Source organism: Amblyomma maculatum, chromosome 11 (genome assembly GCF_055883805.1).
Source record: "Amblyomma maculatum isolate TAMU_Amacu chromosome 11, ASM5588380v1, whole genome shotgun sequence".
NCBI classification, from domain to species: domain Eukaryota; kingdom Metazoa; phylum Arthropoda; class Arachnida; order Ixodida; family Ixodidae; genus Amblyomma; species Amblyomma maculatum.
This window is the reverse complement of record NC_139354.1, coordinates 77,713,139-77,857,317: the sequence shown is the minus strand read 5'-3', so window position 1 is coordinate 77,857,317 and position 144,179 is coordinate 77,713,139. Positions and strand designations below refer to the sequence as shown.

General features: G+C 43.8%; 1 protein-coding gene across 2 annotated transcripts; it reads left to right on the top strand.

The window, feature by feature from the left end:
• Window positions 1-23,989: 23,989 nt before the first annotated feature.
• LOC146174224 (uncharacterized) lies at window positions 23,990-130,473 on the top strand. 2 transcript variants are annotated; one of them, XM_084584662.1, is made up of 7 exons: window positions 23,990-24,127; window positions 40,009-40,252; window positions 41,166-41,435; window positions 56,842-57,166; window positions 112,369-112,696; window positions 114,094-114,216; window positions 123,001-130,473. In XM_084584662.1, the coding sequence occupies exons 2-7, from the start codon at window positions 40,044-40,046 to the stop codon at window positions 123,372-123,374; spliced, it is 1,629 nt and encodes a 542-aa protein (XP_084440788.1). In that variant the 5' UTR covers window positions 23,990-24,127; window positions 40,009-40,043; the 3' UTR covers window positions 123,375-130,473. The 2 variants fall into 2 exon arrangements, with proteins under 2 accessions (XP_084440788.1, XP_084440787.1); XM_084584661.1 differs by having other exon boundaries at window positions 41,163-41,435.
• Window positions 130,474-144,179: the final 13,706 nt, after the last annotated feature.

Below are 144,179 nucleotides of genomic sequence, written 5' to 3'. Positions count from 1 at the left end.
GTGTGATAGCTTTGAACTTTGGTTGGATGTGGGCATAGCCTATACATTGCCATACATGCATCCAATGACCCCAGTAGAAATAGCGGAAATTTCACTAAAGTTCGCAGAACGTGCGTATGTATTTAGCCTCCAGTTTTTATTTCAAAGCATAGTATATGTCATGAGTGCCTGACAGTAATTTTGTGGGGTCTAACGTATTGCGAATTTCCGTGTAAAGTTTATTCATTGTAAATCAATCCTAATTAAGCGAAATGAAGTAATTTTAAACCGGTCTGGGTCTCGGTATGATTGGCGTAAAAGAGTAACCAGCATTGAATTCAAATATTTAATCAATGTCACAGTGCAGCAGGAATATACCACAGTTACACTAACATCTGAATTTAGCGCGATGTATCAATAATTCGATGTATAAAAATAGAAATTGATGCAGTTTTCTATAACCTACATGGAACTAAGCATTACGTTCAGGATAACCACGCGAGTCTAGAAGCGGCATATCGCCTGCAGACGGGCTCCAAGCACTACATTTTGCAGCGCCCAAGCCGCTTCAAATCAAAGACGCCTCGGAAGTGTCTAGGCAACTAGTGACTGCCTATGATAAGGTGCCTCATGTGGCTACCACTACGTTATATTATACTAATTGGTCACCTCAGTTATGGCTCTAAAACGCGAAGAAAGCGTGGGAACCTGCGGCGAATTGGCGCTCGGCATTCGAATTTTGTGCCGTCCACCCTTCTAACTGGTCAGTTACAAAAACATGACACCATCGTCTATGATCATCCAAGTACAAACGTCACGGCAAAAACAAAAAAAAAATAAATACAACGAGGCGTGCTCGTGTCGATTTGTGTGCTTTTCGTTTTAGTAGGAATGTAAATTTTGCAGCTGCATCCTATTCGGTAGTGGAGGCCAATCTAATAACACCGTTAATGTTTAGATACGTACGCTTTTTGTAATAACATCAATGTGGAGGCAGAAATGACTACAAGGAATTGAATGTCACTCTCGCACACCGCATCATATTTAACTCAGCGCTGAGCTCAAAATGCAAGCGCTGCCCCGGTGGATCCAGTGCAGCGGAGCCTATCCACCTACGCGCAAAATGTAATCAAAAAGCGTCGTTAAAAATATCCTCACTCGAATGAAAAGCCCGCGCAATCGCATATGTCTAACTACCGCGAAACTTTACAACGCAAGGCGAAATAAAAATGCCTGCTACCCAGTCGATCGCATTGCGTCCAATTACGATTTTTTCCCCACAAACTTTAGAAGAGGGTTGTCAGTGTGCTGAAAACATAAAATAATGTTTTGAAGACTTGGTTTTTACATTATGGCCGGGGTGTAATATACTTAGGCTGCATAAATAACGCAAATATTTGGCTTTTGGAACCGTCCCTTTTGGGCACAAATAGAGTTGGTGTAGTGACTGTGTTCTTCCAAAAAGAATCACACCAGCTTACAACATATATAATTGAAATTAGCCAACGTATAAAGTAAGGAAACCAGTTTTTTTTTTTTTGCTTGACCGTCAGTATACCGGTATTTAGCTTATCGTCTACTAGAATATTATGCAGTGGGATTGATTAGATATCAAATGCCCTTTCCAAAAGTGAAACTGAGTGATAGCAGATATCAAAAGACAAATGGATCGGAAATAAGTAATCTTCTTATGCTATTCTAAAATCGTACTTTTGAAACATTGGTGGTAATAAGCCGGTAACGATTCAAAATGTCTAGCCGACAGCAACAAATAGGCGTATTGCGTTTTGAAACTGATAAGCATGACGAACGTCGCTACTAAAGGTATGACAGCTTTGTAGCTGCGCGAGCCTATATTGAAAAAGTGCTTCGTCAGTCAGCTTGAAGTTCCGCCTATAAACATACTTCTCGACATGGAAATCGCGTCACGTCTCTAAAGTTCCCTCACAAGGAGAGAACAGTAGCTTGCCGCAATGACTGTCGCAGTGTGGAGCGGATAGAAAATCTCAGATTTCAAATGTTTATAATATGACTACTCTCGTTAAAACCCCATCCTGTCAAGTCTCTGCCAAGCCAGAAAGGGCTGCGTCTTTGTAAACTTGTGACTGGCAGCCTTTTCTTCCCTGCCATTGGTTGCATCGTTATGAAGCAGAAGTAGACAAATCTGAAATAGCTTATGCAGCTAATAAAGACAATGATTGCCTTGATGATGATGCCTGTCAATGCAAGTACTTACCGCCGAAGATCCATCCGAGTATATAAAACATTACACATTAACTTCTCGTTCACGTGCAGTAAACAAACGCTACACAGGAGATCAACCTGCGCTGGTGAAATATAGTTCAACCCGCATCAATTCGCTCTACTTGCATCTCACGTCAGAAAAATAATTGCATGGGGCTAGGTGCCACATTTCGCCCAGCTGCCTGCTTTATCTCATTACAAAATCATTCAGTGCTTCAAAATCTAGGGGGGGGGGGGGGGGGGGGGCAGATGTTAATTAGAAGTAGAATTCTTCATTATAGTTGCAGTTAGGTGATAAGAACATAAAAAGCTTCGCCAATTAATGGACGGCACTCTAGCGCTTATCAAGCTGGATGCGAAAGAGGTTGAAATCCTACAAACAATGAACTACTTTTCATTGCAAAGGTTTTATTCAGTTCGGGTCGCGAATGTTTAACGCGGGCTTCATTTTTTCAGAAATGCTAGATTGTTGGTGTACAGTATCACTTGCGATTAAGGCCCGCTTTTATCGACCGTTTTACTGTCAGGCCGGAAATCCCGAACGGGAAATTTATGGCGCCGCTTCAAGCACTTCTGAAGGAGCGTCAATCTGGATGGACGTTAATCCCGCAAATGGACATTTTCAGCGGATACCAGCTTCGACTAATATTGCTATGTATAATTGAATCGGGGAGCAAGGCAGCTTTCTCTTCTAGAGTATGCAGGAAGATATGCTTTGTTTTCAGATGTATAAGCCGCGTTTTTTTTTACAAACATATATCTGCTTGATTTGTTATACAGTGGTGCATGTTATATGCGTTTTGATTTTTCTTTTTCGCGATGGCCCAAGTTGAATTTTACTGTGAACTGATGGAAGCAGTAACTTCCGCGATTGCGGAACTAATGGCTGTACGAATAAATAATGTGAAACGCCAAAAGATGGCATCCACGTTCTTCTTTACCGTCCACACTGCCAAAGCAAGCCAGCATAAGCCGGCTCTCTTTACAGCTGCCAGCTTGCCATTCGCAACTTTGGTGGCTAGTGCATTTCTGTTTTCTACTTCCTGTCAGCTTTGTGCCCGACGTTCGAGTCTTAGTGCGAAGAGGATGTCTTAGCAGCGCTGTTGCCACAGGTGGGGAGACGTTTTCACAGCGCGTTCATACATAAAGCCTTTGAAGCCTTTCAGCAAAGATTTGCACTATGGCCGCTCTACTCTCTCCTTGCGTTTTTTTGCGCTTCCTTATTGCCTCCTTCTTTATAAATTCACGCTGCGTCACTGTCTTCTCACAATCAGGGGCATATCGCGATAGTAAGGCAAGCATGTATAGTCAAGTCTTAAAGCCTTAAATGGGTGAAATATTCCATCGTTTTTGTTGAGAAAGCTTCTAAATATGAGGTCCGTGCCTTATGAAAAGGTGCGGGTTACATATTGGAGAATACGGTACCTCTAGACACTGTTGGACGAAGCCCAGGAGCATCCGTTACCTTCAAGTGGCTTGTACATCGGATATTGAAATTTATTTTAGGAAGAACATAGGCGCATGTTTGTTTGGGTGAACCGCGTTATATTGCAACATGGCGCGAAACAGAAAACAGGGCTACGCCTGTCAAGTTTCAACACATCAGGTGGAGAGACAGGCCAGGTGCCAGGTTCTAGCGTTTCTTCAACACTAGTGGGGATCTAAATATTAGCTTAGAAGCTCCGAGACCACAGCGATGACAGGGATTCTGCCACACCTTTACACCTTCAACACACACACACACAAAATGTAAGTACTCAAGATAAGCCTCGATCATGCGAGTAAATGCCGGCAGTTGCGTATGCCCGCTCTCCCTCAGTTTCTTAGTTGCATAAAGTTTTAATAGTACAAGAACTCATCTATCACTTTGAAGTTCTATGGGCTTGTTCATTTTTGCCAGGTTAAGTTTTCATCAATGCCAAAGAATAAAACCCACGATGGCCCTTGCAAGGCTGAGTATCTAAACTCAAGTCGACCATTCCATGTTGGTCTGAAAAAGATAAAATATTCGAAGCTCGCGTTCGCCGCATTAGGGGTGGTGACTTGGAGAAACGAAAACAGGCCTAAAGGGTAATTTCTTCCCGCAAACTGTTTGAAATTCAAGCCCAGTTCAAGAACATGCTACATGTGCAGTGCATATCGCCACATTTAAATTCCTCGTATGCGAAAACGAATTTTTTATTAGGAAAAAAGTTACGAATTCTGATCAGGGATGTTATCGTAGTGAGAAGAGCGCCAAGTTGGGCTAGGCTATCAGCGGTTTCAATGATTCTCGCCTAAAGAAGGCAAACAAATATTTCTGGTCCTAAAATATTTCTTGATAATACAAAGATGTATATCGGTAGCCGCTGTGACGGTTCTTCTTTCGAAACTACAGAGAATTCAAAGTCACTCAAATTCAATCTGCATTCGCACACGAGAAATATGCCTGCAAGAAATCATAAATGAAAACTAAAGTTACATTGCTACTAGATTTATTTACTTTTGGGTGACGTGAAGTTCTACTTAAGAAGGCTTAATCATAAATCATTTCATTAGGTTCTTTTTGTGCAACCGCAGAAAGGTAATGCATCGGCAGAGCAAGACAACTAACTAGGTGATCTGCGAATTCTGCACAGTAATGGTGCAGTGAGTGAAAACGTGCCGGAATGCATTCAGATTTTTTTCTCGAATGAAATCTACTAATATCCATTTTAAACGATCAGTTTAATACTTTGGTTGGTTGGTTGGTTTGTGGGTTTAACGTCCCAAAGTGACTCAGGCTATGAGAGGCGCCGTAGTGGAGAACTCCGGAAATTTCGACCACCTGGGGTTCTTTAACGTGCACTGACATTGCACAGCACACGGGCGCCTTGCTTTTCGCCTCCATCGAAAAGCTGTCGCAGAGGCCGGGATTCGATCCCGCGTCCTTGGGAACAGTAGTCGAGCGCCGTAACCACTGCGCCACCCCGGCGGGTTTAATACTTTGAATCACGCTTTTAACATATGGCCGTTATTTTGCTTACCAACCTTTACAAGTTACAACTGTTGCTTTCTACACGACAAACTTGAAACTTTGATCATCACAGAAACAGGTATTATAATATGAGCTGTCTTTGCGCAAAGCAGATGAGCTTAATAACCGCCAGCATACTCTACTTCTGCTAGGCAAGTTATTCATAAGGTCCACCTGTGGGAGAGAGATGTTAAACTGAAAGAAAAACTACCTACAAATATAAATGCTAAGTATGTAAACTAGTTACATATTTAGCAGGCGAATGGCTGGGGCATTTAGGAGATATTGGAATTTTACTCAATTAGAAAACCTAGCGTATTACATTCTGCACCTTAATCTCATTCTTTGCTATTAGGTTCTGGTTTCTAGAAAGTATGACGCGAATAATTGCCGTCGAGATTCCCAGATAGCTATCAACAAAATAGATAACTTTAGAACGGGATACTACAACGATACACCGCACAAATGTACATAACACTTTCTCAGCATAGTAAATATACCTAACGCTGTATCTTGCCGCTACCCTCAACTCGATAACGTGCAAAGAAATGTGAAAATGTCGTGACTTCCATGGCGTGTCGTTTTGTTAACTGTAGATTCGAGGCACTGCTGATAGGCTTTCCACAGAAAAACGCTTTTGCAATTTTTGCCGCACCTGTTGCGCAAAACAATAGCAATGCGTCGATCATCAGTTGCCGTTGAAGTCATGGGAGAAAATTATTTCTGTCACGTGCTCCTCTTATATTCACTCCTTATGTTCGTATATTTCCTTCCTTCAAAATCTTCAGTTTCAACGTTAGGGTGGTCTATACATAATCAAAGATTGCCACTAAATTAATTAAAGCAGGAAAGAGGTGACTGTGACAATAAGAATTTAAAAAAACATATCTACAAAAATGTTTACTGGCATACGCCAAGGTGGTGCAAAACGTTTTCAGCTGCCTTTGTTTAGGTTTGAATTGGAAGAGGCTTTTTATGAAGTCTTCAGAGGTACCACATTGCCGCAGAAGTTATCCAGGGTAAGAATGTATTGACAAATGACAAAATTTCTAATTTACGTGTAGAAAAAAATATAGTGGCGTGCAAACCTCTCTCGAGAGAGCAACACATAAATGTTGATGAAAAAGTTGTGGCTTTGTACTATGTATGTTTGAGAAGGAACTTTTATTATTCGAGTAGACTGCCGTTTTGCCTATTTTTACACATTTGTTGAGCCAAACGCAAAACAGAGTGATGCTTTCAAAGCTTTACATCATTCAATAAAATGCGTTCATGCTATGCTCTAGTCCAAGGTTAAATATGTGTATGTCAAAAAGCTTGTGTGTTCCGCTAAACAATCCTTATACGTGAAGTTACTTCGGGCTGTTGAAATAGGGTTTGATGTGAATAAATCTGCCTTCATTAGATTGCATATGGCACAGAAGTAAAGATAAGCGCAGGGCGGTTCACTATCAGTTTCGTCCAAATGACAGCCGATTCCATTACGAAGTCATTAAGCGCTATGAAATCTACGGGATGTAGACTAGTAATTAGAAGAGGAATGCGTCATTACCTCTGCAGTTAGGCAAAAGAACACACACAAAATTTTTCATTACTCGACGGAATGCATGCGCTAGTCAACCACCAGTCGGCTAGCATGACAAACCATGAGCGATTAGCCTATATTAAAGCTTAACTCACTGCCTGCCGTAAATAAGTCAGGCCAGCTTAGTTTCACAGAAAAATTTTCTTTATCCTTAGACAGGATTACGCATGATTAAGGCCGGCTTTGAACGACCGTTTTAATGTAAGTCAGTCACAAAAAACTAATACGGAACTCGACTTCATCAAGCCTTCTTGAAGCAAAGTGATTTTGGAGCAAGATTAATCCTGCAAGCATACATTTTGAATGAAGTGCGGCTTCGACGAGACTCAGACTGTATAATTCAATTAGGAAACAAAGCAGTTCGGCACCCTACTGAAATGACAAAAAAAAAATTCCCTTTCTAGAATGTGAAGGACCATCTAATCGAAGAAGCTGCTGGGAAAGTAGAGGTGGATTCATAGTTAGGTCCACCCTTTACCGTTTGCACATAAATTGGATATGTTTACTGGCGGGGACATTCATTGACATCATCGGCACGCAGAATCCAAAGTAAAACAGGAGCGTTAGAGTTTCAGCCAGATTGTCGTCATCGAAGGGAGCATAAGTTTGCCTGGACGAATGCGTTACTTTTCAACGCTGCACCACGCTGAAGACAGGGCAGCGGTTCTCAAGCTTCACCACATTAGGAGGTGAGGGGGGGGGGAGGGCATGGGTCAGGTGCCAAGTACTAGCTTGCCCTTCTTAACACTAGCGGGGCATTTAATATTAGCATGGAAGCACGTAAATCCTGGCACTGACAGGGATGGTGCCCCACGTTTGCATCTTCGACGAAAACAAAGGCTTAGCGTTACATCGGTTACACGTAAGTACAGATGCCCGACTGCGCATATGCCAATTTTCGTGGGATTGATATGATGCATGAACATTTAACCACAACGGAATGCTCCTTCACAGTCAAGTTCAGTGAGCTTGTTTATTTATGTGTAAGCACCAAGTAGGTATGTTTTTAAGGTCGTGTCACTAGAAGTTTGTCGCAGGATTACGTTTCAAGGAAACGACCGATAAAACGCGAATGGCTGCACTAGATAGAAGGTCAAAAAAATTTCGCCGGTGAGAACATTTGGTGCATATAGAGTAATCAGTTAATTAGACCAAATTACCTCAATCAGACGTCTAAATAGCCAAGAGGGTAATGTCGACGTCCAAGGGCACTCATGAGGTACTCAAGTTCCATAAGGCGTTAAGTCATAGTGTGACATCACAAACCGGAAGCGTCTTCTTTCTACCACAAAGAATACTTACGCGCTTCTCCAATGCCACTACCACAGTAATGTCAAGCATTTAAAACGTTTTAGATCTTGAATAGCAGTGTAGGGCCCCGAATATGTTATGTAGGTTATGTTATATTGGGTATGTTATGTGGGTATTTAGGCAGGTTATCAGGTCTTCAGGGTTACCCAGTGTCTTGCCAGGAAAATAAGGTCACAATGGGCTTTCACAGGTTGCTTCTTGCAACTCTGTACAACCATTCATGTAGATATTTGAAGGGTTAAGTTTCATGTGTAGCGGTTCTTTTTCTATTGCGGGGACTAGCAGAAACGTAGTCGAACCTGAAGAATAAAGGCTACCTCTAAGTTGTTTCAACTTCAAGCTGGACCAGGGAGTCGGATATATTTTTACGGGGTGGCATAACAAGCGATGCAACACGGCGACACAGTAGAAACAGAACGACGTGATGACATGACGATGAAATATGCTTTAATAGCCAGCGGGCCTGGCGCGAGCACTCCGCCCCGCGCCACTGGCCGCTTCATCGTCGTAGCACTACCCGAGGCCACCGAGCGATGATCCCGATCGATTGCTACAAATCCAATGCATGACGCGAATATGAACATGAAACGCTGACACCACAATGAATGCGAAGATGGGATGAATGCTGGCGCCGGAGCATCAAGTCCAATCTTCACCGTTTGCCGAAGGCCAAGGCTCATGGACACGCCGAACGGCTTGGGCGGGGATGCTGTCTTCGTTCGAGTGGTCGTGAGGTCGCTTCATGATGGGGTCGGTCGGGTCGAATTTGGGCTCTTCTTGGTCGTCGTGTGTTGTGGTCAGGGCTAAGGACGGGGCTGGGGAGAGCGGCTGGTCGGGTCGGAGCACAAAGAGCTGGGGCAGAGCTTAGCGGTGATCTCCTCTGCCTCTCCGCCGATGGACCTGGCGTACGGTAGGCTTCGACGCTGCAAGGCGAGGATGGGGATGAGCCACACCTCCACCAAATGTTACGTGGTGGCATGACAAGCGATGGAACACGGCGACACAGCAGAAACAGAACGACGTCATGATATGCCTATGAAATATGCTTTAATGGCCAGCGGGCCTGGCGCGAGCACTCCGCCTCGCGCCACTGCCCGCTCCATCTTCGTAGCAATATGTTGACTTCTTATAGGCACATTCATATTGCTAGGATGTGATGAAATGCAGCTATACTAAATGAGATGGCGCTAATGTATCGTACTTTCTAAGTGAAGTAACAAGAAGTATGCTCATAAAGTTTCGCCTTCAGATCAACTCGAAGGTGAGCTGAGTTACCCAGTACTGTAATATTTCTCTGTGAAATAAAATAAAGGAAAAACTAAGGCCCCATATATTCCTCGCTAACTCATACCTTTGCATATGAGGGCTTTTCAGATACCGCAGTCAATAGAAAACTTTCATAAGCAAAGTCCGGGCCATCTTGAACATATCTATCAAGGCATGCTTTAAGCGAAAACTTAAGTTGCATTAACAGCGACTGTACCCCTTTTTTCGGGATGCAACAGCTTAGTCAAGAAGGCTTCATCTTCGAACTATTTTTGGTGCAGATTGCACAACAGCAGGAACGTTGTGGCAACTACTGCGTAAGGGTATCTCATGGCAGCCAAGCAGGGGGAGAGAGTCCTAATGCTACAGTGAAAGAATTAGAAAAAGCGGCTAAGATTTGGTCTTCGTTCCGAGGTGCATCATTTCCTTCCGCCTAAACAATGAGTTTATTATCATGACTAAAGCATTTAACTTATGTGCACAATTTTGATGATAACCGTTCACAAAACTTAACTGCTGTATTATCCTTGATATGCATCAAGATTAGCTCACTCCTCCATTTATGGAATTGATAGCATGCGAGAAGGAGCTCTTAAAACCTCTGCGTACTGACGATCATATTCAAAACCACCCGCAAGCACAACTTCTGGTAGCTAAGTTATATATGGTATCCACCTGTCCAAAAAACGATATTAAGCTGAAATAAAAATTATGTATAAATAAATAAATGAAATAGGTTGCTTCCAGGGTAGCGGTAGGAAATTCAAGAGGTGATGGCTTATTTCTATGCTCTTTTGAGTCTGGATTGCAGAAGCATTGGCGTAGCTAGTGGCAGCCGATATATACAACTACTCTAAAGCAACATATATAAATTTGAAACCTTATACAACAACCTCTGTACATGTAAAGTGCAATATGTTAACGCAGCGTAGCCAAATAATAAACTTTCATCATGGCCGAAAGTTTTACCGTGCTAATGTAAAAAAGAAAGAGTTCTCCAGTTTTCTGGTGGCCAAGCTTTTTGACTCTGCTAAATTTGCAAAGGTGTAATAAGTCAATTTTGTTGAACCATGAGCAGGCTCGTTTTTGTTTTGTCCAATTTTTTGGGTAAGAAAAGAATGCTGTCAGTTACAATTGCCATAATAGTCTTAGCATATAATCGTTTTTGCTTCCCTCCTTCCTACAAGTCTTTTCTAGGTTTCCGGTTTTACAAAATCTCCCACTCTTCTCATATATTGTGCGTGTCGTGACGTCCTACGATCAATTTGGAGTGCGAGCCGCGCTCCCCAAGGGTTGCCTGACGGCACTCCACACACTTCCCGCATCGTAGCCGGCACTCTCAATTTAAGCCGCAACACCTCTGTATAGGTGATTACAAAATGGCTACGAGAAATAATTTGAACAGGCCAACTTTTAGTTTCGCAGCAAGTGTTTAGTAAGAAAATCTTGTCAAAAAAAGTATTATAGCAATTAATTCTACCTTCTCCTGGGTTAATTTATGTGCTTTGAATCTAATTGAGCATTCCGTTAACAAAATGCACCCATGTGTTTTCACTGCTTTATTATAGCTGTAGCCACAAAAGTACCTCTACGTAATTTAGTGATGCTACGTCATTTATTAGACACTGGGAAATAATTCTCACTGTTCCCTAGCTGCAACAACTGTGAATACCCGTATGAAAATATTGTATCTGTATGTCCTGCTTTAGTGTCTGCGCCAATATCATAAGTGGATAGTTATAGGACTATCAGCAAACGGGTCAGGACAAGGGACGTATAGCCTCCTAATTTATTCGCTTAGTTTTCACATTAAGGCCGCGTGGAAGTAAAGTTGAGTAGTGACATATGTTGGCAGTGGTTGGAAATTTGCGTTCAGTATCTTTTTCGGGTGTTAAGCATTCATTCAATTTGAGATTGCAAGCAACAATAATGTACTTCATATGTTTTTGCATGATGTGGCGCATAAAAATTACGAGCATATTAAAATAAAGCTCACGAACTGTACATAAATGTCGAGCCTCTAAAGCTCTATAAGCCTCGATGTAATTACCCAATATAACAACGTAAGGTGTTATAATCGAATGCTATCACAAGGTGTAAAATTACACAGCACCCACACTGAATCTCACACTGCTCGAGTATGCACTAAAGAAAAATGTGAAACATAGTCGCAAATATTGTGCAGGTACGTGCATGTCCACATCAATAGCGAGGATCAAAATAGTCTTAAAGTATTGCTTAAGAGAGTAGGAAAACAGCGGAGCAGTCATAGCATGCGCAAATTACTCGCCTTTTAGGATAAGGGTGTAGCTAGTTGGGCTCAAAATACCTTTTTGATGCAAACCTATTCCAAAGCTTTTTAAAGTTATTCGCAACGAGTATATGTGTTCTGGCCTATGTTACATGCAGCCAATGTCTCAGTCATTATATTTGTAGAAAAAAGGTTCATCCAACGACTGCTATTTTATCAATGGGGCTGGCGGTTAGACGTAAGTAATTCCGCCAGGGCTGATGTCCAGATTGATTTTCCAGTAATTGTATACCGGTACGTGAAAATATTTACCATAGCGAGTTTCGGTGTAGGGCCACTGCACCTAGACGCCAGGGAAATGCGCGACTAAAATAGTGAAGGTGTGGCGGATTCAAGAAAGAAATTTTAAAATAAACATTTCTAAAGAAGATGTCCTGTAAATGTGAATAATAAAACATAATTGTGTCTTCAACATTGCTTGCATTTCAGAAACAGCTCTTGTATTTCGGAGACAAAAGACCTTTGCACATATGGCGGCCACCAAAAGATGGACGCTTTTGAATACATATTCAAAGCTCCATATGACTAACCGTAGAATTTCATGATTCTATTTGGTCAAGAAGAGTAGATATACTGCACCTAGGAAATGAAATAATGCGCATAGCACAGCAATAAAATTTTTTTTGGAGGGGGGGGGGGGGGTAGGCAAAGCGAAATATGTTTCTAATTTTTGCCTGTTTCCTTAATGACTTTGTCTGAGTGCATTATCGATCACAGGAGGGTGGGGATAAACCGTTGTGATGATCGATAACGCCCGCATTGACGCGTTCTCGGGGAGTGAAGATCAGACGTCGCAGATTGTGCCGTACGCAACGCACGCATACTCAAGTTACGGAAGTATGTGTGTCTTTTGTTCACGTCGCTTTCTGAGAAGAGTGTCAAGGGTTTATTCACATCTGTCGCTTTCCAGAGCTCGCGCTTTAGAAACAATCTCGGATGGGTACAGAAAAAATGGTTATTTGAGACTACGCAGATTCAAAGATTCAAATCGTGTAAGCGGAAGGCGTAAATATTATCACATATATTATGTATGCAATACATGCATGGCCTACGTATTTGCTCGAGTTTTATACAAGTGAGGAACTGCTACATACTGTTTCCTTAATATTATTAGGATTCGACGCTTTGGCTCGTACTGAAACGTCATCAGACTGAATTTCGGCTCGTAATAAACTTACGGGATCAGCGCCAGTCATATGGTAGAAAATTGAAGGAGAAACGAGGGGCTCGTGTAGGCGTGGGCTTAAGTGAGTGTGCAGTTTCGCTGTCAATAAGAATGGAAACATAAAGAACGCAATAAAAAGCGCCCGGCATTTTGCCGATCTTCTGGATAAACGACAGAAAACACTTTTTATGCTGCATATTCTCAACAGCCCTTAACTGTTCGCTGCCTATGCTTGGGCTAATTTCTATTCAGCATTCCGGGAAACTGTACAGAACACGAATGGAAAATGCAGACCCGAATGGATCCTTGAGTATGCAATTTGACTCTTCTGGCTAGGAACTGAGCTCATAATGGATGAATTCTTCCAAATACCTCCAAGTCGAAAATGAAGGCTACTCTTCGTCTATGAAGATTAGACATCTAAAAAGCGGGCTCACATGTTCTCACGAATTTTCGTTTTCCTGCTGGGACGCTTGTCAAGATGCTTGCTTTCTACAAGCCCATAAGAGCCGAATGTGACGTTCTTTTCGACCCTTCCTGACGTTTTTGTATTTTTAATTATTTTGCACCCGTTTCTAAGACAGTGCTTTGGTTGCGTATATCTGGGGCGGAGACTCCGCGTCGTCACGTTCAGCTAACGCAATCCCAATGGATGTCACGTGAACGAAAACCGGGGTGTCGCAAATTGTTCTCAGTTGCCAATTTCTTGCCGCGTGGTTGAAATGGAAGCAGCTCTTTCTACAAACGCCATAGACGCTCCATTACAGACAAAGTTTGACAGGTGAAAAAATATCTTATCAACGGTACGAAGCACAAATGAGCTCCTTGTTGACAAGTTTAGAAGTTTGCGCACGCAAAGCAAAAGACTGGCGTTTATGTCTCTTTCGAGACATAACACTGAAAGTTTGACCAGAAAGTTGGACTTTACTACTTTTAATGTTCAAGTAGGAACAATGGGCACTTAAATTGGCTGCCACCTGAGTTTTGTGATAACATTTAAAGGCCTTTTTAGCTAAACTAAAGAAGAATGATTCTTTGAAAAAAGTAACGGAAGAAATCAGAAATCGTTCTTTTTGGGCTCTACTTCAAAGCTGTTTAAGGGTTTAAATGCCTTTCTGGACTTGAAAACATACAGGAGCTGCTTCTCTTAGAGCTGAACAACGCCGCCGCTTACTAATGGGTCGGGATGCTTGAAGTTTGCTCTCGCTCTTGTTACCACTGAAAAGCATAACGTATCGGGAAGATTCGACAAGACTGGCGTTTTAACTGGAGTTAAAGAAGGAGTGTTCTGTTCAGTCTTTTGATGCGGTTTTAATTATTCTTGCTTTTCCCTCATAGTTTTAATTTGTCTCATGCTTGCTGGCTACCGTGTGCACCGTTGTATCTGTAGAAATTACAGGTGTAGAAGTTCCAGGTCATCTTAAAACAAGCTGTATGAGCTACCCACCATAGCCTAGGGGTAGCGTACTTCGCTGTGCTTCCAAGAGCAGTGGAACATTGATTAATATTTCACCTTATCACCTAAAACGAGCGAGCCGAGTTGTCAGCTCCTCAGAACAATAGTATTTTCTTGCTCATTAGGTCGCAAAAAACATCGAAGAATCAGTACTCGGGTATGTCAGCTGTCTATGTCAGCTACCTCAGTTGCCACACACATGCGCCATATCTTGATTTTCGCCCACAACAACTAATTAAGAATATCACTCATCATAGCTTCGAGAACTAGTCTCAAATTTATTCCATGAATTCAAGATGAGTCGCATCGAACAAACAACTGTCAGTGCGGTATTGTGGCAGCAACTTCTGGTTTCAAGGGGGAACTAATCGGCTATGTAGCCGCTCTACTCAGCAAAATATTGAGAACGTATTGATGGTCGTCGCGCAGCGGCGCAGTGCTGGATACAAATCAAGAATTTACTCATCTGAAGTTGATTTAACAAAACAAAAAAGCACAGCTGAAAAGGTGTAGCGTTTCCTACGATGTCCCGCACATGCCAGCAAGCGGAATAGTGCTATGTGAGCATCCTTCAGCAGCCACTTAAAATTGCAGACCTAGGAATTTCGAGCGGGACAAAGCTTGGCTTTTTTTTTAGCTTTGTACCTCCAGCGCTGCTTGGATCCAGCATTTTCCATTTACAGGGGAATAGTTGCTTGTTGTTCCGCAGGCGCCACGCAGAACTCAATTTGTCCGCAGCTTCAGAGCCCCAGGAAGTCGACGAAAATAAAGGATATGTCGCTGCCTTGAGGTAAAATATATCACCATAATTTTTAACGTCATTTATTAAGGCGAAATCCTTTAATGGCTCATGCTTTAGTGGACAAAATGTGTCCCGCTTTAGCGGCGTTCACAGAGCACTACCACAGAATGCGCGAATCCGTACCTTATATGGCCATATGTCGATCAATGATCACTTACTAATGAATGAATGAATGTAGAATGAACCACTTAATAACAAAATGATGACTAATTAGGTAATTCAATCTTTGACTAATTGATGATTGCTTATTTGCTTAAGTAAATATTTACCTACCTGTATACTAATTAGTATATTAAATATATATATATATATATATATATATATATATATATATATATATATATATATATATATATATATAGAATATTAAATATATATGCATATATATATATATATATATATATATATATATATATATATATATATATATATATATATATATATATATATATATATATATATATATATATATATATATATATATATATATATGTGTATATATTTATATATATTTATGTGTGTTCTTTAAATTTTTTTGTATCGTAGTGACAAACTGGCTAATGCTTGTCACGATTGTCATGGTTGCTTATAAAGTAAATCAGTTTGGGCATACCAATTGTGGTGTCTGTTTCTGTTCTTCATTTCTATGTTCTGGCATAAACCTGCAAGTCTGGGTTCTCAATTTACATGTAAATAAGCTGCTGCGCAGCTTGCACTAATTAACTAATTAGTTAATTAGTGCAAGTTGCGCAGCAGAATGCGGCACTTCGGCCTTCACTACTTTAGTCGCTAAAGTCCCTCATAATTTTTGTTGTGGCCTTTCCTCGCCATTATTTTGTTCATGTCCTTCATGTCATTATTTACATGTAAATTGAGAACTCAGACTTGCAGGTTTATCCCAGAACATACAAAATGAAGAACAGAAACAGACACCACAATTGGTATGCCCCAACTGATTTACTTTATAAGCAACTATGACAATCGTGACAAGCAAGGACAAGGTTAGCCAATTTGGCACTACGAGCAATAAAATTTAAAGAACACACACACACACAAACATATATATACATTTATTCAGAAAGAGAGAGAGGTATCAGCTCGAATGATTCCGGTAGGGTATAAATGTAATCGAGATGACATGCGGTAAAAAAAAACGATATACTTTAATCCGACGTTTGTACATCGCTTTTCTACCATGTGTAATCTCCCTTTCTTTCTTTCTCTTTCTCTCTCTCTCTCTCTCTCTCTCTCTATATATATATATATATATATATATATATATATATATATATTGGGAGCCTTCTGTGGACCTTCTTTAATTTGTACATGCCATGATCTTCCTCTTTCATTTGTACATACATCATCATCGTCCCGCGGCGCCGGCTCCGGCGCGCGCCTGGGTTCTGTCATCGGAGTAAAACGCCAGACACGGCATCCCTTGCCTTGCCGTCTCGCCTGGCCTTCTTCCACAATATATATATATATATATATATATATATATATATATATATATATATATCCCATCTAAATAAATAGGTATTAAATTCTATTTACTTTAGTAAGTAGTCATTGATTGACACGAATAGTAAAATTATTTTCCTATAATTTAGATAAATACGAACCGCAAAGTGTTCAACTATACTTCTGGTTCTTTGTATAGACTGCCGCTGCCAAATCAGGAAGGAAAAGAATTCTGGCCTGGATGACGTCTGCAGGCAACTGACTGCCCAAGCGCGCCAGCGGATCTGGCTATCCACAGCACACGTGGTGCTAGGAGCATTACGGACAGTGAAAAAGCGAAGGGCATTTGTCTTCCCACTCGTTTTCATGTCAGAGGGACATCGAGAAGCAAAAACGAGATAGGACTACGACCGTGCGCAAAGAGGCACGTGTCCCTGCCGAAGTGTGGTCCGTTCTGTGCCTTCCCCAGGGTCCTATCGTTGTGCAGTTCGGGCACGTCTCGCCGAAGACGAGCTGCCTTTGTACGTGCTCGGACAAACGAAGCGGCTCGTCTGAAACGGTGCGGAACGGGACTGCACGGGAACCGCCCGGAACCTTAATTAAAAGCCGCATATTTCACCCGGGGCTTTTCCCGTCGACTTTCTTTGTCCACGCCAGCTCGCGTACTATTCATCTTCCTTTTACTTTGGTATAGTGCAGTTAGGTGAGAAAATATGGGCTTGGCCTCTTTCTGGTTCACTATTTCAAAACTTCTTGTTGTGGCTGGTGTCAAAGTCTGCTATTAAGTGCAACTTTGCGGCGAGATTGTAGAATACGTAGTAAATTTATTTCTACGGCAAGCATTCAACAAACTATCCCGCTGCTGTGATGCAGTGGTAAGGGCGCTCGACTACTGTGCCCAAGGATGCGAGATCGAATAACGACCTCGGTGGCAGCTTTTCGCTGCCGGCAAAAAGCAAGGCGCACGTGTGCTGTGCGATGGCAGGGAACGTCAAAGAGCCCCAGGTCATTGAATATTTTGGCGTCCACCATGGCGTCTCCATAGCCTAAGTCTCGTTGGGACATAAAACCCCATAAAACCAAACAAAAACATTCGACAAATTAAATTACGCTGTTAGGTTATCTATACGTTTAGATATGTGACCCCCTCGTATTACACTTATATCTTGCTACTATATTTACCACTCATTCAGAATTTGTATTTTGCTCATATTCCTAAACAAATTGTCCTCTCATGTGACTCTGGCAGATAATAACAGCAACATCTTCCTTTCCACGGTAACACGGCAAAAAAAGTTCTCATTCCTCCGAAAAATTGCAACAAGCACGACCCGAATCTAATTCATACAAATATTCGTGCCCTAAACTCAACTGAAGCCGTTCACTGGTGAAACCCATTCCTCTTCTTATGCAGCATTTTTAAGCGGTTTTTTTTTGAGACTGTTTTTTCTCATAGACTGGCTTGCATTCTCGGTTGTGTTGTCCACTTCCTTCGTTTCTGTAGCGAGGAGGTTTTTGATGTTCCAGCGCTTGTTGAACAGTATAAACCCTCTAGAGCACGTTCACCGTACGTTTTATAATCCACCTGCAGTAGCGCACCAAGCATGTGAGATACAGTTAGACACCAAAGTGTGCGATTAGAGCAATATGAAGCCAGTAATGAAAGTCAATGTTTGCAGTGTGTTTTTCGGCATCAGATGACAAAACAGGGCCCATAAAGTGGTCTGAAGTCTTTTAGGTAGCGCTGCAATAAATAGAAGGTACTTGAAAGACCTGCACAAAATGAAAACATGAAGCGCTCCCTTTGCTCACCATCACCGTCACGTTGTTCAGTTTTCTCTACTACCCTAAAAGTTAATTGACAGAGAAAGTGAAGGCCGCAAAACACACCTTTACTCGTTTTTGTTGCTGTGTTCTTGATTCATACCAGCAGAAATACATCATTTGCTTTCTCATTTCTAGAGGCACTGAATTTCTTCTTTTTCTCGAACCCTGGCCAATGTATCGTATGTGGTATGAGCCTTGTCAGCAAGGGAAAACAATAGCAGCAGCGACAACCTTATTATTCATAATTCTCATGAATATCATCCTAATTTGCAAATTTTGATCACCATACAATATTCCATCTTCACTGTTGCATTATTTAACTCTTTTCTGGTTGGCAGGAATGATCCATGCTCTTTATCATGTCCTTGGAAGATTCTAAAATTCGTTGTGAAATTCTGGGAAAACTTTTGTGAGGAAATGCACAATCATGCGACAATTAGTCACATCAATGCAAATGCCTGTAAATCGTCTATACGTATTGTGCAACGTTTAGACTGCTAATGAAATCTAACCAAATATTTTTAATGCACTTTTTACTTTTGATCTGAAGTGAAACTCTTATCATCCACACTTCCTAAAAGAAAAGGAAGTCTTTTCATTTCATTTTAATTTTCATCTCTCTTACTAGATTTCCATTTCTTTCATTTATCTCATTAAGGCTGAAAGGCTGTCATTTATTTTTTTTTTGTCGTCATAGCTGCATCTCGATTGAAGCTTGATGTGCTGTTCCTAAGTTTGGTCATCTATTTTGATAAATGTTTTGACAGATTTTACAACGATGACCTTCAAAATACTCGGAGTATTTGCTTTCATATCTGCATTACGCGCAAGCTCCAGGGAGAAATGCAAATAAATGTTTCAGTGTGCCACCTCTTCCCTAAATCTGACGTCCTTAATTTGAATCCTTAGCAGAAGCACACGCCTTTGAAGTGTGGCCTGCAGCGCGCATTTATATTGGAGTAAAGTTTTAGAAGCTGAAGTAATCCAGCCTATTAAAGGCTTTTGATATCAATGCTGCGTCTACGAGCGAGTCTATTTGAAAGGGAGAGGGGAAGGGATGTAGAGGGATATGTTGTCCTCATTTTGTAGTCCTAATGCTCCTTCTCGGAAGCCAAGCAGATCATTTTGCACCATTCTCTAAATGGCCTTTCTTGGCAAGCGATATCAATATCCCGACGAGACCCACACGTATTCAGTGCTCAAGGATTATTAGGCCGAATGCAAAATAGTCTCACCCCTCCGCCAAAGCTGAGCTTCTGAGTATATTACCAGAAGATGCTTTAGATTTAAAACTATGCAGTGCTGCTTAGCCTATACATGAAGCACCTTTGCGATAAATAAAAGAGCTTTTGCATGATTGCATGTTTAGCGGAGGAATGGGTGTAAAGTGCGTATGCGCAGAAACTTACGTACAAATAGCGTTAGCGGGTACACGTAATTTTCAAACTTACGTCGGCACTTATACGTACCTAGCTGACGTCTTTCCTGAAGAAGGCTAAAATGGCGAGAATTGGGTTTAGTTGGTTATTCACAGTGGTTCACCGCACTAACACCTAGAACGACAAGTGCGTGTTGTGCTTCTTGTCAAATTCAAGGTGTTAGCGCGATGAACCATCAGAAGAGAGCCGCTAGCTTCAATTGAAAAGAAGCCATTGGGATCCTCTCTGATACTTACACCGATAACTACGGTTGTTGCAGCGTTTCGTTACGACTGACATTGCTTGCCTATCAAGTAGCGGCCGTAATTCAGCGTAGTTGAGAAGGGACACTATATTCTAAACCCATCCCCTCAAAGCCTAATGGATACATCATCTGCTATACTACCGTTTCCAAGTGCTGAGAACAGTACGCAACTGGCAGGGACATGATAGAAAGGGGTTTGATGATTTGTGACTTTGTTTGGTGCGTTTTATCAATTCAGTATGAATATCTATAATAAATATTCGAGAACGCTTCCATCAGCGCATGTCATGTAAAAAAAGGCACGCTTGTTTTATCGTTTTCACTTTGCATTTGATTAATCAAATGGTGCTGTTATGTTAGCGCTCTCTGTTGCACCTAATTTCAGTTGCCGACTCATTGCTAGTCCATTGTGACGGCGGAAACGATTGTTATTGTATTAATTGTCTCTAAAAGCCTCTAATACATATGTCTTGCATCTCAGAGGCAGTAGTAAGTACTTATAAAGGGCATTTTGCCACATTGCAAGGGAGACAGCATTTGGCTTTTCAGAACGATGCTAAAACTAAAATTTAGCATAGGTTGCTAGCGGCACGCTAACTTAACTTCTGCTTCTGAGACTCTCATGCTGAGTCTATACTAATTGTCTCGATTATTTTAGTTTTTTCAAAATATTTAAAGAACGGTTGTTGTTTTTATATTTCATGTTTTATTCAACAAAAAGTGGCCGACCTTAAATCGGCGCTTACTGAATACGAACAAAAATGAGACTATTTTGAGAATGTTTATTAGGATATGACATTGCCTCTGAGAGGAACGAACAACCTTGGCCTTGCCGATCGGTTATAAAGAACAATGAGGTGCCGTGAATTTGCCCCCCAAAGTCAAAATGCGTACATTTCTCGCAATGTTTTCCAGCTAACGTGATGCCGGCAAACCTCCTAACCCTACTGAAGAAAGGTTTGTTATGCAATAGAAGGGAAAGTTGGGCGAGTTGTAGGTTCTTCATGATGGTTTGTAGGGCACGGTTTAACACAGAGACAAAGAGAAGAAAACACGAACAAGGTGCCAGTCTCGTGTTTTCGTCTCTGTCTCTGTGTTAAACAGCAGTCTTCAAATTATCATGCAATACCTCTTACAGCGTTCATCATACAGCATCATAAAAATATTATGAGTTATCAATAAGGACCATACAACACCTATGGCAATGATGGCAGTTTATCCTATTCTCAGGTTATTTTTTATGCCACTATATCATGAAGTCTCTATGATGCCGGCCCATCACCGAACGTTTTTCTAGGGAAAAGTAAACAAAATACAGTAAGGACTGAAATTCAAAGGGTAGTTACCCGTTGGTCAAATGTGCATAAAAAGTTTGCAAGATCATTGGCACGTGTTATATGGGAGAAAGAGAGAGAGCTTTGAACAAATGAAAACAAGCTGCAGATGGTCGGTGATCAACCAACATTAGTAATTCAAGGAGGTTTAAAAATGTGACCACATTATGTGGCTTGCGCCACCTATTCCTTCTCTACTCGCCGCTTCCTGCCCTGCATCCTGAGTGCACAAGCAGTATCCTCAGGCTGCGCTCTGATACCCGTACAGTTATGTTCAGCGCGCACTACGTTAAAAATGCAGCCTGAATTATGACATTAGCTTATAGTTTCTCGGTGAATTACTATTCCCCGGCTGGTATATAAGTCGAAGTTGCTGGAAATTCGGAAATTCGGTCAATGTTCTGATAGGTGCGGGTACTGCAGCCCAGTGTAGATCTTAAGGGATTAACAGGATGCATGGGGAGCCCAACTGAGTGTTCATAAAGGTGATTCGCTGTCGCCGTTTCGCAGCTTGACCTTTAAAAATTTGTACAGGCTCGCAGACGAGGTTCGAAGCCCTATACCATTTACGTGAATGCTTAAAACGCTGGCCGCGTCCTTTGACGTCTCGTCTCCTGAAATGGTCTCGACCAGGAGCGAATACTTCGTGCTTCACAGCCTAAAAAGCGGCTTGACGGGTTCCATTATAAGAGAAAAAACGGGAGCAATGTACGTGCAAAAAGGACAGTGGCATTGTCTTAGATTGATATTTTGCCTATAACAAGAAGCAACTATTTTTTACAAACTTCGTATACAACGAATAGAATCCGCGGGACAGTCAGTTTTTTTTTTTTTTTTTTGCAAATAGGGACTGCTCACTCCTTTTAAGTGCATTAACATATGATCTAGTTATTCAATGTACTTTTAAGTAAAGCGTTACATGGGGGAAGCGTAACACACAGCAGACTTAATAAATTAAAGAGCAGCTAAGAATAAATAAATGTGTTTATCCCAAACCCACTGTTAACACGAGAGAAACACGATATTACCAACAACACGCGGCAACAGCGGAATAAAACAGTAAAGGGTCAGGAACAGTACCTGTGAAAGAAGGGAAGTGGGTCCAGTCGTGTGATTTACTAGGAATAAAGGAGTGAGTTAAATGTTTAGTTTTCGTTACAAATACTGAATTTCGGCAGATGGTTTGAGTACGATAAAAGCAGAACACGCACCTCGTTGCGAATGGACGTATCGTGAAGCATTTTTGTCAAAAAGATACGAACTTTCCACTTGCCGACGTGCTAAAAGTGAAGTTAAGCCCAGGGATTACTTCGAAAACGTGGTGGTTCATAAACGCCACTAGTTAGGAAGAATGTTCGGCAATATCATGAGCTATTCGATCAAATATTTAACGACTGTGTCATAGATTGATAAACCACATACTAAGTGTGGGCTTACAAGCGGGAAAAATAAAGTCAGTTTGATGTTTTGGGGGTAATGCGTAAATTTTGCGTGTATAATATTTGACCATGCACTTAGCTTTACTGATTCTATCCGTGAGAACCAAATAAAGTTTATAGGTAGCAAGAATTTGAATTTACTAATATTTTGCAGCAAGTTCAGGAAATTTCTTCGTCTTGCTGAAAGCAGTCAGAAATTATATTCTGCGGCCTCATGGACAGCAACGTGTTGCCGCACAATTAGCAAATCTGTTCTCCCACACTATCTGTACAATCCGCAGGCTTTTGAAGGGTTGATTTGTGCCCATTGCTCCAGATACTACAGCGAACAAGGGTTTTCAATAGCACTTGAGGCATTTATTATTAGACGGGACATCTCTTGTGTGCTTTGCTATAATTTTTTACGATGCATGCCAGCCTTACATTTATATGTAAACTCTGCTTGAATCCCTTCAGCCTGTGGTCTTTATTTCTTGCGGATAATGATACGGAATCTGTGGCATTTCTAAGTAACTATATAAGTAATTGTGATAACGCTTAGAAAACTAGGAACATCATCTGACTGTCCTTTATCACAGGACAGCACTCACCAATCGTACATTTTAATAATAAGGGCAGATTTGAAAAGGCAAAAATAATATACTTAAGAAAGGTAAACGAAAAGAACTGAATGTAGAAATGAAAAACATGAAGAGAAGGGGGTGCCGCCATGAAGAGCAAGTACACAGCCGAAGGGACGATTCAGCAGGGGTTGTTTATGGAAAAACATTAGTAACGAGTGTGAATTTTTCTTATACGACAATTTAGTTGCTTCCAACTTCGGTGTTGAACATGCTGCTTCCTCTTAAGGATGGCCAAAGTTTTAACAGCTGTTGTAGTCCCAAGGTCGCGTTGTTTTGGTCTCAGTTGGTCTTTTGTTCTGCTTATGCATGTGTGCATGTGATGGCCGATATATATTCATTGTAAGGCATATGGGTGTTGAAAACATTTTATTTTTGCAGTTGCCCCGAGAAACGCCGCCATGCCGTCGCGACGGTACCGAGTGGCCCTGTCTTCACCTCCGGACGCAGCGTGACATTCCTACCAGCGTTGCAGGCCTTTGGTCGCGTAACCGCCTTCATTATCGTCTCCCACCCTCCGGCGGTAGAGACGCGGACGAGGAGAAGGAAGAGACGGCAGCGGATCGCGGTGGCCGAAACCGGGAAGGGCGAGCCGTGGGTTGCCCAGAGGGCGTCTTCCGGTGTCTGCTGGTCGCTGCGATGGTCTTGGGTGCGTAACAAGCTCCCCTTCCTATTATGACTACGTTTAAGCCCTTGCCTTTACAACATCACGCGAAGCATTGTTGGCTGCAGCATGCGGCTGCTCTCGCTGATCTGTCGCGTGCATGTAATTGACACCACTTGACCGCTAGTTCTTTCATTTGTGTCCTACTTCTTCACACATAATCATCAGCACACAGTATTAAGCTACCAAAATAAACTAAAGCTGGCCTGGTATATGCACTCATAAATCTTCTATAGGTCTATGGCTATAGCTAGCATACTCGGGAATCAGAAATCATGGATGTGATGTCCATCACACCTTCCTGACTGCCAGTTCGAGTTAGCAGATCCCGCAGCTCGTTTATGTCGTTTGGTCTCCATTTAGAGTATGCGTCTACAAGCAGCAGCAAAGATTTCCCTTATACTTGCCCAAAATTCAAATGAGCCCTTTACCAAGGATTTATCATCAGCACCTCTTTCGAAGGGCTATCCATTTCAAGTTGCAAATACGCCTTCGATATAACCAGTACTCTGAAACAAGTCTCCCCTGCCAATGACGCAAACACATCTTCTGACAACGGCAGCGGGTAATGAGCTACGGTTATACACGGGTGTAGAGAAACATGGTAGTCGCCAAATAGCCTGACGGATTCTCCGTAACTCTTCATAACTTCGATGATGGGTGTTGCCCATTGGCTTTCGCGTACCGGGTACAACACACCTGCTGCTTCAAATTCCTTCATCTCTTTTTCAACTTTGTCTTACAGGGCGCACGGCAGTTGCCTGGCTTTACAGAATACAGGTCGTGCTCCCTGCTTCAAAAGGATAGACCCACACGTCCATAGTTCCAGCTGGGCCCGTGAATACGTCCTTGTACTTGTCTAGCAGCCCTTCCTGTTTAGTGATTGTGTTCACTCGAAAGACCTGGAACCAATTTAGGCGAATGTGATTCAACCAGTCGCGGCCAAGCAATGCCGGTACCGTGAACCCTTGTTCATTTGCAGCTACCACTAGCGGCAGTCTAAAAGAACTGCCCTCAAGAGTTTCAGTTATAGTGACCCTGCCTTTCAATGGCAGACTTGAGCCGTTGTATGTCCGTAATCGAAACGGCACACGTTGATATGGCAGATGTCCGAAATGATTATCAAATTCATCTTCACGAATAATAGATACCGCTTCGCCTGTATCTATTTCCAAATGGTTCACAAATTCATCTTCATGAATAATAGATACCGCTTAGCCTGTATCTATTTCTATAGCAATGGTTTTCCCGTTTACGTTCATGTCATTTTTGTACAGATGAATCCTTTCTCCTAGCGCGTGCCATTCCTCACTAGACACCTCCTCTCCAGTGAAATTGCTTTGCCTTGTGGCACATACGTTGGCTAAATGTCCTCTCTGAGAGCAGTTGTAGCCCCTGGCTTTAATGTGCCGACAGTCCTGCGGGTGGTGGTGACCCCCACAACGAAAGCACGACTGTATCCTGTCCTTGTCAGCGGAAACTTTCCTTGGGCCCGGCGTCCCACGTCACCAATTGTGGTTGGTCGACTGCATAGTCCCTGCACTGTCGTCACATTGCCAGCCTGACCTCCTCCGATTCTCTTGTCATGCTGGGTCCTGGTAGCATCTCCGTCGCGTGGCTCTCAGCGGCTTCCATAGACGTGGCGATAACGCACGCTTTATCCCACTTTCAGCCCTTGTCGTCTTCAGTGGCCCGAAGCTTGCATCGAATAGCCTCGCTGCACATACCCAAGACCAGCTGGTCCCTGAGTGCCTCTTACAACAACGTTCCAAACGAGCAGTTTGTAGCCAACTGCTTCAGTTCTACGATGAAGTCATCGGGCTCCCTGTGTGCTTTTGTGGAAGGTATGCCACTCTGAGTACCAAACGCTTCAGCGTGTAATGGTTCAGAAGTGCCTGTTTTATCTCTTGATAAGTCATCTTTTCAGAAGCGTCCGGGAACATCAAGTTCCGCAAAGTGGTATATGCGCCGTCACCCAGTAAAGTGTTAAGCACGTCCGTCTTGCTTTGCTCGTCCAGCTTATTCACTCTTGCGAAGGCCTCGAATCGCTCAAGGTAGATAGGCATGTTCCCTGTAGCGGAACAGAATTCCGACAAACGCCCGATGCGCGGTGCTGATTCTTGGGTGGCATTCATGACGGCTGCTGCGTGTTGCTGCTTGAGCATACCAATCTCTTTCTCTATGGCTTGAGTCAGGGCCGGCAAGTTCGTGATATCCTCGTCGTGGTTGTCAGCGCCGAGACGACGATGGAACGGGTTTATTGTAAAGGCTTGTCAGTACACACACGGAACACCAAAGAACGCTTCGCCCTACTTGGGCAGGCTATTTATGTTATTGTAGTGGCGCTGTGGTACAGATTACCGAGGCCCCCTGCTGGTTATAATAGGCAACAGGCTCTGCATTGCTCTACTTAATCGTAGGACAATGCAGGAAAATGTGGAGCAAAAATGGTAGGTGTAACGTTAAGAGAAGGAGTTTGAAAAGTGGGTCAGCGAAATAAACCAGTTGATGCCATTATATTGAAAGTAAAGATGAAAAAATGGGCATTTCGTATGAAGCGACGACAACCGATTGGTCGGAGTGGGTAACACACTGGATACCAATGGAAGGAAAGCGTAGCAGGGGGCGGTAGAAAGTCAATTGGGCGGGTGAGGTGAACTCGTTCGAAAGGAATCAAATGGATGCAGGCAGCAGAGGACCGGGTTAGGAGGCGTTCGCCTTATCGCCCTGCAGTAGCTGGGGATGATAATGTGGAGGTTCAGGCATATGCAGACATGGTTTTGCAGCAAATAAATTGCTTACGCTATTTTAGTCGAGGACCCCGAAAATGCAAGGCACAACGTGACTCTGTGTCTGCCGTGAAAGGTGATGAGGTCGGGCACCCTTATGTTTAGGCAATATAGCACCATCGTCACATCTCCTTCCTTGAAGATGAAGGGGAGGGACAGCTTGACTTCGGGTGATACGTGACGTACTAAAGCTTTTGCTTCAAATTCCGGCGTTGATGGCGTTCTCTGAGTTGCTATGCGATTGATTCATGCCGTTTCCATGGCGACAGACGTTTGTTAAGATCCGTAGAATAACGCGAACTTAGCGCATGTCAGCATTACAGCTAAGGCTAAAAGATTATAAGCACGCATTTGGTACATGGCTCATGTATTATATTTTCTCGGCTTTTCGTACTCACCTCTCGTCATAACTTCGCCATGAAACCGCTTCCACTAAACCTCATTTACCCTACAGCTCATAGTAGTGTACAGGTGGTAAGCCCAAGCACTTTATTTTAAGCTAGTTAGGCTACGTCCCAAAGCTATTAAAGTTCGCTGAAGATGGCAGGAACTTCTAACGCGGGCAGGTCCTTTCAGACGCGCGATAGCTTATCCGGGACCTTTGAAGTCCGAGTCACACAGGCTACTGTGAGAGCTCGAAGGCACTTTCGTACGCTTTAGTTAAAGAACTACTTTGCAACTGCCAGGTGGTCTTTCACGTAATTTGGTAGACTCTAGACTATATACTGATCACTATGTATAAGGTTATAGAGGCACAATTTAAGGCTTCATTACTTAAGCGAGCAACAGAATTGTGTCATGTATGCTAACAAGGACTAGAAATTGGAGCCGCAGGTGAAAGCCAGTGCAGCTCTGCTACCACATTTTTCAAGCCGGAGCTTTTGTGTTCCCCGAACTTTTGTGCAGAATGAGCCCTTGTACTGAATGGAATCCTATTACGTTAATAATGGCGCTCTAGGTTAGCAAACTTCCATTTTATCGAAATGCTTGCTCTCATGATGGCGTGAAAGGAAATCTGGTACAGGGTTTTTTTGGCGTTTTGAGAAAAAATAGCTGCCATGCCTCTGACAGGGGTATTTGGCCGGTGATTAGCAGGTACCAGGGGTTCGGCGACTTATATGCATTCGAGGTCTCAAATGACATGGCTGAGTTGGTAGTAGCTCTAAATTCGGGTTGTTCCTTGGAGGGAGCGGGTGAGATTGAAGTATCAAAGTGATTCATTTTATTATCGCAGCTAACAGGAGCAACTTTGAGGCTCACCAAGGTCATTGGTTACACTAACTGGAAATGCCCGGAAAACAGCGTGATGAATAATGTGTACACCGAAAGGAATTCGACTAAAGAGCTGAGTGAAAAATAATTATTGCATTCAGAAATGAAATAACGATAGCTTCACAATTGTAACGACCTGAATGAACAATTTTCTTCGCTAAACGTGTTCAAAACTCTCGTAACATAATAAGGACAGTTATTGAGACCTTAGCTGGTTCCAATGTTTGGGAATAAATATCGCTCGATCAGGCGTAGCTGGTGTGCAAAATAGTATCGTTTGCGCTACTCTCTAGAACATATTCATCTTAATAGAACAGTTTCTGTGTATAGTAAGCCAGGTTTTGACTTTATAAGGTGCGCACACACACACACACACACACACACACACACACACACACACACACACACACACACACACACACACACACACACACACACACACACACACACACACACACACACACACACACACACACACACACACACACACACACACACACACACACACACACACACACACACACACACACACACACACACACACACACACACACACATATATTGTCAAAGAGAGAGATGAAGTCGATGTGCGAGCACCGGTGCTGGAATAAGCCTTACCTTGACTGTGGCAGCTTTCGTGCATCCCAGCATAATTTTTTAAATAACAGACCTATTTTGCCGTAACAACTTGGTGAAGGTGCGGGTGGTCCTGGACCGTATCGAAAATCAACTCAGCAGACGGCTGTCCAGGCTCCCGCCAGACCTAACAGCCATGGAAAGCCAAGACACGACGGAGAAGGCCACTCTTTGATCTCAACAGAAGCTGCTTCTAATTCAGGCCGCGAGCACCAAGTACCGTTCAGCTCCTGGCCGCATGAGCGGGAGCACAGAACATTTCCTGGTCTGGCCGATGAAGATTTCGAGGACTGTCTGACACACTACAAACGTGTCAGCAAATACAATTGCTGGGATTTGGTTATGCAACTCACAAACGTGATCTGCTGCGACCTCTTTCGCAATGAGCACAGTGGCCTGCAAAGACCTTCAGCACATACATAGAGGGAGTTCTGAAGCTCGGCCGCATTGTTAATAGACACATGACCGGAGACGACACAGTTGGCCATCTCCTAAAGGGGTTCGCCGAATACGATTATCATTTCCTTATCACAAAAGAAACCCTCGCGAGTACTTCGGACATTATCCAGTACTCCCGTACATTTGAAGCATTAAACATGCGGCGTAATATCCGAAATTTAGACGCCTCTGCAATGTCCCAACAGTCGCCAGCGTTGGCTACACTGTCCACGACGCTCTCGCCTCTCTAGTCTGCAGAGGTGTGAGTAAAGAGCTGGCCAAGCACCTGCAAGACGCCGACGCGCGACCTGTGTACGTGCAGTTCAGCCACAGCAGGCTGAATATCCAGCCGCGCTACTCCTACGGAAATGAGCGCGCCTCTGCACCTCTGTGCCAGCCGCTTTTCTTCAGATTCGAACGTGCGTCATGCAGCTTCTATCGTCACTCAACCACCGTCGTATTTCTCAGGCTAAAGCACCTACGCTTTTCGTGAGTCGCATATTTGTAACAACTGCGGCCGCCGCGGTCACATGGCGCGGTTTTGGCAGCGTCGGTGACAGCAGGCCTCACGCTCTTGAATGCGACCTTGGGCAGGTTTCCGCGATCACAACAACATTTAATAGTGTCAAACTCGTCCACTACTGCCTCCCCCAGGCGTCTTTTGCAGAGACACTCCCGCTTCTGACCGCACCTTCACACCAACGCCCTCGCGCCGAGAAACGGTCCCGTCCCCACTTCGACGCTCACCTACTCCACCGTCGGAAAACTAGCAGGAGCTGCCGATATAGGTGTGGTCGCGGAACGGTCATCTTCGCCAATTCCTCTGCCTACTGTGATGCTGCAGAACAAAATTCATGTTACTGTACTAATAAGTTAGCTTTAGTGGATACCTGTGCCACGATTTCCGTAATGAGTGTCAGTTTTAAAAATCGCCTTTGGCCGGCAATAATAGTTGCTTACAGGCGAAGTGTCAGCTTTCGTCGTGTTGGGGGACAACATTTGCGTCATATGCGTCTCTGCTGCGCGTAAGTGGTCATTGCTAGGGAAACGTTTCGAGTTTAACTTGCAGTTTTAGCACGAGTCACTCATCATGTTATTCTCGGCAGCGATTTTCTGCGCGATTGTGGAGCAACGGTCGATTGCGCAGCCGGCGAAATTTCTATGCGCCGCAATATTGTGTCTGGTTTTGTAGATTTGCAGGGGAGACAACTAGTTCTAGTGACAGTGCATTTTATGCCTCCAACGATTTAGTGCTACCTTCTATGGCTGCAATGTTTGTGCGGGATCGCAGCTCGGACGAGTGAGCAGGCACCCACTCGATGTTTTTTGAAGCTGACGTGAACAATGTGTAAAGAAACATTTATTAGTGCCCCGTGCCGTCAGTGAGGTTGTAGATGGTTGTGCCCTCTTGTGGACTGAGGACATTTCATCAGAACCAGTTTGTTTGCCATCCGGCTTCAAGTTGGCAAAATTTGATGGCTACGAGTTCCTTACTATTCGGTTTGTGTCTCCTCGTCCACACCAGCGTGTAAATTCTGTTTAAAGCGCAAATATAATCCGGATGATAAACAAATCACTTTCGTCATCCGACCCGCAAGAGGTATGGGAAGTTTTGGCATCTTCAACCTCTGTGTTTAACTTTGCTCAAGGAGCCGGTTTATCGGTTCCGACACAATCACGTATGTCACACAACATCAGTGCTGGTGATGCGATCCCGATCAGAGAGAAACCCTACTAGTATCAACGGTCGAGCGCAGAGAAATCGCCGAACAAATCTAGGACTTGTTGAAGAAAAGTGTTATACAAGAGTCCTCCAGTCCTTGGGTAGCCGTCGTAATCTTGGTGAAGAATGACAACACGTAGAGATTTAGAGTTGACTAGTGTCGGTTAAACGCAGTTTCCAAAAAAGACTTTTATCCTATGCCACGTATCGACGATGTCTTAGATTGTCTTCAGTCCGCTTCCCATTTCTCGTCAGTAGATCTGCGGTCTGGCTATTTGCAAATCCCGATCCATCCGCCGGACCGAAAAAAGACAGTCTTTGTGACATCTGACGGGCCTTGGTAGAACGAGAGGAAGAAGATGGTATACACGGTATGAGGGAGCACTGAACAAGGGTAAAGGGGATACGCCTCAGTTCGCACGCCGAGCTAACGTTTCGACAAGTGGACGTGTCTTCGTCTGGGCCCAGACGAAGACACGTCCACTTGTCGAAACGTTGGCTCGACGTGCGAACGGGGGCGTACCCCATTTACCCTTGTCCAGTGCTCCTTCATACTTACGAACTTTAGGAATTTAGCGTGATGCCCTTCGGACTGTGGCATGCACCACCAACATTCGAATGATTTATGGACACAGTTCTGCGTGGTTTAAGATGGGAAATATGCATGTGCTATCTAGAAGACGTCATCATCTATTAAAGGACATTTCGGGAGCATTATCAGCGACTTAGTCTTTTCTAGACTGTATAATAAACGCCGGACTAATTTTGAACTCTAAAAAGTGGCACTTCGGTGAACGGCAAACCTTTGGGCTTGGATTTTAGTGGAACAAGAAGGTATTCGGCCCGACCCCCAAAACTTGCTGCTCTGCGAGCCTTTGCAAAACTTCAAAAAGTAAAACATTTCAGAAGCTTTATGGGGCTACGTTCATATTTCCCCCGTTTCATTCAAGAATTCGCCCAAATTGCTCATCCGCTCACTTTCCTCATGCAAAAAGACGCTGCGTTTTTGTGCTTCCGACAGCTAAAGGTTCTGCTCACATCTCGCCCCTTTTTACGCCATTTCGATCCGGCTGCTACAACCGAGGTTTACGCTGATGCGTGCGGCGCGGGCGTCGGCCCGGTTCTAATCCAGCTCCAGAGTAGCACCCAACATGTCATCGCTTACGTAAGCCAGACTTTAACGAAAGCAGAACGCAACTACACAGTGCCAGAAATGGAATGTCTCGCTGTCATATTTCCTGTTACCATGTTGTGACCATATTTGTACGGGCGGTACTTCAACTTAAGTACTGAACTTCACTCCCTGTGTTAGCTTGTTGGCCTGAGCGACCCCTCCCTTCGATTAGCTCGCTGGACATCACGTTTAGAGATATAATACTTTTCTGTGTCTTATAAGAATGGCCGCCGCTACGCCGACGCTGGCTGTTTTCCCCTTTCCTCTTCCATAGATGGCAGTCGGTGAAGATGATCTAAAGGACTGCCTCTCCTCTGACCGAAACATTACCAGACAACATAAAAGTCCGGCAAGATCAATGTCAAGACCATAAATTTACTCCGTTCTTTGATAAGGCGCGCAATTCAGCATCTACACCTTTGGTTTTCTAGATGGTCTACTCGTCGAAAATAGCTACTAAACTGATGGTGCCCGTCTTCTGCTTGTTGTCCCGGCTTATCTTCGCAATGCTGTTCTACATGCGATGCATGACGACATCACTTCAGGTCATCTTGGTTTTGGCCACACCATCGCGAGGGTCCGACAACGATTTTATTGGCAAAGGTTGTACACGACAACGAGGCGCTATGTAGAAAGTTGTGTCTGCTGCCAACGTCTCAAGCGAAGCCCCACGCCACCGGCTGGCCTTCTTCAACCTGTCACGACCCCTAGGTCGCCTCGCGAAAAAATTTGGATTGATCTGATTGGTTCTTTCTCCAATCATCTGATGGCCTTAGCGGAATTATCATAGCTATTGATTAGTCGACCCGGTATGTTAATACGTCTGCACTCATTTCTGCAAAGCAACCAACGTGTCGAACATTTTATCACCCCGAATCGTTCTTTGCCATGGCATGCTTCGAGTGATCATCACTGATCGCAGTCGACAGTTAACTGCAGATATTGTGGAAAAACATTTGCGGCTCTGTGGCTCCTATTATCGTCATTCTACTCCCTACCACCCTCATGCAAACGGCTTTACCAAGCGTCTAAACCGGACTCTCATCAACATGATGTCAATGTACGTATCATCAAAAAGCAATAACTGGGACGCCGTTTTGCCATTTGTAACTCATGCTTATAGCACAGTTGCATGACGTGACCGGCTATTCTCCTTTTTCCTTCGTTACGTGCGCTCACCATCAACCTTCCTGGACACTATTCTTCCATTCTCCGTGCACAGTGACACATCCCTGCTGCAACATTTCTGTTTTGCTGAAGTAGCGCGTCCTCTTGCTCGTTTGCGAACTATCGCCTCCCAACCGCAGTAAGCTTCGGTATGATGCGGCTCATGCTGCAGTAACTTACAAACCCGGAGATTTGGTTTGGCTTCGAACGCCATTGAGAAACTGTGGACTGTACCAAAAGTTCTTGTGGTAATTCGCCGGACCCTTGGTTGTTTTAAGTCGTTTAAGTGAAGTAACTTACGTTATCGCTAAAGTAACATCGACAAATCGATGCTCGCGGACGAAGCAGCTGGATCATGTGGCTCGACTGAAACGCTACTATCCTCAATATGCTTGACTCGCTCGAGGACGAGCTTCATCTGTCCCGTGGGAAACTGTTACGTCAATTACGTCGCGCCGCGCGGTGTTGCTCATGTGCAAGAGATGGAAAAGTGGGCGGTTGCGCAGTGGATGCGCGTTTACTCGTTCTGGAACAAGCCTTACTGCGACTGTGCCTACCCTACTGAAAAAATTGTATGAGGCAATAACCTCAATTTTCTCACACAGTCTCACTCTATTCAAATAAAAAATCACATACAGGTCGCATATAATTGCGTAAGATCTCATAGTTTCTTCTACATTGACATAAATTATTTAATATATTTTATGATAATGATGTGCACCGTATGAGAGTCTATGTGATTTGATTAGATTGTCCGAGGTTACTGGCAAGTAGAACTTTTCATTTTTCAGTAAGGTAGCTTTCATGCAACCCCCGCAAATTGTGTTTAATAAACCCATTTCCCGTAACGATATATATATATATATATATATATATATATATATATATATATATATATATATATATATATATATATATATATATATATGTGTGTGTGTGTGTGTGTGTGTGTGTAGAATGGGTGGGTATCTCTACTGAAAAACCAAAAGTTCTACGGGGCAATAACCTCATAAAATCTCATTTTATCGCATAGAGTCTCATACGGTGCACATCATTATCATAAAATACCGTACATATTTTATGATAATGTAAAAGAAACTATGAGTACTTCTGCAATTATATGCGACTTCTATGTGATTTCCTATGTGAATTGAGTGAGATTGTGTGAGAAAATGCGAGGTTATTGCCCCTTACAGTTCTTTCAGTGGGGATATATATGTGCTTGAGTACGCGATATCAGCCACTTTCTCGAAGAGTTAACGTAAATAAGAGTTCTTGAAGGTGCACTACTTCTAACCCTAAATGTGGTTTCCCTCTACACAAATATTCCACACCATGGTGGCATGCAGGCCCTAGTCACAGCCTACGTAAAACACAACAGCAAAGATTCCAACAGCCCGAGAGCAATCAACCTCCAAACAAGCGGCACGGCAATGGGAACTAAAATGGCACTTAATTACGACAATATATTTATGCATTATGTCGAGTCAAACTTCTGTTCCTCACATCTTTTTAAACTGGCCTTTTGCATGCGATTCCTTGACGATATACTCATGATATGAAGAGACACAGAAAACAGCCTAAACCAGTTCATTTCAGCATTCAACAACACACATCCAACTATATTTTTCATACACACCTACTCCGTGAACTAAATAAACTTTCTCGACCTCACAATCCAAGTAAAAGGGGGCACACCACTCAATAGCGTCTACAGAAAACCCACTGATAGAGTAGACCTTCGTTTTTAAGAGCTGCCCTCCACGACACTGCAAACCATGTATCCCTTACTTCTAGGCCCTTAGATTTAAGCGCATTGCTCACGCCCTGAGCACTTTGACGAAAACGCAACCGCCTTCGGACGCCCCCCCTCATGCTTTTCTTCCCTTTTCTCCCCCCCCCCCCCTTTGTTTTCTTATTTCTACTGTTAATCTTCTTGCCTCCTCTTTCCTGGCCGAAGATGAAAGCTTAGAAATCTTCATAGCTCCCCGCATCTTCTTAGTTTGTCCGCCCGCCCTTGTCTTTTACTCTTTTCTCGCATTAAACAGGCCCAATGGTCGTCTTTCTTGCCTTTTTTTTTCTAGTGTTCTGTCTTTCCTGCGTCTGTACAATTTTCATACCTTTAAAACTGAAACTTAAGCAATGTGACCACAGTCTTGACGAAGACTGGACCCCGGTCGAAACGGCGACGAAGAATAAATGAAGTGTTAAATATCTTCGCTATTTATTTCCTCTGCAGCGAAAAACGTCTTTTTCGCAAGTATATATATAATATGTGTGTGTGTGAGTGTGTGTTTGTGTGTGTGTGTGTGTGTGTAAAGCGAGGTGTGCGCTTCATAAAAGCATCATTCTATTGGTCTTAACAATACTTCATTATCACTGAACAAAACGAACAGCTCTCTAAAACTTTCTCACCAGTCCACCAGGTAACATATAGCAGACCACACATTTTACACTTCAATATCATTGAACAAAAGGGGAAGCTCTCCAAACTTTTCTCAACGATCAACTAGATAACATACAGAAGACCAAAAATTTTACAAAACTTCGCTATCATTGAACAAAGCTGGCAGCTCTCTAAAAGTTTCTCACCAGTCCACCAGGTAACATATAGACGATAAAAAATTTTACGCTTCAATATCATCGAATAAAGCGGGAAGTTCTCTAAATTTTCTCATCGGTCCACCACGTAACATACAGAAGACCAAAAATTTTACGCTTCAATATCATTCAACAAAGCGGGAAGCTCTCCAAAATTTCCTCACCTGTCCACCAGGTAACATACAAAAAACCAAAAATATTACACTTCAATATCATTAAACAAAGCGGGAAGCTCTCTAGAAGTTTCTCACCGGTCCACCAGGTAACATAGAGAAGACCAAAAATATTACACTTCCCTATCATTGAACAAAGCGGGCAGCTCTCCATAATTTTCTCACCGGGCCACCAGGTAACTTACAAAAGACCAAAAATTTTACTCTTCAATATTATTGAACAAAGCGAAAAGCTCTCTAAACCTTTCTCACCGGTCCACTAGGTTAGATACAGAAGACAAAAACTTTTAAACCTAAATATCATTGAACAAAGCTGGCGTCTCACCAAAAATTTGTCACCAGTCCACCAGGTAACATAGAGAAGACCAAACATTTTACACTTCAATATCATTGAACAAAGCGCCTAGCTCTCCAAAATTTTATCACTGGCCCACCAGGTAACATACAGGAGACCAAAAATTTTGCAACGCCACGTTGCCACTGAATAGCTAAAAATCCTGATTCCTGTGGGTTGCGGACGGTGCGGAAAAAAAAAAAAAAAACAGTGTCAGGTCTGCAAACGCGTGCGAACCCCCAGACTTGCCAAAACCACTCAAATTCAAACTTTTTATACGGGAAGATTGATATTGCAATACCAGCAACGTTGCCTACATGCACGAGTGCGGTGACTGTGCAAAGAAGGGCATAGTACAGAAAGACAAATCAAAATTATTTCGACTCTGATTTGATAGCCACTGCTCACAAGTTCGATTCCTCCCCAACCTCACCTTTTCAAAACATCTACGCGAGAAGGGCCTTGCATTTGATAAACATAGGGTAAAATATTGCAGGGTGACTTCAAAGACACGCGTGACTGGGAGAAACGGGAATCCTAATTTATTTTTAAATTTAGGACTGTGAAAAAATGCATAAACTCCAGCCACGGCATTCTATCCTCTCTTGAAAACCCGGTTACGTACGAAACTTTTCACCTAACGCACACAGCACCACTGAGTATTTCGTCTTGGTCATACCGGACTTTGCATGCCAAGTTCCGCAATTATTTCTAACTTTTCTGAACTCATCTCCTTGGCTCCCAAAGCATTCAGTAACACCTCTCCCCCGACTATGTTTCTTTTCTTTCTTTTTTTTTGTATAGTTTTCGTCTTTTACATGCCTGTTTTATCTTTTCGCTCACCCAACCACTATAGAAAGGAAAAACAGCAGGGAAGCGAAAACAAATCGCACTTAGCATCTTTTTTTTAAAGCATACACCTCGCTTTATACTGTTTTAATTGTTTAAGCAGTCAAGTACGTCTAGTTACTTGACTGACATATATATATATATATATATATATATATATATATATACAGAGGAAGAGAGAGAAATTAAATAGTTGCTACAGCAACAAAACAAAAAAGGCCGCAGCAGAGACGACTGCTCATGTTAGACTGCGCAATGCTAAATTCTTGCAAAGTGTAATAGTAGCGTTCCTTAGACGAGAGGCCAACTTTGCGCGATGCTGTAGAAATGACGCCTGAGTGGATTTTGCAGATATGTTACAACGAGAGGATTCACTTATGTGTTCCGGTGGGGTTGCATATTCGTTGAGCAGAAAAAAAAGTAACCACATCACAGAGGCGAAACAGGAAAACCTAGATAGCAGGCTGAATCTCTTTTTATTGCTGACGAAAACATAAATGCTATCTGTAATTAACTACATAAATCAATAAAACAATCATCTTAATATTATTTGTCTTCTTGTAGCTCCTTAGCAATGATGGCGTACCCAGCTTGAAGGGACACCTGCACTTAGTTAGATGTAGATACAGCACTATAGGTCTTTAAACCTGCAACAAATGTCGCCTCTGTGGGTCTGGTATTTCTATGTTGGATCAAATATAGTTGCATGAATCTTTGGTGTGGGTAGATTTCTTTACGGTAGAAAAAATGTAAACACGGCATCCGCGGCGAATCATGGAAACAAATTGCTGACATCTTGTGTTTCTCATTGTTCGATGGACTTTGTACCAACTGTTTCTTGTGAAGCTGCAAGACTGTACTACCATTCAAATGGAGCATTGCGGTGAGCCATTGACTCGATGAAGTTCTCAAATTAGGAAATAGAGCTCAAAATCATCGGACGTGAGAAGATAACACATACAACACATAAAATTCCTTCATGACATGTATGTTAAATGATAATTGTTTGTGAGTTTTAAACATAATGTACCCCTGAAGAACTAAGTTTCTGTGTTAAGCGACCGGGTCTATAGGTTGGGATATGTGATAAATATTTGCCCTGCTTCAGATGTAGTCGGACTGATGTTTTTACAATTCGATATGTCCTTATGAAGTAATTAAGTTAGATAATTTATTCATGGTGTGCTATTAAAAGGATAAAACTGTAAGATAGCAATGCTGAATGGAACAATAGAACCTTCTTGCACTCGGTATTTATTTAGTTATTTTCCCTTCTTTTTTATTTTAGTTTTGTGTTAGTCTTTATTTTAGCACTGTTTACTTCCAGTCCTCATAGTTTATTTAATTTTTGCTATTTTTGAGCGCTACTGGCGCCTCTACATGCCGCATGAGTGGCTTGTGCAGGAAGTGTGAGCTAAAAGTGATATCAGAATTATCACGTGCTTTCGTATCTCAATGGTTACGCAACTGTTGATTGCGCAGTGTTCAGAATGGTGACCTACCATTTAGATTCCCATTTAGAATCCATCTGCTGGTCAAGTTGGAGGCTATTTTGCGATAGTGGTCTAAATTGATGACAGATGTGCCTCCATATGCATGCCATTAATTGCAAGTATCGGTTTCCGATGACAACTGAGAGACACAACGTGCCTTTCCGCCGACCCAGCCAATTTTTATTTCGGGAAAAACGCAACTTTCAAACCTTTCTGTGCCAGTGTCTTGAAGCTTAATCGTCAAGCAAAGCCACGCAAACACCATCTCAAACAGTGCTTTCGCAAACATCATTTAGCTGAGACGTAGTTGAAGCTATGATAATTTTTAAGGCAAAAGCTCCTCATTAGCGTGCGCAGAAAGTGACTGTCACGGAGTGGCCAAACGACAGATCGAAAGCGAATCAAGCGCTATACACATAAAAAACCATAAAAGACAATTATCGAGTCCAGTTACGATCACTCGGATATAATTCCACAGTAACAATGAATAATGACTAGCCACAATAGTCATCGCCCTAATTCATGTCATAGCGAAGAATCCAATCCAGGATCCACATCACAAACCAATACCAAATCCAGCCATGACTAATTGGCTATAAATCTTAATGTCAATGGGTAATAGCTTGCGACATTAGTTGTAGCCCTAATCAAGGTCATAGCCAGCAGTGCAGTCCTGCATTCACATTACAAGTTAGCCAAAGACAACGAAAGACGCCCATGTGTACTTTCGCATTACGGCGACCAAGGAGTTATAAGTGTACCCCTGGAATCTTTTGCTTTCGCTACGGATTACCTTGTAGGAATCAGCGGTATAATACCTTCCTGGCTTTCAACTGTACCTCACAACGATTATCCATGTCATGCTCTTCGTGTTTAACATTGATCCCTACCACAAAAGGGACAAACTACAGAACCGGCTGTGTCAAAGTTTAAATGCAATAGCCTTGAAGAAATGAGTCGTCGCCTTCTTTTAGCACTGGCAAAAGGCGTATGGCAAGAGTAATAATAACCGTGAGTAAAATACATTTGATAATGGTTTCATTTAATGTTACAAGCGGCGAAATCCAGTCGTTTGCGCATGCAACGACCCTTGTACGTGCGACTGCAACTCTAATATTCTGAAATATTGTCGCCATTATTTTAAATCATATCAATCAGCTAAGTGACTCTCCGATTTATCTGTAGTCTTCTTTGCTTTTGACTTGCCTTTCTCGCAGGGTTCCGTTGCCAGGCTCTCTGATGGCCCGTTCGCATGGCGGGCTTCACGAAGCACCTCAGCACGCACGTCTACTTCCACATGGACAGGACGGGTGCCTCCTCCTCGTCCGCAGCGGCCCCCTCGAGCAGCACCATGACCGGCAAGAAGCCTTCGGGCAGCCCACGCCTACACAGCGGCGGAGACTCGGCCGCCGCGCCGTCCACGCGACGGTCGCGCGACACCAGCACGAGAACGCGAACGAGGTGGGGTCAGCAGCACCTTGTCATACAACACCTACCTCCATCCCTGTTTCTAGTCAAGTTCTTTATTATACTTGCTTAGGGGGTATGAAAAAAAAGCAGCAGAAGCCAAGGTGTGTTCAGAGGCCCAAGTACGTGTCAAAAACAGCTCTTTATTTTATTGAGTAAAACAGCAGTTTATGGAATCTTAGAATGATAAATGAACCTTATGACACAATGACGTCAGGAAATATGAAAGATGCATCAAAGAAGCATGGAAACACTCTTAGAAGTGTAAGAGCAGCATATCTTCAGGAAGCACTAGCGACCAAAGAATGGTATATTGCGAAGTTCCGGCTAGATATGTACTTTGGCGGAAAGTATGTACCATTATTAGATAGTTGCTTAATCTTCATGCTTAAAGAGAGTTTGGACAGTGCGGTCTATTTCTGTCATGCTTAACCTGCGCAAGCTGATGTAGACAGCCCAAATTTAAAACAACTTTCGTAACGTAAAGACCACAAGATTACACAGAGAAATGGTTCTGCTCCTTCTAGAATCGGCCGGTACAGAGGCACACCGAGTTTTATCCCCTTGCTTCATTCTGCAAGCGGGTTTAAAATATAGAAACTTCACTATCCGGACAACAGTGTCCACGAGGGATCGGCACTCAAGGTTCAGAACAACGCTGATGGCCTGCTGTTACTGCTCATAGTAGTACACGCTAATTTGGAATGCCTTACTCTTGATCTGAAGGAAAATTGGTTTGGATTCGCATATATGGACAATTTTGTGCGTCGCTTTTCGTTTGTTCCTCCTGAAGACTTCAGTTAATAAACCACGTCGTGAGTATAGCGTAAAGGTAGTTCTTTTCACCTGCTCGAGCTGTTGTTATGCGGTCATTCAGCATCGTATCCTGTGACTTCATCCGCAGCAGGAGCGAGGCCACAGAACCCTTCATTATGCCTTCATCCGTGGCGCCGTCGCGCTACGACCCGACCAGCGCGGACTGGGACGAGTTCGACTACTTCTGCCAGAGCCCGTACCTGTTGTCGGTGAGCGAGCCCCCGCCAGCCAGGGAGCGCTTCAAGCGACGCCTGTTCCGGCGCTCGCACAAGTACTCGGATCCTCCGTCCACGGCGCCCGCAGCGGGATCGCAGAGACACCTCGACCAGCCACCCGCCCAGACAAGCGCCGAGAGACTCAGGTGCGCCGCATTTCTAGCACATCACGGGAAAGCCAATGCAAGTCACGTGACGAAAATCACCTGTGCTGAGGATATTTCCGGGCGCGCCAGTAGAGAGAAAAGCTTACGTCATTACAAATAGTTTCATTAGTCATTTTGTGCTAAAACAAAATTGGCAGTGGCTTAACCCAGGATGTACAAAGCGAAAACAGTGGTATTCGTGAATGAGACCGAATAGTTTCTCTGTTGTGGTTGACTGACGGAAAAACTTTATTGGGCAGAGATAAGGGAGGGAGATGTGTAGGTGGGGTCCCTAGTCCGGGACTCCAGCGGCTGCCGCTGCTATCCGCGCGCGTGTCACGTTGGGTCACTAGTCAAGAGCTGGATAGGGTAGCCTCCAACTCCTCAATAGTTGGCACTGCATTTGGGTCATCAGGTGGACTGTGTGGGCAGGTCGACACCATGGGGCGCAGGCCTGATTTCATCCCGCAATATTTACATTCAGGGCCGTTGAATCCTGGATATATTGTGTTTTAGCGGGCTGGTGTGCTAACTTCCTGAAGTGCTGTTAGCCTCTCCGCATACGTCGCCAGAGGGCCGAGATAGAGCTTCTTATCATACTTTCGTCTTCACCGCCTTGCGTCTTCACTTTGAAGTTCTGTGTTCTTCTTCCTCGGGAGTTTGCATCGCTCGTTTAGCTCTCTCAGGTTCATGTTTCCTATGTACCGTGTCTTCACAGCGAGCAATGTCGACAGGATGAGGAAATTCGGCTTGTAGGCAAGCATAGCAACTGTTCGCACTAAGCGTTGTTGCATCATCCTTGACAGATCACTACACACACGCCGCAGTTCTCAGCGTATACATACGACTCTGCAAGCGAGCGACTGCTCCATGGCCTATACTTCCCACTGCGACGCAGCAACTGAAGAGCAGCGCGCATACACAGTGAGACACATAGCTAAGTGATAACGTCACGTGCAGCGCTCCCCGGAGGCCGGTGATGTGCACTAATAGGAAAGACGTTTGCCAGGTGTATGAAAAAGAAGCACGTTTGCGATGTACAAGAAAAAGCGAACCAGCAGCGACAGAAGATATTCTCTGCTGCCCATTTCTTGGCCCATTCAACTGCGTGGGTACGGGCCATATTTTATTTGGTAAACAACGACAAAAACTGAGTGTCACCAGATGCGTGCAACACACTTGAGAAGAAGCGGGCGACTGCTCAAGTCTCAAGACCCGCGTTCTCGAAACGCACCGCAGCCAGCCCAGTGCAGCTAGAAGGGGAGAAGAGTGGTATAATTCCAACTTCAATTTCTAATTTGGCTTGCCCATTGTGCGGCCATTTATTACTTTAAAAAAAACTCTCTGCTTGAAACCTCTAGTTATTTCCCATCAAGAATAAGGGCTACCAAACGTTTCATGTTGAATTGCGGTATTGAGGGTAACGTTTCCGTTATGGTTGCTGAGAAATGAAGAGCGCTGCAAGGACATTTAAATAGTGGGATTCGATAAGGAATCAGTGAGAGACGTCTTTGAATTGAATTGGAGCTTTAATATTTTGAGCAGTTAAAAACGCGTGTTATATTGTAAATGTGAAACGCTTCTGAGTAGAAGCAGGACCAAAGGGACTTTGAATGTTTCATACACGTTAGACACTGGCTGCCTTTGAAACGTTTGTTACCTTGGCGGGTCTGTAAAACTCTACGTTCTGTGTTCCGAAATATTGCAAGATGCAAACGGAAAATACTTTCGCCCATCATCTCGAAAGCTACATTTATTTTCCACTTTTAGTCCAAGCTAGGGAAAGCGCAGGGAAATGGTGAAGCCCTGTAATGTATAGGAAACAAGCTGCTGGCGCGTGCTTTAAGCAGCAATGCTTATAAATTTAGGTTAGCTTATGCAAAGGTTTTATTTTGAGCGGTTTTAGGGACTGTTGAAGAAAGCCGCACTATACTCAGGACTGAAACAGGGCTCAAATTTCAGTCACTACCCATTCTTTTGCATAAGCCACGTTATTATATTAATCAAAAACCTTAATAAAGGGCGGAGGAGAAAAGGCAAAAAAGTAATAACTGGCGTTTATAAAACATCTCCAATGGTACTTCGTTGACAAAGATCAGTGTGGCACTTAGCGTTTTGTTACTTAGCACTACGAATTACATATTTCCAAGCAAGCATGAAGGCGCAAAATACATAAGAGTTTAAACATCATCCAATAATGATTTTTTTTTAATGCTGGGAGTTTTTGCTCTAAAGAATTTACCACCTACGAGAAAAATCATTCTAGTGTCCGTGCAACCAATACCTTCACTACTGAAATGCATGAAGTATTCGAAAAGAACCTGCTAGATTAGACTGGTACCTCTCCCAAAAGCGAGTGTAAAAAGAGGTGCCAATAAAAATATAACTGACCTTCCATAGTCAGTAGCATTATTTTTTTCTTCAAAGTTACCTCGTGAGGACGCAATAGTAAATTCATCGCTAGCCCCTCGTGACATACAGAGCATGGTGCATGAATTACGCTTATTCAGAAAGGCTAGCAGAAATATAACAGAAACGCTGTGGATCCAGGCCGGCTAAGCGAGTGTGCATGTCTGCTTACTATGCCAAGTCTGAGGAAAAACGTTCTGAGAAATTAAAACGCTCAATAAGCAATTCTATAGCCTTTTTGTGCTGAAACTAGGCAATGGTATTTTCAGTGCTTTTCTTGATGCGTGCAGGTTACAGCTTTTTTAAAACGTTTTCTAAAATACATGGAGCAAAGCAAATCGTACCACTGCTATGCTAACTGCTTGTCGAATGCATATTTGTCAACCTGGCATTCGTAACATTGCAGTTTTAAGTTTGCCACGTGGAAAATGACACGTTGTAAAAAAGCACACCGCAAGTTCAAACAAAATAAACTTCTGCCAATCATTATGGTGCATTACCCTGATGACTTGTTTAGGCGAGTGCAGTACCAAGATACTTTGTTGGGCAAATTGGTAAACATCTATTATTAATTTAAACAGCTCGAACCAGAGGACTCAGGACAAGATAAAAGGAAGCCACAGTACAGGCGCTGACTCAAAACTATGTCTAAGCCTTTACTTCAAGGCTCAGGTAAAAACAAGTATGACGAAAACGAAGCAATCACACAGAATTTCACACGGCCTCAAAAATGTAGGCAAGAGGTATGGTGCTGACGTCGCATTGACCGCCCCGCTCAAGATGAAAAGGATTTGCCTGGCAATTCAGATGGAAAGAGAATCGAAGAAGCAACAATGTGGGGTGAAACATAGAGCCCCATTTGTTGTATGCAAGGCTGGTGTTGTGTACAGGCTTCCAGCCTCTTGTGGAGCCTGTTATATAGGGCAAACAGGACGCTGTAATAATAAGAGACTACTGGAACACCGGAACAACTTGGAAAGTGGCAAGGACAAAACGTTTCTGGTCTCACATTGCCATTCATGTGAAACAATGAAGAAGGAGAAGAAGAAATGTACTCCTATATGTTTGACCAGGCTAGGATTTTGTATCGCCACAAAGGAAAGATGACAAGAGAGATAGTTGAATCATATTTTATTTCAACGAACAATCAGTGTGTCAGCAAGACTTCTTTTGCTCTTGCAAGCAAAGAGATGTCTTTTTTGAGTGACGTTTTGTGCAGCAGGTGAAGCCAGGGGTTGTTTCACGTGATTGTTTCGCTTCCGTCATATTTTTTTGTAGCTAGGCCTTGGAGTAAAGGCTTAGGCATAGTTGTGAGTCAGCGCTGTGGCTTCCTTTATCTTGACCTGTCTCCTCTGGTTCACGCTGTTTAAATTAATAATGAGTGCAGTACCAACACGTTACAGGTGATGAAGCTGCGATCATTACGCGATAGTACTTACGACTAGTTAAGGCGAAAAGGTGCTGCTGTACACAAGAATTGGCATCCTTTTAAATTGTCCAAAACAAAAAAAAACAAAAAAAAAACCAAAAAAGCCGGGAGGATCGAGAAAACCCAAACGTGATTTCGTTGCAAATCTGTGGCGGCATAACCGTCCTTCGTTGTGGATTCAGGGCAATTTCATGCCGTTTCGCTTTTATGTTTAGCATGTGTCTTCTGGTCATGTTGGAAGCTAGTTTTTAAAACGGATTCCAACCTGTCAGCTATGTGTCTCAGTTATGCGTATGTGTACAGTGGGGAGTGAGCATTGTACTGTGAGCCTTTCCTTTACTCAAAACTAGAAAAAAATCAAGAGAAATGAATTTAAACGGCCGTAAGGAAGGGGCTACCGCTTTCAATTTTAAGGCGAAGTTCGAGATTCGCAGTAATCTCTAGGTTCAAACTTTATCGCATAATGAGTGACCAGAAGGCGAGATGTGCACTCTATTGGGTGACCCATGCGTCCATATGAAGCCAACAGCTGCCAGCCCAACAGATTCGGGGTTTTCCCTCTCCACTTTTAGGAGAGAAAGATCTTGATACTATAGTCCAAAAAGCTACAGAATCGATATCTGAAAACAATTAGAACTGAAATATTCACTATTAGAAGATGTTACGCAGAGGAATATTTTGGAATGATTTTTGGAACAAAATCAGAATGCGGACCAATTGCGGAGTAAACAAAAAAGCTAACACATTTCCTCCTCGTCAGCCAAAGTGATAACCCCCCATTTTTTTGACCAAATTAAGATGAGCCAATGTGGATTTTCCGCGCGGCACCTATTTCATTAGCGCGCGATCTCCCTCATAAGGTTCACTTTTTAGTACTAATAGTGATCGGTGTCCGCATCTAGCGGACGATAATTCTGCGCCTGTAGTAGCATGTCAATCACGAGTAACATTAAGCTTTCACGTTATCATTACCGATATTTGCAGTCGCTCTTTTCGCTAAATTCGTATTCTTATCTTATCACGAAGAAAATCGCATGACAAAAGTGCCTCTCATGGTGGCGTATTTGCGAGCACTAACGTCGAGTGTCGTTCCAAAGTGGTTGATGTGGCGAGTTTTGCTCTAAAGCACTTCGGAATGCAAATAAACGGCGGATACCCCGGAGGAGATTGCGAATGATTCGTTCGAAGGCAATTGTTAAGGAAGTAAACTTCATCACTGCGCTTAAATAGTAACTTTCGCAGAGCTCCAGAGCGAAGCGTTTCTGCTACTTTTCCAGCGATGCATTTTTCTACTCTAGCTTGCGTTTCGTCTTACTTCGTAATGCTATCGGGTAAATATCTGCTACTAACAAATATCTATCATCAGAATGAAATGCCTCACTATAGTAGCTAAGGTTAAGGTGCTCGAAATAGAGCCTAATGATGCAGCCTTGAAGCTTCAAAAAAAAAAAAAAAGGTCTACTGTGCAATGAAAAGGCGTGTTAATATATATGCTTCTTGCTGATGATATTATTCCGCAACCTCCACTGTGGCGCTCCAAATATCAATGCTGATTTCAAACGCTAAAGCCAATACATATGACGGCTAAACTAAATAGAAGTCGGCGATAAATTCCTCATGGTGCGCGCGGTTGCAATTATCAATTTTTGTTCATTTGTTTTGAACTGGAATGAAAATCAGTTTTATACCGATATGAAACACGAGTAACCTTCTATGCCTTATGCTAGAGAAGCTTAAAAATATGTCAAGAGTATACAACGCTGTCGGTCTGAGGAAGACGTAAGCTGCAGACGGAAATATGGAGAAGAAAAACTGATTTAGCGCGGCGAGCAACAGAGAAATGTCACGGAAAATGTTACCCGGCAATGACAGACTGACACGCACAGCTGAAATGAGAAAGCGGCTCTAATGTCCCGCCTTGATGAAAGCAAAGCCTCGTTCTTTGGCGCTGAAACGCTGCGAAAAGGCCTCGCTGCCAGCCGTGTTGCGACCGTAAACGGCGACTCCTCGATGAGTGAAAGTTCGCGCCACTTACGTTCACTCGTGGTAGCGGACGTTCACGCTCGCCGCCTTCCAGTTGCGCCTGCAGTACGGTCAAGGAGGCCTGGAGAGAGACCTGCCAGGTAACGCAGACAGTGACGGTGACTTTCCATCGCGCTAAATCCGCCTACTCAAGCGAGTGTTAGCGAGCTGGTCCCTGTACTGTATCAATAGAAAACGCACCATTGTCTGGGCATCGCTTGCGATCTTTTCTGCAATACACTTGCTTCTGAAGGCGCAGATGGTATCTTTCTTTGATAGCGTTTTAGCAGAAAGTACGAACATATTGTTTGATTCCAGTGTACATTTATCTCATTCCTACTTGGGCACCCTATTAGAGATGTTTGTTTTTGTCATTATTTATACCGATTTACTGGTGTCATTTACCTCATTTATAGATGGACTTCGGGGAAGGTCAGTGTAATTTAGAAATGTACCATACTCGCCTATGTAACTCTTCTGAAAGTCGGGATCTGTTGGCTACACAGATTACATTTGCGAATATTTCAAAGATTTACTTACAAGGCTGAAGGTGTTATAACTTGCTCTGGTGGTCTTTTATTTCACCGAGAAAAACTATGACTCATGTTTGCTTTACAAAGAGTAACCTTCATGAATAGTTTCGGACGAAGGTTTTGGACACATGACGTTCATTTTAGCTATGACGCCCCTATAGCTTTTTATCGTATAAAAACACTGCATTTCGTCTCTTGGGTTGAATAAAAATTAACGTATAATGATACGTTGTGAGTGCCAACCGTTGCAGTTCTTATGAGACCATATCAAGCCGCAAATCCGCTAGAGACGCATTCTCGTTCCGGTTCAATTACTGCATCCAAACCTGATATATTTTGCCTGCACAGACACGGCAGGCACTGATAGCTCCGCTAGAGTGTCGACTTTTGGTTCACACCCAACAACCCAACAATATAGGCATCGGATATGTCAGCAGTCGCCTTCCTTTTGAAATATTAAGGAGCAGCCTTGCAGTTCAGAGGCGAGTATCAAATTTGTAGTCCTTATCTCAAATACCATATAAAATATTTATTCTAAAAGACCTTGCATCATGCACAATTGAAAGTGAGGGTTGTTGCAGGGAATGTGTTTTACTATATCATAGATTTGGATACAGTTGCATAGGGAAGTCGCTACTTTAATTACGAAAGAGATAATAATCATTTACGTCAAAAATTGGCAGATTATCTTGCAGAGAGATAGCTTCGAATTTTTTCATCATTTTTCCGAAAAAGTCGAATCCAATTCCTTGTTTGAAAGAAGATACTGAAAAGCTACAGTCACGAAGGACAGGCTAGCTCTAAAGGCAACTTACTGACGCCATCAGAGCCGCATAGCTACTGGCGGTGGGACTAAGCACTACTTCCGCCCAGTGTTCCCTGTTTTACTTCAGCATATTTATCCAACTTATACGCTTAAACTTAGATGTCTTTAACCACGACCAAATAGACTGATGTGTTTTTTTTTATGGCCATGTACACTTTTTCTCCGGTACACATCCTGCCACCTGTACAAGACCCTTGACTAATTAAATTGCTGGGAGCCCTCGCCAAGAGAAATGATGCAGTTGAAAGAAGCCCTTAACTGTAATTTATATTTTGAAGGTAGCGCGAAACACGAGCACCAAGAGTAGATGGACACAACACGAGCGCTTTTTCACCGCATAAATAGCTATTAGGATGGCCAGCGCGGCTGGACTGGGCTCTGTTACGTGTTTTACCTCCCAACTCTCCAGTCCAGCCTCGCTGGCCACCCTATTAGCTATTTATGCGGTGAAAAAGCGCTCGTGTTGTGTCCATCTACCGATGGTCCTCGTTTTTCTCGCTACCTTCAAAATAAACCAGATTCAACTCGCCCAACTTTTAACCTTACTACTGTAATTTATATACACCGAAAAAGACAGCCAGATTTTTGACAGAAACCAAACAGTGCGGTAACTGAATTTCAGTCAGCAGTGACCGCAAACTTGTGCCTTCACTTAACGCAGAAGGAATAAACTTCAATTTGTAGCGACGATAATTCAGCCGCTTAGCAGCCAGCATGTGCATAACATATTTAACCGAAGTGTGCGATGCAGAGCTGTGACATTACGCAGCAATATTAATCGATCAATGTGGCAGTAAGAGGGGGAATAATTTTCTTTGCGTAAAAAAGGCGGTAATACAAATCAAATTGTGTAAATATGATTATATTAGGAGAGACATGAGCATCATTTCATATTTAACTTTGAAGACCTGCCTCCGCTGCGCGAACAGAAATTCTGCTGTAGTAGAACTTATACTTTCGTTGGAGCCAGTAAAGCGCTTTATATACTCATAGATGGTGCGTGACTTTATTTAAAAAGGTTTAACAATTCCACATTGAGGAAAAAAAAGACATAAAGGTACATAACAATATTTGTTGACAGTCGGCAGATAGGACGGATAAACACGCAACCCTCATACGCCATTGGGGTAAATTTAGGTAGAAAACTATGGAAAACACATTAATAAACAGAGTTTTGCACTCGTCCGAAAATCTCATATTGACACCACAAGTTGGTGCTTTATTTTGTCTAGAATAATATGAAGAGGTAGTTAGATTGATAAAAAGATGAAACATGGGAATCGTAGAGGGAGCCTGTCATACGAAGAGTGCCGAGCCCCTTTGGCCGCTCGTCCGGCGACACGTTTCTGGCGGTGCATTCAGGGCAGACCTTGATTTCTGTTCCTTTTTCAACGAGTCATTTCTCTATTCTAGGAATGAAAGTAATCTATCTAGAACATCAGGATTTACTTCTTTTTCAGTGTAATAAGAAAGTTTGGCTAATTACTAAATAGACTTCAAGAACTATTTCGGAGAGAGCAACAATGCTGAAGCCTCGGCAACGTAGCCCCCTAATTGGTCTCAAGGGAGTATGAAATCTTATTGAAAACAAAGATAGATAGATAAGAATGAGGTTGGAAGGCATGGATGTTAACCAACTATTGGTTATTGAAAAACATATTAACATTTGCCCTGCCGTGGTGGCTCACCGGTTACGGCGCTGGATCCCTGAACCCACAGGAGATGGGATCAAATTCCGTCCGCGGCAGCAGCTTTTCGATGGAGGCAAAAAACAAGGTGCCCATGTCCCTTGCGAAGTCAGGACACGTTAAAGAACCCCACGTGGTCGAAATTTCCTTGAGCCCTACACTACTGCGTCGCCATTGTCCGAAACGCTTTGGGAAGTTAAACCATATATACAATACCATACCTTAGTTAAGTGGAGAGATATGGGAGAGGCCTTCGCCCTGCAGTGGGTATAATCAGGCTGATGATGATGATGATGATGATGATGATGATGATACCTTAGTTACTTTTGCCATGGACGCCTGGAATACGATTCAGTTGCAGTTGACGTATAGACCGTAAATGGCGTGTCCTGGGCCCTAAGACAATTTGTTTTGTGCCTTCTTTTGCACCAAAAGACAAATCAACCCCAACCTCAATGTAAGGACTAATATTGAAATTGCATGTTTCTTCAGCGATAACATGTGTGTCGATAACATCATTGATGTCTTTAGCATTTCAAAGGGTCTGCACCGGTGATTAAGATCCCGCGTCTCACACGCTAACCCTACACCTCGAAGATCTATGTTTGTGTGGGGTAGCCATCTACATAACGTCCTAGCTTATGACTGCATGATTATGCGTATTTGTGACAAAATGAGCGCACAACTAAAGGAACTTTTGATTAAATGTGCAGCACATAACATGTACGTGAACGAGGACCCTCAAGGTAAGCAACAGATGAGGGTCAGCACGCTGTCACGCATGCCCTTAATTTTAGAGCTAAAGCGTTGTCCAGATTTGGATGGCATTGCGTTAAATGGCTCGTTGTTCAATAATTCCGGCATCATTGATTACGGGGTTGGCAATGTGAACGAAATATCACGAGAAAAGTTTTGTATGGTGGTAAATGGCACTGACTAGGTAAATAACTAACTGGTTGCCGGATTCTCCCACATTACGATACCGTAAGTAGGGCTGAAAGAAAATTTCAACTCGAGCTTCGACTTTGAGATGGGCGAGTGTGATCGGAATCCAGCCTCAGAGGATCCTGGTGATCCTATTCTAAGCAGGCACGTATGGCTTGCCTAAACTGTGAATGGATATCTGTGCCTTGTGATCTTTCACATCTTTGGTGTCTTACTAGTTCATCGCAATAGTATGTCTGACATTACAGGGACACAAATTAAAAATAAAGATTACGGAAGCAGCTAAGCTCATGTACGCAAGATGAGATCTTCAAAATGGAGCCGGCGAACAGAAGCCATTAACAGAGTCGTTTTAAACGCCTAAAGGGGGACTTTAAACATCCGCCATATTTTTTTACCGAGGAATGCAGACCACCTGCGTAATTTTGGCATGAAAGAACGTATCCGTATTGTCGGCTAATACTTGTTTCTTAAAGTATGGACATGACATCTGCAAAATTGTATGCCATGTCGTTGTTTCCCTAGACGATATGAAAATCCCAAGCAGAAAGTCGAAACGACAGTTCTTATCGCCCTAACTGGGTTTCTTCTTTAAACTCGCTGCAACAAATCCCCAAAGGTATGCGCACTCTCAGCTCCCTAAAAACGAAGAGATCACGTGATTTTCGTTAAGTGAGTTGTTGGATGACACGTGTTGTAAGGCAAATATTGTGAGCCGCAATTTGCTGCGCTCTTTCTGTGGCCAAAACGAAAATAGTAAACTTTAAGTTAAAAGTCAGCTAGAAAAACGATCATTGTGTTTCGGGTTTGCTGCACCTTTACTAGCGACTTGAAAGACAGTTTGGGGGTCATGAAAGTAAACAACACATGAGGGACCACAAGGCCGACATGAAAATCGAGAAATTAATGTTGAACTCTTTCATGAGAGACAGTACTGAATCCGCGCAGTCTCTACTGCGTTTCAGGGTCCAAAGGTACGTGAGGTGGACGGATGTGATAAAAAAATTTGCGGGCAGCCGGAACATAACCTGCTTAAATGAAGACATGCGAAAGAGGCAATTTTCTTGGCAGGGCATAGTCGGGCTGATAATGATGATGATAATGATGACTACGAATTTATAAAAAAACTGAAAATATATGTGCAAATGGTGGAAGCTCGACACCAGAAAATGCATCGTAGGTTAGGAACAAAATACTGAAATATAAGAGGTACGATCAAACCTTGGCTGGAGGCTCACCCATCACAGTAGGCGAGAAGTGAAAGCTTCTTTGTGCTTCGCTCTGTGAACTCTCAGACAGCGACTGTCTCCTCGCTGTGAAGCTTCCGAAGCTCGTTAGGAAGCTGCTTTGGCCTTTCCGCTTCTGCTTGTGCTTGCGGTCCACATACACATTAGAGCAGACGACTTTAATGGCACGTTTTTTTATTTGTTTTCTTTTTATCCCCGTGGCAAATATTGTGCAAGGCATTTTGAAGAGTTCCGGGATTTCTATGTGGTGATTAAAGCAGAGCTTTCTTAATCTAAATTTGGCCATTTTCTCTGTTTTGTGAGCGTAGCATGTTGTACCCAAATAGGCTGGACTAATAGTGCTCATGTTGCCTCGCATTAATTGCCCAGTCGAAAAAAACTACAGAACTGTGTCAAAAACACGACAAAATATTTTGTAGTTTTGTCGTAACCATCAGATTTTGCTGTAGTTCTGTAGTACTTTTCTGTAGTTCTGTAGTTTTTCTGTAGTATATTTCTGTTGTCTGTAGTTCTGTAGCACTTTTCTGTTGTAACTACAGAAATTTCTGATGTTACTATAGAATGTTCTGTTGTCACAACAGGTTTCCCGCCAAAAACTGCGCAGAATTGTGTCGTAACATCAGAAAATTTTCTGTACTTTTTTTCGACTGGGTGACAGGTGTTGAAACATATTGCGCAGCAACGATAACGTGACTGTTTGGAAAAATCAAATTCACATGATTACATATACTGGCGCCAAGTGTTGCGACAAGCATAAACAGCCGCACTGAAATTTTTATTCTAATTTGGGAAACTTATCGCCGAACGAAAGTTGCGAGACATGACCAATCAGATAAACCAAAAAAGCTGTGCTAACTAGTCAAGCATCTCTATTTTGCTACAAAAGATGATTAACCTTAATGTTTAAGGACAAGAAAAGTGAAATGTAGTTCTGCCACAGCAGCTATTCGTAAAACTGTTTCGCTTCGATGGCTGTAAAGAATGCAGTGTTAATCCCTTGAAGAGAACACTTAATATTTAGTTTCGATTTTGTGGTGCTCAATTGAGGATAATATTGAAGGTTGAATTTTAGAAACGCTGTGGATCATAAGGAGGCTTCTAAATGCCTTCAGAGTTGTTTCCAGAGGCTAAAATAAGCGGCCTTCCTCCAGTGGTTATAATGAAAGCATATATTTACTGTCCTTTTTAAAGTAAGCTACGTTGAATACGCCCTGCCAATCATATATAATGCAAATAGGTGGCATTGATCGCAAGCATGCTTATAGCAGATTGTAGCTGACAGCTGGTATGGGCAAACGCTGATTGCTCGCCGGTTTCTGTAACATCACGGGGCACTGTGCCATGGCCTATTGACAGGTGCTGCCAAATCGGGCTTTTCTTTCTCTATAGGAGATTGAGATAAAGATCGGCCCAACCAGATGCTTAGATTGTGCGTCTCACACGCTTCTCCATACCCACCTGGGTATATGGTTTAGCTATGTTGAAGAGGGATTATGCGCAATATTTTAGGTGGCTCTTCACACAGTGTGGCAGCGTTCGTCTCCATAGTAATGAATGCATATGCAATCATCAAGACAAAATAACGAATAAGTCATTAGGCAAGTGTTAAAGCGAGTGTGCACGTAAGAAAGCTCGAAAAGCGGGCTGCTGTCATTCGCATTTAACGTAATTGTCGCGTCACACTTCCAAGACAGCATTCAATGACCCCCAGTGTGTTAACACCACAGCGATAAATATTTCGTTCCGCATAAAAAATACGTCCGTATTGTCATTGGGAGCAAAAAAATCAGGACCATGTTTTCGGAAGGTGGGAGTCGACACGTGACCTAGCCGGGCGCTGATTGGCTGAGGGAATGTCTGACATCATGAGACCGCGCGATGTGGCCGGATTGGCAGAAGCTGCTATTTCGGAGCACTCATATCATGTGTCAATGTGAGAAGTGAATCAAACAGAACTTTTGAATCCCTTGGCGACCGTAATACATTTTGTCCACTGAGGCATGTTATACGGTTTCATTCACTGGGTGCTTTAAACTGCCATCAAAAACATTTTAAGCAGCAAAGGTTAAATGAGAGACCTCCTCGTACGCGCAAGACAGGAGGAAGCTGGGGACTGTGTGTGTGTGTGTGCGTGTGTGTGTGTTTGTGGGGTGACTGGATAGGTGGGCGTAGAATGTCTTAGTGACTTTATAATTACACGGACAAAATCGATATCTCGTTCAAGCGGGGGATGCCCATAAAGTACGGTTATTTATAGAGAACTGACCTGAAAAATATTTTTCGGGTACAGTGGTGTTCACGGATTTCTTTTTCTTAGTCTTGCGATATTGAGTCTCTCACTTTCAAGCAGATTTTTTTTTTTTGTTGCCTTTTGCGTTGTTTAGAGATGCGTAAGAAGGCATCTCTTTTATCTCGAGTTGCTTCCTTCGCCAATTAGTCGGCTTGTCTGTTTCTATAGTTTCGACTCTTGCTTTCACCTCTGTAATGTGGCGTTGTAGTTTATTAGTTACAGTATTATTGGTGGATATATTTGTGATTTATAATAATTTGTTACCTTTTTTATTCTGAATTTGATCTGCTAACTTTGGTACTTGGCAGAAAAAAAATAAAATAAGAATAGCTAAATTGTTAATGGTTGAGGAGAAAAATGATTGATTCAGGAAGAAAATATTGCCATAGCAGACGTATTGTGAACAAAGTGTTTGCGATAACGAGAACGAGAGAGCTGTTTTCAGCGCGTAAGGAGAAATATTGTCAGATAGACCTTTGCGCTGCTTAATATTGGCACAATAATTGTAGATATTCGCCTTTATCGTTGATAGTAATTAATGGCATGGTCGGAAAACATTTTCTATACATTATTTCCGCTGCTTGCTATTGACTCAGCAACGCATACTGCATACACATGGAGTAGATGGCGCCACGTTTCAGATCTTAATTAAGTTTGAGACATTTATATTCGGTGCGAAGAATGCGCATGCTGCTTTGCGGGATTCCTTCAATAAGCGTTGTGGTACGCTGCTTGCAAGAACGAGAGAAATGTGTTAGAACTGTGGAAAGGAGCCAGTTCAGTGCGCAAGAGGTGTGGTGGAGTGTAGAGAATTTTATAGCAAACATATTTCCTTCAGGCGAGATAAATAGGAGGCTAACTCCGAAAGCCACTTTTAAAAGTAACAAACTTATTCACAGCGATTATGCATTGCGTGCTGCTACTGCGATGCTGACAGTGACAAATGGGCTTCTCCGAAGTGCTGTAAATTGTATCTGAGCGAAGCAAGGCAGATTTGTGACATGGCAGGAAATATAAATGTTCTAAAAAGAACAGGATGGGCATCAGTACAGATGAATTTGATGTTTGTGTTTGTTCCCAACCGACGTTTTTCTGCGTTTAGATGGGGTTCAAAATTTTTCCAAGACCCGCCGTGGTGGTACAGTGGTTAGGGCGCTCGAGTACTGTGCGCATGGATAGGGGATCGAATCCCGGACATGGTGGCAGGTTTTCGATGGAGGCGAAAAGCAAGGTGCTCGTGTGCTGTCATTGCACGTTAAAGAACCCCAAGGGCTTCAAATTTTCGGAGCCTACTACTACGGCATGTCTCATAGCCTGAGTTGCTTTTTGACGTTAAACCCCCAAAACCAAATCAAACCAAAATTAATGAGAGGTAATATTTAGCGTCAGTAATTGCTCCAAGAACACAAATAGGAGCTGCGTCTTACCTGTATTTATCTTTGAGGCTGGAAGGTGGAGGCAAAGCAAAAGTCCTACTTGAGCTGCAGACAATGCAGAGAGCTATGGAAGTAAACTGGTTGTTGTAACGTTAAAAGACTGGAAGCGTGCAGAGTTGGTCAGAGAAATAGCTCTAGTTAATGGCATTCTAGTGGAAACCAAAACGAGAAACAGGCATTGCCATGGCATGCAGAGCGAAGGGAGGGTAACCGATGGTCGCTAAAAGTAATAAATTGGATTCCAAAGGCAAGAAAGCGTAGCACGAGGAGGCAGTTATGTGGGCGGTTGAGGTTAACAACTTCTCAGAGGGGAAGTGGATGCAGCTAGAACAGGAGCGGGTTAGTTGGAGTGATGTGGGAGAGGCCTCCGCCCTGCAATGGTCATAATGCGGTTTATGATAAGGATGATGAAGCAAGCATCTTTTGAAAAATTAGCACAAATTAATTTCAAAAACAGCAACCGTAACAACCCGTGTGATTTTTCTATGTGTTCCAAAGTCTGGCAACTAGCACACATAGTGTGTTCTTCGTTGCAATAAATAGATCGGTGTTCGCTTCATTGTGGCTACTGGGATTTGCAGGTGCAGCAGCAGGAGTACGGAGACTATGCTGGGCGACTGGCAGCAACCGCCGCGACGCCAAGGCTCGAACCGGCGCTCGCCGGCCGGCGGTGGCGGCGGTGCCCCTTCCTCCTCATCCATGGTACCTGGCTCGCAGCGCTCCCTCCTAAGCGATCCCGACGAAGACGAGTTCGGCACGGCCGACGAGCCGTCCTCGCCGCCGCTGCCTCCGCCGCTGCCCAGGGCGCCCCCACCCTACGAGCGACAGCAGCAGCAGCAGCAACAGCCGGACTGCGTCATCATCTCCTCCCGCACCATGGACAGATTCCTACCTTCCTTCGGACAGGTGAGCTGGATTGTCACTATTCAATATGCTAAGTCAGAGCTTCCAATCTGCGCCATTTAAACCGGAATCCCAAGGGATTTTCTCCTGATTTGAGCGAGATCAATCTGCCTTCCGTTTTATGGAATATTGATCCCTAGATCTGGTGTCGTCTTCGATTGGTGCAGTTTTGTTTTTGGAGCCTAAAGTCCCAAAGAGACTCAGACTATCAGAGACGGCGTAATGGAGGATGCAGAAAATTTAGAGCACCTGGCGGTCTTTCACAGGCACTGACTTCGCACAGCAGACGGGCGCCTTGCTTTTCGCCTCCAGCGAAAAGCCGCCGCTATTGCTGGGATTCGATCCCGCGTCCTTTGGCTCAGTAGTCGAGCGCCACCACACCACTGCACCACAGTGGCGGGGCGATTACATTCGAAATTATTATGAAGTTGTTCACCAGCATGGTGGAGATCCAAACATCGTACCAAGATACTTTGTTGGGCGAGTTGGTGCTTATTCATTATTAATATAAACAGCGCGAACACGAAAACAAGGGACAAGAAACAAGAAAGCCACAGTACATGCGCTGACTCACAACTAAGCCTAAGCCGATTACTCCAAGGTCCAGAAAAACAAACATGAAGAAAACGAAACAGTCACGTGAAAAAACCCCTGGGTTCACCTGCTGCATAAAAATTACTTTAAAAAATCACTTAGAAAAGACACCTCTTTGCTTGAAAGAGCCAGAGACGTCTTGCTGACACACTTATTGTCCGTTGAAATAAAATACGCTTCCACTATCTCTTTCGTTATCTTCTCTTTGTGGCGATATAAAATCTTAACACTGTCAAACTTAGGATTGCACTTCTTCTTCTCCTTCTTCATTATTTTACATGACTGGCAATGGGATACCAGAAACGTTTTGTCCTTTCCAATTTCCAAGTTGTTACAGTGTTCCTGTCGTCTCTTATTTATACAGACAGTTACAGTATTTAGATATTTTGATTCAATTTGGTGATGATCATGTTTGTTGGGAATACAACCCGAGATCGATGAAGCCGTTGCTAGGCTCCAATTCAGGACATTCCAAATTAGTAAAGAATGGGATGATAAACACTTGCTTAATAAATGCGTTGACGAAACCTTGTTACCACGGCACGGGCAAGAGTTTTGAAAGACAAGTGAAGAGAATTGCAAAGGCCGGTTATCGGGAGTCAGTTATTCTTGAGGCCAGTTGCCGGATACTGAAGAACCTTAAAAGAACGCACAGACTGAAATCCCTGCCCAGCATGGGTGAGAGGAAGAGGAAGGTTGCCGTGGTACCGTATGTGCACAGGATTTCGCATGGCCTCAAAAATGTAGGCAAGAGGTATAATGTGGACGTCGCATTGACCGCCCCGCTCAAGATGAAGAGGATCTGCCCGGCTGTTCAAAGGGAAAGAGAAGAGAAGAAGCAAGAATGTGGGGTGAAACATAGAAACCCCTATGTTGGATGCAAAACAGGTGTTGTGTATAGGCTTCCACTCTCTTGTGGAGCCAGTTATATAGGACAAACCGGACGGTGTATAAATAAGAGACTACAGGAAGACTGTAACAACTTGGAAATTGGAAAGGACAAAACGTTTCTGGTATCCCATTGCCAGTCATGTGAAATAATGAAGAAGGAGAAGAAGAAGTGCACTCCTAAGTTTGACAGTGTTAAGATTTTATATCGCCACAAAGAGAAGATAACGAGAGAGATAGTGGAAGCGTATTTTATTTCAACGGACAATAAGTGTGTCAGCAAGACGTCTCTGGCTCTTTCAAGCAAAGAGGTGTCTTTTCTAAGTGATTTTTTAAAGTAATTTTTATGCAGCAGGTGAACCCAGGGGTTTTTTCACGTGACTGTTTCGTTTTCTTCATGTTTGTTTTTCTGGGCCTTGGAGTAAACGGCTTAGGCTTAGTTGTGAGTCAGCGCATGTACTGTGGCTTTCTTGTTTCTTGTCCCTTGTTTTCGTGTTCGCGCTGTTTATATTAATAACCAAACATCGTAATTTGTACACGTGTATATATATTATGTCAATATTCACTGCACTGCTCAAAACAACCAGGGAGCAATGTGTGCTTTTCTTGCATCGGGGTTAGGTTATTCTTGCTGTCTTTCAACATATAGCCTAATCTATGATAGCAGCGCCCATTGATTTCGTGGTTCAGTTATCTGGCCTGTGACCTTGAATTCAGGACCTTGAATCAGTATTCAGGATTAAATACTTAAGGCTGTATGCACGACACTGCTAACGCTGCTGAAGACAGTAGTGAAGGCTGACAATGAACACCATCATCAGTATTATTATAGCCCGGCATGGTTACCTAGCATCCTGGTGTTTTTGCGAGCACCTGTCATAGCTATATCTGTCCTTTCAGCCATTGCTGACTTGTAGATTACGTAAGGCCGGAAAATATTAATTCTTTTAAAAAGCTGCAGATAAGTATTACAGCCGAGAGTAGGCTGTGTTTTAATTCAAACCAGAGGCAACAGGAAACCTTCTTCCAAGATTTCAGTTTTAAATCTGTACACGTAGTAAAAGTATCACTCTAACGTGTAGTTGGCGTTCGATTAGTAAATATTAAGTTATAAGTTAGTCGCGGCATGCTCGACAAGAATATAAATGTGACGAATTCACTGTGAATACACACAAGTGTGGAGCACAAATTCGCTGGAGGGTATTGAAAAAAAGGTTTTATGAAGCAGGAACACCTTTCTAATTATTCGCAAAAGAAAATCTCACCAGCTAACTAAGCCGACATGACATCGACAATACTGTGCGACAGATAATATCGCCGGCGCTCTCGTCTTAGAGGATTGCAAGTGCTAGAAACGTACAAAAAAATAATTTTCCTTTGCTTTGACCTTATTAATGGTCGGTCCCCCATACGTCACTTATGTAAAAATTATATCCAACTAACTCGTATTTCTAATGGAGGACTTGGGAAGAATATTGGTAAAGATCAGGGATAAGAAATATTTTTTGCGCATATGATAGATTGTTACATTAGGCAGATATTGCGAACACAAATAACTTCTGTGACCAAATTGATAGACACGTTAATATACACTTTCCAACTGTGAAGTAGAAGTAAAGAAGCCCTGATTATGTGGGCACTGGGGGCTAGAAGAAGCGATTGGAACGACAAAGATCCTCCTGGGCTTGGCCAAAGAAGCGGGCACTCGGCCAACAGGTCCCAGCTCCAACTGGCCGCAAAGGGCGCAAGCGAAATTAGTGCAGGGTTGCCACCTGCTACTAAAACTAAAAGCTTTCCATCATCCTCACCGATGACGGAACCACAGCTGCCCGCTGTGATTTTTGATTTTTTTTAGGCTGTTAACTATAGCTGACCACGCACAGCAAAGGCAGTGTGCGCTCCATGAACTGGAGTGACATTATATTGAACATTTTATAAAAATTTTGAAAATATTTTTCCGTAATTCTAGCGTCAGTATTTACAATATTTGTTAGGCTTCCATTTTCAGCAGAAAAAAAATTGTTTTTGACGCACGCCGTCGATTTGGGTAATGGCGCTGTCATATTTGGCTGCCAGAAGCGTCATGAGATACCCACCGGTATGTTTGTGTTCTTGTACTCTGTACATGTTAGGCACGCTTTAGGCAGTGGGTGACACTTCCGTAGAAGCAATGGAGTGGAAAAATCACCAGTGACACTAGCGGATCCTGTGTTGTTTTTTGGCAGCAAACAATGGGATTACTAAAATGCACTCATACCCATCAGTTAACCTTCGTTTGTCCTCCTCTTTGTTGTTGCTCCCGTTTTGCAACGTCAGGTCTTCGGGGTGGAGGAGCGGTTCGTTTGGCGTGCGACAAGTTGCAGAGCAAATGAGACAGATGGGCAGGCTTCTTGGTACGAAGGAAGAACTGATGACTTTATTTACACTATTTTCATTATTTACACTACGACCGGTGTGGCCGCTACCATCAGAGGAAAACTAGAACGCCAGGCCATGGTGCGCCCGCAACAACACCCTGTCCTGCCTGACCGACGACTTAACTTGCGTCGCGCTACAAGTAGCGGTTCCTCGGAGCACGGTCAGCGCATGGCATAACCGAGTCCACACCTCTCTTTTCTGCTCTACACCGAGAGCCCGAGATCAAAGTCTCTGCTCTAAGTTTGAGTTCTAAGTCTCCATTGCCCTTTCGCGCCAAAAACACATCCTTAGATCAACTCGCACAGCATTTCTGTGTCCAAAGAGGAGCGCGTTTGACAGGGGCCAATCAATGAGTTCGAAAGGACCAATGACACGCTGCCATTCCACTCACGAGCACAGCCTGCATTCACTCTCCCAACAGCAAAAAAAAAAAAAAAAATACAAACACACTCAAACGCAGCGGCCCCGAGCGGTGCTCACTAAAAGCTGTAAGAGCCATCGGCGGAAGGCGACCAAAAAAATAAAAGTAAGGAGCAATTAAGCGTCCCCTTTAGGTGCGCCAACTCCTACGCCTTTAGGCCCGTAGCCTTCCCCATGCTACACTCTCCGACCGTCGCAGGCGGCTTCTCCAGAAGGACCAAAAGCGCAGCGTGCGGATAATGCACGAGGAGCGCGACACGCAGACAACGTCGCCGAGCGTGCACCTCCTACCAAGGCCTTTTTTGTCGGCTTGGTTTTACTTCCGTAGCCAGCGGCCGTCTGCAAGCAGCATCTGTCCCAAAGTTTTGCGACGGCTGAACAATTGAGGTGGGGGCGACTTGAAGAGCCGTTAAAAAATAAATGCAAGATCTAAAGACGCCGACCCAAACACTTCCGTGTGTGCAGGTGTGCATGGCCCACCCAACCCAACGCGGCCTGTAAACTTGACTCCATTCGAGAGTAGAAAAAGATATATAAAGCATTAAACTGCTATAGTTTGCGATTATCAGCATAGAAAAATTTATAAGTAATTTCAAAGACCATCAAAAATCTTAGGCTTTACTTGTAATTGAAATGCATTGATCTCGCTTCAAAATTGCGCAACTCGCTTTTGCCGAAACAACCCAGTTCATTCCATTATGGTAGCGCGCTCATCGGGAGCGCTTACCCTAATTGTACCGGCGCTGCTGCCTGCTGTGTTAGGTTCTCATCCAGCGTTTCCGCCTATTTAGTTTACCACCCAGTTTTCGTGCGTATCGGTTCTTATCTTGGCGCAATTAAGTGCGTTAGTTAAAATGTAGCAGTATGCGCCTTGGCGCGCAGCGCTCCCGCGAAACTTGTCGCGCGCGTGAGCAGGTAGGAATGCAAAACATTCGGCATGAATTACACGCTTTATTCAAACAAACGTCAGTCACGACAATACACTTGAAAAACGACGAGTTTGCGCATGAGTATCATGACGACACTGGCTGCACGTAGGTGCATTCACAACAAAGATACCTGAATGGACGAAACTGCCACACAACCGTCCTTTTACTGTAATTGTGGTAACAAATTCATTAAAAGAAGCACGCGAAGAATCGGCATCTAACGAAAGTTGAATAACATTTCTGAATGTTCCACCGTAGCGCCTTCACGTGGCAACTGTCACTGGCTTAAGGTAAACGGTTTCGTTATCGATTGTAACCGTTTCGGCATTTTTAGGATAAAGTGAAAAATTTACCTCTTGTAACAGGAACTGTTGAACTCGTAAAATACTTTGTAGCGGGTGCTGTCGCACAAATTTGTAACAGAATAATAGTGCATCAAGTTGCTTATTTTCGCTTCTCATTATCAAAAAAAAGTTCCTAGAGCACTGTGGAATCTACACCACAGAAATGCGAAAGCCTGAGCACTGCTGCTGCACAGGGTGCATCACGTTTACTCTAATTATCATTACCAACTAAATGCACCGGCATTATATCGACTGTCATCATTTTTATTATCATTAATTGCAGCCTCAATTTCATCGCTACTGTCATCCTCACGGTAGACAAGCAGAAGTATGATATGCGTTTCACGACCACGGGCGTGGCGTAGTTGGTTGAAACTCTCGGCGGGTGATCCGAGGGTTGGAAGTTCGATTACCGGGAGAGGAAATATTTTTATTGCGAAAACAATGCTACTCGCACTTTCATGCCTTCGCGTTACGCGGCCGCAGTTACGTCTTGCTCACGTGACGCTGTGACGTCGCGCCCCACGTGACACACGGGCTGGCAGCAGCTGGCAATTTGGGTCTCTAGTTTCATATGGGACGGTTACGTCAGAATCAGCCTGCTAGGACCCTGACATTCACGTTACCCCTATAGGCCATCTAGGCACGTCCATATGGGTTGGTTAAAGCGGGGCTTTATATGCGGGCTGACGAAGAAGAAAAAGAGAAGAAGAGGAAAGCTCGGTCACCCGCAGCTAATGCTTTTGCTCAATTATTGGTTCAGCAGAGTTGAACCGTTGTAATTTTTATGTCTCTGATTACGTCATCATGACGTTATTTGATTGACAGGTATAGTGTGACCGGACGCCGGGAGTATGAGCCTTAAAGGCTTTCGCCTTAAGATGCCACCGGCCCGCGGTAGCTTGCGGTTGCCTCGCGCGCTTGCCGCTGCTCTCTCCGTCGCCGAATCAAATGGATGGGAGGAGGTGTATGTCTTATGTGCATGTAAGTTTTTTGAAACAAATTGCTTTTAACTGCGTATGGTTCATTTCAAACCTAACCTGCGAACATAAATGTACTGTGACTCATGCTTCTGTAGTTTAGGAAATTGTGCAGTTCAATTAAATACAATTCATTTTCACGAAGTACATGGTTGGAGCTTTTGGGAAAAAAGCTGCTATATTTGTATTAGACCCAGCTCTAGCGGCGTGTTACCACTGCCACCGGTGCGCTAGCATCGTTACGACGGTGGCGGCTCCTCAGCGCGGACGCGGAGAACGCAAAATGCCAATGACCTGCTTTAGGCGCTTAAGAGAATACTATGCAAGGATAACATGTGGCCGTACATGTTATTAGAATGTAATTGCGTCCTCTCTGCCTGCAACAGTCAGGAAGGAGATAAGAAAGACGGCTAGAAGAGGCGCGTTATTTTTAGAAGTGGGATAAGGTATGATCCCACGCATAGCAGGTTCCGGAAAACATCTCCCGAGTAAATAGAAGAACATAAAGTCGAAGTTGCCTTAAGTATTACGAACATTATGTCACTACTTCTTGTTCAAAGTAAAAGACATTATTAAAGATGCACAGGCTAATATGAACGAAGATTAAAAAAAAAACACCGAGTTTTTCTAACTGACGTAAGGGCTACTAGGAGTCATGCAAGTAACCCACTGGTAAATGTTTTTGTTCCGCCTACTAGAATAGTTAGTCGACGTGAACTGATTAAATTCTTAAATACCGCTTTAAACGGTAAAATGCGAATGTGAATGTTGCCAAGCGCCATGAATAGAGTTCAACCGACATGATTTCGGCGTATAGCCTTAGAGTAGCCTTTATGCTTTCCGCCAAAAATGAAACCTGTTAAATTAGAAACAAAGTCACGCAAGACAGCGCACTTAATGGGTCTGGGTTTGCCGCGGTTACGGCGCTCGCATACACGACTGAGTAAAGCACGGCCAGATTTGCGCCTTCAGGGATGCCCACAACATAGCTTTGCGTTGTTCGTGGCGAAAGACAGCGCTGGTAATAGTCCTTGACGCTTATCTCGCGACGAGCAAACCTTTGTCGTGAGCAGTGCAGAAGGGGCAATTTTTAGAGAATTTTACTGAGTCGCATTGGAGAGCGTTGTAATCGCCGCGCATACAGGGGCGGGCAGCCATTTTCACCTTGTTAAAACTTCGCAGGCTGTCACCTTTGCCAAATAAAAACGGGCTGCGTGAAGGGTACCTCATCGAAAACACCTGTCTGCTATGTTCATGGCACTCGACCGTACACTTGCTCATAATTGAGCTTTTAGATGGCTAATAGCTATGTATAAATATAGTAGAGTAATTATTCAAGCGGAAGAAACAACAAACAACACTGGCTGCTTTAAAAGCTCGTGACAGCATTCACTTTTTTCACGAAGTACGCTTATAGTTTATTTTATTCCTTGGCCATCTTACCTCAGACACCCTGTAACAAAGACACTAAAATTAATCACACTTCACATGAGGGCGGGAGGGGGAGCGAAAAAAAATATTTTTGAACATTCGTATTCATCAAGAAAAGTAAATTTTACCTAGGTTTACTTTACAGGCGGCACACTTGTGTGGGAAAATTATATAATTGTATCGTACGTTTCTCTCCATCTGTATTAAATATACATGTATATATAGACATTGTATAGGCTTCCTTAGATGTGGTACCTCCTGGCGCATAAGTACACCAAATGTTATTTTTTTGCAATTGATACTGCAGGACACATATTGGGCAAAGTTGCGCGATTGTTCTGACGACACAGTTCTGATACGGTTGCTACTACTCCTTATATCGTATTACTTCGGCGGAAACAGCGCAATTTGGCGCAAATGTAGATAACTTTTCTAGTGCCTAGTTCAAACATTTCAGGGCTCCGCCACCACTATCACGCTAAATACAAAGTTTTAAAATAGTGGGACACTATCGGGTAGAGGAATATGTTAAAAAACACGCTAGACTGGGCATGTGCAGAGTAATTACCGCACTGTCCGTCCGTTCATCGCCGGTTTCCTCGCGTGCGTATTGTCGACCAGAAATAATTTTATCCCTTAATTGGGAGGGTTCCTCTATTCTAAATATCCCTAATGTCTGCTAAAACAAACAAAAAAGAACGAATGTCACCAAAGACAGTATTTTAGTTTCTAAGTAGGCTTGCTTCGAGTGGACAGATATTCCTCTCTTCAGTATTTAAATGCGTCTAGCGTATAAAATGTGCCGTCCTGCTTTCTAGTTTACTCCCTGCCCCGACCTTACGCTTTGTTGCACAGCTGCTGCCGCGGCGAATGCACAGCAGCTAATTTCTGGTAAAAGCAGGGATGACTAATGTTGCGGCAGTTCTTTGACTCTTAAGTGTGGTCGATATAAAACGACGGAAAAGAAACAGAGATAATCATTGCGCACCTATTATCATGGCTCAAGTAGATGTGCTGCACATAATCCACCATGGATGCGTCGAAAGATGAACGTTTTCTATAGGAACTTGGTAATGTTAGGGAGGAAAGCTAGGTCGACTCATATCAACACAACTTTTCTCTTGATCATTTTGGAAAAGAGTGTGTTCCTAAATTCTACATGAATATACTGACGGAAGGTCGCTGATAGTAAATGCAGAAAATAAGTAAAGAATGATGTAATATATCAATTTATTCTCGCCTCTACGTTGGATAAATCTAGCCGTGGGGCGCTGCGTAAGGATTATTTGCCGGCAGACTATACGTTCCAGGCCCAGCGCTATCCAAACCATGTAAGAAACCTGACCATCCTAGCATGCTCTTGGTGAAGTAATCCCGCTCGAAGGAAATCTCGTAGACCATGGCGTCACTTCACTCTTTTCAATGGTGTTTTGTAGCATTCTCAGCACAAGAAATGGCGACAACTGTCGCGGCCATATAAACAGTTTAAAGATGCAAATGCTACCATGCTTTCGCTAGGCATAAATCACAAATAGCTGAGGGAAAATTCAAAAGCGCTGAAATAGCGTGAAAAATGTCAGTGTCCAAATTGAGTACAATATTGCCGATGTTTGCATTCTTTATTTCATGTTTATAAAAACGCATTTCCATTTGTACGCACAGTATCGACACCGGTAGTGTTAATGCGGCTCCTCTCGGCACCGAGTGCCTACAATTTGCACAATCAGATAAGGACGCCTATGTGTATAGATAGATGGCTTCCTTGATCGGTTGTAAAGGAAGCTGGGTAGGCTTGTCAGTTAATGGGGAAGGGGATGAGTATAGTGAAGAGCGCGTCGAAGTGTGGCTGCAATTTTTCTAGCTAAAGAGCATTTGTTTTGCATACTGAAATCAGCAGAAATATATTGAAAATTTTCTACACTAGTTAGCTTCCTATGCAGTATTGCGATATAACTTTTAAAGGGCCACCGTTGGTGACAGTATAACCGCAAAGGGATACACGTAAATAATGAATAAAGAACTATGAATACTTACCTACGTACACAGTTCTCATTGCCTAGCGTGCGAAACAAGAATGCAAATTAGTTGAGGAACAAGGACTTCCTTTTCAAAATGTAGCCACTGCATAGTTCTGTAGAAACCTGAAATGTCGGAATAAAGCTATTTATATCCATTATATCAGTAACTTAGCGCAACTGTCGCACAATGATTGTAGCTATCATCTGGTGATGTATCGTTTCAAGCGAGACGCGTTAAGTTCCGCCAACCTGCTTCCGCATAGTTAACCACGTTCGGAAAGAGGTATTCCTAGGCGACAGGACCCTCAAGCGGACTATGCGACAAAAAGAAAGAACATATGCTCGATGAAGCTCCAAACTCAATACAGAGTTCGGTATGTGAAGTACCTGATTTTGTGTCTCACATCTATTGAACGCGAGCTAAGCGAAACATTGTCAACCGCATTATGGAGACTCCTACTGAAGGTTTTTCTTTGCCATAGTTGGTTTTTAAAATCTGAAAACAGTTATATACTCAGGACGGTAAGAGTATATTGCTGCTGTTTCTGAAAGTTGATATACATACTGTAAGGTCAGGCTTGGCGGATCAGGTTTATTGCAGACCTGAAGCCCTGGTAACACACTGTAGCGAACCACACTGGGTGTCTACAAGAGAGCAGAATGAAGATGAAGCGTCATACAGTGCTTGCACTATTCACACATTCACACGTGCTCACACGTCGACCAGGACCGCCTATCACTTCAAATTTAGTTAAGCTTACAGAACGGTTAGTCTACTCTCGACTCATGTATAATGTTTTATCCTTTCATGGTTTTAGCGAAGCTCAGATTGGATTCCGACAGGGATGCTCGATTTGGAGCGCACACGTGGACGTGGGGTGTCGTATTAGGGTTGCCATGAGGCAAAACGAGGCTTCAGCTCTAGTTACTGTAGATCTTGCCATGGCGTACGACAGCCTAGAATACATTATTTTGCTTCATAAACTGGCTGGTATACATCCTCTGTTATACATCCTTGCGGGGATAAGGGAAGTTTTAAAGGTCAGGTCATTCTTTTGCACAAAGGGTGCTTTAAATTCCAACGCTTACCCCCAGTCAAGATGTGTGAAACAAGGTGCAGTCCTGTCGCCGTTATTTTTCAGTATACTAATGCGAGGAATTTCTATTCACCCGGCCGTCAAAGTTTATTGGTATGCAGACAATATTGCTTTCTTTGCTTCTGCCACATATATTCTCAACCTAAATCATTTGTTGCAAGATTATCAAAATTCTCTGGACGTTTGGCTGGCCAGCTTAATGCTAACGTTAATTGTCAACAATGTGCCGTCCTAGTATTCCCACAGACAACCTCTGTTAACATTTTCTTGTCCTATTATTCTATCCTAATCCCGCAGGTTGATTCTATTAAATATTTGGGTATATATACGACCCACAGTTAGACTACAGCCCCGACATTAGAAGTCTTGTGCATGAAGGTGAACGTGCCCGTGGCCGGTTGAGAAGACTCAACAACAAAAAATATGGTATGCATCGGGACACTCTGCCCTTGCTTTATAACACCTACGTCCGACCAATACTTGAATTCGGCTCCATTCTCTTTCCTGGGTGCACAAGGTAAAAGCCTCAACCCCTGTTTGTTTTGGAACGACGATCTCTGCGCCTTTTCGTAGGTCTGCCCAAATCAGTGGCCAATATTTTTGCTAGACTTGGAAGCTCAGATATCTTATCTAAATTAGCGGTTTCAGCTACTCTCTGTGCGAACATATTATTACTGACGGGTTCTCAAACAAAGCACGGAGGAAGAAAGAAGGTCTTTGGAGCCTGCTCGGAGCACGGAGCACGGAGAAATAAGGTCTTAAGGTCTTTGAAGTCTGCTCTGGATTGGCTAACGCCCCATTTACTTCTATCCCATTATATTTTGCTAATATTTGGCCTAGGATTAAGCTTCCTCAGGTTGTGTTTACTAATTTTCTGCGGTCGAAATTTACCGTATCAATAAGCTCTTTAGTACAATTTAACCACCAGCGGCCTGATACTATAATTTCATTTAATGACTTCCTCCCAGGGAATGCTAAGAATTTGCCTGTAATGTATTACATGCCATTATAGAGGATTTTCTAGACAATATTCCGACCCATATTACCATTTTTACGGAAACCTCCCAGCAGAATGAAAAACCAGCTATTGGCATATCCCAGGTAGCACAAAGGGGGCTATGAAGGGGGGCCCCTGGTGGGTCCGATGTAGGCAATGCAGGACAGCCCCGGTGGGCTCAATGTGGGTGCTGCAAGAGGGGCCAACTTAGGCCTAAAGGGGGCTGTCGACAAAGCCCCGATGGGCCCCACTAGGGACCGATGCAGACAGACCTTGCGGGGCTGCCCACATTTTTTCCGCATTGCCAGAAGGGTACATCCAGGCAACTTCCCCCTATGGTCCTACTTTGGACAGATTCGGGCAGCCGCTCTGGATGAACATTCTTTTTATTTCGGTTAGCCCCTCAGATAATGACATAAGACCGATGAGGGTTCTATAGCGCAAGCCGCACTTGGGCTTGCCCACATTATTGTCACAGGGGTCCGACGCAGGAAATTGATGGGAAGCCCAAGTCCAAGTTTTCCCAATCAATATTTATGCACATAATTCAGTAATTATTTTATACATGTCTGCACTTTCTAAACAGCCACAATATTAAATTTTACAATAATTTATAACATTAATCTAGCCTAAATGACTTTTTGTTCAGCCTATGGAGATGTGTGTTCTAAACAGTAATATTGTGCTGAGTGTTGTAGACTGTCCACATCAACCACATAAGGAGCAAGAGTTAGCAATCGGTATGTTGTAGTATTTTTAGCGCAATTTGCATGCGTGCGAGAACTAAAGCCATGTAATATTTTTAACCGAATAAACATGGCAACAACTGTTATACAAATCATCTATAATAGTAATTTAGATCAACAATCTAATACAAATAAAGGTTGGAAATAATGATTACACAATTGCACGCAAGCCTTCTAGCCCCATTACGGCCGACGTGGGACCTACAGCGGTTATGTGTGGGCAGCCCCAATTGGGCTGGGTGTGGTTTTTGAACCTAAATCCCACTTGCTGTTGCACGTGCCTTCACATTCCGCACAAAGGACCGATGTTCGTATTACGCAGGCACTTCCCCCTTCCAGCCCCATTACGGCCCATGTGGGATATAAAGCAGTTTTTTGTAGGCAGCCCCAATTGGGCTGGGTGTTGTTTTTGAATCTAGAGCCCACCTGCTGTTGCACGTGCCTTCAAAGTCCCCACAAGGGACCGATTTTTGCACCATGCGGCACGGCCAACTTCCAGCCCCATTACAGCCTATGTGGGACCTAAAGCGGTTTAGCTAAGGCTGCCTCATTTGGGCTTCACGAGGGCTTGCCCAAATTGAGCTCTTATTCATATTTCACCTGCCCTCAAGTAACCTACAAGAGGCCGATTGGGGCAGCATGTGGGTATATCCGTTTTTTTGCCCCACTACGGCCGATGTTGGTCCCACAAAGATTTAATGGGGGCGGCCTCATTTCGGATCTATGAGGGCTTTCCCATAAAGAGCCCACATTTAGGTTGGATTGCCCTCAAATAACCGACAAGGGACTCTTGTAGTCTGGATGCAGGAATGTGCTCTGCATTGGCCCGAGCAACACCTCTATGGGACCCATGCAAGAGGGACAGGGGCAAGCCCAAATGGGGCTTGCCCACTTTTGCCCCATCGGGGACCGATGCAGGTTGCCCCAGCACCACTTGCCTACATCGGACGTACTGGGGAACCACATTCTGTGCTACCTGGGATACTTCCAGGCAGTTATTCATTTCGGATCCCTGACTATAGGCCAATTTTTGCTGCTGATATTCTGGCCATTGAGTTGGTCGTGAAAAAGATCCGTAGTAATATGTCAAATGTTATTTTTCTTTCTAACAGCCTATTTGTGCTGGCATCGCTGAAAATTCGAGGAACACTCTACTATGCCGTTCCCTTTATTTTTGTATTGCTCCTCACATTGCAGATTTGCTTTTCACTGGGTCCCTGCACACTGTAATATTAGATCAAATGAAAGGGCAGATGCGTTTTGCAAAATCCGCCCTTGGTGGACCTCTTGTTCTGTGCATACTTCTTACCGTTTACTTAACTTTAGCACGATTTCAAATTTTCCAACGTCTCTAATGCCTCAGTCACGAGACTCCTTTCTGCACCGCATTACCAACACCGCAGATGACCTTGGCGTGGACGCATATGTGCTTCAAGGCAATGTGAAGTGTCTCGGACTCTCTTGCGCTGCAGATACCCAAACATAATCTGTATCTACGTCGTTCGGTGCTATCTGTTACTAACATTGGTGTCTTGCAAAGAAATTGAATCCATAGATCATTTTTTTTCTCTTGTGCCTACGGTTCGCATTTCTGCCTAAAAATTTACTTATCGACTCCCCTTTCGAGATTAGGCCTGCCACTAACCATTCCAGTCCTCCTCTCCTTTTGGACAAACGTCAAGGGATATGCCTTAAAACAAGTATGCGATTCTATTCATGATTACATAATTTCAACAGGCAAATTCCTATGCTAGGCAAGAATTCATTACATTTTCTTTTCCTTTTTATTTTTTCCAAATTCTAGTTAAACAGCCTTATTTGTCTGAATCATCCAGCACTTGACCATATATATTTACAATCTACAAAACACCCTGACCAATCCATGGATATGTGCCATTTTGTCTGATATCATCATCCTCATCATCATCACCGAAACGGAGACGTAATACTTCCTTTGTTATGCTCGCCTACAACACGGTTGTACAGCGGACTACAGGTTACACCCCGGTTTTCCTCGTTTACGGCCGTTCTCCCGCTACCTTTCTTGATGCCTCATTCCTTTCCACACATGCTAGTTCCTCATCCTCTCTTCCTGACCAGTTCATTTCCCGACTGGCCAGATCTCGCCGGCTTGCTCGCACCAACACTGAAGCCAGCCAGGAAGACCGCAAGTGCCGCTATGTTGCGACCCACCGCCAAGTTTTGTTCCGTCCCGGCGATGAGGTGTTAATTTTAATACCATTACACACTCCTGGCCTTTGGGACATGTTCCAGCGTCGTTGCATTGGTCCGTACTCAATTCTTGGACAAACTTCTCCGGTCAACTATCGCGTCTCCACTGTTTATTCTCTTCTGGACAGTGGTTACCGTAGCAGTGAAGGTGTCCACTTTCACGCATGAAGCCTTTTATTAGGAGCAATGCGGTGGGCTAATTGCGGCCAGGCTGGCCGCATCAACTGCAGCGGGGAAAATTGTGTGAGCACTTTATGGCACTTCATCTTTCTCACGGGTGAGCGTGCTGCTTCATCTTCATCCTGCTCCCTCTTGTATAGATACCCATCGTCATCGCGGAGTGTGCTTTGCTACAGCGTGCGACCAGGGCTTCAGGTCTGCAATAAACCTGATCCGCCAATCACGACCTTGCGATACGTAAGGACAATAACTACGAGTTGAATGTAAAGCGATTAGTTAATTGAATTCAACTAATAAACTGATTATGTTCTGCTCTTTCAACCACTGCGCACATTTAGGGCGAGCTCAGATTGTAAAGTCTGTGCATTCACTCATTGTTAAAACGACTGATGGTGAAAATTCTCTTTTTAAAGCTCGTTATGAAACCTTCTAACCTTGATCCTCTATAAAGCAGGGTTATTGCTATTTATTAGGCAGCACTTATTTGGGGCCGCATAAAGTGCATTTAAAGATGATGAAGAGATCATTCTGATTTCGGCGCCTACACGGCATGTAGTGATATCGTTTTCAAAATTGGCTGTGCGGAGTAGGAGACGAACTCTCAAAAGCGTACTTAGGAACTGAATACTTCGCACAGTGCGCTTCATAAATAAGCAAGACTTCTTTTTATACTTTGAAAACCATCAATTTTTGTATAGGTTCTTCACGCTTGCAATGGAAACAAAATTGGAAAGATATATTACATTACCAAATATAATTTCGTTCTAAATCTACTGCGTAGATAGTTTCTATCTCCCTTTGCAGTCCTCTTGCATAGACCACAGTTGCGTATCTCTCGTGATTTGCAAAATAAAAGATTGTGTCGAACAAAAATCTTCATCCCATGAATTTGAATGTTATATGGAAGCGTAAGGGGTCTATACAACCACCTTCCTTGACTTGAATAAACCAGCCACGTATGAGAGAAAGCAAAATAAGGCTCTCAGTTTTTGAACCAGATATATGACACACGATGGCGCGATGAGATTACCTAGAAAATCGCTATATTCACTCGGATAGAACGGCTACATTGATGACCGCGCAAATCCGGGAGAGCAATGAGTAACGTAAACACGCTCATATATTTGTCGGCAAACATAAAATAGCCAGATTGATATTGTAGAAAAAGGAAAATTCAATTTCAGCAATGCGTTTCTTGTTACTGCAAGCAATGCTTCGAAGCGATCCGAATATTTCTCCTCCTCCTCCATACACAACTCGCAGTTCTACATGAAAGTCCAAGAAGTAGTGATCGGCATGATATTACGTACTCGCCTTTTCTGAATTCATTTTCATTAGTTCAGGTGTGTAAGCAATATTCAGCAAAAAAAAATATATATATAATTTGGTTTAGGTTTGAAAGAAAAAAAGTAACTTATTTCATCACTATGAGAAATATTACATCGGTGTGATATAACTCAATAGATTCTTAACGCTCTTCACACTACTACTTGGGAATACATAATGTAAAGCGTCTTGCTGCCTCGCAAAGAGAAGACGACGAAAAAAGAGGAGCCTGCAAAGGAGCTAGGCGAGAGACATCACGATGCAGCAAATATTGCGTTTCGCCTCGCATACACGTGGCACTTTCCCGGATGAGCAGTTTCTGTCGAGTAAACGAGATGGTTCCCCCGAGAGCGGCCGAAGGACGACCTCAGCAGCGAAGTCCCGGGCAGGGACGAATGTTCTTGCGGCCGGGCCCTTGTTGTGGTGGCCAGATTGCGTTTCGAGGCTGGGTGCCGTGACATTTGACGCCGTGGCAAACACGTCCCGTTCCGGCGCATTTCATCAGAATCAAGCGAGCCACCACCATTGAGGAGGTGGTGTGCTCTCCATTACAAGGCTAACGTTGGAAGATGCGTAGATTTTGGCGGCACGCAGCCCTGAATCCCTAACAGAGATAAATTGAAGTGCTGGAGAATAAAGTTTCAGCATTATTTTCACCGCAAATCCTGCCACCAACAGCACACTTTGTAATGAACAGTAGTCTTACCGAGCGTTTTGTTTCAATCCCGTCAAAGCTGCGCCACAATATTCTTACTAGATAGCTGTCTTCTCGAGCGGCCATCTTTGTGATCGTTTCGTTGCTAAATAGTATATTGGACGGTTGCGAAATATTATATGGTTATTGCCTTCTCAATAACTGCTCAATGAAAATCGAGTCTGACTCGCTTTATTGCCGAGTTACGTCCAGACAGATTTTGAATTTTGCATTGACTAAAAAACAGCTAACGTTGGGAAAGAAAACGTAAGTGGTCAAGTACCTAAAATTATATTATTTAAAGATTTTCCTTTACACAAAATAGTACAGATCTACAATAACACCTTTCTTATCAAACCATTCAAAGACGCATGCGGGAGCAATCAAAATAATAATACTAAGAAAAAAGTTGTGGTTTTTCTAACGAAGAGCATATTTTCGGATTCCTTTATTTGGCGTAGAGAATTCGTTTTCATTAGACTACATTTGTAAATAAAATTTACTCTGCTGTCGACTGAAAGTATAAAGTCATTCGGTACACCTACTATGCAAACAACAAATGTTCATCTTGGCACTGCGTAACGCACCAATCTCCGGAGTCCATAAAGGAGTGCTCGAAATCTCTACACTTATCTACTACTACGCTCATTTTAGAACTTTCGTCATATCACTGAAATACGAGGTGTAGGTGTATATGTTCTTTCAGAACCTCGGAATAAAAAAGGAGTAATATATAAGGAAATAAATTGGCAGGAAGACTTTAAAGATCCGTAGTGAGAACAACTTTTAGCTCATCGCTGCACCATGCTGCAACCGTTCCCGTAGAATGCGCCATCGTGAACCGTCTGAATAATTTATATTTTATTCAAAAGATCTCTCTTTATAAGTTGGAGCAGTAGCTTCGGGCGCCGCCTCGGCATTGAATGCAAGGCAGGCAAGCTCCGTTGAACTCGCAAAGTTGGCGGAAACAGGGCCGAAGCTTCGGGGCTAGCGACAGAGAAGGTTCCCGTGACACGCGCCATCCCCATTGGAAACAGCGAGATTGATAGCTTTCTTTACACGAGCGGACGAATTCCTTTCCCAGCCCTCTCTGGTCGATGTGCCGAAGGGAGAGCCAGGTGGGGTGAGCAATTGGGATCGTTTGTCACTGGTTCTCTAAGGACGGCAGGCGGGCCTGGCGCCGATTCGGATCTGGTACAGAACTCCTATTCCTCCGCGACTGTCTTTGTTGGAGGTATAAAGAAATGTCCGGGGACCTTCTTGCAATTTTTTTTCAACCTTCTGCAGCTACTGGATGAAACTGGTACCGTTTCTGTGTCACCTGCATATTTCCGAGCAGTAGTTCAAAAATTCCAACCTTTTCTATTCAAATTAGATTCCGCGTTGCTTGCGGCTGATCAGATTCAAGAAGTGAATCTCTATTCAGAGATGCGGATGATTTAAGGATCTGAACTGCGACGTCACGAGTATAAAGCTACATTTGTCAGTGCCTGACAAACTGCACTTGAGTACAATGACGCCAGAATGCGGATGAGTGCTCTGCGCTTTGATGGGAGCAGTAGTAACTCAATGGAATATTGATGCTTCCGAGAAAATGTAATGCTTCCTTGTATCCTAATGAATAAAGTATTGACAGCTTTGGTTCGGCATTCAGTGGTCTAAATACATTCAGTAGAAAAAGCAACCCAAAGTTCATTGGTGCGATTTTGTTTCATTAGAAGACGCTTGAGGGCTCCGTTGTTACGGCACGCAGATGAGGTGTCCTTGACTATATATTTCGGCGTCAAAAACAGGTCGAGTCATAGGTTGTTGTAGTTTACCGGGTGTTAATGTCTACACGAGATGCCCCGCCGGGGTGGCGCAGAGGTTAGGGCGCTCGACTACTGTCCCCAAGGACGCGGGATCAAATCCCGGCCTCGGCGGTCGCTTTTCGATGAAGGCGAAAAGGAAGGCGCCCGTGTGCTGTGCAATGTTAGGGCACTTTAAAGAATCCCAGGTGGCCGAAATTTCCGCAGTCCTCCACTACGGCGTCTCTCATAGCCGGAGTCGCTTTGGGACGTTAAACCCACCAACCGTGCACACCAGATTCATGTTTGTTATGGCAAGGAATGTACGCCAGACAACTGGTCTTCTGTCACTCCTAGCTCTTTCTGAACAGTCAAGGATTTACTCCTGAAAGCATATTTTTGGAACATTTCTTCAAAAGAATGACGATAGCCTTGTTCCTCCTTTTGTAATGGTTGGTTGCTGCAGGTGGCTGGTTACGTTATGCTGCCTGCATAAAGAACGTTGGCGCTGATACCATGCGACATTTTGATTCAGCCAGGTGAAGGACTTCCTTTTATAACTGGCAAAAGTATTGGAATTACCATGGATCATTAAATAATAGCAGGGAAAGCAGTGTTGACATGCTGTCGCGTCGCCAGAGCAAGTGCGTTCTTGACGATTAGGGTTTATGACTTACTTTGACCGTGTTGCTTAGACTTTGTACTTACCACAGCCGTTTACTGGGAGAAAACGGATACTGCCAATGGTGCACACTAGTGGCGAGATTCGTTAGATTTACGCGAAGCATAGAGCGATAGTTCGGCCGAAAAGCTGTCGGCGTAACCGAAACGCCGAAAAGCAATGTTGGAGAAAATACGCACTTTAATTAGTGTCACATTTGATACGCAAGTGTTGTTTGTGGTCCTCTGGAAGGTAGTTGCAAACCGTTTTGAGTCTCATTTGGCATTCACCTTTATTAGCGTTGCAGGCTGCTTTGCTGCAAGGATTCAAACAAACATATGCATCTGTGACAGGTATAGGTGAAATACTGCGCTTTTCTCTCTACAAAAACGACCGTAAACAAAGACCACGGCAACAGCCGAAGAATGCAAAGGCGGTGTTGAAGACGCTTCGCGTCTACTTTTTGGCGCAGCTTGAACGTCCAGTTAATGGCTTTTTCTTTTATTTCGAAAGCAATACTAAGACAGCCAAATCGAGACCTCGGGTGACCGTCATACTCTTAAAGAATGAGTATACGCCGTGAAGAGGCATAGCTACGGACTCCTCATAAAAAAATCAGCTTGTCATGAAATTTGAATTCACGTTACCCCTATGCCACGGGCAGGAGCTGCCCAATCGGTTCGCGCCTCTCATATGGGAGGGTGATATCAGAATCAGCCTGCCAGAACCGTTTGCATTCTCTTTACATACGACTTGGCTGAAACTTGACTTTATATGTGGGCTGGTAGCTTACGTTCTCGCGTCATACCCTTAAAGGATGAGCCTAAGTGTCCCATATAATGTAGCACCCTACACTGATACGGCGTGACAGGGGAATAGTGCAGCAGGCAAAACAAGCTTCTGCGGTTGCTTTCGCAGTTCAACTAGAGTTAACCAGAGATAAACCATAAATAATTAATTTGCCTTTCCCTGTCCACCGAACCATGTGACCTTACTTGCTAGTCCTTCCAACTCAGCCTATTTTTCCTGTACCCCTGTTGTGCTTGTTACTTACTTTTTCATTTAAATTAAAAAAACAAATATGTCTATGGTAGCCCAAATCAGCGGTTCCCTTTATAATCGTCAATTGCGAGAATATGCCGCCTAATGCAAAAATCTGAGCGATAGCGAGAATTATCAGCGCACGGCGCATGAGTTCTTTCACACTTTATTACCAACATAGTACGCATAATTATAAGGGAATGCGCTGCGGTACTGTTAGAGTGTCTGTACACTGGTACAATACTGTGACGGGTGTGAAGGAGAAATGGAAGAGAAAGGCACTTTTTGTTTTCAGTCGTAAAGCTTTGGCTAGCGGTCACCAATTCTCGCGATGTACAGCCTGAATGGATGTCAACATCACTTGTTTCTTAAAATGAAATACGAACGTAACATTGCCAGTTGTGGCTAGGCTGGCTGTTTCAGGCTTTAACCGGAAAACACTGATAAACAATCACCAATAAACAAAAATGTTATCAAATCAGTTAAAATCGAAAAATACCGTTTCTCGGTCTGTTGATGCTAACCTAGGACTCATACTCGAGGAAAACCTTCCCATTTCCTTCCTTTAAGAGCAAAGAAACGAACCAGCAGACACTCAGAAAAGTAGCTCAATGGGAGGAGGAACGGCGGGGCACTCAAGTCTCTGTCAAAACCCACCCGCTAACATCTCCAAAGCTGTAGAAAACCACCATTTGCCGATGCGTCTCAGTCAGCTTTTCTCCAAAGCTTTCTTTTTTTTTTTCTGTTCAACTAAAACGTCTCGCTCCTAAACGACTCCCCGCATTCTTCGGGGAATTAGTAGCAGGGTAGCTGCTAGCCGAGCTAGCGCGTAAATTCATGAACATGAATATAGACAAGCAAACTCAGTACGGGCATGAGTGCGGTATGAAAAGTTCGAGTTAACATTTCACATTTACCGTGAGTACATGGTGAACGGTGTTATCGACCGCCATTTCTTTCTGGAAACTGCATGTATTCTGTGGATTGCGAATATTAGTCCAAAGTCGGGGGGTATTTTAGGCTTCCCTGTGTCAAGCGCTAAGGATGAGGAAGCATTGTCAAAATTGCTTACTCTCAACACGTTTACTTCGCTGGCATGGATGATGACAGTCTGTGCAAGTAGGCTTGTATTTATTTCAATCATCTTTAAAACGCGTTTGCTCGAAGGTCAATAAAGTCTGTGCCTTTATGCTTCTTTAATCTTTACAATTTTCCTTTGCTTTGGGAATTATTTTCACTGAAATACGCCTAGTTTTGCAGTTAGCCACACACAACTAGCCGCAAAACGCTGACCTTAGAAACGTGTAGAAATGGTGATAAACATCTGCCAAATTTTCGACAAATAAACACCGGAACGCCGGTTAACTAGATGCAGCAGATATAAACGCGGCTATTTTTCAGAGCGTGAACATACTGTGAACCGAATGGTACTAGCATAACCATAGTAACTAGATCGTAGTCTAAGTGGCCTACTGCAGTACAATAGTGGAACGGGCGAGTTTTCGTTTTTTTATATACATATCAACCTACTTTTTTTATCTATAACCAAAGTATCCGCTGGAGCTCATGCACAATTCTCTAAAACTTGAATGAGGGAGGTTTTGGATAATCCTTTGATGTGAGAGCTTTCACAATTTTTTTCTTCAAGTTTCGTTACTTATTCAGGGTGGGTAATTTATTCATTTCTACTTGCAGTCTAAAAAAAAACGCTATATATAATGAAAATCACAAAAACGGAGTCGTGAAAGCGGGTGCACGCAGGCTTCACTCCGGGATATGGACCTCGTAGGTATAAAAGCCACATTTAGAATAAATATTGATAAATACTGATACGCGTAAATGAGCGCTCCTGGTATTCCGCCTTTCAGATGTGGGGCCATCTCCCTGAAGCACATATATTCATTCTTCTGGTTGGAAGGAACGCAGATGTTTAGGCAATTTTTAGTGCTGATGTTCCACTGCCACCTGAAACAGTGAAGCAGATGACGCAGACTGAGCTCGCTGAGCGCTTTCGCAGCTTGCAGAAAACATGTAAACTTGCCTAGCAAAGCTTTCCTTTAATAGTGACGGCCGCCTACAAACATGAGCTAAGTGACTTCTTGGGCGAGTCTGTTGAACATAATGCTAAAACAGTGCTAGAAATACAGAATTTGTATTTGTCTTTCTATCTATCTGTGTTTGTGGCGCTGTTTTATCATAATGTCCACATTAGTTTTTCATGGCCCTGCAAATTCAATAGTATTAAGGCAGGAATGCATTTGTTCGAATGTTCAGGGGAATGCAGAGCGGTGGAATTTAATCGCAACATCCGCTTCCCGTGCGAGAGGGCGTGGTTAAAATCCCGGTACCGCGCAATTCACCAGATAAAGAAAGCCATTTCGATGAAATTGCATAAGCACATTTGGGGTGCGACCTGATGCCGGTGAATATCTCCTGAAGCGCATTCCCTCACCAGACCAGCAATTGACCACCCTGGTGTAGTAATTGCCCGGAACCTCCTATGAATAAACCCCCAATAAACCACCGACCCCTAGCGGCTACCGATCATTCGACCAGCGGTGGTGCAGTGGAGGGTACTAAGGATCCCCGGTTCCGGACAGGCTGCCATTGGAAATTGACCAGGTAAAGTGTAACGCTAGAACCCCAGCTAGTGAGTCTAGTTTAGCAGTTCTGTTCGAGAATCTAGCCAGCAGGAAACCGAATATCATAAAGCTTAGTGATGTTACTAGGCTAAAGGAGGCATAGACTGTACTGAACAGCGGGTGTGTACAGTATTATCGACGCTTTCCAGAGAGAACTAGGATGAGGGGGCCTTGTCAAATGGATAGCTGGCATCATAGATGAATTGAATATCATGAACTACATAGAAGAATAAGCCTATAGCTGGCGACATAGATGAACATTTGACAAATTCTCGCAGATTATGTATAGCAGCTACCGGTGTCGCTCTAGAGCAAAACCTATAAAGTTGCTTCTTACCTGTACTCACCTGCGTGGCTGAAAGGGGTTCTTGTCAAGTTGAGGGCAAAGTACGGAGCTATGGAACGAAAAATGATGGGCATAAACTAAAGAGACAGAAATCGTAGAGAGCGGGTAAGAGAAATAACTCGGGTTAATGAAATTTTAGTGAATATTGAAAAGAAGGAATGGGCACAGGCCGGGTATGTAGAGCGAAGCTGGGATAAACGATGGTCCCAAACGGCAAAAAAACTTTATTCCGAGGAAAGCAAAGCATATCACAAGGCGGTAGACCGTTAGGTGGGTGGATGAGCTAAGACGTTCGCAGTGGTAATTGGGCAAGTAGACAAGCAAGCACAGGGCAGGGCTAATTGAAGAAATATGGTAGAGGCCTTCGCCCCACTGTAGGTATAGTCGGGCTAATGACGATGATTAGGGGAAACCTCCAAGGAGTAGAAGACTTGTAATATAGAAATAATTCCTGAAAACATCCACCCAAGCGCAGCTATAAGACTACAAAAAAAAAAAAAAAACTACACCGCTAGTTAAGAAACATTCGTCTTGCTACGGGGATCGAAACGGAACGAAATGCGGAAGGAGTTTAACTCCTAACTACAATTACGACATTGCGAAGGCACAAAAATGATTAGTTTGGGAGATTTTCCAGCGCGTGTGCGCCGAATCCGTTCGAACAAGAATCACGGTGGTTGAGCCAGATGGCGCCACTTGCCCGCGAGGTGTCCGACGCATTGCGGGCACTGGACGGTCCCCTCTTAATCGGCAGCGACGTTAACGTCTACGTTAAGAAACCACAGTGGTTGTCAGTATACCTGTGCGAAATGCTAAAGGTATAGTTGTTTACAGAACATTTCAACCCCTTAGCAGATGTGAATTTGGGTTGAAGTACATCTCCGCGCGAAACTTCGATGTAACCAAGATGACCAGTGCTTTACTTCAGCTATCGCATGTCGTTACTTGCTGTCTTTGCGGCATCACAGACCACGCGAGTAACTGAAAGTGCGTTTCTTCAAAAACCGTCCTTTGTTTATGCTAGAGAACAAGGGCCAGCACACATCCATTCTTTAAGTGGAAGAATGTAAGCTTAGCATAGAATAGGCCGCTAATTTTTGTGTACTAATGGTTCTGAAATAGAAAAGAACACAAAACCATCCTATAAATAGGCAAAGAAGAGACAGCTTGGAATAAAACAAAATACTGTCACATGTTTGGGCGGCGGTAGGGTCGAGGAAGTTGGATAGGACAGAAAGCAGCAGAAGTTCCTAGGCCTTCAGGAACTAGCGTTTCCCTACTCTATAAATGAACACCCGGTCTCTTACTAGGTGCGTTCAAGTATTATTCCCGATGTGGAATAACATCAAGCGTATAATGTAACGTTTCAGGTACCAGGCAGTTAATAATATCATCGGAGAAATACTTTATACGACTATGCTACTGTCTAAAGGGAGTGGGACAAAAGACATGTTTACCACAACAGGCCTCGCGGCATACCAACTAGCTCATGTTAGGGAAAAACACCAGCGGCAGTCCGACATCTGGATTAACCGCTGCGACTCGTCATCACGGATGCAAATCTCCTCATTTGCAGTGCCTTCCTGCCTGCATGGTAGGCTTAATGGCTGCCTCGTGTAGTTTGCCTAAACCGCACTGACGAAGTCGGAAGCTCGCGGCCGTCAACATAAACCTAACCATCTTTTAATGTGCTCTGGTTATCCCTGCAAACTATCGCTTGACACTGATTCGGGCTTGTGTGAAAGTCTGTTCTTATTTATTTTAAGGTACGTTGGTCACATTCGGTGTTTTCTAACAACTGTGAGTTGGATTTGGAGCCAAATAGCAATCTATTCAGCACAATGTCGATTTAGTAATTAAAAAATTTGCTCGCGCAGACAGAGTCTTTCTATAATCAGTCAATTTTTTAATTTTTTTTTCTGATAGAGGTGCAGATCTTGCCGCAAAATATGGCTTAGTGAACCAAATAGGAATGGGTTTTAAACAGTCCTTCAATTTTCTCTCCTTTACTTGCATCTTGTGTACATAATTCAAATGACACTGCGTCACGAAATACACACGCTGGAGTTTCCAATGTCTTAATCTCAAATGCATTTCAGTGTGTTTATTTAAGCTACTAGAAGCAAATGATTTAATTGATTTGCTTTCTAATTGCTTTTATAAAGATGTGCCATACGTGTAGTATGTAAATAATGGTAGCATGGGTGCCGTTTTTGTGCACCCAAAGCCTGGCAACATTCCTGCAGTGTATATAGCCAGGACTATTGAGGAAGAACGAACGAATACGATATAGAGCGTATCTCCGCAATGAACTTAGCTCTTCTTTATCTATTTGACCGTGCATTAGAATCAAGTGAGGATGGCGTTACCTCACCGTCTAGGGTTTGAATATTTATGAAACTAACAAGGAAAAGGCAGGGGCCAGATACTTTTTTCTAAGCGTGGCTTTCTTACAAATGGTGCCACCTGCGCAAAACTAAATATGCAGCGAGAAAAAAGGAAGTGTGTCGCATTTTGGCGAAATAAACTTTTAAGGCGAAAAGCTTTATTAACTCATCGTTTTCGTTAGCAGAAGTGTCACGCTTTTGTGGTGCTCTGATTGGTCGAGACGGGATGACGTCATAGAGGTCTCGACCGATCACAGAGAGCCACCACAGTATGCGCGAAATCTTGCCTTATATGTCCATATGGCAATCAATAATCATTTGCTAATTAAGAAAATGCCGCGCACCCAGTAAAATCGTGTAGCAGAATGCAACACTCAGGCTTTCGCCTTTCATCACTTTAGTCGCCAAAGTGTCCTTGAATTTTTTGCAATCTTGCCTAGTCAGACAGTGCAAACTACGTTTCTTTCAAAGCTTGATATGTATTCTTGAGGTTTACCTGTAATTGTGGCTGCTATCATACAATTTCGCTGATGCACGAAACTTTTCTGTTAAAGCTTAAAGAGTTAGCTTAAATGATAGTGCCCCCAAAAAGAAGAATCTACTCAGCTTATAAATATTTTTTAGATTTTGCCATGTTGGGATGAAATGATTGAATATCCCAAATAAATGACGACTGCTCATGCAACTGAGCATGACGATAGGTCAAGTGAAAGATAATTGTGCCATGCATTGACGTTATACAGGTGTACCTTTCCGAGATTTCTGGTGCTCTTTGGTAGTGATGAGGTTTCTACGAGAAGCAGACGACACGGACTAAGCCAATATATGCAGAAATCAGAACAGAATGTTTTTCAAAATTGATAATTCCTGTTGAAATAGGATGCTAACTATGTCGTGAACGTTGTTCGCGAAAGAACGGTCGTCCGCGCGGGGAACACTCGACCCACGCTCTTTCGGACACTCGGGCGGTCTAATGTATGACCTCCTGGCCCCTTCGAAAAGGACGCCGCTCGACCCCCTGGGTCGTGCCAGGCGCTCGCCGTTCCTGGAAGGCGCCCCTCAACGCCTGAGCCTCGAGTGGGGAGAAAAGAGGGGCTTCGGGGCGAGGACGGGGAGAGCGGGGACAATGAAGAAAACGGGAGAGGGACACAGAGGCGAGTAGTAGCTAAACGAACTCGGTGCGAAACGGACGCGTTTGAATGTGCTCCCTTTTCTATTACCAGTAAATTCAGTTGTTGTTTGTTCAATCGTTTGCTTTTCTTCCTAACCACAAAGTATTAACGAACGATTAGACATATCAGACAAACTATGCGTCTTTGCTGAATGAGGAGACCTTGCTGATGTGGAGCATCTTGTCAAGGGGCGCTGCCGTTTGTGTATAGGCCTATCTATGAAGGCAAACAGGAAGGTTTCTCATTGGATATCCCGCTTGTCTGAATTCTCTGGTGATGATTTGACAATACGCAGGATGATTGATATTTCATGCTCGATGGTTTCTCTTATTGAGGGAAAGAGATATTTGATAAGGCTGACCGTGTACTGAGGCTCTGAGTAGAAAGCATGGATACGCTCTGGCTTGTAGTCCTGGAATAAAGTGTTCGGCAATAGGACGCCCAGCTATTAGGAGCAGCATGCCTGTTCTGTTTTCCATAAATATGCCTTCGGCTTCAGGTTTTACTGTGACTCTTCCCGTGGCTTTGTTCTAGTTTCCTTTGTTGAGAAGCCATAAGCTTGGTGTCAAAGCTCTCGTAACGGTTTGTAATAATTTGTGAAATTTGTGACGCTCTTATTTGTAGAACCTCAGTTGTTCAACTGCTCATTTCCTTCCAGCAATTTGCCACGAACGTTTAAAAATAATAAATCAAACCCTAGCTTTATTTGGTTTACGTGTTTTTTTTTTCGTTTGCCTCTTAGTGCGGTGATAGAAACGAGAAGAGGGGTAGTGATTTACATTGTATTACTAGAGTGACCTCTTTGTTCAACCCTTCCGGAAGTTTGTGCCAATGTGATACGAGTTTGACTGGGACGCGAGTCGTCGCAAGTAGTTCTCCTAATGTTTGCATCACTAAACTAATTATGGCTACTGCCAATTATTTTAACGTGAAACCTTGACGAGTTGTTTCCAAGGTCAATCAGAAAGCGTTCGCGGCTGAAAGAGCGGATGCGTATTGCAATGCTGGTGTATTAACTGATATTTCAATAACTAATTAAGGTTTCAGTGTACATCTGAGAGCTATGAGAAAAGTGTACCCCTGAGAGCTGTCTTGTACCAACTCCCACTTGTTGCACTCATTAACGCAAGGATGCCAAGGTGCGCTCGACAGAGAATTCGATACACAGTCCTCTGCAATACTTTTGGTATAACTAAGCGATGGCCGGACGCCACGGGATCTTCGGCTTTGTAAGGACCCACTTATCCCACAGCAGAATGGCTCGACAACACAGTTCAGCTGCGATAGTTGCCGAGACAATCTTTTTGACGCAATTATTTACGTTTTTTAGATCCAGATCTCTTCATGCCTCTAAGGAGGATTGATACGCGCGGCACCATCAGCAAACCGGTTCTGTTTTATGGTAGATAATACCCTAACACCACAAGCAGAAAGTTTGTATTTTAGGTCTCCTGCATACATCTGAGACTAGTATCGCGTGGCTGAACGAGACCCGTCAATTAGCTCCTTTTCCTTTTACACCCAATGTGATTCATATCATAACTAGTGCTGTTGCAGTGCACCTTCTGATACTGCCGGTAAGCTTCTGCCCTCATTCTCTCAGTCGCTGATAATATTGGTACGTGGCAAGAAGGTTAGCTCGAGAGCGCAACGGCTGATGACTTGAGTGAATGTTCGGGTAGGCGCCAACCTTCTCGTAGCACTAGCTACCGTTGCTACAGCTTCGTCTTCCTTCCGTGTCACTACTGTTGATCGTCGTCTTCTTCAACGTCCAGCGACGCAGAGCATATATGTAACATTACCCCCCCCCCCCCCCCCCCCCACGAAAAGCACAGTTCCGGTGCGCATTATATACTACTGCAAGTGTAGTACGGCTTCATTCTGGCGACATGAACGACCTCGGTACGTGGCATAGCGGACAGTTGCGGCGGATGCACAGGGATGACTTCGTATATCATGGAAGTGACTGACCATAAAACGCAGTAGGGTCCTGCGTAGCGTGGCAAGAGCTTCTAACACAGCCCAACTTTACGAGCGGGAGTCCAGAGCAAGACGAGAGAGCCCGGAGTGTAGTTAGTGGACGTCCCGGTGATGAGAATCATGGCGGCGTTTCTGGAAATTTTGAGAGGAAGCTAGTCGGGCGGCGAGCAATCACACGAGCGGCGTCACGAACATAGTATGGCGAGATATGGCGTCACGAACATAGTAACTGGCATTAACGGTTCGAGGCAGTGCGCTGTCAAACGGAAGGGGAGGGTCGCGGCCGTATAGAAGATAGAAGGGTGAGTAGCCCATTGTGCGTTGTGTCGTGACGGGAGGAACTATATGCGAACGTTACAAACGGCAAAGTAACATCCCAGTCACGGCGATCATCCGATAAATACATTGACAACATGTCCGTGAGTGTGCGGTTAAGGAGTTCGGTGAGGCCGTTCGTTTCTGGATGGTAAGCGGTGGTGAATAGTGCTTAATGGAGCAGTACCGGAGAATTTCTCGAGAAAGAAAGCAACGGCCATAGTTCTCATGTTTTCTTTTCTTCGTGTTTATCCTCTCTCGTAGTCGGAGTAAGGGGAAAGTATGTCCGTGCGCCGATTTCGAGGAAGCAGTGGCGAGGAGTGGCTCTCAGCTTTTCTGTGCGCCATCGCTGAAGGGACGAACATTTGCCAGGAACTCACAAGGGCCCTCCATGTGGCCCTTTGCTGGATCAGAGACAGTTGAAATCGATGTACCTAGCTGCATCTTAAGTGAGACAACGCTTCGTAACAACAATGTGGAAGCTAGAATGGGACAATTGCAAGCGGGGAATGAATAACCTCTTTATCGAGAACATTTAGGGCTTCTAAGTTATAGTAGCATCCACCGCGTTTTTATTTTATCCTACTTTCTCTTTCCTTAATTTTCTCACTATCTAGACTGCCAAATCCCACGAATAAATGAAAATGCCAACCTTCGTGATGGAAGGCACAAGAAAGGTTCCACAACGAGATGTCATGATGCACAATGCTTTAATGTGCGCCGTGATGGCGATTCCGCGCTCGGGCAGTTTATTAGGAAACGCATCAGAGACTGGTAAGACTAGAGGGTGTCAGTGGAACTATAAATTTAAGATAAATGCGTTCGACGTTTCTTCGGCTTCCGGGTTGTAATCAAAGGTATGGTTCGAGAACCATTCTTAGTTGCACCATAATTTTAGTCGCCACTCACTACATATCTCAAAATACATCAGTGACCATGTAGATCTCATGTTCGAGTGAGGAGGAGGAGCGAATATTTATGCCCGGCCCGAAACTTTTATTCCGATTCCCCTAATTCGCTGTAAGGTATTGGTTACGAACCTTTCTGAAATGTTAATTTATTCACTGATTTTATAGGTTGCTTATGAAGCCGTGCACCAAATTTACTGACTGAAATGCTTGAATTTTATTAGAATAATTCAGTCAGCCTCAGGGCAGTATATGTAATTACCTCCATGTCCACACATATACAGAAACTGTTGTACTACATGGCGTCTTTTGGTAAAACGCTATGCGTAAAAATTCCATCTAATATGGCAACCTAACCAATTAAAGGCTCAGTACAAGCCTCAATTTTATTATTGATCATCGGCTGTGGCCTCCGTTTGTAATATTCTGGGTGTTTCAGGAAACCTAGCCCAGTTTTAAGATATGGAGCTTCCTAGTTCATTTGAACCAAGTGAGACCTGATAGTAAAGTCGCATAGGCGGCAATGTTTCTTCCTTTCTACCGGTATAGAGTAATCACTTATATTCCTAATTATTGGCTTAAAGAAAGTAGGAAAAAATAAGTTGCAGCTCCTCTCGTAAAATGTTATATTCGATGTTTTCATTTTTCTTTAATGTACTGTTCGCGCATATTTATTTATAGGAATTCAAATAAAACAACTACGTTACCAAGCCCATGGTTACACCTTTTGAGCCCCATTCGCAGAATATACACTATTGTGGGAGGGCTCCAACTTAAAGCAGACTTTCTTCTCTAAGACCCACATCGGTACGGCAGCTGCTGTGAAACTGCGGTCGCGTGGGAAATATTTTCTCCAGTTATACTTTAGGGTGCCTTGAACCGTAGTTCGCTTAAGCGGTATAGCTTTTTGTAAGCATTAAAACCACCTGTATTTAAGGCGATCTATAACAGTTGTATTGATAATTGTGTCCTCAAGCCAGAAAGAATAAAATTGCTAAAACCCTTTTTCGTATATTGGAGAAGACTCAAAATACTGCTAACTAGACCAAGGCACATTCAACGGTTTTAGTAAATTACGACTCCGGTTGCAAGGTGCTATGCATATGCAGTCTTCAACCATTGGATCGATGCCGAAGCTTTCAGGCAGAGCGCACTAGGCCGACCTGCCTTGGAGGGCTGAACCAAGCATACTGTACGAAGGTAACAGCATGCTATGTTTAAGTTTTGCGGCACCAACACACATTATTCGTAGCCGTCTTGCCAGCGAATACACAAAAAGGGCAAACATATGTCATTTTTTTCTAACTTTTCAAATTGATTTGTCTTGACGCACACGCCGCATAGCACAAGTTTAGAATCTAAAATTTCATTCCATCTATGTACAGATGATTCCGCTTCATTTACTTAAAAGAAACAGCTGATTTAAAAAAAAAATCAAATATTTGCTCTATTTGTCTTAGAAGAAATTAATCTCCGGTAAGCATTGGTGAACAAAAAAACACACTATCTTGAAGAGCGTTAGCATCATGACATTTTTTATTGGACGGTATCCAAGAGAGGTGAAGCGTTCACGCGAACGACGCTAGGAAGAACTCGGTAAAGCTGTTCATTATATTCGCTGTTAACACAAGAAAATAGTGGACGTGTTTTCTTTAATGAAACTACACAGCCCTATAAAACATTCGATCTCTGACGATCTCCATCAGTGCAATGTTGAGTTTGATTGCTCGTTTGTGAGGAGACGTATACGTGCATGTGGACTCACTGGTTGATAGTCCTGCTGCTTCAGTTCAATTGGCTGTTTGATTGAAGTGCCTATTTTGATCATTTTTTTCTTTTTTTGACAGTCGCAGAATCATGTGTTTGATGTACTTAAAATCAATTGTAGCTGTAAATAAGTTGTCAATATTTAATTATATCTTCCAAAATGTGAATTTTCACCGTCTGCGATGTTGGTTGTACAGATCGAATGAACTAATAGTATTGCGCGTTGTACAGTTGAAAGTACGTTCTAATAAATGGTGGACAACGCATCGACTCATTGCTAAGTACGCCGGAGATAGCTAGAAACACATTTTATCGGCTTTTCCCCGACGAAGAAGGAAAGACCACTTCGATTAGAGGCGTCATCTCCGAACCATCCTGATCAGCAGGTAACTATACAAGCAAGACCGCGAGGGTGTGAATGCTTTCTATAGTTACCGGTGCAGCTCTCAAAGTTGAGAACACCGCTTCATTTGCTACAGATATCGTGAATTATTCAGATATATTCGTCACTTCAGAAAACCTAAAACAATCTGCAAAGGTGAACTCTGCTCGAAGTGCAGCCTGCTAGAATCGATGTTTTCCCATTTCGATCATGCTGCTTAAGGCACTCACACGAACAGTCTCAAGCCATTTTATGAAATACAGTAAGCCTACTCTCAAACGGCGCTGTTTTAAACGCTGCTACCGATTTCATCTTCCCTCCCAAACTTCGCAAACAATAAAAAGCGTAATGCTCGCTACTTTCTTTCACGGAGCTCTCGGCATAATCGCGCCCAACCGGAACCGATAGGTCCCAGGTGACGCCTCTATTTCAAGCTGCGCCGCGCATTTTCTCAACCCAGCACGCGTTTCACTGATGCGAGTTTGATGGCCAGTTTTCCCCGCTCTTCTCGGCACATTCACCACGACTCTTCCTTGCAGATGAGAAGAGAGCCCTCGAGATCAAAATACATCGTGCGCTACTGTATTTCTACCCGCGAATATAAAAATACACTACTCACGATCCTAAAGCGCGCTTTTATGCTGAAGTACGGACAACAGTGCCCTTAAAGTGAGAAGAAGAGCTATGTTGCGCATTCGTCGCATCTCTTTTTCCCGTCATTCGGCTCGTCGCCTGTGAAACGGGAGTGCTTGAAGCTCGCACAGCCCACGCTATCAGGTCTGCGTTTGAGACAAGTGGGTCGTAATATGGGCCGTATCGCGTTTTTCAAAATGGGCAGTCTTTTCGTGCCACGGGAATCGCCATCCTCCATTTTTGCTACTTGAGCTCGTTTACTTTTAGCTTGTTATTTGTTTCGCTTGCCTCTAGGCTTATTCTGCTGCCAGCCGGAATGGCAATGATTTCCATGTCGGCTCTCGGAAAGATGCAAGTTTGACTAGTAACTAAAATGGGCGACGTGCATGAAGGAGAAGAAAAAAACGAAGGTGCTGCTTGAAATGGCATATTTTGTGCGTTGAAAGACAATTGTTCGACACATTTGAGTGTGTTAAAATCAGCTATTATCAAAGACTTGCGTTTACAGTAGAGAATATATACATTGGTAAGACATTTCGCAGAGTTGCAGCGTGAAATCGGAGAAGATAGTGATCGGTTGGCACATAATTCTTCCTCGGCGAACGGCCAGAAGAAAACACCCGTCGTGTGAATTTTTTATCAGTCCTCCCGATTCCAGGCATTTGTTCTTACTTATTTCATTTTTCGCGGGATTCCGCATTGAAATTAAGATAATGAGTGTCACATTTAAAGCAAAAAGTACATTAGTGCAAGCAAGAATATTAGATATGAATTCTAACGGCGAACGGACAGCATCGACCGATCAGCGCAGTGGCACAACATGCCGTTCTCCTGACAACAAGGGATCGAGCAAAGCGCATGCGCGCAACAGTCCACGCTAAAAAATGTGTCGACTGAATAACCAATTCGTGCAGTTAGGAGCTGCCAGCGTGAGAGGGCATATCTATCATGTATCTCCGGAAGATGACGTTCAGCTTAAGAAGTAATCAAACTTATCGCTTTGTATCGCTGTAGAATAGAGATATCGGCTATGAATCGGAGACACTTTCCATTCCTGCTCCTACATTCTGTCCGCCCCGCCGGGGTGGTGTAGTAGTAAGACGCCCGACTACTGTGCCGGAGTACCCCGGGTTCGAACCCGACCTCGGCGGCTGAGTTTCCATGGAGGCGAAACGGAGTGGTGTCCGTGTGCTGTGCGGTGTCAGTGCACGTTAAATAATCCCAGGTGGTCGACATTTCCTGAGTCCTCCCCTACGGCGCCTCTCATAGCCTTAGTCGCTTTGGGACTTTAAACTCCACAGACCACAAACCAAACCAATCAACATTTGTCCTTTCCTCTAACGTTCCCAATAGATTTATCCTGACGTGCTCGTCGCAAAGCTTAAATTTCGAATTTATTGTTTGGTTACACTTGGATGCGGTTAGTTTCACTTCAATGCAACAAACTTTTATTGTGAATACGTGAAGCATGCTCAATAGCGGCAGGAAGGAAGCAGGCGGGGATTTCAGAAAGGTGTTGGCGTAATCGACAGGTACTCGAAGTGGAGATCAAGAAACTTGTTTTATAAGCTTGCTACAGAAACTAGTATTACAAATTATTTTGTACGTCTTCGCTTTCCGCTGTGTTGTCGAAAGCCGGTTGAGAAGTCCTAAGTATGACAGTACTATAGAGCGGTGTACACATCACTGAGACACAAAGTCGCATTTAAGACGCTGCATTCCGAAATATTCCATACCTCTGTCGCTGATCTCTTAGTTATTCTGATTACATTGCATGGTAGACTACGCATAGTGTTTCCACACTGGATCCCACTTGAACATTGAGATACCTCTGGACATTCATATAAAGCCCCACTAAACCAAGCTTTGTGAACGCACATCGCTGTTTAAGGGCTCGGTGTCTGACTCTGCATCCAAGGCTTTCGTTGGTTTTGACAGCCATCTGCTTAGAGGAGCTGCTTAGAGTTCACAGTTCCTCCCACTTCATAATGGATGGATAGATGGATTAGAACGTCCTCTTTGAAACGGGGTGGTAGCATTAGCTATCCTGCTCGTTTTCCTTCTAAATCTTAATTATTGTTTTAGATTGGTTAACTATACCATCATTCTATTTATTGAATTTTTCTTTTTACATTACTAACACTATGCCACTTTTCTTCTTTTAAGCCACCAATCTTCCAACCGTTTTTGCTAGCTTCCACCGCATGTTCATTCACCCGGCCACTAGTATCTCTAAACCCCAGAGCTTCAGGAAGAGTTACAGAGCCTGCATCGACTTCATGATGGCTACCATTTCATTCGAGTATAGTATGGTTTATTGTTTCTGTGGATTTATCACATACTGCACATATGTCAACATCATGGTTAAATTTGTTTTTGTAGCTGCGTGTTCTGAGGCACCCTGCTCTAGCTTCAAATAGTAGAACACTGCCTCTTAAGTTATCGCGACATCGCACTGTCTAGCGACCACATAGTGCAGGCCATGGGACTGGCAACCTCTGCTTCTAACGGCTCCTGCAATACTTAGTGTGGAGCACGACACTTTAGTCTATAATGCTCTAATGTTAATAAACAGTGTGAGTCACTGTGTCGATTCTTTTTTTCGATAACTTTTCGATAAGCTATCGAAGTTATCGATAAGGTATCGCTCTCAATTATCGATTTCGATAACTGAGAGTGACCTTTTTAGTCCAGCCTACGCTGAAACATCAGCGACATGGTTGGCACCTTCAAGCAATAGTAGCGGTCGGTTTTTCGTCTAAATACAGCGCTGTGCAGAGCAAGATGGAGAATGCCCGTGGAGATGCTAGGCATTCGCGTGACGCTGTTGAAACCCCACACAATAATAATTTACAGCGGGACACCCAAATATTGCGCAGAAACGCACATGTAGGACGAACGCACGTGTATGAACATATCTTTTTCGCACAGCATAAATTTTCGACAAGGCAATCTGTCTGTCAGCAGGCCATCTCTCAGATGTCTTCAAAGCTTTTCTTTTTAAGATCGCCTCTGTGGGTCAATTTATTTTTATGGTAACCTTTTGTAGACAATAATTTGCACGGCGTTCCCATTCGTTCAATTCGTTTCTATGGCCCATTCCCATGATATGTTTTACAGCAGCATTTTTCAGTATGCCGCATGCACCTCTAAATTAAAGGTGGCGTCCCATAGATGGGACCTTTGAACTCTAGGTAACATATACTGAAGGCACCAGCTGGTAAGCGCAGAATTCAACGCTAGCATTCCTGCATTTGCTGTGATTTATATTCACAATCGATCAGGGGGTAATCTATACATATATCTATAACTTAAAACATGCGCCATCAGCTTCACAGAGCGAGAACCGCAGCACAGGGGAAAAAGAACCGCGGCAGAGGCGGAAACGAAAAAAGCCGAGGTGGAAAAGTGTGAAACCGATGCTGCTGTTCTTTTTTCTGAAAACGTCAGTCCTTTTCCCTTTGCCGTGTTATCTGCTGTTTTCCATATTGGAGCGCTGTTTGAAAAGCAAAACTCGGGAAGAATTCTTCACATACTTTCTGGCGCTGTACGCAACCTCACTACAAGCTAGCTGGGCATGTTTTGGGGCTTGTCACTATGCCTTGGCATTCTAATTCGAAAGCAGTTCTTGGCACTGGAGCGACGTGGACAGAATTTGTGGACAGGATCTATGGATAGGAATTGTGGAGAGAACGGGTACGCATGAAATGGGAGTAGAGAAAAACATTTCCGCCACTCGGTTTGAAAACCGTACCCGCAAGAAAAGGCCAACTTCACTGTCGCTGAAACGAAAACACAATATTATGACCTCTTTTTTAAATATTTTTTTTTGCCTTCAGTGAGAATGATGGAGTGTAACAAACATACTACAATATAAAACAAGACTTTTATACACTGAAGAATGCAGTTTAATAAAATGCAGTAAAATACACATGCATTTCAGAAACTGGCAGTCAATTCTGAAATTTCTTCATTTGATTTAGTTGTCCAAACAGGACTACAGTTTATTCGATGCATTTTCTGTCATCATGTCTTGTATTTGCGCCACTATCTTATAAATTATTCATAAACAGGTACTATGCTACCACTGCCGCCGATAACCAGTCGGAAAAAACTACAGAAAACTTTATGATGTTACGACAAAATGTCTGTGCGGTTTTTGACGAAAAACCTGTTGTGACAACAGAACATTCTGTAGTAACATCAGAAATTTCCGTAGTTACAACAGAAAATTGCTACAGAACTACAGACAGCAGAAATATACTACAGAAAAACTACAGAACTAGCGAAATGTACTACAGACCCACAGAAAAATCTGATAGTTACGACAGAACTACAGGATATTTTGTCGTATTTTTGACACAGTTCTGTAGTTTTTTTCGACTGGCACCTCCTATAATACGGCAACATATTCTCACGTTACGCAGTCAACAATATTGTTTTATCAAGTTTCAACTGCAACACGATCTCGCTCTGTGAAGTGGTCGCCGTATTCAGGAACTTCCATCTAAGGTGCCAGTAAACTTCTAAAGATGTTTCTTGAAGTTTTTCTTCTTTTTTTTTTCTTCTCGTTGGTTATGGTCCCGTCTCCTTGCTTCGCCGAAAGAATTTCAATGGGCCGAATTAAATTAACAAACTTATTTAATTAAACTAATAGGTCGGATGGATGAACAAGCACAGCATAGTTGAGAGAAAGAACAAATAAAACACAGAGTTGGGTCGCCCTCCGGCTTAGGACAGTCCGTCGTCCCAAGCGAGCGCACGGGAGAACGTCCGTCTTCTCCTTCGCTCGGGCCGCAACTCTCCGGGCCACCCATCGCACCTCGTCGTTTTCGCGCGCTTTCCGTTTCCGTGAAAACGTCCTTGGTGTCCCCCCCCGTTCACACAGATTCGTGGAATACCGTAGCCGAGGCCCAGTTCGCCGAAGCGTCCCAACCCCGGCCTTTCCACCACTGGCATTCCACTCTCGAGGACGCGCACGAGATTTACGACCGCGCTTTACACATACAAAATAAGAAAAACAACACCCAACGGACGCTCGACGGGGTCCGCCGACGGAGTTCGGAGCCTCGCGCGCTAGCCACCAGGCCAAACACCGAACGGCAGAGTGCCCTCCAATGCGCGAGACCCCTCGCCCCTCAAGAAAGACACAAAACAGATAACGCGCACAAGCAGGGACACTTCACACTATAACCCAAAAACAAGAAAAGGTCCCCCCTCCCTGGGTACGGCGCCGCTCTGCCCGCGCGCCTCGCGGGCCGGCTGCCCGAAACGGCAGGAAACACAAACACACACAAAAAGAAAACTCGAGAAAACATGCACTGTTGACGACCTTACACGCCCCTCCTAAGATCGTTGCAACAACCTCACTGGTTGTTGCACACGATAAATAACATAAAGGTCGTCACAACTTCATTACAACGCACAAAAAAAAGAAACAAAACCGCCAGTACAATCTGGCGCCGAGTTACAGAACCCTAAATACAATCACCTCACGGGAGGCGTAGAACAAGACGCCATGCAAATACACTTCACACAAAGAGTCCCATGAGTGGTCCGACCGCTTTGTCCCCGAAACCCACTGGTGGCAAAAGCGGTGTTGGGCGCTAAAACGGCTCGCTACCTCCCTGTGCGCGAGGCAAGCGTGACAGTGCGTCAGCATTTGCGTGAGCGGTGCCCCTTCGGTGGGTTACAGTCACATTGTATCGCTGCAGCGCCAAAGCCCAACCCGCCAGTTTTGCCCCGGCTGGCTGGCTGGCCGTGACGTAGGCCAAAGGATTATGGTCGGATACGACATGCACCCGCGCCCCATATACCCAAGTGTCAAATCTGCGTAGAGCCCACATCACTGCGAAGGCCTCTCGCTCAATTGTGGCCCATCTCATCTGCGTTTCGTTGAACCGGTGGCTCGCGAACGATATGGGAAGCTCTCTGCCTGATCCATCCATCTGGGCCAGGCAGGCGCCTGCCGCAAAAGCGGATGCGTCCGTAAATAGCCAGTATGGCTTGTCAGGATCCGGAGTTGAGAGCATCGCCGCTCTACAAAGTGCTGCCTTTAGTTTCTTAAAAGCCTCTTCCGCCTCTAGATTCCACGGAATGCAATTTGGCACTTTCTTTCCCGTCAGCGCTGTGAGGGGTCTAGCAATTTCCGCATAGTTTTCAACATAGTCTCTATAGTAACCGCAGAGACCGAGAGCACTCCTGAGCTCGCGTTTTGTGCCAGGCGTCGCCAACTCATTGATGGCGTCAACTTTCTCAGGGTCAGGTCCATGCTGCCCCGATCCCACGACGTGTCCCAGGTACCGGATGTGCGGTGCCGCGACCTGACATTTCTGTAGGTTGGCTTTAAATTCCGCCTCGCGTAGAGCACTGAGCACCGCCCTAAGGTGATCAAGGTGTTCCTCCCAAGTTCCGGAGAATACTGCTATATCGTCCAAGTACGCGCAAGCGTACTCTTGGTGTGCCCGTAGCAGCTCGTTCATGGCTCTTTGAAATGTCGCGGCCGCGTTTTTCAGTCCGAAGGGCATGACCCGCCACGCAAACTGCCCGACGTGGGTAACAAAGGCCGTCTTCTCCTGACTTTCTTCTTCCAGAGGAATTTGCCAGTACCCTCGTTTTAGGTCTATTAGGGTAATGAATTTCGCGCCACCCACCCGAAAGATTAGTTCCTGCTGGCGGGCCATAGGGAAAGCGTCGTCCACAGTACCGGCGTTCAAGGCCCTGTAATCCACACAAAGCCTGAGTGAGCCGTCCTTCTTAGTTACGCACACCACCGGATGGGCGAACGCGCTCGAAGCCGGATATACGAGCCCTAAATCTAGCAGCTCGTCCACCTGTCTCGCTACCTCCTTTTTGAGGAGTTGAGGCACGCGATAGGTATACCGCTTTTTCGGGATGAACCCCTCTTTCAGTACTATCCTGTGTTCTCCGATGCGCGCCGCTCCCGGCCGTCCCTGAAATACATCTCCGTATGACCCAAACAACTGGCGTATCTGCTCATCCCGGGACGGAGTCAGATGCTCTGTCGCACTGGACGGCAAACAACCATCAAGCTGCTCATCGGGCGGCGGAGAGCACTCGACTTCCCCGAATTCGGCATCCTCGCCAAAAATCACGCTTGTGTGGCTTACTCTCGCATGATATGGGCGCAGGTGATTTGCATGTACCACCTTTCTCTTTCCGTCTTCCACCTCAATTTCGTATGAGTTCTGGCGGGGCCTCGAACTGACCCTATAGGGGCCGCACCACCTTGCGCCGAGCTTTCCGTGACTGTCCGTGCGGAACAAAATTACATCCTCGCCAACGTTGAATGTTTTTGGTCGGGCACGGCGGTTGTAGTGCGCGGCATAAACTCCCTGCTTCGCGGTGGCGGTGAGCCCCGCCATCTCGGCCGCCAATTGCAACTGCTCCCTCAACTTCTCCAAGTATCGGGCCGCTGGTTCTCTAAGATTATTGGGGATATCTACCTCTCCTGACCAAGTTTTCTTTAGTATGGACAAGGGTCCCGTCGGGTGTCTCCCGTAGAGCATCTGGAATGGAGAGACTCCCGTTGTATCATGCGGCACTTCTCTGTATGCCCAGAGCAGGAAAGGTACACATTTGTCCCAGTTACGCTTGTCACTTTCAATTACATGATAAATCATGTTTTTGAAAACACGGTTCCATCTCTCGACGGAGCCGTTACTCTCAGGATGCTCCGGAGTGGAAAACCGCGGCGAACTGCCGATTTTCTCGCAGAGTAGCTGCGTCATCTGAGCGGCGAAATTAGTACCCTGATCACTGCATATCGTTTCCGGGACGCCGGTGCGCGAGAAAATCTCAAGAAGCGCGTCGCACGTCTTCCGCGCTGTAAGCGACGTTAGGCAGACGACTTCTGGCCAGCGCGTATGTAGGTCGGTGACGCAAAGCGCGTACCTGTGTCCCCTTGCTGACGGGGGTTAAGCGGCCCGATAACATCGATGTTCACCACCTGAAAGGGGTAACTAGGCCGCGTGAGCGGGGCGATAGGAATTCTATCTGCTGTTCGGCGGTCTGATCTCATTTGACATCCATGGCAGGTCCTGCAATGTTCGTTGATGTCTGCGTTAACACCCGGCCAGTAGAAGCTCATTTTTACTCTGTTCATTGTTTTCCTCTTTCCTAGGTGCCCTCCCCACGGGGACTCATGCGCCAGCATCAGTACCTCGCCTCTTCTCTCCCTAGGCAGCACTAGCTGCTCATACAGTATGCCGGCAATTTTGTCTTTGTGGTAGAGCAAGCCATCGCGTACGAACATCCCGTGGCTACTCGCTTTCCCCTGACGCCAAGCATCGGCGAGGCCCGGGTCCGACCGCTGCGCCTCACGGAATACATGATTCTCTTGCGCTCTCGTCGCCTCGAGGTGTGTCTCGTTAGCGGCCACTAGTACCTCATCCGTACTCCGATCTGCCTCGTTGTTTCCCAACGGCCGAAGTTCTTGCTCTCCCCAGCTGCCAGTTCCCAGGGTCCCGGCTTCCACTAGTTTCATATCGGGCATCTCACAAGCTCTGCTGCGTGTCTGCTTAAGCATGTCCCAAGCCTCTGCAGAGAGTAAGCAGTCTGCTTCCCTGGACGCCAGCTCACTCGTTACGGCGCACAACAGCGACGCACTCTCTCTGATCTGCCGATCCCGATCTACTGCTAAGCTTAGCGGCACTCTAGCGAGCTTGGCTACCACTCTAGCACCAAAAGCTCCCACTAGTGGTATATTGCCCACCACCTCCACCTGGTCGCTCGGTATGGCGCCCTCTTTAATCACCGTTATCTCTGCACCCGTGTCGATCAGGGCCCTCAGACCCGCCCCGCCGCATCTCAAGTCGACGTATTCTAGTGACGCGAGGCCATCCTTCCCCGATGGCTCCCCGCAAGGCGGAAAGTGGCGGGTCGTTCCCCGTCCGACCGCTCCGCTGTCATAGTTGTCGGCAGCGTTAAGTCTTTCTTGCGCTACTCTGTTCACGCTTTTCTTATGCGCGTCACCAGTTGCTGGTTTTTTAGGGCAAGAGCGAGCGAAATGTGGTCCGTCGCAAATGAAGCATGTTGAGGATCTCGAGGAGACTAGCTGTTCCTGCGCAGCTAGGCCGGACTTTTGCAAAGTTGCTTGTTTGCCAGAGGGGATTCTGCCTGCAACTGTTTGCTTCCTTCCCGACCCCTTACCTTCGCAATCCTCGTAAGCCTCCACCAACCTCGCTATCTCATGTGGCCTCACCCAACCGTCCCCCTCCTCTCGTTTCACGTACTTATACGCCTCAGTGCTCAGTGTCTGCTTCATCTGGTCAGCCACGTGGAGAGCAATCAGGCCCTCTAGCGTTTTGATCCCCCGCGCCGCCATGTAAAAAGCATAGTAGCTCTCAATTCGCGACGCGAAGTGCTGCCAGGTCTCGTCACGAGCCGGAAGCGCATTGCGGAACTGCCTGAGGTAGTCACCTGGCGACAGACGCAACTCGGACAGAATCGTCTTTTTTACCAGATCGTAACTGTCGAGCTCCTCGGTTGAAAGTTTAGAAAAGAGGTGTGGGATTCTCGCGGTCACCAGAGGCAAAACTAAATGGCTTCTAACCTCTTCAGGCACCCTATAGGAACGAAAAATGCCCTCGATTCCCTCGAGCCACACTGGAACCTCTGGATCTGAGGGAATTGCGGTCAGTAAACTCTTAAGCCGTTTTGCGAAATGCGCTAGTGATTCCTCGCGCGTCGGCTTACCATCTGTTAGCGAGCCCTGTGGTCCACCACTTCGCAGCTCTAACTGACGTGTTTTTTCCCGCTCAATGAGCAGCGTGGTCTTCCTAAGCTCCAGCTCCATTTCCAGCCGTCGCATAGCTGAATCGGGAGCTTCGCCACCGCTTTTATCTGCTCCTGTTGATCCTATTGTTTCCATCGTTTCGCCTGCCCCCGTCGCCTCCTCTGCTCTTGAAACTCCGCTATCACTTCCGCTCTCCTCCGCACTCATTTTCGTGACCACTGCACCGCTACGCAGTATCATGCACAATTCCTGTCACTCGCTACAAACCACACGGCACCAGTGGGCTCCGAGGACCAGCATAAGGGCCACTCACCTTTCCGCAGGAGTAGCCACCCTGCCTTCCCTGACCACCGCGTTGTCTGCCGTTCCTGCGCCCGGGCTTTGCTCCTCTCTGCTGCCAATGCGCGAAGTAATACTTGGAAAATGCACAAAAGTCCACCGCTAGTCCATTAGCGGCTGATGTCACTTTCGCTGCCTGATCCCTTGGCTGGTGAACTGGAATCAGTTCCTTGATACGCTGAGCACCGCTGGCTCGGTCCGTTGGCCGTGATGCGTGGCGTCTTTCGCTGGTGCGCGGCTCGCACTTTACGCGCACTGATGGCTCAGTCCGTTGGCCACAATGCTGGGCGTCTCTCGATGCTGAGCCGCTAGCTCCTTAGCTTCAGTGTCGGTCCGTCGATCTGAAGTGATGGCTCGGTCCGTCGGCCACAATGTTGCTGTGTTTTCGTGCTGTCCTCTTTCGACGGAGACCTCCTTCTCAGGCGCTGTCCATCGGCCCGGAAGTCTTCCTGCTGAGCAAGTTTTTTTTTTGTGATCGCCGAAGCCTGACGGGAGACGGTGATCCTGTATTCGGCTGCGCCAGTAAACTTCTAAAGATGTTTCTTGAAGTTTTTCTTCTTTTTTTTTTCTTCTCGTTGGTTATGGTCCCGTCTCCTTGCTTCGCCGAAAGAATTTCAGTGGGCCGAATTAAATTAACAAACTTATTTAATTAAACTAATAGGTCGGATGGATGAACAAGCACAGCATAGTTGAGAGAAAGAACAAATAAAACACAGAGTTGGGTCGCCCTCCGGCTTAGGACAGTCCGTCGTCCCAAGCGAGCGTACGGGAGAACGTCCGTATTCTCCTTCGCTCGGGCCGCAACTCTCCGGGCCACCCATCGCACCTCGTCGTTTTCGCGCGCTTTCCGTTTCCGTGAAAACGTCCTTGGTGTCCCCCCCGTTCACACAGATTCGTGGAATACCGTAGCCGAGGCCCAGTTCGCCGAAGCGTCCCAACCCCGGCCTTTCCACCACTGGCATTCCACTCTCGAGGACGCGCACGAGATTTACGACCGCGCTTTACACATACAAAATAAGAAAAACAACACCCAACGGACGCTCGACGGGGTCCGCCGACGGAGTTCGGAGCCTCGCGCGCTAGCCACCAGGCCAAACACCGAACGGCAGAGTGCCCTCCAATGCGCGAGACCCCTCGCCCCTCAAGAAAGACACAAAACAGATAACGCGCACAAGCAGGGACACTTCACACTATAACCCAAAAGCAAGAAAAGGTCCCCCCTCCCTGGGTACGGCGCCGCTCCGCCCGCGCGCCTCGCGGGCCGGCTGCCCGAAACGGCAGGAAACACAAACACACACAAAAAGAAAACTCGAGAAAACATGCACTGTTGACGACCTTACAGTGTCCCTTCATTTAAAGTAGGTAAATACGCCATACACATATTCCGGCCGAGCGCAGCCAATATCCACTAAAGTAGTGTCGGGCGAATTCACCAGGGGCGTGATAAATCTCGCAATGCGTTGTCATTACTTCACCGAAGTAAACTTAAGTGCCCACCTGGATGTTTTTAAGCATATCATTCTACTTCGCATAAGAAAACCTTTGTTTGGGCTCAAGTTTAAAATCTCTATTTTTGAATTGCCAGCTTAATCATAGTGTGATGGAAAAACTTGCCCTTTACGTGCAAGTTGAAGCCCTTGGTGGTGGGAATACATGCAGAAAGCTGTTAGTAGTACTGTTATTAATGGATAATAACACGCAAAAGTGGCGGAATAAAGCTCGCTATGATCATGTTTCAATAATGTACAATGTCCAAAAATTTAAGAAGCATCAAACGGTGATGTGAAGTCTTATCACATTACATCTGGTGTACTACTTCAACAGAATTTTATCTAGAACACCACTTCAACACAAGACTAATAAAAAACTTCGCGATAACTTTGTAACATATCATCGAAACTCTGGAAGTCTCACACGTGACATGTGGTTCGTAATTTTAGGTAGCAGAGCGAGCAAAACTGACAGATATTAACCCAGCCTACGACACATCTCTTTACTACTCGGCTTTCATCGCTTTTTAGGCGTGAATGTACTAACCCCATAAAATACTGGGGAGACTCACGGGCGTAAGTTGTCGTAGCTGATATATTGTATTGTTACATGGTTGTGGTTTGGTACACTAACAAAATCAGGCCGAAACCTTCCTCCAAATTATTTCGATAATTTATGCATTCAGTGTGTCAGCAATCTGAACGTCGCCATGTACATTGTGTTCAGGTGAGGCGTGCTTCAGATGTTCAAGTAACTAAGCATGAACATCAATAAAGCTTCAGCGAATATAGTCCTAGATGCAGGCAACACGCGTTGGCGCTCATTGTGCGTTCAGGTTGCCATCGCCAATGCGACCGAATGGAAAAAAAAATTAGGGTTACTAGAATTAAAGTAGTGGTGCAATAAGAGGGAATCAAGTGCAGTGGCCGCCATTCAAAGCTGCTGTTCTCCTTTAGGCTTCTGACATATAGGGCACGTAGAAAAATCGGAAGCCTCTCTTACATGCTCATTACAGGTGCAATGTGCATCACTGCTATGAAATATTTTTATTGAGACAGAGATAATTAGCTTATTGTTTTAAACGACGTCGCGGGTGTGTAATAGGAGAAGGCTTGGCAGAAGGCAGTCTTTAATTATAAAGCTCCTAACAGATTTCCACCTTTTAGAAACCAGGCGCACCTGTCTGCTCTTTCACTAGGTCCATGCACTAGGACATTGAAATTTACGCCTCATTAAACCCAAGCTATGTATACTTAAGCCTTAAGTGGACAGTTTTACGAAAACCCGTCTGGTCGGGTATATTTTTCATGGAGGAGAAGCAGAGCACCGTCCAAGAAAATGGACGTACTCAAGTGATCACGCTTTTGTAAACGAAAGCGGAAACTCTGTGCAGAGGTTTTAAAAGCACCGGAATGATGTTTAAAAGCTAATGTTTTAACACGGCTAAAGTTAAGCAGACGAAGCGAAAATACATGTATTATACATGGGTTTATGCGGGCCGCGAGGAAACCACATCCGGGTCTAGACTACACGAGGGTGTCGAGGGCATTTGGGTGGAGAAGAATATGCGCAGTTTCGGAACATTCATCGACATCGTTCAGAACTGGCACTCCTGGTTGTCACGGCGGGTATCTGATGTCATCGCTAACGCTGTATTGCGAGACTTTATCCCTGAGTAAACTCTCCATACAGTTCCAGAAGACTAGGAGGTGTCGGATGCACTTTGAAGGGGGAGGTACGAGAATCCTAGCCGCATAGACACCGGGGGTAGGACAGGGTAGGCAGGTGACCGCAAGGCCGTGTAGCATTGCACCAGGAAGTGCTGTATATTTGTAGATATATGTACCGGCATTAATCAAGATTTTGAGGTGTGTGAAGGAGAAGCTGCAGCTGTGTGATGTAGAAGAAGAAGCGAGTGCCGCCGGCTCCACACCACCTGTACCAAGAAGCGGGTGGAGCCGAGGGCGTGCGTCACTAGGCACGTTCAGAGCCACATGAAACACACGCCAACCAAGTAATGGATGAGCGTAGTAAAGCTGTCACTTTAAATTAACACAGTGTCGTCCTATGCGCTGGCAGAACATGCTGAAATTACGAAGCGTAACATAGATTGGAAAAGCGAGCGGGTTTTAAAATCATGCACAAATAAATATTCCCTGATGTCCCTATCTGGAATTCCTCGTCATTCAAACTAAAACTCAGTCTCACTGCCAGTTCACTTCTTATCGTATAATATTGTTGCCTGTGACCTAATTTGTGAGCATAAGCTGCCGTGCGGGAGAGTCAGCACTTTCGTATTCTTGGTCGGCGTTCTTACTCTCCTTCGTATACATTAGTCTGCGAACAATCTAGATCTCCACAGAGTACCTAAACACCCTGTCTGTCCAGCATCTTCCACTGTAAAGAAGCGCAAATAAGACCCCCCGTCACAGTAAATTCAACATCGGAAAGAAAAAGGGAGGCCGATTAGCAAAAAGGCCGAACATTAAACCAGTAGTTATGATGGAAATATGTCATCAGATCACCTGACCCCACGCCAGTTTTTTGCATTCAGGGCACGAGTGGAAGGGAAAGCATATCAGCGCAAATAATTTGTGGTATAGCGGAAGAAGCACGATCTAAACTATACTAACTTTGTCCTAAAAGGCTCTTTCCGTTGTATATTTGTTTTCGGTTCGTATGATACTTGAATTCGTTAGTACCTTTCACAAGCATAAGAATTAGACTTAAAGTTTTACTCGTTCTCTGAGAAATTTATATATCAGCCTTGAGCATTAAAGACAACGCAAGAACTTTCTCAACCATTGAAATGTACTAAACCAAAGTTTAAAAGCCGTGCCTTCGTTTTCCTTTTTTTTCAATATCTGGGAGAGGGCAGCTGGTGTGGTGAGGACGACACGGGCGCGTCCGTGCCAGCGGCCAGTACTCTTCAAGTGGACGTCTTTGCACTTTTACCGGGAACCCGTATAAGACACTCTCAGAAAGGCCCGGGCAATAATACCTCTACCGCCGACGCTTCTCCCCTAGGGATGCATAGCGTGACTGGGTACCATCTGGGCGTCTCAAGACCGTGCGTTCCACACAGCGGTGAACCCGAGACAGGGGACGGGCCACGACGGCTCAAAGAGGGCAGGGCGGCCGCTCATTCGTGCACGAGAAGGCATTGATCACCTCGCCTAGTGCACTGTTTGGCTGACCACTCTCATCACTTACACCTGGAAATAGGACATGGGCGGAAAAAGCAAACAAAGTAATACAATACACGAAAGAAGTCTCGAAAGTGTAGGAGGTCCATATACAGAAAAGAACCCGAATTCTCTTAATTAATCTATCTCCTGTGCATAGCATCGGTCTTCTTAAGACATCGTTGCTATGAATAGCATTGTTTCTGCTTCAAGCAAGAGAATGTCATAGAACTGACACAATAACTTGCGTAATTTGCAATTTCATTGCTTATCTCCCATATTTGCCAGCAAACGTATGTAATATTAAACTGTTTTTCTTCCGCAAGGAGAATATTTGGTAATATTGTATAAAACGGATGTTCTTTACTCCTGGTCCTGGAACATTTTAATGTGGCAGAGGAAATCAAACTGAGAAGCAGCGCTTTAACAGAACGGCTGGGTAATACAGAGTTAGTCCTCTTTTACGTCATTTTCTCCCTGGATTGGCTTTTTTCGTTAGAGCTGTCTACAATGCACCAAGCATCTTTTGCGGTCCAGCGTTGAAATAGATTTATCGAAACCCTTTTGTGCATTCCAAAAGCATGTCCCACTGTTCGTAATTTTTTGCTTTGAAACGTTCAGCGTTAGCAGGTCGCATGTGAGCTTTAGGGAGCACATGCATAAATAGTGTCTTTCCTTCTTATAGCCTCCTTTATGAAAGAATTGTTTGGGTAATACACAGAGGATATTTTCTGAGCTCACGTTCGGGCAGCACTAGTACTAATGGGGGAAAATTTACATTGTTTGAGTCTCTCAATATCTTTCTTTTTTTGCAGCAGCAGCAGAAAGCAATTCTACAACCGCATCTTTCATTCCGGGAAATAAAAGGCGGCTTTTGAAGGCCACCTTTCTCTACACGTTTTTAAGTGCAGATTCAACTGCAGTGCCAATATGAAGTTAGCCATTTGTTCTCATCTATTAGATTTTTTTTTTCGGCAGGAGAATTACTGGTTCGTACGCAGAACTTCCGTGCGTGCTGCGTACCCGTTAAAATCACGAGAAATACCATTCAGCATCGTAGCGTGAAATTCACCCTTGCGAAATCATTAGAGCAGAACGTTGGCAGAGTGGGCAGCGCTTGCTACATTATTGTCGATGAGGCATCTGAAAGATAAGCATGCCATGAACGGTAGCTTTCAAAACAGGATTTTCAAATTTACGGTATTAACACAGCATTAAGTATAACAAGTGCTAGAAAGTGGGATGTGATTTCAGAGTGGAAGTGTGCACTTCTATATAGAAATAAATGAAGTGGCGATATAACTTGGCTGAGTCCGGACATACGCTTACAGAAGCAGAATTGAGCTCTGGATTAATTAACATTTGCTTTACTTTGGCATGCAGAGTTACGCTAAGCATTTAGAACGCACTTTAGACTTTTATTGACACGAATGAGGCCTATTTAGCGGCCAAATAAAATGAAAACTTTCGCTCCGTAAAAGAGCATATTCTGTAGTAGCCCACCATGAAAACTACAATGAACAAAATGTGGGATTGTGACAACAGCGAGTAATAAGGAAGCAACTGCTCATCGGTATCTACCCAAGCGCAGCCACACAGCTACAAAGGAAAGCTCTACAGCTTTCTAGGAATCTTCATCGCCCTGGTGAGGGGATCGAACCTGGGATCACCGCTTTTTCGGGGCAGCCGTTGTACCGACTGAGCTAACCAGGACTGTCAACCAGTCAGACGGTAGGGTGAGAGCGAACTGTCCATAACCCGAACTGGGAATGGTGTTGATCGAATATTTAGGGCAATCCACCAAGGTGGAGTATATTTGTAATAAGGGACTATTTACTCATTTACTCCACCTTGGTGTATTCCCCTAAATATACGATCAACTATTACGAGCGTTTAAAAATTCGCTCGAGAAAATTGCTTTCTCGAAGCTGGAAGAATGCGCGGATTACGAATAGCCGGAAATGTAGCATAAAAGTGCATGCAGGAACCCTCCGGCACTCTAGTTGTTACACATTGCAAGCTTGGGGAAGGACAGGCGTTTTATCCGGGTGTTGCGAGGAACGCAAACATCTATCTGATGCATTTACATCGCTGCAAACAGACGCCAACCCCGAAATTGATGGCAAACTTTTGAGCTCTGTGTTTTCTCTCCTTGAGAGGCGCATGCCTCTCACGAGTTCGTGCCGTCAATGCCCGTACAGCGTTCCGGTATTCAAACTGCTAGAAAGTTTTTTTAGAACTTCAGCATAAAACAGAAGGATATCCACGCTCCTTATCAGCCTCCAGCTTTTCGTTGCCCGCCATCCGAAGTCTCTTCAGTGAAAATAAGACCGGCTTGATAAGATTTCTGCAGTGTATAGTGTCCTGTATCATACCTGGTGATTTGACCAGATGTCAAACACACCTCAAGATACATACGCCGCCTTGCACCTAGCTTATAAATCGCTTGTAACAACTAAACTACCTAAACTACTGTTCCAACAAAACTATGGTACAATTAGTTTGAGTATTCACCGGTTGTATTAACAGGAATTGCAGCGAATCTCGGAAACAACTTTATAAACATTCAAGCTATGTTTTGCTGTTTCGGCAATGAAACTAAATGAATGTACGAGGTGGAGAATGCGAATTAAATGTTTCTAAATCGACCGACCGCAAACTTTTAGAGAATTCAAGTTTGCCTAAATGTTTTCGCTCATTAGGCTTGTTGTACAAATACTTCAAAAAAATCGGGGGTCCTTTCATTCGCTGCGAACTTAACCCGCTTAATGAGATTGGGTCTAACAGGTCGTACTCCAGACGAGATGGCTCGAACTCGGTGAGTTGCTGCCATACGTGTGATTCATTTCTGTTATTTCTGCGAAGCACGGCAATGGTTGACAATTAAGCTCAGCAAGTTAACGCTTCTGACAATATCTAATTATTTTTTTCTAGACCAAATTGCGTCTTCAATCAGACATAAAATCCCTGCCTAATCGGAAGAGTGGGAACAAAATAGTCTAAAACACCTATCCTATCTAGCTGGAAGCATGGAGCCAAACTCCCTCAGGAGTTGGAGGATGTGCGCTCTTGTGGCGTGGCATTAAATTTCCAAAATCTAATTTGAATAAGAGGCATGGCGGCCCACGAACAAGGTTTCCGATGTTCCACCCCATCAGCGTAGAGTGGCGACGAGGGTTCCGGGATTAGCTTTCTTCGTCTCTTTTATACCTGCGCTGTTGGCGGTTCGCCACAGCAAGAAATATTTTATTGGCCACTGCCTTCTACTTTTTTTTCCGTCACTAAAATTGCATATCCCCCCCCCCCCCCATTACGATAAAAAGAAAAACAAACGCACTTATGCAGTTTACTGCTCAAAAAAAAAAAAACAGAAGACGAAGCCACGTTAGAGAGATAATGAACCCGAGGGATTGACGGAAAAGTTGCCAATATATGCACCCCACTAATTGTAATAAACGAAATGATTGCCGATAATTTCGATGAAAGTATAAGACAGGCTAATCAAGATATCGGTTCAATATTCTTTACATGAGGTACGTGTATATATCGGGAGTTCCTAGAGTTTTTGTTCTGAAATGTCTTGGCCACAATTCTAATAATATTGGAAAGCATGGTCTGTCTGTGGACCAATTACCAATGTTGCCTTTGCCCTGCTGTTTTGCGTTTTCTGGTAATTTGGGAGCGACCCGGAGTACTGAAATATATGCAGTTGAATTCGAGTTCGAACGGAAGTTTGAACGGAGTTTGAGCAAAGGCATTCATAATTAGACGTGAAAATGCAGAGTCCTGCCTAAAACATTATGAAACCATTAAGAAAGAGATGTTACGATTTTAACGCGGGAACTGCATCATCTTGCTTTTTATGCCTGCCTTAAACACACACACACACACACACACACACACACACACACACACACACACACACACACACACACACACACACACACACACACACACACACACACACACACACACACACACACACACACACACACACACACACACACACACACACACACACACACACACACACACACACACACACACACACACACACACACACACACACACACACACACACACACACACACACACACACACACACACACACACACACACACACACACACACACACACACACACACACACACACACACACACACACACACACACACACACACACACACACACACACACACACACACACACACACACACACACACACACACACACACACACACACACACACACACACACACACACACACACACACACACACACACACACACACACACACACACACACACACACACACACACACACACACACACACACACACACACACACACACACACACACACACACACACATACACACACGCACGCACGCACGCATATATATATATATATATATATATATATATATATATATATATAGCTTGCGTGATATTTAATTCGCTTCATAATCCGGTTATTAAGACAATATGATCATAAAGATAAGGGCTGAGATGGTTAACCATCACAGAATAAATAAAAATGGAATTAACAGCAGCAAGCCAATTTGCCAGATACAAGTGTTGTGAAAGAACAAAGAGCACAGCGTCAACAAGCGTAGCATTGTTTACGATGGACTGGTAAAATAAAGTTGAAGTTGACGCATAAACGTGCTTTCACTATCGGAAATGTTTGAGTAATTTGCGAATGAGGGCCCCAGAAGCATGATTTCTCTTTGAGCGCATAAGTGCACGCTCGAAACACTGTTGTTCGTGGGGTATCATTGATGATTGATCGAAACGCGTTTCAAGCATTTTTGAGCGGCAGTTATGTAGTTCCCGTATCCTGGCCATGGTTCTCACCTGTTCGTTTTTTACTTATCGTATATTTAAGTTATTTCTTTCCTGGTGAACAGTAACCTACTGCCCTGGCAGAACTCACGCTCATAGTACAATGTAATGTTAGCCAGTCTTTTAATGAAGATAAGAACCTCAAAACAAACACTTGCATTGTATTGTATGAGCTTCACGTACCTTACCGTACAGCACGTTCCACTATTGTGCAGTGAATGAGCTTACATATATCCGCTCATGTTCCACAGTATAGAATTTTCTAGCTCATCCTAATATTCTTTTTTTTTTTAACCAGCGTCTTTGTTTAGCTCATATATAAGTACAACTGACGCAGTTTGTAGCGAAAAATACGCAGCCAAAGATACTGCTATTATTTTTGCAACGATTCACACTCTAAGATGCATGAAATGACCAACCATAATTTAAGTATAGCATTTGACCCCGCAGTTATGTGATATTCTATGGTTTTTACATTCGAAACGACACAGATCTTAAACGCGACCACTGCCTATTCTACAGGAACAATTGGTGTTGTTGGCGATTGTACGCAAGCTCTTTCGTCGAAATATTTTTATAAATTGTATTATGCTCATGTAATGTATTTGAAATTCGCATGTAACTTGGGTAAAAGAAAAATTTAAAGTCATGCTCGAAACGAAAATCAAGGCAATATATTATTTTGTAATATTTCCTTGCATTGTTTTTTTGCGTGTTTTCATGTATGAAACAATACACAAAATATTTCAAATTATTTTACGTCACTAAATTTTTAGGAGCTCTGGTAGAGTTAAAAGCCAATTTTTATATTTATTTATATAATGTTTTTCGTAATAAGTTTTTAAAAAATTCGAAGACTATTATAGTTTATGTTGAAAAAATAAGCTTGATTACCTAACTGGTTTCTGGTTCGATATGTTTGAAACATTGCGCAAAATGACTTTTTCTTGATATCAGGCCAGTATTGACAATCGAAGTCATCAAAATAAAAACAATTATAATAGCTCTTTATAGACATTGAGTTAGACTTGATCAGGAATATTTACACGAGTAAATTTTGTACGACGTGAGAAATTGTTTTCTGAATTACATCTCAATACTGCGTTTTGCATACATTGACAGGTCCAGTAGGGTGCAAAATACCGCCCTCTAAATATCGGGTCAAGCTCAGGCACCTTATCGGGCTTTCATAAGGTACCATTAGTTTCAAGGGGATTTCTCTCACACATGAAAGTCGCACTTAAGCCGTCTTGTTTACTTCGTCGCTGGTATTAGCAGGAGCCGATTAAAAAATAACAATCTTACTCACACGTGAAAGCAGTTTGATGCAGAGATCACTATTAAATTCGGCGACCTGTAACAGAAAAGAAAGCCTAACAGTGTAATCTCGAATATATTTTCCGCGACAGAACGCCTCGATTGATTAATACTTTTTATCTGTGCTAAGAATATATAGACTGAGTAGGAGAAAGAATATATAGACTGAGTGGAGAAATTGCTTCTCCAGTTGCCTTTCCAATTGCTTCTCCAATCTATTCCTGGAGGCGACGTCAAGTTGTTCGTTTACAGAGATGCGGTGAACTTGCTGGAATAATAATTCTGCCATACATATCTTTAAAATCGAAATAACTTAACCTTTTGAAGGCCTCAGTTGAGCAGACGCTAGTCAAGACACAAGTTAAAATTTATTTTTCTTCCCTCTCTCGTCGGCTTTGGCAGCGCCGCCGGATTTCATCGCCGTAAAGAAAATCTCAAAAACGAATCGCGTAACCTAAATTTTCTCTGAAACAATATTTGAAACGTACCGCTTTCTCCCTTCAAACATCTTACATGAACTGAATATTACTGATATAAGGCAGGAAGTTGCTAGTCATATGACCCCAAGTCTTTATTGTATTAATATTGACTCCAAGTTGGTTTGCGGGGTTTAACGTCCCAAAGCAACTGAGGCTATGAGAGACGCCGTAGTGGAGGACTCAGGAAACTTCGACCACCTGAGGTTCTTTAACATGCATTGACATCGCACAGCACACGGGCGCCTTGCTTTTCGCCTCCATCGAAAAGCGGCAGCCGAGGCCGGGATTCGATCCTGCATTCTTTGGGAACAGTAGTCGAGCGCCGTAACCACTGCTCCACCCCAGCGGGGCAACATTGACTCCAAGTCTTTATAATATGAATATTGCACGTCTAAAATAAAGAGGCTTAAAGAGTCTAGCTTGGCGCTTTGTCTGAAAGCTTCTTCAGCAGGTTTTCTAAATTTTCTTTGTGAACCCAGGAGGTGTGCGACAGCGGCCTGTTCGGCGGCGGCGGCTCGGCAGGCGCCGGCAGTGGCGGGGCGACCTCCCCTCGACTGTCCTCATCCGGCGGGTCGGTGTCGGTCGAGGTCGCCGAGTCGACGCACCGAATTGTCGTGGACTTTTGCGAGAACGCGGGCTTCACGTGCCACGACTTGCCGTCGCCCACCACGGAGCTGTCACCGATGCCCCGCGACTGGATCGCCATGCAGCTCGGCAGACAGCGGCAGGCTTTCGCTTGGCTAGAGCAGTCCTCGTCGTCTCGCTCCGTGCTCGAGGGCCTGCTCCTCATGAACGTGGAGAGGAACAGTTGAGTATTCAAGTGCCGATGTATTTGCTGGCATTAGGCTTGATTGCCTTTGTTACGTAAGAGTCTCTTGCGCCAATCAGGGGCTGAAAGAAAGCGGTAACTTTCCAGGCACAACATTTCTTCCCAGCGTTTCTTCGCAGGGTTCTCAAGGAGGGAAAGAAATAGGGAAGTTGTGAAGGATAGTGGGAACACTGATGTGAAGACCACTGAAACTATTCGAGCATGCGTTTGACCACAGAATAAAACTTCCTCACACAAATGCGAGGAGATTAAGGATAAAAAAAGGGTGTACAATCCCTTCTATCCAGGCGCACCGCACTCCAAGCAGTTGCGGCTTTCTTTCGCCAACAAAAGCTAAAGTTGGCTAATTCGTTGAGCCGAAGACAACGTTAGCTCCTCAGCTGATTTTGTAGCACATTGTCAACGTAGCCTCTCTGTTGCTTTCTATTGCATCGTCAGTCACATGTTTTGCTGAAAAGGCAGTCAGCCGTTCCAGAGGGCCACGGTGAATTAAGTCTTTCTACGTGTGCCAGCCGTGTTGGAAAAGGTTTGCACTCAGCAATTTCGAAGTTCGGAAGGTATTTTTTCTCTTACGGTGTTGATTTCGGAGCCGCATTTTCCCTGCGGACGTTGAAAAGGATCCGTCATCATTTCATAACGGAAGCCCCCAATTATGCACACACATGAAAATTTTCTTCGTTCTTTTCTGAAGACGTATGTTGTTGGTGGGAAGCCGTAAGTTTACAAGCTGCTCCGAAACCTATACAGTTCAAAATTCTTCAACGTCAGATTCCACAGATGTCAGCGTTTTAAAGCATATATAGTGGAGCCCTTATTAGCTCAACATATTGTTACAGACTAGATGGATGAAGAAGAAGAGCTGAGAGAAAGAGAGCTGAGGAGCTGAGTCCAAAATGTAGCGTTCTTGATGTTACGACTTAAGGCAATGCTACTGCGACAAAACACAGTGCACCCTAGCCAGACAGCACCTCCGCTACCACACACTTCTTCGTCTTCCTCCACTCTCAGCTCCTCTTCTTCATCCATCTAGTCTGTAACAATATCAGCGGGACAAGACAAGATAGCGACAGACTTCTCCTCCTCATGTGCTGCGCTAAAAAGGATCCCACTATTGAACATGAACTCACTAACTCAGAAACAAACGTCTCAGATATGCAAATACAGGCGTCGGAAATAAAACACCAAAAATCTTGCTTTCTTGTCACGGCCTGGAGTGCCCAAAATAAGCGTTCGCGGTTAAACAGTTCTAAATTGTCAGTGTCTCTATGTGCTATTGTAATGCATTGTCGTGCTACAGTAGTTCCTGGGCTACACAGTGGTATTACTCATTTAAAGAGTGCACTTACATTCAAGGACTGTTCTCTACCTCCCTCAGGTCAGTTCCCCTTCGTGACGTACCTGGTGTGCGACGCGGCTCGTTGCGACCCAGTGCGGCTAATCATGCAGATGGAAAGTCACCAGGACGCCGGTCCGGAAGGAGAGCGGATACACCATACAGGTAAAACTTCGGATTGAGAAGAGGCAGCAATGCCCAGGCACATTTGCTACATAGGAAACAGTGAAAGATGATTTCTGACTTAAATTATGAATTCAAAGAAAAAAACTTACTTTGAATACAGAAAAGAAATTAAGTTATGGTAAATCTGCTCAGATGTTTGCAGCATACATGTTGCTTACGCTACTAGAAAGTTCGTGCTGAGAGGACAGCGCAAAAGGAAATTACGGAGGCGCACGACTGACGCTCTACAACGGTTTTATCTGCACATATTTTCGTAACTACTAAAAACGCGTAAAACTAATCATATTACACGTAAATCAAATAAGGGCACTGCGTTTAATCCTCAATGCAGTGTGTGCTATTCTTGTTAGCTTAGTAGTAGGCCAAGGTCGCCTAGCATGCGACCGACCTCTCCACATTACCTTTTCTAAAATTGCTTTTATTCTCCCCTTTTTGTTAGCTACCTCACTGCTGCGCAACATTATAGTTATCTAAGCGTAAAGCCCATAGTTTCGCTAAAGTAGAATAAATTAGTGAAAGCGTATCCTTTGATGGCGTTGAATTAAGATGCCTAATACATGTTAATTACAATATACGGGTTATAAAAGGCATAATGAAAAACGCGCTAGGTACACATGATTCCAGTGCATTCTGAAAAGAAGTAAGCTGAGATGACCTGCACGTTATTTGTAAACACCATTCGCGGTTATAGCAGGAATTGTACACACGTACTGCCAAAAATATAACGTCGAGGTTGGTTTCTCTTTGAGCCATGGTGTGTGGCTGCCTGTCCTTGCGAAGCGTTTTATTTCTCTTGAATGTATGAATTCCTTTATACTTCAGTCTTCAAGCATTATTACCTTTGAGGAGAGTTACAAGGGACTAAATATATAACTACACCCCCCCCCCCCCCCCCTCCCGCATCGGTTGAAAACATCTATGGGATCATTCAGATGCCAGTGAAGTAGCTGAGATGTTAACTGAAAACTTTACGGTTGGATTAATCATAGAAATGGGAACCTGATTGCTGTACAGCCAAGAGAAAACAATTCCGGCAACTATGAGCTCTATGTCATATTAAAGCACAGACTATGTTTAGTGCTTTTGTGTTATTGGTTGAACACGACGGAATAAAAGGTGTAAATGTAAAATAAAATATAACATACTGACCTTTTTTCATTGCAATGCCAAAAAGGGTAGACTTCTCGACTCCGCCAAAAGAGCAGTGTAGTGCGAGAGAGCCCAGATCTCGACTGTTAATCTACAATAAAGATTTTACCGATCCAATTTCAGTAACAGTTTCCCACATTTCGAGGGTAAACGGGGTTTGTTTCAAGGCTGAGCCGAGTTGGTTTTGAACATGGTTGAGCGTAGCTGCCGAACTGCAGTTTTCAAAATGGCAGAATCATACTTTGAGGAGGACGACTTCCCAAATTGCGAGAGCGGGCGATGCCATTTGTTATAAATCTCGTTCACCTTAAGGAGTCAATCTGATATTGGTGTGTGTGCATCCATTCTCCAAATAAGGAAGTTGATGAAGACGATGTGCAATGCATAGCGTGAGGAAGTGGCATAATACACGCAATGTCACTGGCAGCGGTTATAGATGCGAGGTTTCATAGTCGCTTCTCATGAAAAATCTGAATTCGCATCCGGTCTGATAGCACTTCTACAGCTGTCGATGTGATATACAAGAGATTTTTAGATATAAAGCATAAACCAACAGCACACACTTACCACACCATACCCTTTTAAAGAACGTGCCACGCTGTTACTGAGCAGTAGAAGGCATCCGCAGTCTGTTTTATATAAACCATGAAGTTGTTCACTGCAAAGCTGGTGTGGAAAAAAAAACGTACTTGTTTTTTAGGAGCGCTGACTATGCGTGTAGGATGTGACTAAAGCAAAATAATTTCTAGGAAAATTATTTTCTTGTTTTGAGGACGGTGGCCACACAAAAAAAACATGCCCCAAGCAAAATTATTCATTCTACGTGAGGTAAATTGCTGAGGTGGCAAATGCGGAAACTACTTCCCATGGGGCCCCATCCTCGAGTGCGCACTCAATAAACAAGAAAGCGGCCACTGCCTGCAGAAGGAGCTTAAGGCGGCCGCTAACTTTTTCATCTTTTTTTTTTTATCACCGCCGGCTTATTGGATGCCAGAGTACGCTGTCTTCAGGCGGTAATAGATGCGACAATAAAAGTAAGAAGGTCTGGCATCCAATCTTGTAATGGACGGCTCATTCCCCTCGGCAGCTAATAAAGGGCAAGTTTATTTTTTCTTGCAGTACTCTTAGAGTGGCTGGACGTAACTCTGGCCAGCTTGTTCGTTTCCCACATACGTCACTGCGCACGGTTTCAATATTTATCCCCCATGCCTTTACGAGAACCAACAAGCTTTTGCGATTTATTCCACCGTTGATGGTGTTCATTTTGCGAATCAGGTCGTATTCTAGTTCAACTACCGCTCCTGTTATAATTGCAGATAATATTAACACTGCGGTGATCCTATAATCAAGAACAGACTCCTATTAACGTTTGTTTAGCCTTGATTCAGGCTTTTCGCTTTGGTCATGCGTATTTTTTCCACATTGGTGCTAAATTCCAAGAACTTCGTCCAAGACAGAGAAAGAAGCGAGCCAGCGCAACAGAAAAAAGAAGCATTGTGGTTTCTAAATGGAGCTATATTTTTTTTTTTGCTTTGCGCCGCTCTTTTCCAACATGTGTTACCTTCTTTCCGTACACAGGGCCGCTTTGATATTTCCAAGAGAGATTCAACCTTGAATGGGGAAAGCATCTGCTTTCTGGCTATTTGTACATCTGCCGCTTTATACAACCGAAATGTTACCCTCGAAAGAATACTGGAGAGATGGGCACCGAAATTTTTAGATTGTGGCAACCTGGATCCGGCAGACGATTTCTCAGTATGCATATCGATACAGGCGACTGATCTGACAACGCCTGCATATTCCGATGGGCTATTTAGATGAGTGAATGCGCGTTGTCAATTTTATTCCAAACTTCAATATGAACTGGACGTCATTTACAACCATTCAAATCAATGAAACCACTGAACCAGCCAGATTAGATAGAGATGACGCAACGTACCCGGAATGATAGCCGCAAAACTAACCCTGTTTCCCTGGACACGCAGATTTCCTCTGTTTGCCGAAGACTCCTAGATCCGTTGCTGAGATATTTTCACGACCAACACTAACTTCGACTAGTAACTGCAGCATCAGGCAGCGCGTAATAAATAATGCTCGTGCATTACGTTACTCAATTTCAAAGCTATAAGCAATTCCAAGCCCCACAGTGGTGGTGCAGTGGTAAAACGCCCGACTACTGTACTGGAGTACCCGGGCTAGGTCCCGACAGCCGGCGGCTGCGTTTCGATAGAGGCGAAACGAAGAGGCATCCATGTGCTGTGCGACTTCAGTGCACGTTAAAGATCTCCAGGTGGTCGAACTTATTGCAGAGCCTTCCACTACGGCAGCCCTTTCTCTCTTTCCGCTTTTACTCCCAACTTCCTCTGTTTCCTTACAGCGCGGTACAGGTGTGCACAAAAACAAGTGTGTGAGATACTGCGCCTTTCTCTTGCTGTGAACCAATTTAAAAGCAATTCAAAAGGTGACAGTTTCAAATTTATAGAACTTGTTTTTGCATTTTTCTTCATTTGCGTTGAGTGAAAGGAAACAACCTATACGGTACTCCGTTCGTTTTATGCCTCCTATTAGTGAGAAACTATGGAGGAGGTGGTAAATTGGGGTAATTAAATATTAAAAAAATGCAGGACTGCGCTTAAGTCTGCTTAGGAGCGGAAATGGCGAAAACCACTTTACAGGACCATTTTCACTACCTACATTGTCATTTGAATTCCCACTGCCATCATCGACATCAGCAACATAGATATACTCTCATAATTATCAGCTAAAGCACTGTCATTCTCATCGCTTCTTCTATCATTATCATCATCACTAACTGCAGCTCATTCTCAATGCTGCTGTCGCCATTATCACTAACTGCGGTATCCGATATCGCACACCTTCCTGCCTTCTCTTCGTGCTCTGTTTGAGGCTACTTGATCTTTGAGAACATCCCTACTGTCATCCTCATGCTGCAGAAATGCAATTGGCTTCTTCCGAACCCGATATTGAGTAGTGGTTAGAGCGCTCGTCTGTAGATCGGAAGGATAGTGTTTCAATTCCCGTTCGAGACACTTTTCTTCTTTAAGTGTCCCATCTTGCGAACAATTCCTGCGAACATTTCTGGAGCCCGTGAGACAAGAAAGGTTTTCTCCTTAAAACTTCATACAAAAATATGTTTTTGATGAAGAGGAGTTAGACCTGCTCTAAAGCGATTCTGTCGTCTGTCGTTATGAAATGCACTCATAAGCTTTAAATAGTTTTTGTTGGGCACATATCACGGTTAAATCCGCTGTACTGACGTCGTGTCCGATATCGCACACCTTCCTACCTTCTCTTGGAACTTTGTTGGAGGCTATTTGATCTTCTAGAACATAAGGTGGTAGTGTCTGAGGTTGCGGGTGTCTTAAATTTACTAGACCTCACTGCACCAGCAGATGTACTGTGATTGTAGTTTGGGGCTATGCTTGTTTAGGCGGATGATTTCTTTAGGACGTTGATGTGGTGGAGTGCTTATTACATCCACAGGTACACATTCATATTACGCTTGTAAATTTTCCTGCAATGGCATATGTCTATCTATTACGAAGTAAGAAAATGTCCGTTAACCCACAGCTTATTAGGGGCAGTTATCCAGCGTCGTCTGGCAAAGGATATAGTCGCAGGGCAGGCCGTGATCACTGTGGTTTCTCTTATAAATTCGTGGTAGAGGAGCACAATGCGCTGCGGCTGAACAATTATGATGTGCTTCTTTTGGGAAGATAGTGCCGTATCTGCTCTTTTGAGGAAGCCTAAAATAAGCTAATTAATAAAGGTTGTTCAATGCATAATTTTCCCTGTTAGGAATTAAAACATGCTACTGAAGAAATACCGACAGTAGGACTTCTTAGGGCATCATGCGGGCTTGCTTGTACTTTGGATATTATACAGAAAAGTTGTATATAAAGTATTCGAGAGTTGAGGCGAAAAAGGCTTATCATTTATGATAAATGGGAAGGCTTAACTTTCTTTAAGCCATCATTAGGGAACAAAGCGCCCTTTTTATTCGCAAGACGAAACACATATCGATTTGAGAGAAAGAGAAGGATGATAGGCGTAGCTTTTAGAACTTTTTTAAAGACGCGCATAATGTATGTACATGCTCGAGGTATACTATATATAAAAGTTTTCTTTTAGGCGCACCAAAAGTTGTTGACGGCGTAAATGAAATTTACACTTGGAAGTAGAAGAGAATAAAAAGCAGGCGGTATGGCAGCCTAGTCGAAAATATTGCTTAAGCCATGGTTCAGGCGTTTCAAAATAAAAAAAAAAAACAGAAAGATAGCAAGGAGAGCTCAGCTGTACAAAAAAAAAAGCAAGTAATAACTAGTGCAAAAAATTCACGAATGCTTTTTCTGTGTGCTGACAACTAGTAACGCTGAAAAAGTTCCTGCGCAGAATGCAGGGCATACAAGGAACCAACCTAGTCTCTCGGCGATGCTGGCGGTATGCATTTGCAACGCAAATATCGACGCCCAAGCCGTTTTCGAGGCTTTTACATTGAAAGCAGTGAAGCTGGAACGAGGCCTCCGCTAGGAATTCCTTTGTCGAGCAGCCCGATTTCGTCTGTTTCCGCGGAAGGCAGCCCTTCTGAGGGAGTAAAATTCTGAACCAAGGAATGTAGGCTCGTTGTGAAAACTAAAATAAAACCCACCATGTTCAGGCGAACATATGGTAATATTCTTTGAATTTATTCGACATCGAGCGCCATAGCGGCGCAAAAACATGAATGTTGAATATTCGCTGTTTATATGCCATACCAAACTATGTGATATGACATTATGTTGCCGAATCACGGAAAAGCTCATGCAACGTCAATAACATAAAATTCAATGCTCTGCCGTAATATTTTTCCCACGAACAAACCATTGATGAACATCAGTTTCGTATATACCTTTCATACAGAAAATTTAGCCAAATTCAGTTATAAGTGAGAGCTTAGCCAGTCTTCCAAATGAGATTGCAAGTTCATTGTTGGTCAAAGTTCTTATTTGATTTCGCAATATTGGCTAGTCACTAAAGTCACTCTTCGTGAACTTCCTTCTCCAGATTGTTTCAGAGGGTGAGTTATCGTATATAGGGACTGCTTGTTTCTCTTGCGCCGGCTGACGACTTTCAAAGATTGCATCCACAGCTAGATCGCGAATATCGCGATGTCAGAAGCACCATGGAGGAAGAGCAACTGCAAGCAAAAATTTTTTGTTCAATACGTTATTAACGCCTACTTCGTAACTTGAATGCATTTCATTTGCGTATCACTGTCAACGATGCCTTTTTCATAACCACGTCCCTCTTGCCTGCTTTTTGAAAACAGAAACAACTCTGACAGCAAGATTTGGGCCGCTGAAATTGTCTTTTCAAAAGGTGTTTTATAATGCCGCTAGTTCGGCACACAAAGAAAGCTTGAATGCCGCCCCAGCCCGGCGTGGCGCATAGGGTCACAAAATAGGGATCTTATATATTGAAGCAGGCACCATGAACAAACACTGTTATCAAACTGTGATAAATGTCAGTTGATCTGTACGCAGCAAATATTTGCCCTGCATGACGTCACAAGGCGCTACGTTCCCTGTAACGATTTCGAATTAATGAAATTGTTATGCAATGGATGTGAGAAACACGTACCCTATGCATGCCCACGTAAAATCAGACTCAGGTTTCTGTTCAATGTGCTCTCCTCTCCTGCAGCTGCACAAAAGTTGTTATTGAAAACATCTGATTTCTCATTATCGTCTATTGCAGTGGCATTTGTGGAGGCCAAACGAAGTGAAAAAACCCCATTTGAAAGCAGATAGAGCACGTTTACGGCGGGAGACATAAAAAAGTGTGCATTTTATTCAGGAATGCTTTTAACAGAGACAATATTAACTGCAACTTTTGTATCGTTTGTCCCTACGGCGGAGGATTTACTTGCTCAGCTTGACCGCATAAACATATTATGTCGTAAAAGATGTTCGGACAAAAACCACATTTCTCACGGATATTCCTCAAATCAAAACCAGATAACTGAGTTGAAAAGAAAATGTCGTTGATTTAGGTCCGATGACAAGATGGAGGAGAAAACTTATATGTAGGACTTGAAATGATTCGGAAAAAGGAGAGTAGGTATGGTTGTGGTGCTGGATGGCAGTCCTTATTCCGGAATGCACTTGTACTCCGCTGCTGCCGGAAAAACGAACTCAGTGCCTTAGGACAAATAGACGAGCACGCAACACTTATGCGAAGAACTTCTTTTTCTGGTTTGGTTTTTGGGTTTTAACGTTTCAGAGTGACTCTGGGCTATGAGGGATAACCTATTTGAGGGCTCTGAATATTTCGACCACCTGGACTTCTTTAACATGCACTGACAACGCACAGCGCACAGGCACCTTGCTTTTATCCTCCGTTGAAAATTCGGCCGCATCTACCGGGATTCATTCCCGCAGCCTTGGGGGGGTCGAGCGCCGTAACCGCTTCATCAGCATGGCGATTTTTTTTTCACTTAAAACAACATTTATTACAGATAGATAGCGGTTTAAGTAAAGACGCGTGTCGGAAGGTTATAAAAACTTCAGTGAAGGATACTGATTCAATCTCATCACACAGTATGCGACGATGTGTGGTATGGCTGCTCATGTCACCAAGAAGGATTTATACATTTTTAGAAGTTCATCTGTGCACAGTTATTTGACGTGTAGAGTAATTTGACTTAACTGTATCTTTTAGGATGAATGTTTGATAATTGCGCCAACAGGAAGGATTTTGGCTGTCATAGAGACTGCGTTGCACGAACAGGGTTGACCCGATAATGCAATGCTACCAACTCTTAACAGACGTCATTTTCGAAAAACATCATGCAAAATTAAAAATTATGTCCGTGATGTATTCTCCCAAAAAGGATACAAAAATACGATTGCACACTTTTCCCTTAAACATTTTGGAACATGTACGGCGTGTTTATATATTTCTTCGAAGCATATGCAATGGCACCAGCCGATTCTACGAAATGAGTTAGCGACCCATCGATGGTGCTGATTCAGAGTAAGATTGTCTTCTTCTCGAGCAGAGCGATAGGAAGTATGAATTAGGGGTTTCTGGTACACTAATAGCTGTCTCTAATTGTTTTGTAGTGGTTTTGCATTTTTTTCTCATTTTTGTGCATATATGAGCAGAGAAATAATACGAATAAACAGTTGAAAGTTCGCCGTTCTTGTCCATAAGTGTCAGTTTTGCGCTGAGTTCGGCGCGGTAGTAAATTAATATGAAAAGCAACTAGCCACTATTAGAGCGTTACTTCTGTTTTCTTCTCTTATATTTGCTCTTGTTATTATGATTGGCTTCTCGCGTGCGTGAAATATACATGCATATATAACCTGTGTCATCACCTTAGCTTTTTTTTTCACTTGTACGTATCTCCCGTTTCTCCTGGCCTTCCGAGAGTGGCACTTCTGGTCGCATCCTCCGAATTCAGGTTTTGCACTGACCTCTAAGATTTTTCCAGTTTCCGGTAAATTACTTTCTCCCGATGATTAGTAGGCCACTTTCGCTAATTTAGCTACAACGTTTTTCTCACGCCCTTTGTTCTTCTATTCTCCTTTTACCGCATGTCTGTCGTCACAGCTGTCTACGACGAAGTGGCCACTATCGCCCGGCCTCCCGTAGATGTGCCGCGAAAGCCGAAGTCCAGCAAAACTGGCTACATCCTGTCCGCCTTCCGCGTCTTCCCCGGAGAAGACCGCGAGAAGCTCGACCGGTCGTGGCTACTGTGGACCGGAGCGCGCCAGATCTACCGCCGGCTTCCTCCACACCTCGGCCTTCGCCGCATCACTTTCCACAAGAAGATCTGTCCGCAGGACCATGGCATCACGTACGTGCTTCTCTGCGAGTGCCCCACTCTCATGGACTACGTCCCCGAAGCGTGCGTGCTGGTCGACCAGCTCCGGGCACGCTGCTGCGGCTACACAGCTCTGTACAGAGTGGTGGATTCCTTCTGAGGAACAGTGGGCACTGACTGCAGTGACAGCGTTGCCGAAGTCACGTTGTGTGCTTCTTGTGGTCGCTCGGTTTGCGCTCTCTCCGTTGGACTCTAGGTGTTGTACTCATGCAGCGTCTGCGAATTGTTCTCGGACTCGTCGCCAAGAATGAAATTGTTTTGCCTCGATGGCAGCGCAGAGTCCCAGAGTCGGCGTTTAGATTACTGCTGACGATGCCTACGCAGAGCGCATGAATTCAGATCTGGTTAGGGAACTCCAAACAGTTCCTGGTACTATAGCCATTGGAGGTGCCTTGCAAATGCATCAAAAGAGTGGTGTCCCATTAGTAAAGTTGGTTCTGCACTTGGGGAGCAGAGTTTTGAAATTTCTCTGCGGATTTGTAATTCGAGTGTCTAGAAGCTGACACGAATTGCGATTAGGATAACAGTGGTTTCTGGAATTTGCTTTTATTCTTTTTTTATTATTGCTGCTTATAGTTAGTGTCGGGTTTCTTTATAGAATTGTCCCAAAACATTCGCTGATTTTATATTCGAAGAGAATCACCTAAATTGCCTTACACTCGCTTTACTAAGGAGGTGACAGCTGCAAGACCTCTCACGATAGCTCGCATCAGAAAATGCACTTAGCGGAAAGGAAGATTTGCTGGTGCTGATTAGAGACCTCATTTGTGCACTAGCTATGCGCTGTAGTGCCTGATGGAAGCTTAACTTCGTGGGAAAGTCTTGTTTGTAGAGCTGCGGAGCTCTTTGACGCTAAACCGCAGTGCTCGGGAAGCAGTAGTCTACTTTCCTTTGTACGATGTCATGCGGGATACGTGGCTTCCGTTCATGTCGCGAAGAGGCGAAAACGAAGAACTGTAGTAGCAACTCACTTGCCTACATCACCTGTCGCGACAATGTTCATTAGTTAAACGTTTGTCGCTTTAAATATGCTTTATGTGTACCAGCATGTAGTTGACGTCACTCTTCTGAAACGACTGACGCATGTCGTTTAACGGGATCAGTGCCAATGCTGCTGCTCTCTGCTCGCAAATATTGCTAGTGGTCTTGGTGTACTTAGGTGTATTTCTTAAACCTTGGCTGCTGCCACATCGTGGGTGCCTTTCGCATTTTGCCTCACTCTCATGAGGCCCAAAGGTGAATCCTTATATGTTGTTAATACCTGCAGCTGAATATTGACTCTCAGGGTTTGAGTTGTTAATGCGGCATTTTTCGGAATGAACTCTCTCTAGCAGAGATGTGCGATCGACTGGAAACACAATGGTTCGAGATTGCTGTTGCCTTTTTGGAGGAGGGCAAATCAGAGCACGGAAAATTAATCTCCAGAAGCGCATAAATGGCCACGTTGGGCTGTTTGATGTCAGATGCAATGCCCACATAGCAAGGGCGATTTCAGGCAGGCCTTCTGCGTTGAAATATGGACAATTGTAAATTTGTTGAAAAGTTGCTATCACGTCCTTTTCCCGTGATTTTGTTGGTAATGTGTTTTATATGACATTATGTACCAAATGAAGATAAGGTGATGTAACAGACATAAATTTCCTGAAAAACTTTGCGAAGTGACATTTCCAAATTTGCATCCTAGTTTCAGTACGAGAAGAATTAATTAATGTCAAGGTGGAACGTAGGAAATAGTTTCATTTTTTTCTAGATTTTTTGATGTTGAGAACAAAGGCAGAGTGCACGCCTTGGCTGTATATCGCTTTTAGGAAATTTTTTAACTGATTGTGAAAAATATGATACATTCGGTGAATGACTGGCGCAGTAAATCCAGCTTTTTCGTGCTCTAATAGGTGAAATGTACAGGCATTTAGGCGGCCTGGGTAAGAACTGTGCAGGTAAGACAATTCACAATCAACGCTCATGATTCGGTAGGCAGTTTAGCACTTCTGTGCTTTAAAGAATAAGCAGTGTGTGCTGCTGCGAGTGTGACCTCAAAACATCACTTGCATAAGTCAAAGTGAGCTTTTTAACTCACGGATGTATTATTCATAATCATATTTTACGTCTAGAAGAGTTTGCACAGCAGACGTAATTAGTATAGGAATCTCAAGAGCTTCTAAGAAAAATTAAAATATCTGCAGGTATTGTTTCTTAAAACTGAGGTTCGGGTGGGAATTGAAAACAAAAATTACATATGTGTAGTGTACTTCTCACGAAAGCAGCAAATTTCGCATAATTTTAATAAATAAATATATAAATCAGCACTTAAGGAGAAGTTTTAGATAAAGCTCCTTTGCTGTTCGCAGATATATTACAACGATACGGTCTCACTACAAGTACCCACCGGAAAAAGACCTCAAGGTTGAGCCAGAAACAACTCTGATATATTTGTTTTAACTTATTGTTTGGCCAGTTTTGCACACACATATTTTACACAAGTGTATACACCTCCTCTTACGCTAGCTATTGTTCATCTGCGCATGGCATTACTTGAAGCATCATCTAACTCAATAGGCGGCACCGTAAAGTACACGCTTTCAATAATCAGAAGCCTGTAGACCCTGCGAAGTGTGTCTCTGGCGTCTGCCCAGCTCCCTAAAAATTCGTCAACATTGCACGTAGAACCACCTCTGTAGCTATCCTGTAGTGTAGATTCGGTTCCTCGCTAGACTTCGCTGCTTTTCACTTAATTTGTTTTTAATTATTAGGGCGAGGCTGTGCCAGGTGTCAAAGTTGATATGGCTGATTGCGTTATGTTAACGCAGCTTGAAAAATTAAATATGATTTTGCAATGGTTTCTCACAAGCTTAACCTGCGCCTAACATTGATTTACAATGACGGAACAGTGAGCTTACTACGCAACCTGAAGACTTTAGGAAAATTTAACATTCGTTCTCTTGAAGACCGCGCTTCTGACACCAATTTTCAGAGTAGCGATTATTGATCATATTGGGTTGTATGGTCTACAGTTATCTGATTTATGATATTTGGAGCCTCTATTAAAGTGTATCTCGGCAATTTTAGCTGAGTTAATAAAAGGGGTTGCTTGCATTTGGGAAACTGCATATAACCAGAACTGGCGCAGCTCCGCCCGTGGCACAAAAAAAAAGAGAAACATTGGTGTCGTGGTTTTAAATGCCTCATTTGTTTCAAACGGTAATTTGATAGGTGTACACTCTGTGCACGACAAATTTTTTTTAGTAGTTGCTGTGATGAGCGTAGTTATTTTTATGTCTTTGCACCTGCCTGTACATTGCACCGTACCGTATGTGAAATCATGCATTTCTCCTACTGTGCAAACAATATTGCGTGCTTGAGTTACTGCATGTTGTCTCTGTTGTTCCAGCCAACCTCCCTCTCAACTGTGGCTACGTATTTGCAAGCACACGTCACATGCTTTACCTGTTCTGTATAATGTCATAGAAAGGTTGCCCTTTCATAGCAATGCTAGTCCCAGTCGTGGACGTTTCGTTTTTGCATCACTAAAGTTAAGGAGGACCACTGACCGAGAATTCATTGGTTATGTCTAACCAGTGAAGTTAACTGCGCGCACAAATGCATTTATAAGTCTACACGAAGAACGAGACTATGCAAATGGTAGCTAGAACATTAGCTAAGCGGCACCAGCGTTTAGAAGCGGTGGAACGAAGCGATTATACGATTTTGATGAGGAACGCTTTAGTAAAGCAAAATGTTTATATCACTGATGGCGAAAAATATACTCTAAACTATTATAGCACAACGAAGACGATGGAAAATGAATGTGTACAAATCTATTATTTCGAAATAAGCGAAACAATTTGTGATTGCATATGAGCTTCACTACGGACTTTCGAGAATGTTCGGCTAAATTCTGATTAATATGATGCACTGAAGCACCAGTAACGAGAACGAGCAAGAATTGTATGTCGTAATATATGAAAAAATAGTAGGATGCGAACATTTTTGGGTCTTTATTTTCACAGGTGATTTCTCCAGATGTTTTCAGTCTTTACAGTGCATGACCACGGATTAGAACACGACAGACACATGACATGTTTCTACATGCAAAACAATAACAAAGAAGCCAGTGCTGCTGCTGATTTGTTAGTTAAGTAAGCAGACATGGGAATGAACCTGTTATTCTGAGTACTTTTGTGAAGTAAATTTATGTTCTGAATCGAGTGCACTCGGAATCAACAGTTGTGTCCGTCACATGCTTTGACTCAACTGCATTGTAGCGTTCAAGTCTTCTCCGTGAATAACACCAAGGGAGGCCAAATGTGAAATGACCAGTTCTCTCCTTCTGCTTATTTAGTTCTCTTAAATCCCCCAATACGCCTTCTTCTTTCTTCTGAAATGAAAGAAAAGTAAAGCTGCATTATAGTTTATTCTGAAAGTGATGTGTGCAATGCCCTCCTCCCAAGAGTCTGCTCCCAAACGGTATCGAATAAGCAGTGCTCTATTTAAATATTTTTTTCGTGTCTTCGCAACTGGATTAGCATTCCTGAAGCAAACAAAAAGCATATAAATCTTTCCAAGGACTGAAGTTGGAAATTTTGGAAGACCGTCAGAAAATTGCTGGTGTGGTACAGTGGCCCATTCATTGCTTTGCGCAGTAATGAGCTTGCCATACCGAAAATCTGCTTGATTGAAATGCACGTGTGCAAAGCACTCAACCTCTCCTCCAAAAAGCCAAACAGCGCATGCGATGTGCTACGTTTTTTGCCTGTACTTACCATCTTTGGATGTTAGTGCCTGAAAAACGGAACGCGAAGTGTGCACATGCAGTCCAGTGTGATGGATATTTGAGCAATCAGAACGTCTAATTAGGCACAAGATGGAAATATCCGCTTGGACCAAGAGGCCTGTTAAGGTGTATTCAAAAGGTAATAGATTCCCTCTTTCACTTGAGGATGGAGATCTTTTGTGTGGTCCACACGAACCGTTTTTGTCAATCTCATTTAATCAAAAGGCGTAAAAATGGACTTGGCGTTTATTAATTGTACAAGCACAGGATGAATTCGACAACCTTAGGAACTGAGTTCAGAGAAGAGAAGCTCAACCCAAACCGCATCGTTCCACAAAAATGGCAGCTTCGCCATCACTCTGTATGTGGACGTCGGTGAAATTATAAGGCAGTGCTTTTGCTTTGTATAAAAGCTTTATGAAGTTAAACAAACACTAGTAAGACGAATAGGATGAAGCTCTATGTACGATTACACCAGCCTTGTTTGACTTTCAAGAAGACACTGTTTGGGACCAAATATCTGCTAGAATAACTCAAGGGACTAGCTTTGATGAACAAACTGTTCTCTCCGATGGCATGTAAAACTAGTTCTGGATATTGGTGCGGAAGGAACTATACTTATTTATTAAATTTTGTGCCTGCTGAAGAAGCCTTTTAGTAAAAGTGGTATTTAACTACTAATATATGTGTTTTCACAATATTCAACGGAAGTTTCTCGATGTTTTAAAAATATTTTCTCTAATGCAGTGCGAGCTCAAAATTGAGTGGCGAATAAACGCTGGTGTCTTTTAAGTGAACACAGAATGAAGCCTACGTAGTCCTGTATGGTTTGGGACCGCTTTTTTAAGGATCGACAGTCAGTGTTTAATTTCCATACTTATTTCGTTTCCTGGCATTGGTGACTTACCGGGTGACAAAGTGAAGCTTTTAGGCGTCCATGTAAAGCGACTGGACCTCAGCACAGGTGCGTAAGAGAACTTTGCTATAGGCGTGCTAGATGAAATAGTCGACGACTACCTTCAGTACTCAGACTCTCTCTCTTTGTGATTTCTTTGACCGACTGCTAGCAGCTACCGTTCGATGCTGCAGTCATGCCCACACGAAAAAAAATTAATTAAAAATGGACATGGTGTGTAAAAGTAAACATTCACCTTTTTCTCTGCACTTAAAAAGAATCGCTCATGATGTGCAAAGGTTTCCAAACCTAAATTCCGGATACTGCAGTTCAAAAGTTCCCGGTCTATTCTTAGTGAGGTGCAACAACTTATGATTCATGACGCAATGAAGAGTGCGTGTGTGTAGCGAACGCTGTAAAAGTGTCGCGTGCCTCGGCTGGTTGTTTATAGCATCACAGATAGAAAATCCTCACGATGTGCGTTGATGATAGACAAATGTACTTGACATTACAAGCGCAATTGTAATCTATTTTAAACAACACAAACCAATATCAAATCACAGATGCTAAAAACTAATTCTGATATCTTGCAATGTGACCGCAGAATGTCGAACGTTTTGTTATGCTAGCAACGTCCTCTCTTCACTCAGGGAACCATCAGGAGTACCAGTGTTGGATGCAGGATCTATTCATAATTTAGAGTTGTAAAGCATGCAATTGCCAATGCAGGCATTTTTTGTCTTTTGAACAACGCACGAGTTTTTTTTTTTTTTGACGGCAACCAACTGCTGAAGCCTCTTTGTTTCATCTCCGGCAAGCATTAGTTGTTCTACTAGATATCCGCTAATCTAAATAACGGTTGACAATTTCGTGCTGTGCGCACATAGTCCTCATAGTGCGGACAGGTTACAGTATCTTTCATTCTGCCTATCCTAATAAGATGTTATGTCTGATACCAATGCTACTTTCTCTCAGTCTGAGAACCTGCAAACTTCATATGTACAAATAACAGTTAAACTATAACAAATATCATTTTGATTTACAGAAATGCAGGGCAGAAACGTTTTGACATTGTGCTCTTATAAAAAATGGCATATTCATTGAGTAATGATTACAGCACGGCTGGAGATATATCGTAAGTAAAAAATTTGAAAGTGGATAACTGCAATGTGATGATTTAAAGATGTCTTAAAAACTTGTGGAAGATGTTTTTTATTGCACATTACTAGCAGAAAAATGTGTAGCGGTCTGAAAAAGCGCGTTAGAGGTTAACAAACACTTGGTATATATTTAAGCACAATTTAGGTACTAAGCCAACGTGAATAGCGGAATTTATTGTAGAAAGGGCTACTCTAAAGGTACACAGAAAACCAACTCGGGTATAACGCCCCTATAAAAACATGAGAAAGGCCCCACTGAAGAAAGTGTCACTTTTATAAAATTTGTTGTTGGCGTTGTTGCCTGGTGTATCATAGCTTTGGTCGTGGTGATTTGTTTTGATTCAATCGCCTCGAGATTCTTTTGGTGTAGACATGAGCGAATAAAGCATTCGTAATACATGTTCGCATTTTTGAAGTACTGTGTTTTTGTAAAGATGACAACGTTTATATAACAATAATTTATGGGGTAATGTGAGGCAGAAAAAGCGTCTCTGTTGCAACCGGTGTATGCAGTAGATTGCAGGAAATGTAATCTCTGCACTGGGGATACTGAAATTCTTCACGTATTTGAGTACATTATCGTTTTCAAATTTACGTCAGGGCAAAATCCGCCTTGGGAGAGCGTATTAAATACGTTCTGATTAGAATGTGGCATAATGACTAAAGCTCAATGGATCATCAGGTGTGGAAGTATTGTTGCGTTATGATTCCCGAATTTCCTGGTAATCGCCAAAACAAAAACGTTACAGCGATATTTGAACGAAGGCTCCATTTTCTTACGAGGAGTTTATTTTATTTCATGTTTTTATAAGTTAAAACACGTGGCTGCATTGGCTAAGTTTGTATTGTACGCTATTCGCGTCTAGATTGCTATGGTATATCTGGGTTCACAAACGGCCCTTCCATTGATGTTGGAGATGGCTTCAATGGTTCAGTAGAGAACCACTGAAACGAACGAACGAGCTACTGAACAAACGAATGAACAAACAACGAAGGAACCAGCAAACGAACGAACTAAAGAACGAAGGAACGAAAGGACGAGCAAACGAAATGAGTCTACGTTGCGGCTCCCTAATTCAGCATTACATAATTTGGCGCATTCTTCAGTGATGGCAATATAATTTCAGGATTTAGAAGACAAGTTCGAAGAGTACTAATCTTGAACATTACCCTGATAACTTACTGAAAGAAATTAAGCCAAAAATGTTATTATGGTGAAGAAAAATTTGAGACCCGTACTGTTGTGTTTTTAAACTTGATGTAGGTACGTGGGTCTAACACGACACTGCAAGCATCAAACTGGATTTTTCTCTGGGCGAGAGAAGTCTTACGAAGGGAACCACTACTGCATACAGCTAGAAAAGCCTTGGCCTTGAAACACTATATCGGAGTGGTCACCGATTTCTGTGTGCTATAGAACACACCACTGAAATAAACTTGCCGCTGAAAGCAAAATTCAGTAATGAAGGCACTGCATGATCCTCATTTGTTGAAGCGCCTTGACAACCGGTCAAATGCGACAAACTAATAATTTAAGTCCGCTTCCGCGATAAAGTCTGAGATATCTGAAGACTTAAATGGTGTCTTTAGTCGTACCAGACTTGTTTAAGGCTGGACTTTTTCAGGGCTGTCGTAACATACACATAGAGACAGTGGATATCTACTTTGAGGACAGCGGGTACCTATACATTGGAAGTACTTCTCCATCACTAGGGAGCTCGCTATGGCACTTGATTGCATGCTCAATCTGTCATTGCCTGTTGGGGGTGAAAACCTTTAAAGAAAAAAAAATTAGGGTGCAAACCCAGAAGGGCCTTTTACATGAGTGGAGTCCTTGTCCGGGAGGTCGCTGGACAAAGCTGTCGCCCTTGCCTGTTTGGCCAGGGCCCGTTGGGACTATAGCAATGAGCAGCTGAGCAAAGCCACCTAAAATGCCTCCCAAAACAAGGCAGCGGATATTCGTTTCAGTTCGACTTTGACTGTCCTTACTGCCCGCGTTGCCGTTGACTCGTGCATGCCGACCGGTTCACCAGCCGTTTTGAGAAAGCCGCCGGTAGCAGCAATTGTCAACGCCAGAAGCCACTGACATTGTACGCTTTATACATGGGTGCGATCACTTGAGTGAAAATGTCGGCGTGGTACAACTCGGTTAGTTAAGCGATGCCGACTTGTCCGAAGCAGAACCGTCGCTGCAGCTTCTGCTCGCTGTAAATTTCCAAGGGCTGCGTCCTGTCCCTGAAAGCACGCTCACGCCGCAGGTGAAGATCCGCAACAAGCAGCTGGCGATAATGATGCCCCGAAGCCAGTAAACGAAAGTGAAAACGTGAACGCAAGCACATCACTCCGAGCAACACACACACACATTGACCACCTTTATCATTTCACGGCCTCACAAAACATGGCGACTGCCTTTTAGTGCAATTACAGTTATTTCGTAAAGCCGCCGATGAGTGGCGCACACATCCTTGTTTGATTAAACAACGCATGGAAGGCACGCGGTCATTGTAGTTACACAAAAAAACGCGTATTTAGCCGTTAAGCCAGCCAAGCCACTACGTCTATGGCGCTGTCACCTCACGGTGAAACCTTCCGGCAAAACATCACTGCGCAATTCCTTCATAGCTTTCGGCCAAGCATTCTAGTCTGTCACAGTTGGCTCTAGGTATCCCTCTGGCTTAAGTCGCTTGCAAGAAACATCTATCGTACGTTTAAGAGTGTGATCTACTCTGCAGTTAAGACTAGGCTTAAGACAGCTTGCAGGCATTCTTTACCACAAGCATTAACCAGATTTAACAAGACGGCAGTGCGGCTGCTGCGCTGGATGCACATGCTGGACATCTGGAGCGTATAAAATGTGCAGCTAAGTTTTTAAATGCCTTTATGTTCATGTAAAGATCAAGCGGGACCTCTCAAAATTATTTACTGGGAACATGTGCCGATGTTTGCTGTTTGAACTGCCATGAGAGTCGCACTGGGTTCGTCAACTTGAGGTGAGCTTGATCATGTTTGCCATTGTTTTGCGCGGCTGCGTTGCTATAATAGGTCTCGCTCGTGTATTCAACGGCGCATGCAGTAAAAAAGACGCGGCGCGTTGTGATGCTCTTCGTCACAGTTTTGTTCGTGCTGATACCGGACGACGCAGAATAACTGAGATCGTGTCGATTTTTGTCGTAGTTTGCTTTCGTCTTTTGTTATTGTCGTAAATGTTGCAAGGCACATATAGCTTTCGTCTTCCCTGGCTTGTGTGCACTAGCACCGTATATCGCACGGATGCATTTAGCGGTTTGCCAAAGTTTCAATGCGACACGAGCTGCCGGCTTCGAACCACGCATGCTTAGTCTCCCCTGCTAATAGCGTTAATCGTTATTGTTTGGCTCAATGCGTAAAATGGCCACGCAGCTGAAACATGCGTTAATACCATCGCAAGTATGTTCCAAATAGAGAACAGTGAAATATGTGTCACAAGCTAAAGACCCAAGTCTTGTTTCCAGCGGGCATTCTTCGGATCATGGGCCTGGCCTTATTACATGAAAGCTTTCGGAGGCTTCCACGGCGCTGCGGGAGTCATCCAATGCACTTTCTTCAAGATCCTAGTGCTGGGCTGCACACGGGAGCGTGCACAAACCAAGTGATCGTCTCCACTTCAGTGTTTCAGTAATGTTATGTTGTTCAATGTAGTTCAAAAAGAGTGCTCTCCCATCAAGAGTAGCAAATCGCAAGTATCCTGTCGCTTATTGAATGTTTAGACTACCCCACTGATTTTGGCGTCAGCGCTGCGTGATCATTGTATGATGCTGGGACGTTTACATTGTCACCAGAAGTGACACCCGCTGCTCATTGTTTTGAGTTTTCATGTGTTCTTGGTGTGAGCACTGTGTTCAGTGTGTGCAGTTCGGGTGCTCGCAATGCCACTAGAGGAGTGAGAACTATTGCTGATTGTTTTCACTGACCTGTGCTCCTGGCGTCGTCCTTGTCAGCTCTGTGTGGTGTCAAAAAGTTGTGTCCACACATGTAAAGCCACACCTGCCCACGTGGGACCTTCTATATATCTAGCAAAGCTTGGAGGGTGCCGTATCATGTGGCAGTATCTCTATGCATACATTTTCTTGGAGACAAATGGCGTAGGGTAGAAGGGCATCCTTTCAATGTATATTTCGAAAGAATACAGATGTTTGTAAAGTGGCTTATGAAATTAAGTTGCATAGTGCATCCATTCAAATTAGCAAGGTACCTGCACACTCTTTAATATGCATAACTGCGATTGCATCTTTTGCAGGCACTATTATTAGCCCGCAGTGTTCACATCCCCAAATTGCTATATCAATTGTGAGCAATGTATTTTAAGTACTGATATTACATGTTGGCTCAAGCAGACAAGTTATATGTTTGCCAGGAATTTTAGAGATATTTCCAAAACCCTTGGATAACCTGTCCACAGTCTGGAAGACCTTTTTCTCGATCTGTATGGTCACGATGAAAACACGCTGAGCAAAATGTAGCTGTGAGCATTGATTTGTCCTTTATGATATATGTTGCCATCATCGTCATCATCATCATCAACATCATCAGCCTGACTATACCCACTGCAGGGCGAAGGCCTTTCTCATATTTCTTCAATTAACCCGGTTCTGTGCTAGCTGCATCCACCGGACCCCTGCGAACTTCTTAACCTCATCCGCCCACCTAACTTTCTGCCCCCCCTGCTACGTTTTCCTTCCCTTGGAATCCAGTTTGTTACCTTAAGCGACCATCGGTTATCCTCTCTTCGCACTACTTGTCCTGCCCACGCCCATTTCTTCTTTTTGACGTTCACTAGAATGTCTGTAACTTGAGTCATTTTTCTGACCCACTCTGCACGCTTCCTATCTCTCAATGTTACCCCTCCCATTTTTTGTTCCATAGCCCTCTGCGGTGTCCTCAGCTTAAGTATATCCCTCTTGGTTAGCCTCCACGTTTCAGCCTCATAGGTGAGTACAGGTAAGATGCAACAGTTATATACTTTCCTTTTGTGCGATACCAATAAGCTGCTGCGGTATGTTGCCGCAGTGTTGGCCAAAGAAATGTAAAAAAACATGAGGTACACGTAATGGCACACACACGACAGGTTAGGTTTGATTTGTGTAATTTTATCTTCCTAAGTGACTCAGGCTTTGATTGACGTTCCGGTGGAGGCCTCCGAAAGTTTCAACCATCTTGGTTTCCTCAAAGTGCACTGACATCCTTTCTTCCTTCCGTGCCATTAGCACGTTATTTTTAGCATGTACTTTTTTGCGATACACGCCATTTACATGCAAAATGCTCTTTAAATACTAACACACAACAGAATATTGACCGAGCAACCCAAACTCCATCCAAGGGCAAACGTTTACGCTGATCGCTGGTCGTTTACAGTACGGAGATAGTAAAATAGAGGCATGTAGTTAGCACAGTATTCCATTAAAACCACAGACGTACTCCGACGACCACGTACGCCTCGTACACTAGCGTGAGATACATTTGATCATACGCATATCTTGTTACACGGCATGGATATTATGACTACGCCACAAGATTCAGGCGCATGGCACACGAGATACTAGCTTGCGCACACGCATGCAAACACAAACATATACGTCGAATGAAAGTATAGAGCACATCACGAAAGTTTGAATGCGGAAGCTCTTCGGCCATCAACGGCGACACACTTAGGTCAGAATTCACCCATTCTATTTTTTTTTTCTTTTTTGCACTGAGCGCTCAGTGGTGCACAATGTGCTTGGCTGCCTTCCTGAGCTACAAAAGGCGGCCCAAATGCTTTGTATGCTTGCAGCGGATGCTGAAACGCAGACCTAGTGATATTTCCAGATGGAGCGGTCAGATACTAGGCGCTAAGATGGAATATACTACTGGAGAACGAATAGTGGTAAAGGAAAAAAGCGAACTAGTGAGCGCGCAGGCCAAACAGCCAAACACCTGACTGCAGTCTTCGTTGCTCACTTCGGCTGGGCTCATGTTCACCAGAGCGGCTTCCCAGAACGCACTCAGTAATCACTTTGGGTTTTTACCTCTTGACGCAACCTTAACCGCAAAATAAGCTATGACAGGGATTCTACACAGCGTAAGACTGATGGAATGTTTACATCTAACAGCGGCGGCAGAGGCAGCGAGTCCATGTATTCCACCAATTTGCCTACTTCGGTATCTGGCGTCTTTGGCGTCGCTACCGTCGTTATTCTGCAAGTGATTTATTGAAGTCGAGACTCAAGCCCAGTCTTGACTTCTGTCTTAAGCGGCCATGCTAGCGGCCAATTATTTAGACTCTAGTTAAGTTTGCACTTAGCTAAGACAGTCGTAAGAACGTTTAGTCTAAGCGGGCCCTGGAAAGATGGAGAAGCGTGTTTATATTATAAGAATGGAGTTTTTTGATGCTTACTGATACGAAAGTATTGAAAACAAGTTTATACAGCCGCGATAGCTACCAGGTCGCGGGACGAACGAGGCCCTTTGCTCCTTCAGGCGTTACATTCCCCGTTCTGCAAAAATTGAAATGTCGACGCTGTTGCATTTTGAACGATAAGTTATGAGGATGCCTCCGGTATGGGGAAGTTGCAGGTGCGATGGCCGCGCGCTGATTGAATGGTGGGTTAGGCAGCGTGAAAGAACCACATGGCATGACTTAGTCGTCAAGAGCCGCCAGCTCAGTAGGCTCTTCGAGATTGGAACTGAACCCGACACACTTTTATCCGAAATCAGACAAGCTGCGTCCAAGTCGCGCAGGCACGTCAATGCGACACGTTTAAAGAAATGCTTTCTGTTTGTCAGGCAGAGTAGAACATTTTTTTTTAAATAATATAACGCTCTTTGCTCATGAATATGTGTAAGAAAGCAGCCCCAAAATTGATAGGCCATAAATTTTTAGGCAGCATACGTGAATGAGGATCCTGAATAGGGTGCACAGGCAGCAACAGTCATTCTTAAAGTCGGAACTTTGGTGGCAGTAAAACTTTAAGCCAGCTATGTCAACACAAAAACAGTATCTTGCTTACACCTACGTTCGAAGATGGTGCGATAGTCTGGTTTCTTGCGAACGCATTCTAGTCGGTTGACCAAGAGCTTCTGGCCTCTGTGCATTCAAGCGGTTCTTTATTATTCAAAATTGAAAGATAATACACCAGTTATGAAAACTCTATATAACTCTTGCCTTTCGGGAAACATACATACTTTGAATTCATTCTAGTAAAGTGCGGCGCATTCAGAAATGTAGCCCCTTTTGATTTATAAGGATATAAGCAGTGCATGTCTTGAAAACAAAATAAGAAGTAAACATTCATATCTTGACTGAGCATGGCACCCTCGGGAACAAGAGAGTATCAATCCCACAATTAAATAAAGTACAAAGTTATTAGGAAAAAAAACAGCAGGTGACCCATACATTGTAAGTTGCCTTGCCAAAAGTTGTAAGTCAGTGAAAGATCCCCATGAGCCCACTCTTTGTCTTTGATGTTTTTTTGTACGAATTTATTACTGTTCTTATAAAATTGCTTTTCTTTCCAAAGCGTATGTCTTCCAGCCAAATACGTAGCAGCCTTGTGGGTGATTACTGCTAAGATAGCGTCTGTAACAAAAAAAAAAATGTGCTGCTGAGCTGTTGATAGGCTCACTCAACACAACGGCTGTGAATTACAAGTAGCTTCACACACGAACGAGTTTTCGCCATAGTAAGCGCTTTGGGTATTATAAATAGTTACTGTTTTGTAGAAGGTTGTGAGATATTTATTATTTTGGTATTGCCCAATGTTTGCCACAGAATTTCAAGCCGATGAATGGGTCGAACTTATGAACACTATCTACGAAACAGTATAGTGGCAGTTTCTATCATGCATTAATTTTTTGTTATGTTTCTTGAATGATGTTGTCAACTTGTTCTTAAAATTGGCATTTTTCTTCAAAACGTTTCCATTCCTACGATTTCAACTTAAAGACATCTCCCTGCTTTTTAGCCGCAATTCATCCTGTTGATTTTAGTTAACTTCATCAGCAGATTCACACGCCTCACAACTACTGCCTCTAAACTATAGTATTAAAATGCAGATTCTACAGTTGGTGGAGCCCATGCTCTAGAAAGGTTAGGCCGTTCTTTCCTATTCGACGAAAAATGTGCATCTTATTTCACAAATTTTTACGCCTTGTAGAGTATTCAAACATAGAACGTGGAAATTACAGTGTTATAAAATAACCTTAGATATAATAATACGCAAGAAATAAAACGATTCCACTTTCACATTGTTTAGAAGGTGCGATTAGTAGTCATCGGCATTGGCTGCACACTTTCCGCTGCCCTAATATCTAAGACGCAGAGTGCCTCCGACTTCCAACCCAGCGGGTCAAAGAGCCGCGACTACCCGCCTTTTCTCTAATCCCGATCAGTTGAAGGTTCTAAGGTTGATCAGAATGACGTTCCGTTGCCGTGTCTCAAGGCTTATTCAGAAGCGGCAGATTATCATGGGGGATGCGGCTTACTGGCGACCGGACGACCTGCCTGTAGTCTGGAGGTAACGTCTCCTCATCGCTGACGTCGCTTCTAGGTCACGCTAATAAACGTGCGCCGAGCTTTTCAATGCCTTGTGGCTCAGATGTATAATGCTCAGAATGTCATTTATATTCTTGCAAGAGATAGATACGAGTACGAACTCTGTCTCAACTATCCCCCTCAGTGCCATGGCGCTGTGGATATTCTGCCTTCTGATTGAAATGTTATATGTATATGTATTGCTACTAGGCAGATTAGTTATCGATATTGTGTAGTGCATTTTTAATAGAGGCACATTCGATTTCCGCAGCGTGCGACACAGCTTTGTAATGCGGAAAAAATATTTTGCTCCTCTATCCTATATAGAGCCTCCGAATTCTCAGCCCAATGTAAAAAACGTGCATGGAAGTCCACTATTGACAGCACGTTTCACATTCCCCTTTCTAAGCACATGCAGTGCATTAATTGCAGCACGGCACCCTATTTACCCTACCAATCATCCAAAGTGCTATCGCCCACCATTGAGCGCCCAATAGAAGCGTCGATATAAATCAGCAAAACCTTCCTGATTATCACGCACTGCTGCATTAATGAAGCACGCGCACATAAAAGGAAGAAAAAATCGCCACGCATTCATTTGCCTGCCTCACCGACCCCCAAAAGAAACGACCGGCGAGGCACAACCTTCATTAAGCATCCAACACAAGATGAGACCGCGGATGTGTGGTGGTCGATGTTGATCAACGCGGAGCTGGCGCTGCAGCCGGGCCGACGATGACACAACCGATGAAACCCAATCAGCACGCCCCTTCCACTTTCGTTGCTAATGAAACCCAGTCAGGACGTGTGGTCCTCTTTGGGTTTTCTTGCCCAATTTTTTTCATCTTTTTATATGCCCCGCAATTCTATACGCCCCGCTTCTCCTATAGAATTCGGGTAAACAGCTTTATTCCCGCGGTGCCAGCAAACAGTCTATGTGCAGACCAGTGAATCTTTAGCCTATAGTTATACACCGCTAACGAATATTATGGGCACAGCCGGCTACTTTAATGAGTCCTTTGCTGCTCTGGCGTATTTAACTTATAATTAAAGCTTACATCTCAAACTAAAGGATATTAGAAAGCAGATTAGATTATAATAATAATAATATATTTTCACTGTCGGAATTTCAGTAAGGGCCGTTATCGGTGCTCATGAGGCAACTTAATTAGCCGGCTTAGAAACAGTAATTTGGAATAGCCATGCCCTATAAATAAAAAACACCAGAGGTTAGAAGAAAAAGCGCAGGGAATATAGTAAACAAGGATGTTTACGTCAGACTCAGTGTGAGACCTTGATATTTGCTTTGTTTGCTACGCACTGCTAAAGTTTATGAGCGCTAGTCCGTGTATAAAGAAACGTTTTAAGCATTGTTACTTGTCGCAATAACGCTTACCTGCAATCCTCCTAGACTGACAGATTTCAAAATGGAGGATTTTAAACACAGCAGATTAAGCTTTGTTGCCAACTACGGTCCAGATGTAGAAATCGCTTCAGACATTGTGCGCGTCCTAATTAGTTGTGGATGTTCAACCTTAATACCCGTGATGTCTGAAAGCGGGTTCTGAAAACTATTCATTATTTAGCACGCCCAATGTATTGAGAGGAAATAATGAATATTGCGAAATACTGGCATCGAAGCATCGAAAGCAGACATTTCTACGATATCTATTCTTTTCGTTTGCATCATCACATTGACTTCTCAGTAACTTACATTGCCTCGAAAGTTACCTAAAAAGCCGCAATGTTTATCTAATTACATATTTTTACAGTATCACATGATTTGAAAAGAAAATAATTGAAACTAAAACGCATATTTGACCGCCTGGCTTTCTGCGTGGACCGAAATAAGAAATACTTGCCTAACGAAGGTATCGCGAAGAGGAAGGATAGCGCGCGATGGTTATACCGTATCACGCGTTGACGGTAGGTTGCACGGCGTCGACATCAATGCGTAAAAGCTCCTTCTTGTTGCAGTGTGATATCCTTCTGGACGATATATATATATATATATATATATATATATATATATATATATATATATATATATATATATGTACTCCCTCCCCACAAATGCCAAATCCGGTACCGTTCGTATACTTCAGCTAAAATTCTGTCCCTATCGACAGTGGCAGAGACCAGAGCGGTGTCAGATATTATCTGGCTTCGACGCGTAAAATTAATAGTGTAAATTACCTCTAGGTACAATGCCGTAGTGGCACCTTAGACCTTGGGGGGTCATAAATGGTCACAAGTTGCGTTGGGAGGGTGTACATATCTTGGGAACCACTAGACGTAGACACATGCGGGTTGTGACAAACGAGGCGTCTCGACCAGGTCTATGCCAAGTAATGTTGAAGTGAACGGTATCTCTAATAGTTTAGGAGTGGCAAATTCCAAGCTCTTTTGATGACCCGCGTACGGCGCTAACTCAATTCCGAGAACCAAGGTGGTCGAAATTTCCGCAGTCCTCCACTACGACGTCTCTCGTAGCCTGAGTCGCTTTGAGACGTTAAACCCCACAAAGCAAACCAAACTAATTCCGAGTGGTGAAAGCGATGATTGCAGTCTTTGAAGAAATTAGTGCAAACCTGTGCTTAATTTGATTACAAAAAGATAACTAAAGATGTGTCAAGTGTACACAAAGTAATGCTGTAATCACACAAAATCCCAAGAGCTAACGCTCTTGCACTTCAACATGATAAGACTATGGAGCCAGTTTTTTTCGTTTGGATTGGTTCCGTGTTCATTTCCTAACTTCATTGCGCAAATCTTCGTGTGTTCAAAGCAGTTACCTTTAACTTGTATTTACGTTTAAGTGTTGCACGCGTGTCTTTTATTTTTTGAAACTGAACATATCATTCGCGAAAAACAGGAAATGAGGTTTATGTCTAGATGTACGTCAAATCAAATAGTGATCTTGGCTTAAGGTCGCGTGGACATACTGACACCGCTTACATGTAAGTGTTTTTGTCGGGGTTTCATAATAACTAGACTCTTCGGTGTGCCGTGTTGCCCAGAAATGTTTTACCACAAACTATTGTCGATCAAAAAGCTATGGGAGGGGGATATGCGCCCCATCCTGCGGCAAGATAGTGTCAACGCAAGCCACTGTCAACGAGCTTCAGAGAGGCTGCGTATCTTTTCATTTCAGTCTGGAAGATTACAGGAACGGAACGAAGCGTAAGCTGTGCGAATTGACGGTGATTCCAAACCAGTTCCACTTCCACCAAAAAAGAAGCAGACCGAATTACTTCAAAGAAACTCTCTCACGTCTCTTATAGCCTGTACGGCAGAAGGTAAATGGAACGAATGAATACCAGCAAACTATGTATGTATTCTGATCGCAGAATTGACACAGGAGAGAACAAACGTTTTAGATTCCAGTCGGATGTAGTAGAAAGCTATATATCTCATGACTGATTCAGTAAATTCAGGACTGATTCAGGATTCGCGAGCTACCAAGGCCTTACTAACTTTTCTGAAGGACACAGGGTTGATTAATACCCTCTAAAACTCATCTGTGTGTGATTATGTGCGTATGAAAGTTAACTTTTCTTAAGGACACAGGGTTGATCAATACCCTTTAAAACTCATCTGTGTGTGCTTATGTGCGTGTGAAAGTGTCCGACACCGATTCTCTTTTTTTCTCATTTATTTCCCCTTCCCCTCCCACAATCTGTCACCCTCATCCCTCAACCCTCATCAGGAGTAGCATGCTAGGCTTACCACAAGGCAGACATCTCCTGTTGCCATTAAAATATATATCTCTCAGTAAAGCAGTTTGGCAGATTTAACACGGTTTCTGACCATACTAAGCAAAATGCTAATCGCCTTACAGTTCATGTCATACGATGTGTCCAGCTACTGCAAAAGCTGCACCAAAGTCAAGGCTTTGTGCTCCAACGACTGATGCCCCAGCTGTGGAAGCCATGATAAACATGTCCAATGCATCAGCATATGGTGAGAAGACCGCAAAATTTGTTTTGCAAGAGAGCATAAACTTACAGAAAGTAAAACTCACATGGGGATCGCCAACACTGACGTGTGTATTCTCTGTATATGACTTCGTGGGCGGAAGAGAACTTCCTACAATAATGTGCCAAAAAAGCCGCAGACGTTTGTTCGCTGAACTGTCAATAAGGCAGGAGTTGAACGTCTATTTGAAGAACGAGTGGAGCTAGTGAGAGAGTGTCTGTGGTGATTGCTTAGCAGCAGGACAGGCCCGCAATCTTGCGCAGATTATACATTACAAACATAAAAATGAAGCCTTGTTTACGAGAATAAAAAGCTGATAAAATACGGCTCATTGTAAACATAAAATCTTGAAGACGATGGTCACACAGCAGACAAGAGCGCTATTTGCGAAGAGATAACCTTAAAAGTGTTGTCAACGGATGTTGCGTCCGCGGATGTATTGAACGGAGATGGGTCCTTACAATGGGCGACTCAGAACTGTTGATACCACGGCGATGAACGGTTAACACGGTGATAAACCCGTAAAAGGAGTACACATCAATAACAAACAACTGTATCTCCTCGGCAGAGGCCTAGCGCAGGAAATCCGAGGGAGATGCAGTGAAGCACTAATCCGAAGTCTACCAGCTGCCGCTACCACGCTGTCAAGGTCGAACGCCATGGACCTCGATAGGGGCATTCGATGCCATCGGCGGAGCTACAGCCACCGTCTGACCAACGTCATCGTTACAGCTAACCTGGCCCACTGTTCTCTTTATGGTAGGCTTTGAATGTTCTTACTGGGCTTTCGAATCACCGGTGTCTACATGAGCACGCGATTCATCGTGAGCATTTTCCTGGCCAAAATGCGCCGCGTCAAATTCTGTCGCTCTGACGTTCTGAATTTCATCTCGTTGCTCTTCGTTTTGTGCAAGAACTGCGCACATGAGATCAGGCGCCTCGCCGCTAACAATCTCTGCAATGTTCGCTGGGACCTGTGGTTCGCTCGGAATGCTCTGAATATCATCCAGCTTCACTCCTTCGCACTTTATCTGCGCCCCTGTCACGTTGCAGAGTGCTTCGCTGGCATCTTTTCCTTTGGGAGGAAGCAAGTGACAATGTTCCTGCCCTGGTACTATTCCTGTAATTTCTTGCTCAACTGCAGTCTTCATAAAGTGACGGCTGTCGACAGTAGTAGACTAATGAATGCTCTCCATATGGTGGCGGAGGAAGATCATCATTCGTGTGGCAGGCTTCTGATACTGTTATACAGAGGCGATGTCTTCTACAGAAACATCGACTTTACAAGCTTGCATTTTGTCATTTAGCATGCATAGGCTGTCGTTGCATGTTTTGAGTCTAACTTGAGTAAGCTTTAAGTCTAGAATCGTGCAATCGTTTGATTTCAGTAATTATCTTGCCTAATGGCAGAGCCGGGTCTGAAATGCTCGTTGAATAACGCGCTTCTTTTGGATGCGGTCCATGGTGTACCGATGAAGCCCATCTCTCTCTCCGGTGGGGTTTTTTTGGTAGACCTGTTGGTATCTCCCTAGAAGGTCGTTGGCGTTCCTGTT

What these genes read in the sequence shown, in the direction of transcription:
- LOC146174224 (XM_084584661.1), top strand. Translation starts at nt 40,044, where the DNA reads ATGGCGGGCTTCACGAAGCACCTCAGCACGCACGTCTACTTCCACATG. An exon ending in AGCACGAGAACGCGAACGAG is followed by an intron (nt 40,253 to 41,162) that starts GTGGGGTCAGCA and finishes CTTCATCCGCAG; the next exon opens with CAGGAGCGAGGCCACAGAAC. An exon ending in CATGAACGTGGAGAGGAACA is followed by an intron (nt 112,697 to 114,093) that starts GTTGAGTATTCA and finishes TACCTCCCTCAG; the next exon opens with GTCAGTTCCCCTTCGTGACG.